General features: G+C 35.0%; 1 protein-coding gene across 3 annotated transcripts; it reads left to right on the top strand.

Moving 5' to 3' along the window:
* Positions 1–9,312: 9,312 nt before the first annotated feature.
* Positions 9,313–88,950, top strand: jub (LIM domain-containing protein jub). Of its 3 annotated transcripts, none has more exons than XM_089098401.1 (8): positions 9,313–9,505; positions 24,940–25,808; positions 28,150–28,243; positions 43,006–43,175; positions 46,001–46,063; positions 56,112–56,242; positions 69,237–69,357; positions 80,221–88,950. In XM_089098401.1, exons 2-8 carry the CDS (start codon positions 24,957–24,959, stop codon positions 80,332–80,334), a joined length of 1,545 nt encoding a protein of 514 aa, XP_088954527.1. In that variant the 5' UTR covers positions 9,313–9,505; positions 24,940–24,956; the 3' UTR covers positions 80,335–88,950. The 3 variants fall into 3 exon arrangements, with proteins under 3 accessions (XP_088954527.1, XP_088954526.1, XP_088954528.1); XM_089098400.1 differs by having other exon boundaries at positions 9,314–9,501; XM_089098402.1 differs by lacking the exon at positions 9,313–9,505 and adding an exon at positions 13,119–13,241.
* The last annotated feature ends 55,229 nt before the right edge of the window (positions 88,951–144,179 follow it).

Consider the following 144,179-nt stretch of genomic DNA (forward strand, 5'->3'; position numbering starts at 1 on the left):
ATATACAGCCCAAATTATAAGTTTCCCATGTATTCTGTCACTTGTCTTTGTCTTGTCTCGCGCTAAGCTGAAAAAAATAACCAAGAAACTGGTTTTGTTCTCGAGTTTTACACAGCGTAAACTTGATTGAGTTGCCCATCATACACAAGTACCAAAACTCCTTTCCCCTACGGAAATAAAAAAAATAAAATAAAATTCTCAAATTTGGAAAGCCTTCTTTTCCACGGGGGGGTATTTTCCGGGGGGTAAAGTATTTGGACAGTTTGAAGTCGGAAAAAAATTATTCATAGGTATATGGCCACAATTACAGAAGAATAGCGAGTTATCTGGAAATTTTGTTAAAACAAATCCCAGTATAAAGTAAATGTAATGTTTCATTTAAGTGTATTTTCCAAGTGTTTAAGTGTTTTTTCTTCAAGGACCATTTTTCCTAGCATTAAGTGCTATTATTAGGTTAATATAGTGTTTCATTTAAGTGTTTTAATATAATCGCTGATCAAAGTTTATGTTGTTTGTGCCTTTCATTTATGTTATTTTTTCTGTGTTCATGGCCGTATATTTGGCTTTAAAATACACTTATATATGTATCTATCTAATGTGCAGAATAACTGTACCAAACACAATTTCCATGCAGACCCGCTATAATTTACCCCCCCCCCCTAAAGTGAAAATCTATAGCAAAAATTTGCTTCTAAAGTAGCGAAGAAACTAGCAAAAAACCGGTGTGTTCTCGAATTTTCCACAGCGTAAACTTGAGTGAGTGGTTCATAATACACAAGTACCAAAATTCCTTCCCCCTACGGAAATTAGTAAAATAAAACTCGAATAAAATTCTCAAATTTGGAAAGCCTTATTTTCCACGTGGGGGGGTTGTTTTCTGGGGGGGGGGGTATTTACCAGGGGGTATTTTCCGTGGGGGGTACTTTACAGGGGGGGCTTATTTTCTGCGGGGGTTATTTTCTTCGGAGGCTTTTTTCCGGGGGGAGGGTATTTTCAGGGGGGTATTTTCCGCAGGGGGTATTTTCCAGGGGCATTTTCCGGGGGGTAGACACCTAGAACCCTTGATAAAAGAGGCAACCACAGGAAAAATAATCTAAGGTTTGGACATAAATCCAGAGGCGTCGCTTGGGGAGGGGGTAGTTTCCCCCCAATGATATGGAGAAAAATTATTATATATCCCATGCCCCTTCACTATCCAGATATGGACGCCTCTTGACCACCCCCCCCCCCCAATAACAATTCTGGAGATTTGCCCGTGCATAAAACCTCACGAATTTAATATCAACCAAAACCTATTCCCAAAGATCTGTTTAATATATCCAAAACAGAATAAATCTGCAAATGATTCAAGTCTTAACTTAAAATTTCCTTATGCAGATGCATATGCAGACGCAGAATAGCTTTCCTTGCGTTAAAGAGGGCTCTTGTTGTATTAACTCCTTTTTTTAAAGTGCACGTTCCCGCCCCACGCCCACTCCAAAATTCAACCCAAGAACATGCCATGGGGCGGAAAACAAGCCCATCTGACAACACTGTTTCAAAGTTTGTTCGTTGCTCGGATGGCTAAGATTTTCCGGCTTTGAGATTATCTGATGGAAAAAAATAGCTAGTTAAAAAGTTAGAGATGAATAGATTGTTCATCCTGAAAACAATACATGTTTTAAATGTTTTCACTTTTTTACTTTCATAAACAACAAATTATCAAAACTTTAAGGAATAAATATCAGTATATGTCAGCCAAACTGACAATCCACGGTCACTTCTTTTTTGTTTTTTTTGTTTTTTCAGTAAAGGGCAAATTATGTTCTGATCTTGAGAAGGCATAGAGATTATCAGCCCTACACCTGTAAACTTTTGTTCGTTTTGATTTTGAATCGGCTATTTATTGTAATTTCTGTTCGTTTTTAGTTTCATATACTAATTGATAGTGATTTGTCGTAGTTTTACTCTTAGAAGATTGTTTGAATATATATTTGCTCATTTTTGGCTTAATGGGACTCTTTACTATTGTTTGAAAAGATTGTTTTGTGGATTTTTTTTATTTTGATGTCAGTAAAAGATCTCACCTTTTATTCTCACCTTACGTTTACGTTGGGAAAATACTTTATTTTGTAATAAATAGTAAGTCCCTGAAAACAAGAAAAGAAGAACGTGATTGGGAGAAACCGAATGATCAATATTGTAGATCCTGTTCAAATGAGCTGGAGGCTTTGCAACTCAAAATTTGCGATTGCTGTAGCACAATACTCATCATAAAAACTATAAAATGAACATGTGAATAGTTTACGAAATTTAGACATCGATAAGCTGAAAAAAAAAACAAATTGGAAGGCAGCCTCCTGCCCTCAACACTGATCAAAATTTTGGAAAAAAGTATTTTGTTCAAAATAGTCAAAGGATCTAACAATTATGCCTCCGGGAATAGCATGCTCATCTCAGCCCCGGGGTAAGGAATGTAAATCGTTCACAGTTCCCCATCGCACGTCCCGTTGTACCTGCCGGGAGTGTCTCCCTTTAATTGCGGGGATTCCCAAGATGCTGTCGGGCGGACTAGTACAGAACGCTGTTGTGAATTTTGCCGTGCAGGCGAAATCAAAAGGAAATGCAAACACCGATATCATCATCATTTCATCGTTGATTTCATCAAAACTGGTTGCGACATCTTACGCCCGCTGGCTGACATGTATAAAAATCTAAAAGCAGAACTTCGGCTTCCTCTACTAGCTAATGAGTGTGGTAGCCTCTTATATGACTGTGCTGTTTCCCGTGTGGAAATCCCCTACTTCTGGTAAAGAAGGGGATAAGAAGGTGCTATTTGGTCACCGACAGCATTTAATAACAGCATTGTAAAGCCGCAATCAAAGTCACTTCTGACTTATAATCTGCATGATATTGATTTGTGTTTTGTCACTTGTCTTTGTCTTGTCTCGCGCTAAGCTGAAAAAAATAACGAAGAAACCGGCTTTGTTCTCGAGTTTTACACAGTGTAAACTTGAGTGAGTTGCCCATCATACACAGGTATCATACACATATGTTTTTTCATCATACACAAGTGTTTTTTCTTCAATGACCATTTTTCCTAGCATTAAGTGCTATTATTAAGTTAATGTAGTGTTTCATTTAAATGTTTTAATAGGATTGCTGATCAAAGTTTATGTTGTTTGTGCCTTTCATTTATGTTATTTTTTCTGTGTTCATGGCCGTATATTTGGCTTTAAAATACACTTATATATGTATCTATCTAATGTGCAGAATAACTGTACCAAACACAATTTCCATGCAGACCCGCTATAATTTACCCCCCCGCCACTAAAGTGAAAATCTATAGCACAAATTTGCTTCTAAAGTAGCGAAGAAACTAGCAAAAAAACGGTGTGTTCTCGAATTTTCCACAGCGTAAACTTGAGTGAGTGGTTCATAATACACAAGTACCAAAATTCCTTCCTCCTACGGAAATTAAGAAAATAAAACTCGAATAAAATTCTCAAATTTGGATTCCCCTTACGGAAATTAAAAAAAAAAATGAAACTCAAATAAAATTATCAAATTTGGTAAGCCTTATTTTCCACGGGGGGTATTTTCCGGGAGGATGTTTGCCCGGGGGGATTTTCAACGGGGGTTATTTTCCCTGGTGGGGGGGGGGGTATTTCCCAGGGGGATGTTCCGGGGGGTAAACGCCGGCCACCTTTGTCAAGGTACTTTCTCCGTAGTAATTGAAAATCAAGTATTTTGCAATAGGCATCAAGACATGGCTAATTGTAAAAAAAAAACAAGACAGATAGTCCGAGTAATTGAGAGGCAAAACAGAAAAGAGAAAAGAATGAAAAGATTAGATACAACTTACCTTTCTCTTTCAGAACTTAGTTTATTCACAGAAAAACAGAGGAATAATTATAAAAAAAAGATTTTAGCTCAAAAACTTTTTTTTACTGGTTATATATTTTGTGATAAAGATCAATTAGGCCCTGCGTTTTTTTTTCAGGCTGAAAAGTTAGACTTCTTGATCAATGTGTAAATTTTACGCTCGTTTCTGCGGCTGAAAAAAAAGCTTTAAAAAAATTAAAACTTTACTTTTATGCATTAGCGGGAATGTAATTTCGGTACTCTTTATAGTAGTACTTTTGAGACAAGTATTTAAAACACTTATCTAAAATAAACAACAATTGCTTTTAGAAGAAGGAATCTCTAGGTGGACTTCAAAAAATTCTGCTTTTAATCAAAATTACCAATAGCTTTTCACTTGACAATGTTGCTTGAATGTTTTTGCTTGACTAGACTCGCCTTTTTTTCAGGCTTTATTTTAATCATAAAGTTATCCTGTAAATAATGTGTTACAACTGTACTAAAAATTTCTATGCGATAATAAACCAAAGATATTTTATGTCTTCGGGTTGTGGTTGTTGCTAGTATACACCAGCCTATCATAGGCAGCGCGCTAGCGCTGCCTAAGTAAAGAACGATGTGGGCACAATGTGTTTTTCTCCACCCGGGCTCTTTGTATCGAAGGAATTGTCATAGAAACATCGAAAAGGGCTCATTCGAATGGACATTGGAGTAGCTACTGCGCTTTTTAATAGTCAAAAGTGATTGGAGGGCAACTAGGCCCCCCTCACACGCCCATTATTCCCCCAAACACATCCAATCAAAATTTTGAGATAGCCATTTTGTTCAGCGTAGTTGATTTCCAGATAGAAAATATGTTTTTTAGGAGGACGCTCCCCCACACCGCTCAGGGCAAGGGTTTTAAGTTATGCTCTGGGGGCATAAAGGTTTTTACAGAAGGCGCTGTCGTAGAAACTTCAAAACAGGTTCATTCGATTCAAAATTCAAAGAGCTAGTACCCTTTTTAATAGTCAAAAGTAATTGGAGGGCAATTAGCCCCCCCCCCACCCCTATCATTCCCCCACACACATCCAATCAAAATTTTTAGATAGCCATTTTGTTCAGCGTAGTTGATTTCCACATAGATAATATATTAGGAGGACACTCCCTCACAACCCTCAGGACAAGGGTTTTAAGTTACGCCCTGGGGGCATATAAGGTTTATTATAGAAGGCGTTGTCGTAGAAACTTTAAAACAGGCTCATTCGATTGGAAATTCAAAGGGCTAGTACCCTTTTTAATAGTCAAAAGTGATTGGAGGGCAACTAGCCCCCCCCACCCCCATCATTCCCTTAAACACATCCAATCAAGATTTTGAGATAGCTGTTTTGTTCAGCGTAAATGATTTCCAGATAGAAAATATGTTTTTGAGGAGGACACTCCCCCACAACCCTCAGGGCAAGGGTTTTAAGTTATGCCCTGGGGGCATATAAGGTTTTTATAGAAGGCGTTGTCGTGGAAACTTCAAAACAGGCTCATTCGATTGGAAATTCAAAGGGCTTGTGCCCTTTTTAATAGTCGAAAGTAATCGGAGGGCAACTAGCCCCCCCCCCTCCACGCCCATCATTCCCCCAAACACATCCAATCAAAATTTTGAGATAGCCACTTTGTTCAGAGTAGCTGATTTTCAGATAGAAAACATGTTTTTGAGGAGGACACTCCCCCACAACCCTCAGGGGAAGTGTTTTAAGTTATGTCCTTGGGGCATATAAGGTTTTTATAGAAGGCGTTGTCGTAGAAACTTCAAAACAGGCTCCTTCGATTGGAAATTCAAAGGGCTAGTCCCCTTTTTAATAGTCGAAAGTGATTGGAGGGCAACTAGACCCCCCCCCAACGCCCATTATTCCCCCAAAAACATCCAATAAAAATTTTGAGATAGCGATTTTTTTAAGCGTAGTTGATTTCCAAATAGAAAATATGTTTTTGAGGAGGACACTCCCCCACAACCCTCAGGGCAAGGGTTTTAAGTTATGCCCTGGGAGTATTCAAGGTTTTTATAGAAGGCGTTGTCGTAAAAACTTCAAAAAAGGCTCATTCGATTGGAAATTCAAAGGGCTAGTACCCTTTCTAATAATCGAAAGTGATTGGAGGGCAACTAGTCCCCCCCACGCCCTTCATTCGCCCAAACACATCCAATCAAAATTTTGAGATAACTATTTTGTTCAGCGTAGTTGATTTCCAGATAGAAAACTTATTTTTCAGGAGGACACTCCCCCACAACCCTCAGGGCAAGGATTATAAGTTATCCCCTTGGGGCATATAAGGTTTTTATTGAAATCTTTGTTGTAGAAACTTCAAAAGAGCTCATTCGATTTGAAATTCAAAGAACTAGTACCCTTTTTAATAGTCGGCAGTGATTTGAGGGCAACTAACCCCCCTCTCACGCCTACCTTTTCCGCAAAAATATACAATAAAAATTTTTAGATAGCCATTTTATTCAACGTAGTTGAAAGTCTTGGAAATTGGGTCTTTAAGGATGACAACCCCTCCTCCCACAGCCCTCTGGTCAAGGGGTGTACGTTATGCCCTGGGGGCATATAAAGTTTTCATTGTAAGAGTTGTCGTAGAAACTTCAAAAAGGCTCAGCCAACTGAAAATCGAAAGGGCTAGCGCCTTTTTTAATAGTTAAAAGGGATTGAAGAGTGACTAACGCCCCTTTTCCGCCCATCCATTTCCATAACACGTCCAATTAAAATTTTGAAATATCCATTTTCTTCATTCTGGAAATTTTGTCTTATAGGATGATAACCCCCTCAGAGCACTATAGGAAAGGGCTTCCAGTTATCACCTCGGGGCATATAAAGTTCTTATTGAAATCGTGGATGTTGAAACTTCAAAAGAGCTTATTCAATTGGATATGGACAATGCGTGCTCCTTTTTTAATAGTCGAATGTGGGTGGAGCCTGACTAATGCCCCTCTCATTTTTATAATTTCCCAAGGCACATCCAATCAAAATTTTGAGGTACCCATTTTGTTCAGCGTAAATGACCGTTCTGGAAGTTAGGTTTTTTAGGATGATGACCCCCTCAGAGCCCTCGGTGCAAGGGTTGTAAGTTATGCCCTGGGGCATATAAGGTTTATATAGAAAGTTGTTGTATATGATTTATAGAATAGATTTTAATCTTCCTCAAATCCAATTTTTATTTACAAGATATTCTACCTATTCATGAGGTAGAAACTTTGCGAGTCGCTGGCTGGACGTTGGTCATATTCATTATTCATCAAGAGAAGTAGAAATCTGATAAAAACGAAATGACTGTGGCATTTCAGAATCCTTGCAGAATAGTTTAAATATCTAAGAGCTATGTTTTTCTAACAGAATTAATAATCAAAATTAGTATTATTTTTATTCCTCAAAAATTACTGTATACAAAACTTCGAATACCGTATCACAGAATTCATCATTTATCTTTGAATATTAGTGCGTAAAAAAGAAACTCCTTCAGGCACACTTCAGAAGTATATTAGAACTGCGGTATGTTTCTATAGTTATCGTAAATGAAAATTAACTTATCCACTCTCTGTGGACTGAGGCCATTTGTTTTCTAAGTCACTATCAGTCCTACCACCAAAAATAGTCTTTCTGCGGTCTAACTAGTCGCAGGAATAGACAATAACTTGCTGGCAAGTGCGGCAACGTAGGAAATTTCATCGCGATTGTCTCTTTGGAACAGAAGTTACTGTCACCATCTTCTTTGGTTTCTTCCTATCATAGGCAGCGCGCTGGCGCTGCCTAAATAAAAAACGATGTGGGCACAATGTGTTTTTTTTCTCCATACCCGGGCACTTCGTATCGAAGGAATCGTCGCAGAAACTTCAAAAAGGGCTCATTCGGTTGGAAATTGGAGTGGCTAGTGCACTTTTTAATAGTCGAAAGTGATTGGAGGGCAACTAACCCCCCTCTCACGTCCACCTTTTCCCCAAACACATAAAAAAATATATATACACTGAAAAAAATGAATATACACTAAAAAAAAACATTTTTACTTTTATAAGTTTAATAGATCAAATAATTTTAACATTTTGCTTACTAAATATCAGTATATGTATATTAAACTGACAATGCACATTTATTTGTATTTTTTGAGTAAAGTGCAAATTTTGTTCTGGCCTTGGGAAGGCATAGGGGTTTTGCACCCAACTTATGTTAATTTCTGCTCGTTTTGAGTTTGACTCGGTTATTTATTGTAATTTATGTGCGTTTTAGGTTTCATTTATTTATCGATGCTGATTTGTGGTAGTTTCACGCTTGGTACATTATTTGATTTTATTTTTGCTCATTTTTTTTTGTTTAATGGAGTTCTTTACTTTTCTTTGAAAAACTTATTTTGCGGAAAAAGTTTTTTAAATTAATCTTTAGGAATAAGCTATATTAAGTTCTAGAACTTAATAAAAAGAGTTAACCATTGTCTAACCATTATGACGCATAAACCTGCAGCTAAAAATAGATGAAATTTGGTGGATCACGCGAAACTGTTGTTTTTCCATGAAAGCGGAGCAGGGTAAACCAAGAGTAAGCAAGCAAGATAAACGTAAAATTAGATTAGGGGAAAAACTTTGTCTGAATTTAGCACAAAAGAACTATTTTATCACTATTTCATCATGATTGATGCTGTAGCCCGTGCTTCAATTTGTAGCACTTTCGGGATACAATTTTTTCTTTTTGTCATGGATGAAATGATGTGGATTTTTAAAAAAAGGCAGAGGAATGAACAAAAAGTGGGGATCGCATTTTTCCGTACTTGTTTCGAAAGATTTGTGCAAGTTTTAATTTAGCCAGGGCAACCTTTTTACCGTGTTTTTTTCGAAAGATTGGTGCTTAGTTCGAAATAACAAGGCACAAAAAATTGACCTAAAACTAATACAACTACAATTAGCGGGCTATGCGCATGTCGCGGCGCAAGCATGCGCCGCGACAGGTTTGAGCGCCGCAACTTGCGAATTTTTTTTTTACTATAACACTGAAATTTGTTGTGAAACATAAATTTGGGCAATATAAGCATTTCAGGAACTGACTATGATAGCCGTCTTGGTTTTCAAAGGCTCATGGTTCGTTTACACATTGCGGAAATCCGTCCGTTTCTGTTCGAACTATGGCTAAAATAACACTGCATTTTAAGAAAAAGATTTCAAATTATTTCAGCAGCATGACCTTTGTTCTTACCCTCTTCTGAAAGCTGTTGAGCAATAGAGCCAAATGACACCGTTTTTCTTAGTTTTCTTATAGCCTGGGTGTCCAGGATCATAGAAACCGGGTGAAGCCTTGAAACAAAGTTATAAGGTCGTGCTGTTTTTGATAATCGATACTTATGATTGTATTCATTTAAAAATCTTGCCAATATTCCTTCCTGATTTGACCAAAACGTTGCGGAAAGCTAGAGATTTTTTCTAGCACAAAAACGGACGGAATTTCCGCACGGATTGCTAAATCCGCATGAATTTCCGGAATGTGTAAACGAACCATCAGTCGTATTTTGGCGTGATCTTCAAAGGCTGCGGCGTATTCGTTGTTTTACCATCTGGCGACACTGACTATTCATTTGAAATCAGGAACAAACAGAAGAAAAATCTGAAACCATAGGCGGATAGCTAAAAAAAAGTAGCAGGATATAGGATAAGCAAGTATCTATGATTGTTTTGAAGTAGTTTTCAAAATTTTCAAGGTTATAGGCTACTGAAAATGTTCGGGAAATATTTACCAAATCATATTAGCCTATTGACTTACAAATGAAGTAGGCTAAACATACTACTCGATGCCTTTTTTTATGCTCTTTCCAAATATAGGCTAATAATCATTTTTGTTGGAAATGAATTTTACCCCCACCTCTATTTGTACCAATTCAGGGTAGGCCTACATATTTGCACATTAGGGGGGTAAGGGTAAATTTTATTTCTGATGTAAATGAGAGGTAAGATTAAACTTCCCTTTCCCAATAATGTGCAAATATATGCCCTGAATTGGTATATATAGGGTTGAGGGCTAAAATTCATTTCCAAAAAAAATGATTAGCCTAGGCTGTTATATTTGTAAAGAGCATAAAAAAGGCATTGAGTGGTATATTCATTTTATTCATAAGTCAATAATATGATTTGGTAAATATTTACCAAATGTTCTTCTAGTCTTGAAAAATACCCTTTATTTTCTTGATCAGGCTAATTCTGGTAAATATTTACCAAATCATATTAGGCTATTGAGTTTGGAATAAAGTGAATACACCATTTTATGCCTTTTTTATGCTGATTAAGAATATAATAATCATTTCTATTGGAAATGAATTTCAGCCCCCCCCCAAACCCAACCTAACCCCCACCACCATATGTGCAAATAGGCTAGGCTATATATCCTGAATTGACCTAGCCTATATAGGGGGGGGGGGGGGCTAACATTAATTTCAAATAGAAATGATTGTTATATTTGTAATCAGCATAAAAAAAGGCACTGAGTGGTAGCCTATATTCACTTTAGCCTAGTTGTTACTCAATAATATGATTTGGTAAATATTTACCCTAATTCACAGCTCAAGTCTAGTTGACAAACATGCAGTACATCTGAACATTTTGTTCAAATGTAGGCCTACTAAGTGCTTCCCTTTGGTGGTGCCTAGGTAATTTTTGTTGTTGTTCATATTATTGACTTATGAATAAAGTAAACATGCCACTCAATGCATTTTTTATGCTCTTTCCAAATATAATAATCATTTTGTCAGAAAAGAATTTTACCCTTACCCCTATATATACCAATTCAGGGTATATATTTGCACATTAGGGGGGGGGGGGGGGGTAAATTTTATTCTGATGTAAATGACAGGTAAGTTTAAACTTTAAACCCCCCCCCCATCCCCCTACTAATGTGCAAATATATAGCATACCCTGAATCAGTATATATAGGCTAGGGGTGGGGGTACAATACATTTCCAACAAAAATGATTTTTATATTTGGAAAGAGCATAAAAAAGGCATCAAGTAGTATGTTTATTTTATTCATAAGTCAATATGAACAACAAAAATTTACTGGTGCCTATTCACAAAAATAAGGGGTAAATTTTTACTTGTATCATTTATCAATGTGGAATGCTTCACTTTAGGCCTACCTCCCATCTCTCCCTAATATAACTTAATGGTTTGTATGCTAGACTTGAAATTCTCTGTCCATGAGGATAGAGGTTTGAGTCCTTGCATTGCTGGTTATTTGGTTTAGAACAGGGGTTGGTGTTGTGACTGTAGGCTAAGCTCAGCCAGAGTTGACCCAGCTCTAAATAGGCACCTAGAGAAATCTGGGGAAGGTAAAAAGGAAGGGTGAGTGAAAGCAAAAGATAGCTGCCCCCCCTCCTTAGTACTTCCTGGCTAAAGGACTATGAAACACGAGGTCAGCACTGCCATTAGTGACTTTATGTCCAATGCTGTATTCTTTTTTTCTTAATAGACAAATAGGTAGACTAAATTATATAGGTAATTATAAAAGGTAAATTATAACATATGTATTCTTTGTATTTTAAATAGTACAACTCTCTTCTTCCTGTTGCTTGTATAGGTTATTATTTGTCATTAAATGAATAATAACAACAGAGTAGCACTTAGAAATACAATTATATATAATTCAGGTTGTATATCTGTCCATTGGGGGAGGTGTAAGGTAAAATAGTCTACATTTAGAAATGATAAAAGCAAGTATTTTAGAATTCTTGAAGTATAATTGAGAATTTTATTGAGTTTCATTCTGGAAATTTGAAGTCCTAAACTGATGTCATTTCTATTATCAGCTATTCATGGTTCCTTCCATTTTTGTCCATATTTTTAAAGTATTCTTTAAAAATGGCCTATATTTATGCAACTGTTCACATTATTTCACTGTGATATGATGCTAAAGACTAGGAAAAAAAAAAATTAAATTCCCTTGAACAAACAAATTCAATGATTCAATCAATTATTTGTCTTTGTGATGTCACATATTTGTTACTTTCCCCCAAATATAGCTGTTTATAGGGAAGGATTGTCCCTGTTCTCATGCAGTTTATTCAGAGCGTATAGTTGATTGGTGGCTCTAGTTGTAGATGAATGATAGATAGAACAATCCTGCAACTATTGAGTGACAGAGTTAAATAGAAAATTAAATGAAAAATAAAAATTAACAAACCCAATAACAAGACATACAGAGGAAAATATATCAACAAACAAACTTGAATACTGTATATGATTATCTGATGCTTAGTCAATAACGTTTGTGTAAAAGTCCCTGCCATGTCTAGCTGTAACAAACGTTTTCTGTGAAAGCAAAGGATAGCAGCCCCAATTTTTATTTTTATTTGATTCAGTTAAATAAAAATAATGGATATATCTGGCCTCATTTTGAGTCACTATTGAGTGACACAGAGTTAAATAGAAAATTAAATGAAAAATAAAAATTAACAAACCCAATAACAAGACATACAGAGGAAAATATATCAACAAACAAACTTGAATACTGTATATGATTATCTGATGCTTAGTCAATAACGTTTGTGTAAAAGTCCCTGTCATCTCTAGGTGTAACAAACGTTTTCTGTGAAAGCAAAGGATAGCAGCCCCAATTTTTATTTTTATTTGATTCAGTTAAATAAAAATAATGGATATATCTGGCCTCATTTTGAGTCACTATTGAGTGACACAGAGTTAAATAGAAAATTAAATGAAAAATAAAAATTAACAAACCCAATAACAAGACATACAGAGGAAAATATATCAACAAACAAACTTGAATACCGTATATGATTATCTGATGCTTAGTCAATGACGTTTTTGTAAAAGTCCCTGTCATCTCTAGGTGTAACAAACGTTTTCTGTGAAAGCAAAGGATAGCAGCCCCAATTTTTATTTTGATTTGATTCAGTTAAATAAAAATAATGGATATATCTGGCCTCATTTTGAGTCATTAGGGAGGTAATTTTGATGCACTAGTGACAATTAGGCTTATACTTGTAAATAGGGTTGATTAGAGTTTAATGTAATTAATTTATTAATATAGTGTTTTCCCAGAGTCCTGGAGAAAGGACTGGAAATCATGCAATGCCTCTAAATGAAAGGTTTGATGTAGCATTGATGGCTCTTTTCTACAAGTGCATGAATACACCTCCCTTAGAAGAGCCCTCTTGTATGGTCCCCCCCTTTGTCCAACCAACAAGGCAGATGCAAAGGCACACAGCTTGGTCCAGTTATCTAAAGGAGGGCATGCCAAAAACCAAGCACATGAGGAGAGCTTCATCCAGCATTGACTTTCTATCTGGAACAATCTTCCTGGAGATGTTATTCCTGCAAATCTCTCTGTTGGCTCCTTCAAAAGAGGGTTCAACAGACTTTTGAAACCTTGAGGTTTTAAAACAAGGTAATTGAGTAGCAGCATATCAGATTCCTTTAAATACCTGGTGCTGTGAATATAGGAATAAAAAAAATCATACATGATTTATCAGAGACAATAGTATAGTGTTGCCCATGATAAAGAGCCACAAGCTTCAATTATATTATTATTTGTTATTTGTCTTTCCTAGAGCCACTTCATATGGAAGGGGTGGAAATATACACTTCAAAGGGGTCTCAGTTGATTAATGAGGCTTATATGAATAAAACTTTTGTTACAGCTAGAGATGGTAGGGGCTTTTACAAAAATGTTATTGCCTAAGCATTGGATAATCATATATTTGAGTTTGTTTATTGTCCTTTAGCAGAGCCCATAGAACAGAATGTTACTAGTATTTTTCAAAATCTAGGAGGGATTTTTTTTTAATAAAAACTATAAAAAAAGATAATTTTCAAAATGTAGAAAGACAGTGCCCCCCCCCCCCTCATTGACCCCCCTACTACCTAGGTAAGTGCATCCCCCCTTAATGGGTCATGATACAGTGCCAAGCAGTATCTCAAGTTTGCTGAATTTTTTTTTTTTTTTTTTGAAATTTGGTACCTGACATTGCTATATTTAATGATTAGATAGTTAGGAAGCTTTTTCATGTACGCTTCAAACATAACAATGAAATGGGGGTTTACAAGATCAACCATCACCATAAACTTAATTTCATATAGTTTACCTTCATTTCTTTTAAGCTATAACAAGTAATGATATCCTCGTTTATTCTTTAAGTTATATTTGCATCTTTTCTAAAAATAAGCAAAAATTAATTCAAAGGAAAACAAAGTTTTCTGATTCAAACATTTTCAAGATCATTTTGATGGACAAGTAAAGGAAAATCCTTCTTAGAATCAAAATGTTTAAAACAGGCGTTCACATTTTCTTTTCTTACTCAAATGTTATTTTTTAAGTATTCTTTTTTTAATTTTCAAGGCAACCCAAGAGTGACTGCTCTTTTTTTGTGAAAAAGTTTTGCTTAATATCTGCCTTTTATATACTGTAGGCAAGGCCCTTTTCATTATTTGAGCCAAGGATAGTCAAACTCTATTGTGAATTTGTTTTTATTCAAATCTGGTAATTTCTACTGCTAGAAGCAGTAGAAAAGCAGGGAAAAGCAGTAGTGTCAATTCACAAAAACCAAGGGGGGATGTATTTCAATATTTATGGGATATTTTCTGTGAAAACACCAGAAAGGCATTTTTCATTGCAAACACCTCCCAAAAAGGTATTTTTCAAAATATAAGGTGTGAGGGCTCAGACCCCCTGCCCTTCAAACCCAAATTTGGGATGTAGATCTGTTCCTGTAAGTATTACTTGCCTGGATCAATAACTTTATCCATGTTTGTGAGAAATCAGTATTCTGGAGGGGGGGGGGGTTGTAAGTAGCTATTGTAGGACATTTCCTTAACATAGGAAAATTTAGGCCCAACACCATGTTGAGAAGTTTTACCACAAATAAGTTTAGATCCAGTTTCCCCTCCCAATTCTCTTAAAAGGACAGCATATATCATTTTTGCTTCACTGAAAACTAAATAAACAGCTAGAAATACAAGTGAATTGGTAAATTAATTCTCTATGCATCTAAAAGGAATTAATATATAAGTAAGAAAACATAGATGGGAATTTGTTACATTCTCAATTCATAACACTGAATTGGCTGTTGCAAATATATACTAGTACTTGTATTAGAAAACAGAATTCCTGGAAGTTATGTTGAAAAATGAAAACTGCATTAAAAAAAGGACATTTAGTTTTCAGTTAAGTGTAAAGAACACTCTTACCTTTTCTGTTGTTCAAGGGTCAGCATTATCACCCTTCTTTATGCTAGTTAGTATTTGTTTTTAGTTACTTTTGCTGTTTATTATTATTTCTGCTTGTTTTAGATTTCTCTTTCTATTTGTATTAATTTTTGTTTGTTTTATGCTTGACAGCTCCTGTAAACTTATTCTGCTTGCGTTAAGTTATATTTGCTGCTTATTTTTCATGCAAGGACTGTTTTTTTTAAATTAAATTTTTTAAGTTTTAGAGTTTTGTATAGGCCTATTTTAATGATAGTAATGTTGGTTAATGCGTTTTATTCATAATAGCAGGTAACTTTAATTAGTAGTGTAATTTTGACAATAATAGTTGGGTTAGGAATGACCATACAATGATTCGACTTTATAGTGCAATACTAGCCTCAGATTTGTAATCAAAGATCTCATTAATTCTCAAATACCCACTTAGATGAAGTCAAACACTTTTTGTGAAATAAGTACTCATTGTTTTGTGATTTTAAACTTCTATACAATGCTGTAATATTAGCCACTGATTTATAATCAACAAGCTCAGAAACCCTGAAATACCAAGTTAGGTGTAAAAGAAGTCCAATTCCTGAAATATTTACAGGTCTTTTTTAATTTGGGAACACCACTCTGTAAAATTAATGCTTTTTGATTGTTACTATTTAATCAAACTAATCCAACAGTGGTCATGAATCCAAAGAGCTCAAACTTGCTTATAAGAGCCAAGCTGGGGTTGAAAGGGGTGTTGCTGCAGTAAATGATGAGCAGCCCAAGATTCCTCCAATTAAGACCCTACAATTTTATGCTTAAAATGTCTCACATGACTAAAAAAAATGTAATATGTCTACCATTTGCTTTAAACAAAGTGGGAAATATGTATGGGATGTGTTTTGAGTTTGCACTTTTACATGGCAATATTAGGCTCAAGTTATTAATCAGCTTGATCAGGAATCCTTAAATACCCTACTGCCTTTGGTGGAAATTCAATGTCATTTGCAAAGTATGTCTACTCAATGTTTTTGATGTATTTGTTGCATAATTAGCCTAAAAAACCTGAATGACCATTTTTGGGGAAAATCTAAATCAGAAGGAGAGAGAGAGAAAGAGGAAGAGGTGTCAGAAGGGACACAGGCCAAGCAGCACAACTATATACTGTTCAATCATACATAATGATAATCCTTGTGTGAGTCTGATTCCTATAAGGTGAAACTTGTCTGCCTTTCTATTATCTATAGAGTTTCTGTTTCATATTTGTTATTTGTATGAGTTAGGACCCTCACCCTTGGAGTTGCCCTTGTTATATCATCCCCAGAGATACATTTTCAGGCCTTTGGCTGTTTAATTAAAATGGCTCTTTAATTTTAATCTGATGCTATGTAGGACATTCAATTTGGCCAGGCTGCATAGGGTATTGAGGGGCAGCAGGTTGTCCTCTGATCAGTTTTGGACCTATGGCCCTAGAACTTCTAGGTTACAAAGAAATAGGGCTTCTCCCAAGTTCCTACTATCAACCATTCTTCATTATGAGGCAATGAACAAACAAGAAAAAACACAGTACAGATATTACTCTTTACTAAGTCAGTGCTAGTGATTTTAATTTTGATTGTTGAAGGTAAAATACTCTTCAATGCCCCATCAATAACCTTCTATAGAAATCAGTTCTTGTGTTTGTTGTATTGAGTTTTGTTTTAATGGGATTGTTTACTATAAAAATGTTTTTTAATTTAATCTTGAAAATTCAACTTTAATCTTTCATGCAAAATACCAGATTTTGCCATTTTCTGCTTTTTGAAGTTTTAATTTTCAAAGAACGAAATTATTAACACAGGAAGTTAGTAATCCTAACAATTGGCCTGATGAGGATAGACTTATTATAAAACCAAGGCTTCAAAGCCTTTTATTGGCCATGGCCTCTTAGTGGCATCAGGGTGGACCTTTCACAGCTTTCCCTAATTAAAATTAGGCCTGCAAACAGCAGTGCATGGTGACCTTGAAGAGTGACACAGAGAGGTGATCTGAGTATGGGACATATTATTGTGATGGACTTTGATTAACAGATAATTCTTTTAGGCTTTATTTTGTTTTGACGTTTTTTTTTTTGGCTAAATAACCTCTTGCTAGCTATGTTGTCTATTATAGACAGCATACCCATCATGGTAGAACATTTGCTGGCATGAATATATAATCAGGGAGGTAATAGAATAGAGATTGCTTTTGCAGGCTGTCAACTTTTGTTGATAGAAGATCATCAAGTGTGGAAACCATATAGTTAGCAAGATGGGCCCAGGATTGCACGCAGCCTCTGCTCAACGTGATGTCCTTGGGACTTTTTGCTTTCTTGTTCACTTATGTGGGATTAAGAACAAGTATTAGTCCCTAACCTATACTAGTAGAACCCAATGCTTTCCTTCAGACTGTAATAATTTCAATGATCTAAATAATATCTAAATTGCAACTTTAATTTTGCAACATTAAAACAACTATTGTAGTGCCAATATGACTGACAAATTTAGATGTCTCAAACTGGAATTGTTAGGAGTTCCAGAAGCTCATCCACCAGGGCTAGAAAACATAACATTAGGTGATATTGAATTTATTCATTCTGGTATGAAGGATGTATGCGAGAAAAAACGGGGGTAGTGTCAGCCAGTGGGAAAATCTAAATAAAAAATAAGCAAATATTTTGACAAGGATCTCTGCCAAGTCATCTTCAGGGCTCAGAAAAAAAAATAAAAAACAAAACCTAACCTTTTGAAGTAAACAATATTAAAAAATTCAAAAAACATTTTCTTCAGTCCAATTTAAGACAACCTGTCCTCATATTTAATGAAAATCAAGTTTGCAGGCAAGCTAAATCTATTTCTTGGCAAAGGATTTTTGGGCAATCCAATTGTTTAATCGTCTTTCATTTATTCTGGTTGGGTTTGATTCAGTATTGTTTATCTTCTTGTGAAGTTTACTTCAAAAGGTTAGATTTTGTTTTCATTTTTTATTTTGTCTGAGCACTGAAGACAACTTGGCAGAGGTCCTTGTTAAAATATCTGCTTATTTTTGGTTTAAACTTTCCACTGGCTGACACTACCCTCGTTTTTCTTGCATATTTGATTTTCTTTTTTGGTTATTGTTTTTCTTGTTCTTTGCTTCATATGTCAATCTGGTGTGGTCTTAGAATGTATTTATGGGGCACATTGACTAGGAGTACAGCTCATGACGAATAAGGAAGTTTCTAGGATTGGGAAGGTACTACTAACAGAATCCTAGTTGCTCATTCTACTGGCATGACCAAATTTACAAGATAGTCATTATGATTTATCTCCTATAGAGCTAGTTGATACAGAAAGTACTGAATCATATAAATTTTAGATACAGTTATAGGAACAAATCGACAGGATTCCTGATACAAATATTGTATTTTTATTTGGGGATTTTATTGTCCAGGCTGGTAAAAATAGGTATGGAGTACATCCTGGACTAGTTAAAGTTAGTTTAGGAAAAGAAAATAGCAATGGTTATAGACCACATCAATTTTGTAGCTGTCAGAATCTAGCTATAACCAATGCAGTGTTTTGTTACAAAATGGGTCAAAAGTTAACATGACACTCTCATGATAGTCAAGGTAGCCAGCCTTATTGATTATGTTATTATAAATCAAAGAATGGCAGAATCAAAACAAGACACTAGGGTACTACACGCAACTTCTGGAGGTGATTAATGATTTTCATTTGATGGCTGATAATGGTATTCTGTTTGATTGTATTATATTGACTTTTCCAAAGCATTTGAAAAAATTTCCATCCCACTTCTGATTAAGAAATGTCAACTATAGGGTATCAGCCTGCGAACTGAAGCATGGATAATGGATTATCTTACAAATAGAACCCAAGAGGTTGCAGTAGGCGATGCTTTGTCATCACCTATGTCTGTCATAAGTGGAATTCTGCAAGGCAGTTGTCTTGCACCATTACTTTTTTGCCTTTTTATCAATGATTTGCTGCATGTTCTTAAAAATTCGACCTTAAAAATGTTTGTGGATGATGTGAAAGTTTACAGGTCAGTCATGAATGAACATGACATTTCTATACTTCAAGAGGATTTGGATGCTCTGCATTAGTGTGGTGTTTCGTGAACTCTATGTTCATTAACTAAATCAAGTGCAATGCTGCGCACTATTTGCATAGACTCCATAAACATTACCATTACTTTGTTGATGGTACACCAATTTCAAGTGTGGAGTATGTTTGAGACCTTGGGGTTTGCTTTGATTCAAGTCTTAAATTTGATAAACATGCATTGGATATCACCCATAGGGCAAATTACCAGTTATTACATCTAAAGTGTATATTATCTATTTTTAATCTTTGTTCATTGGTTCCACCTTATGTATCTGCTGTACGTCCAATACTTGAGTATTTGTCATCAGTATGGTATTCTCTTAATAAGAGAGATAAAGAAAGAGTTGAGAAAGTGCAACATAGGGCCACAAAACTCATACCTTACTTGAGACATCTACCAAATCACCAGACAATGCAAAGATTCAGTAGCCTAGTTTTCAGTTCTGACATGATAGAGCTGACCTAATAAATAAATTCTGCATTGTTAGGAACATTGATGATACCACCCCAACTCACTTCTTCACTTTTACAGAATACAGTAGTACCTGTCAACACCAAGACAAAAAATACCCACCATATCCTCAGAAAAGATTAGGCCAAAACTCTTTATCTAGCCAAGTGTGGAAGACTTGAACGCACTTCCATCAAAAACAGTTGCGACTATCATTGTCCAGTCTTTCAGAAGTAGTTTAACCTCTAAGGATTTCCATACTAGGTCTTATCACGATCCATACAAAGAATATTTTTATTTTTGTGTTAGTTGTTTTTGTGACCTCTATGTTTTCAAAGAGTGTGTTATTTTCATTGAGTTGTATGTTAGTATTATGTTGTCATAGAGTGTGTTTCAGCACTGTCATAAATTGTTATAATGGTTAGTGCAACAAGCTTGGTAAAGCTTACCACCTTTTAGAATTAATAAATAAATATAAGAGTGTGGTTATTGATGTTTAAAAGTAGAGACCGCGTCGGGTCTACAGTTAATCTAAAGTTGAAATTTAGAAAGGGTGACTACCTTCAAGGAGGTCACAACGTTGGTAGACTCCAGGATTAGAATCTGATAGAAACTTTCCAAGAACAGTTGAATATGTAAATGTAGAGTTAAAACTTTCTCAATTTGAAACTCTGTTTTAAATTTTAAACTCTATTTTGACAAGGATGAGACCTCCTCCGAAGCTTTTTGGTCTGGTATATCAACTGCTTGCTCTTATACTCAGGCCTAATGGGGTCTGATAGTTCATTCATTTTCCAAGTATGTGTCAAAATATGCAAATTTGGTCAACGCGTGTTTTCCCCTCCTAAGACTACATAATCCTTCTTTTTAAACTTTATTTACATCACCCCTTAGTCTAGTAAGCATGGTCAGACGCTGTGCAATTTCCATTCCTACCAAAACTAAGCTAGCACCATATTTTTCATAAGTTTTTCAGCACCATATTTGAAAAAATTGTTTATCATACATTTCATTCATCTTTTATAATAAATATTTTATTTACCACGCATAATCAGATGAATCACAAAATAATGGTCACTGGCATGCAAAAGAATCCAAAGCTGCCAGTAACAGAACTCGATAAAATTAAAAAAGGTGCCAACACTTTAGTAGCACATCTTGTGTTTTGACAGCTCTGCTTTGAACAAAGTATTTTTGTATGTAAAATTTGTAGAACAGTTACAAATGTAACTTAGTATAGCTTGCAGTTACAAATATCAATAGTTTCAATAGGTAGGAATATCAAATCTAACAACAGACTATCTCAGCTTTAAGCGTTTGTTGCCAAATCTGCTGTTAATCTGCTAGGTACTGGCTGGGAAGAATAAAAAATATACCACTTTAAGTAAATTTGGATTACTTAAATTGCCAATTACCAACAGACTATCTCAGCTTTAAGCGTTTGTTGCCAAATCTGCTGTTAATCTACTAGGTACTGTCAGGGAAGAATGAAAAATATACCACTTTAAGTAAATTTGGATTACTTAAATTGCCAATTACCAACAGACTATCTCAGCTTTAAGCGTTTGTTGCCAAATCTGCTGTTAATCTACTAGGTACTGTCAGGGAAGAATGAAAAATATACCACTTTAAGTAAATTTGGATTACTGAAATTGCCAATTACCAACAGACTACCTCTGCTTTAAGCATTTGTTGCCAAATCTGCTGTTAATCTGCTAGGTTCTGGTTGGAAAGAATGAAATATATACCAATTTAAGTAAATTTGGATGAGTTTTGTCTTAAAATTGCCAGTAATTTGTCAGCATAAAGTATTTTCTGACAAAATCTGCCGAAAAATTTCACTAAGCCATGAAAACTGCCGAGTAATATGGTTACTAGGTTACCCCACTTTTTGCACGCCTGAATGGTCTTATAACCACTTCATGCCTTCTTTTGGCTAAATACAAAAGGGAGGTTTTTGTCATTTAACCATCAAAATAAGTATAAAAAAAGCAAAGAGATATTACTCTCCTATAGTTCCATGTTCAAAAGTGTGCTTCAGTTTTATTCATTAGTTGGTGGAGTCTATTTTTGTAAGTCTATCACACTATGCTTATAGAGTATATCTGAACATTTCTGAATCCTGATTGGTTCTACCACATGAAATTTTAAGCCAATAGGAAGAACAGAAAGTTTTTTCCTGATTGCTGAATCCTGATTGGTTCTGCTCGGCGAAATTTTAAGCCAGTAGGAAGAACAGAAAGTTTTTTTCCTGATTGTTGAATCCTGATTGGTTCTACCATGTGAAATTCTAAGCCAGTAGGAAGAACAGAAAGTTTTTTTTAGCCTAAAAGATTTTTTACAAGTAGTTCGTCTGCTTTTCTTTTGGCACATTGATTAGCTGACTGCTGACCATGGTTTTGACTATTTTACTCTAAGCCTAGTGGTTTGTAATCTGAATAGACCATGGGTTGTTAAAGAATCAAATACTTAGCATGGAAATGTTTTTCAAATAAGAGGTTCTAATCAAATGTGCATGCACATTTAAATACAAATAAAAACAAAAAGAAAACTTTGACCAGTCAACAAACATTAATCAATCAGGTAAGTAAATATTGCGTATGGAACGAGAACTTGTTCTAGATCCTGAGAGATGTTTTGCACAGTACAATAATTTCAATCCTTTAAAATTAGCCTACAATATTTCTTAATACCACACTTTTTGGGGAAAATGGGTATGCTGTTAATGAGATGAATGATGGATAAACCCAGCCTCGTGCATTAATATACTATGGGTCAGGACCAATACTTATTGTTGAAACACAGCTTTAAAATATCAGAGTTTTTTTTTGTCTTCAATGGAAAATGATTAAGACTTATTGGTGACAAATTTAGGCACATTATATGGTAGGCTACTGTTTTTTGAAAATTTTTCATTTTGCTGGAGTAGGCTAGATGTTAGTTGTAATTTTTTTTAGTTGATTTTTTTTTCTCTTATGGGTCACTTTACCTGAACTACGTATAAAGCAAATTAGATGGTTATTAGATGTTAATTAATGGTAATTAGGTGGTAATTAGGTGTTATTGTCAAAAATATGGTTAAGAAACTGCAATAGCAAGAAACACTCCATTCTTTGTAGAGATTAAATAAAAAAACAAGTTTTTTTTCAACTGAAAGTAAGAAGCAACATTAAACCTTAAAACGAACAGAAATCATTACCAATATGAGGGGGGTTGCCTCCTCCTCAATACCTCTCTCTTTACGTTAAAGTTTTTTTTTAGAACTTTTAAAAAAGCTTATTAAACTAATGAAAGGTGCCTTGTGTTTCAAGAGTCATTGTTAAACAATCGGAACAAAAGGTCACACTTTAACGTTCAGAGCGAGGTATTGATTAGAGGACAACCTCCCTCATATACTTAATAAGTTCTGTTGGTTTTAAGTTTTAGTGTTGCTCCTTACTTCCAGTTGAAAAATGCTTGTTTTTTTATTTAAGTTTTCATAGTTTTTCTAAATAATGCCGGGAAATTCAGCTCCTCTTTATGGAAAATCTCTTTTTCCACAAAAAACTCCTTTGTGGAAAGGACTCCCACGTAACCCCTCCCAGAAAATCTCCCCAAAATATCTGTATACTTCCCAATAGCCAATATTATATGTAAACTATGGGGAAAGTTCATAGCTTCTACCCCTTCCCCTGGGGGTAGTGGGGGTCAACTCATCCTCAAAGACATAGTTATCAGATATTTCGACTGCGCTGAATAAAATGGCTGTCTCAAGATTTTGATCGGAAGATGGGGGGAAAAATGGGCGTAGGAGGTGAGTTAGCTGCCCTCCAACGTTTTTGTTCACTTATAAAGGGCACTAGAACTTTTAATTTCGGATCAAACGAGCCCCCTCCCGATCTTCTAGGATAACTGGTTCGATGCGATCACCCCTGGGAAAAAAAATGTGCATCCATGATCTTGCTTGTGGCAAAAAATGCAAAATTCCATATTTTTGTATATAGGAGATTGAAACCTCTACAGTAAGGTTCTGTGATATGCTGAATCTGATGGTATGATTTTCACTAAAATCACTTGATGTTTTGGGGATCTTTACCCCCTTTGTTAAAAATTGGGCAAATTTTCTCAGGCTCGTAACTTTTGATGGGTAACATTAAACTTGATAAATTTTATGTAGGCTATTGTGAACAAGCATCGAAATTTGATTCTTTTAGTGTATCCTTTGTTACCAAGACTGTGTTTCTTAGAACTTCAGTTACTATTGAGCTGCATTGCTCCTTACTTACAGTTTGCTACCACGAACTGTTTGATCAAGAGCAGTATATGTGTTTAGGTAGGCCTACACAAATACTGTTTTTCTATTTCCTACTACTTTTATTATTACTACGAGTGGACAACAAAACTGAGTTGAGGATCAGGCCAAAAAAAAAATTCGTTACCTCTTCTTTTGGAAAAATGGAAAAATTTAGCCCTCAATAGCCATTGTGCTGTTGGTACCCCCTTGTGCTTGGTATTCTAAGATTGAGCTTCCCTATTTGCTTCTCCAGTTTTTAAAGGAGTTTTCCTTGGGTAGCCTCAACGTATCCACCACTGTTTTTCCTCTTCTTGAGAACCTCACCCGGAAGCTTCAAACCAGCTTAGGCGGGTAACACTCAATCCTCAAAGGAGAGGAGAGAATTACCAACTCCTTGTCATCCACGGGTAACAATGGTTTCTTTATCCTCAGAACAGGCACTAGCAAGAGCACCTCTGATTGGACTTCAAGGGATTTTTTCTTGTGCTGTGGTTAGAGCTTCATATGTCTAGTATGACTAACCCCTGTTTGGGCATGTTCTTGGTAGCCGTTATTTGCTTTAATTCATTCAATCTTGGCATCATGTTCCACTAAATGCCATTCTTCAAGGTCAGGCACTTGGCAGGACGGCTACTACCAGGAAAGTAACTAAAATTCAGAATTGTTGGCCCTTTTTTGTGCCTACTACTGTCAGTCGTACCACGAAAAGGTACCATCAAATTGTTGGAAGAAAAAAAGAGGCAATCTAAAGGGAAATTTTGAAATAACTATTAGATTTATTTGGGAGGGGCCCTCGCCTGCTTACGCGCCTGACCCCACATTTAACCCTATTTGCAGGTTTTGTTAATTTTTGGAAGATGGTGCCAATTGTTTCTATATAAAAGTTAGGGATATTTTAGTGTTTCTGATTTCATTTTTATTTGTCTTAAAATATGAAAGCCACTAAAACCTCTCATCTTTTAGAGAGAGAAAAAAAAAAATCAATTCTGATTATTCAATTTTTAGATGGAGTGGAAACCTGAAAAGACTTCAACAGAAACTTAAACTTTTTTTCTTTTAGGCTTCTGGTAATTCCTGATGAAGGGTATACACGAACAACATGCACAACAAGGACACCAGCTTAGCTCTTATCAACAAGTTTATAACCAAAAATCAACTGCTTATGGTATGCCAAGTAGCCAGTTCAGAGCATCGCAAAATTATGTAATAAAACAGAATCCACTTGCTTATGAGCAGCTTGTCAACACCAACTCTTTATCTAGTCTAAGAGAAAGTTTGTCGAGACTGAGTCATAGCTCTCAAGAGTCTGTTCGCTCATCGCCAAGAGGGAGTGTCACTGGCTACTCGCTGGATTTCGCAAATGTCAGAGCAGAACCACAAGCTCCTACAAGTCACAAAAGTCCTATAGGAAAACCTGAATCTCCTATTTATGAGAATCTCAATGTCCTTGAATCTCAGTTGAGAAATATGAGCATACGAAATGAAATGGCTCCTCCCCCACCATACCCTGGTGTGCAAAAAATGGTCAATGAATATGTCAATAGTGCTGATATGCGTTTAAGACAGGTAGCTGAAATTCCCGAAAAGTACTTACATCCGTCACTAAATGATACAGCTCATAGGCACTGCTCAAGCTTGCAATCTCCTAAATTTTATAGTATTTCTAACTCTGGGTCTTCATCAAGTGGTTTGAATCTTGAAGCTCATTCCCCAGTTTGCCAGAAAAAAGTATTTCAAAGCTCAAATGTTATGATGCCAAATACAAATAGCACTATCAATTCCCAAATTTCTAGAGTGTCACCAAGCTATTCAAGTCTGGCTCAGCCAAAGTCTCAAAATCTAACGACTAGTCCAATGAAGGATGACCGACGGCCAGGAAGTCAAAATAGAGGTCTTTTACCAGTTCAAGTCACACCACCTAAGTCAAGTGTAAGTTTGAATGTGCGGCACGTTATAAATTGTCTTTTTGTTGTTTTAACTAGCATAGTTGTTTATCCTAATTAACTTTTATTGTTATTAACAATTTAATCCGGGTTGCAGCGGTAGCTAGTAACCTAGTAAGAGACGATCATGTCCCATAGTAAAAAATAAAATAGCCCATAACTCCTTAAAATAGAGTCAGATCAGAAAACGAAGTACATTATTAGAATCGCTTTGGGCGAAATCCCTATAAAAGAAACTTACAGTCTTTTGGCTTGAACATAAACGAAAATGTATCTTCTTGAAAAATAAATTAAGTAGTTTAAACTGAGATATTTTGCATTAACGGCATCTTTTTTTCATTGTTTTTTCTCCTCAGCTAGATGGGCATTTGGAAACCGTAGAGATCTTTTTAATGTCTCATTTGAAAGGAAATTGATGTAGCCTATATATCTTCCATAAATAACAGTAAATAATTATAAAAACAATTATAATAAAGAGCGAACTCTTGCCTATACTAACATATATAGGCAATCTAACCAATATTACATAATTAATGTTAATGCTTGAGCTGCACCATTGTCATATTTGCCAATAAAAATGCCAAGTTTCATAGAGGACATGGTCTTACATCTTCTTCATATGAAAAGCACCCGGAATGCTGAACGAACTTTTTTTTGGCTTCCAACAGCACATTTTCACAGTCATAATACATTGCACATAATTTAACATTCAAATACATTTCAAGACATTCCATATTTTAGCGTCAGACGAAATTAAATGAGAAGAAATTGGTTTAAAAAAGATCTTGTCTCAACACTGGTATGTTCACATATTAGTTTCCACATTCCCAATATGTTCCCATATTAGTTCCATTCTCCACTGATACTGAGCCTTTGTATTAGCTGTCAAATTCCTGTTACAGATAGAAAACTAATGTTCCTACCTTTCATCTACCTTATAACTTCCAAAAAGTATTCCATCTACCTTCTACCTTCTAAAAGTATGCCTTGGTTCTTGACTCTGATTGGTCAGTCACAAATCTTATTCTTGAAAGTGAAACAATGTTTAATTTGAAGAGTTACTAATAGCATACGTAATTGACGCTGTAACCTTGCGGAATTTCGATTTTATCAACAATTATGAATATAATGTAGCCTGGGTATAAACTTAAAAAACATTTAATCTCAGTTGTATGCTGTGGGATAAGAAGTTTCAATGAGAGATCTAACAAACATGTATTTTAAAAAATTTACGTTGAAATGTTAGAACTGGCTTTTTCTGGTTCAATGCATATTTTAGTTATGTTTGTTTAGTTTGTTTGTTTATGTTTGTTTATTGTTTATGATTCACTATCTTTGTCATCTTTTTTTGGTACTTATATGTATTTTGGTACATATTATTATATTATTTGGTACTTATATTATTATTATTATTTACTTATATTACTTATATTACTTATATTATTACTTATATTAGGTACTTATATTATTTGGTACTTATATACCCCATACCTAATATTCTTGTAATCTTTTTCTTTGCCACTCAATCCTAATTAAATATACCAAAGTTAGATAAAAATATAATACTTTAGAAACAAATCTGGGATATATATTTTCACATGGGGGGGGGGGGATAAAGTATAGCGGGTCTGCATGCTTAATGTGTGACGTACAATTATTCTGCATATACTGTAGTAAGAATTGTTTTCTAACTTCACCCTGTCCAAATATTCTCCCCCCCTCTAACGTGCAAATATATAGCCCAAATTATGCATTTCCTATCTATTCTGTCACTTCTCTTTGTCCTGTCTCACGCTAAGCTGAAAGAAACTAACGAAAAATCCGGTTCTATAATGCGTTAATGAATGAAAAACTTGAACGGTAGGCGTTTTATAGTACAGGTACTTTTTTCTACTATTAAATAAAAAAAAAACAAGTTTTTTTAACTGAAAGTAAGGAACGACGTTAAAACTTAAAATGAACAGAAATTATTCCGTATATGAAAGGGGCTGTCCCCTCCTAAACGCCTCCCTCTTTATGCTAAAGTTTTTTATTGTTTAAAAAAATTGAGTTGTGAGAAAGTCAAACTTTAGCGTAAAGAGCAACCTTTAGCTTAACCTTTTTGGTTTCTTTCCATTCTGTGTTTTATCTTTTTCTTTCTCAATTTTCTCCAAAATATTTTCTTTCTCCATTTTAGTTACACTGGTTGAAAGTTTACATTCTTGTTTTTTTCCTTCTGTGTATTATGTTTCTCATTTATTATATCTAGCCGGTCGTGACCTAGAATTTGTTTCTTGTATTCTAAGGCCTTTATTTATAAAAGACCAAAATAACATCTTGTTTTTTAGGAACCAAGCGAAGCAGAGAAGAAGTTAGAAGAACTTACCAGAAAACTTGAGGAAGAATTAGAAAATGGTGACGAAGAGGCCGGAGAATACTTTGGTATTTATTTCTCCATTTCGTCTTGCTGTTTTTTTTTTATTACCAACAATACTCTGCTTGTGTTTTCCTTTTACAGCTCTCTTCTTTCTTATTTTCTTCTAGTGTTCTTTATAGTTCTCCTTCATGTGGATCTCTTTTCTTCTGAAATTGTTCTATCAGGCTGAAAGTAAAACTGTACTTACGCTTTACATGAAAAGGACTTCAGTTGTGCCAAAAGTATACAAAAAATCAATACTGAAATAATTGCCGGTTCTGACCTCTCTTGCACCCGGGGCAAAATCTTGTTTAGCCCTCCCCCTTAGATTCCCAAAAATTTAGTCTCCCAAAAGTTTTCAGCCCAAATTTTAACAAAGCTTTCATTTATTAATAAAATTTTTCATTTATATTAATCTGACTTTTCTTACTTTATATGGGGAAAGCTCGCGTAAGTAGAATCAGTATGGTATCTAAGTATAAAGTTTTAAGTCTTCTTCATAAAGTTTCTGAAATATTTTCATTTTCTGTACTTCCACTACAAGTAATTGAAGGAAGCTACTCCCCAGCACTTTTTTTTGAAGAGTTAACTCGGTAATTTCAGAAAATTATGGTATGGGCATACTAGGTTAATATTACTTTATATGAGAAAAAGGAAAATTTTGAATTCAATTTGTTAATAGTTCGGCTGCTGACTACTGAGCCCTCTACTTTATTTCAATAAAAGCAAAATTACAAAATGATAACAAACGTTAGATAATTTATTTGAAATTTTGTGTTCCCTAAAATTTCTGCGCCCTCTCCCCTCCCTCCTAAAACCGCCTCTGACCGATGTATGTGAGAATGACTAGCTCAAGATTTAAATTTCTCTCGACGCTAGCTTGCTTTAAGCCTTAACTATTTTTACATTATACCTTTTGCCTCATATATTAAGATAGATTGTTTCACATGGGATAATTATTATACTGGAAGGCTATAAAGTCTTGGGAAAAACAATTTATCAAGATATTATGTAGTTCAAAAAGTTGATTTTCAGGACAAGAAATTATTACTTGAAACTATAACTGAGAGAAAGATCTAGATGACTAGAACACGCTTTCTGGATGAAGGATTACATCTAGGGCAAACGAAAAGCAGGACATCGCCAAATGGGGTGGAAAGAGGTTGTAAGGAATATTTTAAAGGAAACTGGAACTTCTTTGGAGGTTTTTATTAGTGAAGCTTTGAATAGGGTACATCATTCCTTCCTTTTTTTTCTTTACTTCTAGGGCAAACGAAAAGCGGGACGTCTCCAAATGGGGTGGAAAGAGGTTGTAAGGAATATTTTAAAGGAAACTGGAACTTCTTTGGAGGATTTTAATAGGGAAGCTTTGAATAGGATCCATCAGTCCTTCCTTTTTGTCTTTCCTTCTAGGGCAAACGAAAAGCGGGACGTCTCCAAATGGGGTGGAAAGAGGTTGTAAGGAATATTTTAAAGGAAACTGGAACTTCTTTGGAGGATTTTAATAGGGAAGTTTTGAATAGGATCCATCCTTCCTTCCTTTTTGTCTATCCTTCTAGGGCAAACGAAAAGCTGGACGTCTCCAAATGGGGTGGAAAGAGACTGTAAGGAATATTTTAAAGGAAACTGGAACTTCTTTGGAGGATTTTAATAGGGAAGTTTTGAATATGATCCATCCTTCCTTCCTTTTTTTTCTATCCTTCTAGGGCAAACGAAAAGCGGGACGTCTCCAAATGGGGTGGAAAGAGGTTGTAAGGAATATTTTAAAGGAAACTGGAACTTCTTTGGAGGATTTTAATAGGGAAGTTTTGAATAGGATCCATCCTTCCTTCCTTTTTGTCTATCCTTCTAGGGCAAACGAAAGCGGAACGTCTCCAAATGGGGTGGAAAGAGGTTGTAAGGAATATTTTAAAGGAAACTGGAACTTCTTTGGAGGTTTTTAATAGGGAAGTTTTGAATAGGATCCATCCTTCCTTCCTTTTTGTCTATCCTTCTAGGGCAAACGAAAAGCAGGGTGTCTCCAAATGGGGTGGAAAGAGGTTGTAAGGAATATTTTAGAGGAAACTGGAACTTCTTTGGATGATTTTAATAGGGAAGCTTTGAATAGGATCCATCCTTCCTTCCTTTTTGTCTATCCTTCTAGGGCAAACGAAAAGCAGGACATCTCCAAATGGGGCAGAAAGGGTGTCCTAGGAAGATTCTGAAGGAGACTGGAACTTTTTTGGAGTCGGTTAAAGAGGGAAGCTTTGAATAAACTGGAATGGAGGAGGAGCGTCCGCAGCTGCGTTGGCCTGAGACAGCTTGGTGCTGCAGTGACTTGCTAATAGTAGTAATAGTCTCTTTTCCTCTGCTCTCCCCTTTAGTCTTTGTTGATTTTTTTTCTCTCCCTCATTGCATTCAACGCTAAATATTTGTGTGTTCTTTTCTTATGTGAACAATTTAAAGGATGCTTTGTTCTTGGGCTCAAAACGGCGATTAACTTACGTTTAAACTTATTTTGTGATGTTTTCTTATTCAATTAGTTTCTTTGCATTTTGAGGGGCTCCCCCGTTTTTGATTAACTTGTATTTCCCTGTCGAATAAAAGATTTACTTCGTATTTAGATCAAAAGGTCAATATTGAAAATATTAAAGTTGAATACTAAAAGTTGAAAAAAGGTTAAGCAAAAAAAAAAAAAAAAATCAAGCGAAAAAAAGTTTGTCTGTCGAATAAAGGGTCTGCTTCGAATTTAGATCGTAAAGTTGATGTTCGAAATATGTCGAAAAAAATATGTCGTTGAATACTAAAAGTCGAAAAAAAAGTCAACTGCAAAAAATTCGTGTTTACTAAATAAAAATTTACTTCGGATTGAAATCGAAAGATCGATCTTCGAAATTATTAAAAACGAATACTAAAAGTAAAAAATATGTCTGCCAAATAAAATATTTATTTTGAATTAAGATTGAAAGATCGATCTTCGGATTAAGATTGAAAGATCGATCATCGGAATGCTAAAGTTGAATTCTAAAAGTCGAAAAAAAGTCAAATGTTAAAAACCTGAAGGTTAACGCAGGTGAAGGTAACGAACTGTACTTTATGTGCTCGGGGCTAGTGAAAAGCCGAAAAAACCTTTTCAAAGAACAATATTAAAAAACATTTTGGATCCATGAGACCTTTGTCAAGTTTTCTCGAGCAGAGTCCATTTGTCTCTGTTATGTAGATTAACTAAATTCAAAGGAAAAGAACTCGGAATTCTTAAAAAATCGTTGATTTTCTTAAGGAAAGTTTGACCAAGTTTCAAAAACCTATCGTTAAGTTCTTTATTATCCCGAGAAAAACATTTAGAAAGAGGGGGAGGGGGACATTTAGGGAGACAGAGAGGAGGAGAAGGGGAGGGCAAAAAGTACTCTAACTCTGATAGATACCAAACAAATAGCAATCGGAGGGTAGATCATATAGATTATGCAATGCATAAAATCTTACGAAAATTGGGAAGATCAAAAGAATATATGTCTTACAACAGCATTTGGGAGATTTGTGCTTTCAACCCGGAATAAGCATGATGCTTGAATTTTGTTGCCAAACAAATTCTTTAGTAAAACCACACAAATACTACAATATGAGCAAAATAAATATTTTAAAGTAATTTAAATAGCAATGAGAAATTTAAGTCAAAGTAAAATTTAATGTTCATTTGTAACGATTCTCATATGTTTTGCTTGCACCCTAGGACGTTTAAAATTACAGGAAAATACAGCTTTTAATCTTTAAAAGATTGCACCCTAGGACGTTTAAAATTACAGGAAAATACAGCTTTTAATCTTTAAAAGATTGTACCCTAGGACGTTTTAAATTACAGGAAAATACAGCTTTTAATCTTTAAAAGATTGCACCCTAGGACGTTTAAAATTACAGGAAAATACAGCTTTTAATCTTTAAAAGATTTACCAAAAAATCTTCGCTCCCTTGTGAAATTTAAGTTTTTGATTTGTGCCCTTGTCACAAGGATATGGTGAAAGATCTGATACTATGCTATTATAAAATTATTATTAATTTTATTGTTAATTCATTTATTAATTTAAAATTGTTATTATATCTCAAAATCGAACGTTTTTTATTGTCAAATGGCTTACGCGGTCATGATGATCAGTGGCAGTTCTTGTCACAATAAAAGATAAGGCATTAAACATTTAAAAATTCTGGTCATAGCCATCGTCATAAAAATTTATGTGCTAATTCGAAATAACACAAACAGAGTCAAACAAGACATTTAAATATATACCTTCTTGAAAAAATTTAAATAAAATAAATTCAATTTCAAAATAAAAAAAAAAAAAACAACTTAAAATCAACGACGAATAACACTAATAATGAACTAAAACAAATACATATGTCCAATTAAGCATTAAATAGCTTGACGAACGAAAGAGCGAAACTATTTGTGTGACGCATATGGCATGCTGTTACCATAGACATATTATTAAATAGACACCAAACCACACGGGATTTTACGAGTTCGTTGCGCTTTTTCTTCTTTGCCTCCAGTACACGCGTTAAAGACCGAGAGTTACATGAAAAACAGATTTTCTCTGCCGTCTGAGGTGTCCGTGACAAAGATTTAAACTTTTTTTTGGGGGGGTTGAAGGGGCAAAAAAAGGTACCTAGGTTGGGTTAGGTTACGTATTTAAATATATGCTATGCTTTACTCCACCCCCCTGATGTGCAAATATATAGCCCAAATTTGTCAATGAACTAGGCTATTATATTTTCATCCTATTTTGTTTTATTTCATTAGCATTAACAAAACTTCACTTTTCGCGTATTTACCGGATTCTTAACAGGTACCAAAACTATCCCTGAAACACAAGGGCCGCTTTATTAGAATAATAACCGTTTTCAAAAGTTATAAAAAAAAGTCAAAATTTAGCGTAAAGAAAGAGGTATTGGGGCAGGAGCAACCCCCCTCAAGTAAGTAATGATTTCTGTTTGTTTTAAATTTTGATGTTGCTTCTTAATTTCAGTTGAAAAAACTTGATTTTTTTTTTAAATTTAATTGTATACCAAAGATACATAATAATAAGGTCAATGTTTAACACCATAAAAGTGATATTTCAGAAAAATAACATGCAGACTACCCCTTCCTCCTTCTGTGAATGAAGGTTTACCATTCTCCTAATATATCTTTGTTAAGGTCTGTGTATTTCCTTGAGTCTGTAAAAATAACTACTATCGCCAATGCGTTTTTCAAAGAAGATCATCACCGCAGACCCTACCATGTCTACGTACCCGTTTGTTTTTGCCATCAAATACTAGGGCTGTTCTTTTACTCATCTTTTTGCTAAGATCTTACATCTTTTGACAAAGAATGCTTAAAAGTGAAATCTTAGCACTAAGATTTTACATCTAATAGCGTTCTTTTGCAAATGTTTTTCATCATTCTGATCTGATCAGCAGGCTAAGAACAATGATGAGTATATCATCAAAGTTCTCTCATCATTGTTCCATATGGCAGAAAGATGGCGTCTTTCACATTCTTTGCTAACATCAGTTAGCTGTAAGATTTCAGAACAAAGATGAGTTAAGAGAATGGAAATCTTTGCTGAAAGATGTGAGATCTTAGATATAAGATCTTAGTGCAAAAGAACAGGCTTACTGTTTTCCGATGCGCTTAGATTTAGCAAGCTGTCTCATACGAGATACGAGATCTGGTATCTATTTAAAATTATAAATCATGGCTGTTACCGGCTGAATGTCTTTATATCTACATTCTTATGCTTTCGGTTCATTCTAAAGATCCCATAGGCTAATTGAAAAATGTCTCAAATTCGTAAGAGATGGGATTTATAAGGTAGTCCAAACGATGTTTCTTAGCTTTGTTAAGTTTAACAGAATAAAGAAGACAAAATAAGAAGCTTAGGTATGGTTCATTTTATGAAGCTATATACATAAATGAAGGATGAAGGATTCATAAGGTAGTCCAAACGATGCTTTAACAGAATAAAGGAGACAAAATAAGAAGCTTAGATGTGTTCACAGAAGAAGGTGTTCGCCATGCAGAAGAAATGAAACTTTTATTTTAAGTTAAGATAAAACTAAAATAAAGGATTATATATCTCATATCATAGGATCATATCAAAAGATCATTGAGAAACTAAGATAAGGATTCAGATAGATAAGGATTCATAAGGTAGTAAAGAAATTTTGTAGTAAAAAAAAACTCATCCTCACCAATCCGACACAGTCTGTTTATCTATCTGCGACTCCTCTCTGCTTTAGTTAATCAGGAGCGACAAAATTTTCAGTCCCCCATTGTCTTTCCTAAATACACTTGGGAGACCTGAAAGATAAGGAGGCTGAAACAAGGCAGGAAAAAAAAATTAAGATTTACGCCATCTGAATATTCCATTCATGGTACTCTTCTCACTCATCCTGTAATTAGATTATAAACTAACCTCAGGGAAGGAACATATGATTTGCACCATTGGAATACAATAAGTTTTACATATCTAATGTATCTGAATCACAAGGCCAGGATTGCCAAATCTTAATTGCACCATTGCACAATGCACAATTGTGGGCATGAGAAGGAAACATGTTAAGTAATTCTTATTTCATAATATGCATAAAAGTTGTAGTTGACACATTTTGAACCTGCCTCAACTATACTTTACTTCCTCTCATCCCTAATGGGCAAATATATAGCACAGATTATATGTTTCCCATGCATATTCCCATGCGTCACTCTTGTTCCATCCCGTGTACCCGAAAAATAAATCAACACTCACCAAATCAAGAAACGGAAAAACGCATGGAAAATATAATTTATAATAAATATAATAAATAAAATATAATATAAAATATAATAAAATATAATATAATAAATAAAAATATTATAATTATAATAATAATAAAATTTATAATTATATAATAAAATATAATAAAATTTATAATTATAATAAATAAAAATATATTATAAATATACTATATATTTGCTCCTTTTTTTTGGGGCAGGGGGTTAAAATATAATGGATCTTCAGTCAGAATGTGTTAACTATAATTATTATGCTTATTATGAAGTATGAATTGTTTTCTTAACATGTTTCCTTCTCCTGAGCCTCAAGCTTTTTAGAAGATTAATTAAAAAAAACTTTCAGAAAAATAAGTTTTTCAAAGAAAAGTAAAGGGCATTTTAAACTTAAGCTCAGAAGATACAAATACCTGTTAAAATTCAAACTCAAAACGACCAGAAATTACTATTAAAGAATAAATGAAACCCAAAACGAACAAAAATTAATTAATCAGTCATAGGAAAAAATATACAACAAGCAATAAGATAAATGAATGAATAGATCTTAAAGCGAGTAATGCTTAGATTGAATATGAAAATCAAGCTTAAAACAAAAAAAAAATATTTTGCTATTGAAGTATAAGAGAAACTTAAAACAAGCAGAAACTAAATAAACAATCAATGCAAACAAACATATAATATATATTAATGTAAATGAATAAATAAATCTTAAAACGAGTGAAACTTAAATTGAATATGTAAATCAAGCTTGAAACGAACAAAAATCACTACGAACAAGAGTTTGAGAATCGCCTCCTTCTCTCACTGTAAAAGTCTAAAACCTGCAGCGTCATTGGCGCTTTACTGAAAACCAATGTTATGACAAATAATCTCTTTGGTACTCATTATCGAAAATAAGCATTAAAATTACAATAAAACTCTAAATTGATGATCTTTCAACAATTAAAAATATTATACATCAAATATTCAGTTTAATTTATTAGTTCTTTCCAAAGTTGTTAAAGACGAATATAGTTTCACTACAAACAAGAATTTAGATACCGCCTCCTTCCTTTACTGTGAATAAGAACCAAAAGTCTACTGCGTCATTGGCGATTCACCGAAAACGAATTATATGGCAGATATTATCTTTTAAAGCTCTTACAGCATTAAAAATAAAAATAAAATTAGAGTGAAATAAATTCTTGAACTGATGGATCTTTCAACAACTAATATCATTATATATCAAATATTCAATTTGATGTTGTTTAAACTTTCCAAGACTGTTCAAGACGCATATAGTTTTCAGTAAAGCGCCAATGACATAGTAGGTTTTAGACTTTTACAGTGAGAGAAGGAGGCGAAACTCTTGTTTGTAGTGATTTTTGTACGTTTCAAGCTTGATATGCATATTCAATTTAAGTTTCACTCGTTTTAAGATTTATTTATTAATTTACATTAATATCTATAGTAAGTTTGTTTGCGTTGATTGTTTATTTCATTTCTATTCGTTTTAAGCTTGATTTTCATATTCCATCTAAGGATTGCTCGCTTTAAGATCTATTTATTCATTTATATTATTACTTCTTCTATGTTTTTTCCTATGATTGTTTATTTAATTTCTGTTCGTTTTGGGTTCATTTATTCTTTAATAGTAATTTCTGGTCGTTTTGAATTTTAACAGGTGTTTATATCTGCTGAGCTTAAGTTTAAAATGGCCTTTACTTTTCTTTGAAAAACTTTATTTAAGTACGACTGGGAAAAAAATAAATAAAGTGTGGGGGAGATTAGCTGCCCTCCGATCACTTTTGGCTCTTAAAAAGTGAATTACAACTTTCAATTTCCTGTCAAATGAGCCCTCTATGAAGTTTATACGAGCATCCCTACCATAACAACAATATATGCCCCCAGGGCATAACTTACAACGCCTACCCTCGGGCCCTGGGGGGATGTGGCGACACCGGAGTTTTTGTTATCTGAACTATATGAAGCGCGCCTGGGAAAAAAATAAATGGAGTGTGGGGGGAGGCTAGTTGCCCTCGGATATCTTTTGACTCTTAAAAAGTGAACTAGAACTTTCAATTTCCAATTGAATGAGCCCTCTCTAAAGTTCAGGCGAGCTCCTCTTTCATAAGAACCATACATACCCCCAGGACAACAATTACAACGCCTATCCTCTGGGCCCTGGGGGGTTGTGTTGACACCGGAGTTTTTGTTATCTAATTTTTGAACAGTTAAAAAAAACTGGCTATCTCAAAGTTTGTAGTGGATAGATTTGCGTAAGAAAGGGCAAGGGGGGGGGGGGTAGTTGCCCTTAAAGCTCTTAACTCTTAAAAAGTGAACTAGAACTTTCAATTTCCTATCAAATGAAATCTCTATGAAGTTTATACGAGCATCCCTTTCATAAGAACCATACATGCCCTTAGGGCATAACTTAAAACGACTTCTCGCGAGCCCGGGGGGGTTGTATTGACACCGGAGTTTGTCTTCTCCGACCTTCGAACTATTTTATTTTTAACAAAATGTCTATCTCAAAATTTTCATCAGATTGGTTTGGAGAAAGAAGGCGTGGGGAGGGGGGCTAGTTGCCCTTGGATCTCTTTTGACTATTAAAAAGTGAACTTGAACTTTCAATTTCCAGTCAAATGAGCCCTCTCTGAAGTTTATACGAGTATCCCTTTCATAAGAACCATATATACCCCAGCGCAGAGCACAACGCCTTCCCCCCAGGCCCTGGGGGGGTGTGTAGACACCTGAGTTTTTATTATCTGACTTTTCAACAACTCAAAATGTTTATCGGATGCATTCGGGAAAAATGGGGCGTGAGGGGGGGGGGGCTAGTTGCCCTCCAATCTCTTTTGATTCCCAAAAACTGAACTAGAAGATTTAATTTCCAATCAAATTAGCCCTCTCTGAAGTTTTCCCTTCAACCATTCCATAAAAACCATACAGTCCCCCAGGGCATAACTTACAACGCCTGCCTTCGAGCCCTGGGGGGCTGTGTCGGCCCCGGAATTTTCAATTTTTGTTATATGGTCTTTGAACTATTTTTAAAAAATGGCTATCTGAAAGTTCTTACCAGATGGGTTTGAGAAAAAAAGGCGCGGAAGGAGGGGGGATAGGTGCTCTCCAATCTCTTTTGACTCTTAAAAAGTGAACTAGAACTTTCAATTTCTAATCAACTCAGCCCTCTTTGAAGTTTATACGAGCATCCCTTCCATAAGGACCATATATGCCCCCAGGGCATAACTTACAACGCCTGCCCACGGGCCCTGGGGGTATGTGTCGACACCGGAGTTTTTGTCATATGATCTTTGAACTATTTTTAACACAATAGCTATCTCAAAATTTTTATGAGATACATTTGGGAAAAAAGCTGATTGCCCTCCAATATCTTTTGACGCTTAAAAAGTGAACTAGAACTTTCATTTCCAATCAAATGATCCCTCTATGAAGTTTATACGACCATTCCTACCATAAGAACCATATATGCTCCCAGGGCATATCTAATAACTCTTGCCCTTTAGACCTTGGGAGGGAGTGTCATGCTCAAAGATATGATTTCCAGAGCTTTCAACTACGTTGAACAAAATGGCTATCTCAAAATTTTGATTGGATGTGTTTGGGGAAATGCTGGGCGTGGAAGGGGTGTTAGTTCCCTTCCAATCACTTTTGACCATTAAAAAGGGCACTAGCCATTTCAACTTCTAATCGAATGAGCCCTTTTTGAAGTTTCTAGGACAAAGCTTTCTATAAAAAGCATGTATGCCCCCCACACATAACTTAAACCTCTGACTCTGAAGGCCGGTGAGGGGGGGGGGGTGTCATCCTCAAAGACCTAATTTTTCGGAATTTTCAACCACGTTGAACAAAATGGGTATATCAAAATTTTGATTGGATGTTTTTGGGGAAATGATGGGCATGAGAGGGGGATTAGTTGCCTTCCAATCACTTTTGACAATTAATAAGGGCACTAGCCATTTCAAATTCCAATCAAATGAGTCCTTTTTAAAGTTTCTACAACAAAGTCTTCTATAAACACTCGGTCTGCCCCCAGGGTATGAAGTACAACCTGTGTCTCGAGAGCCGTGGGGGGAGTGCCCTCCTCAAAAGCATGGCGTCTGTCTGAAACTCATTCATCTTTAACAAAATTTTCATATCAACATTTGTAGCGGACGAGTGCTAGAACCTGATGGGTGTTGAATAGGTGTTCTTTGCCTTCCAGTCACTTTTGACTCTTAAAAGGGCCCTAGAACTCTCGATTTCCAATCGAATGAGCCCCCTTTGAAGTTTTTAAGACTACCCCTTCCATATGAAGTGCCTCTGTGAAAAAAATAATAAATAAATAAATAACTAATAAAACATTGAAGCCGTATGGCCTTTATTATAGGCAACGCTATAGCGTTGCCTCTGATACTTAACCAATATTGGACTTAAATATTATTTTCCAGTTTTGCCTTTTCGTTCTTTTTTTTTTACTGTTGCTAACTTGAAAAGCCATTATCCATTGCCTCTTTGGATTATGTTTTCGACTTTTAAAATTCTTTACGTGATACTTTATGTTTAATTTTGATAACAAATGATACATCAAGATAGTTGACTTCTTATGCTGATTCCAAATCTGTTAGATTCATCAAGTTTAGTGTTACCAATCAAAAGCTACGGGCCGGATGAAATTTTTATTATTTTTGAGAAAGGGGGAAACCCCAAAAAGTCAAGCGATCCTAATGAAAATCACACCATCAGATTTAGCATATCAGAGAACCGTACTGTGGAGGTTTCAAATTCCCATCTATAAAATGTAGAATTTTGTCAGAAGAAAGATCGCGGATCCGTGTTTATTTGCTGTTTTTTTTTCTCAGGTGTGATCGTATCAACCCATGATCCCGGGAGTTTGGGAGAGGGCTCGTTCGAACGTAAATCAAAAGTGTTTGTGCCTTTTTGAGTAACCAAAAATATTGGAGGCTCACTAGCCCCCTCCCACTCCCATTTTTCCTCCAATGGTATCGATGAAAATTTTGAGATAATAATTTCATTCAGCATAGTCAAGAGGTCTAATAATCATGCCTTTGGGGGTGACGTGACCCCCCACGGCCCGTGGTGAAAGTGTTGTAAGTTATGGAATTTACACATTGTTTACAGTTAGCATTTGCTATTGGGAAGTATACGAAAATCTTTCAAGGAAAATGTTCTTTGGGGAGGGGGGATTTTCCATTTCAGGGAAGAACTTTCAAGGGGAAATTTTACGTGGGGGGAGGTATTTCCGAGCGTGATTTGAAAAACTGTAAGAAATTAAACGAAAAAACAAGTTTTCTCAACTGAAAGTAAGGAGTAACCCTAAAACTTAAAACGAACAGGAATTATTCCATATATGAGGGGGGTCCCATCCTCAACCCTTGATCTTAACGCTAAAGTTCGATTTTGGTCACAATTCTTGAAGAAAGACTGCTCAAAGATATGGGATGTTGAATTTGAATGAGAAGTATTTTTAAAGAACTTAGAAAACTTTAGCGTAAAGAGCGAAAATTGAGGAAGGGGCAGCCCTCATATACGAAACAATTTATCTTTGTTTAAGGGTTAATGTTGCTCTTTACTTTCATTTGAAGAAACTTGTTTTTTTTATTTATTTAATGCACAATAGGAATGGGAAGTAATTGGAAAGTAAACTATCAGATATGACAATAAATATAAATAGCCTACTGGTTATTTAGCTCAGGTTTTATAAAAATTGAGTCTATTGCTAAAAAAATTAAAATCGATAGTACCGGATTCCTTAGTGAGTTAATCCAGTTCAAAACCTATAGGAGCCATACGGACACATTTTATCTTCATTAACAAACCAATATTTTATTTTAACTTCTATTAGTTTCTTGATGTGACAGAGGTGACTCAAATTGAGTATTTTGTTTCTTTATGGTTTTATTTTAAGTAAATCTATTTTATTTTAAGTAAGTTTTATTTTATTGTATGTTTTACCGTACCCATATGGCGGGAGAGTTAGTTGTTAATTGGACTTATTTCATTCTTCGGATTTTAATTTTTTTTTTAGTTTTCCTTAAATATTTTTTTTCATTTCTTGTTAATATTAACCTTTTTGTTCCAGACTTTTGTGTGTGTCGTTGTCTTTGATTCCGTTCTTTATGGTTCTCATCTGCGCTGCTGACTAATTTTTTTCTCTGTCTTTTTCAGTTTGTTCTCTAACCTTTGCGTTTTTTTTCTTTTTCTTTATTTTTTACTATCTTTCAGCCCATTTTTTTTTTAATATTATAGTGTGCTAACCTGTGCATATCCAAGTGATTACCTACAGTTTCAAAAGATATCGGAAAGTTGTGTATAGTGGTTAAGGCTTAAAAATAAATCTACTGGGTAATTTCAGTCTTGTAACAAAAGGAAAAATTAAATTTGATACGAGTATTTGCAGTGGTAAAACATACTTCACCGCTTTGGTAAGTCCAAAATTTTCTACTAACAAACTAGAATTGCCAAACCTCGTGTTTACGTTCAGTTGTAAACGGAGTGGCAAAGATCAAAAGAAAACGGACTTCAAAAATTCTTTTGACAAAATTTTGTATTTTCATTTACTTATTCTTTCCCAAAATGAAAAATATCACTGTTCTACGTTTTTTGCGATAACTTCTAGATTGCAGATGCTATGTCACGTTCACCCTATAATATTTAGGAAACTAAGGGAAACTTAAAAAAGAGACAAAGATGTATAATAAAGCAAAAATGTTTTCAAATTAAAGTGGATATAATTAATCCGAATTTTATTATATATGTTACAGTTTCCTAAAATTTTAAAAACACTTTTGTTGTTGTTTCTATTTATTTTGTTTTTTTACTTTAAAGAAATTTTAGTTTTAAAGAAATCTGTTCGTTATCTTTTATAATCGTGGTAGGTTGTAAAAAAGGAATATATATATATATCAAAACTAAATGACGTGGAACGAAAGATAAATAACAATAATAAATAACATAATAAGAAAACATACCATTAAAGGGGATGCATCCAGTACTGTAGCTGTAAGCCGGCTAAACATCTTTTTGAAGCGAAGGCTTCCGTCAAGTTTTGGTTTTGAGCTTACAGTTAAAATACTATTTGAAAGAAATTAGTTCATTTTTAGAGGCAAAAAAGTATCCCTGCTATTTTGATATGACTTAGATCTCTTGCCGGGAGCTGCTCTTCGTAGAGAGCGATGTCTGCTTCCTTCATCAGCTTCGGTACACGGTAAGCGTTTGCGCTTATCTCGGTCTAACATTTGCCATCGTCAGGAGCTCGGACAGGCTGTCAGACCATCGTTTCGTCGGTCGGCCGCGAGGTCCCTTCCGACCGGCATTCGTAGGGTTAAAGTCAAAGATCATTTTTTCGAGCAAATGCAGAGGTATTCGAAGTAGGTGTCTAAACCATCATAAGGTACGTTCGACCGCTTGAGTCAAAACTGAGACAGCTGGGTGAGGTGCTGCAGCGGCAGGAAACTAATAAATACTTAATAAATAAGGAAACAGCTACTTCACTGGCAGGACTTGTCGCTGAAAAATAATTCATAAGAACCTTAACATTCTGCCTGAACTTTATCGCTAACTTTGGAAGGAATTTTATCAGGCATAGAGACAATTATCTTTTTTTATTACAAGCAGGGTCGCTTTGACGCTCCTAGCTCCTAGCAATTTTGCTGCTCCGTTTTTGTGAGATTTTGGGGAAGTCCTCAAAAATTCGGGGATAGTGGAAGCACTGAACAGAACGCAACTGATGAGCCAAAATCACGGAATTCCTCTGTTTTTTTAAAATCACTTTTCTGTGAATAGGCTGCATGGCAGCGGGAGGAACCTGGCACTTCGACGATAAATAACATTGGTCCAATTTTTGCTAAGAAAAAAAAAACATTTAGTGATAATTTATTACGCCGCCCTGGCACTGTGCGTCCCTAGGCCCGGTCCTATTGGTAAATCCAGGCCTGGTTATGAGACATTTGAAGTAAAAAAAGAGAAATACTTTGGTGAATATTCTTCGTTTAATTTTAGGAATATGTCACACTTGTTCAAAAAAGGTTACTGGTGTTGGTCAAGCTTGTCAAGCTATGGGGAATCTTTATCACACCAATTGTTTTGTTTGCTGTTCATGTGGGCGAATACTGCGCGGAAGAGCTTTTTACAATGTCCGTGGCCAAGTTTATTGCGAAGAAGACTACCTCGTAAGTAAAATAATTGGCGTCGAATTAGAAACCATACGATTGCCTGTTTTTTGTTTTGTTTTAAGGGTTCATTTGTACAATGGGGATAAATCCATTTATTTAGACAGTGAAAAAACAGGTACAAAAGTCCAGATATTTCGGTCACATATACAGCGATCGTCTTCAGTAGAAATACTAAAATAATAAAATTAAAACTAGCATATTTATATCCAACAAAATAAATAACTTTTCGGGTCATTCACAAAATAATCAACTTCCGGATTATTCACTAGATTATTTTCAGAGAGAGTTCATTGACCAAGTTCCTTCAAAGTTCTTGATGTAAAATTTCTTATTTAATCTTGCTCAAATGTAAAACAAATTTCCAATGAAAGTGGCAAAGCCTTCCGTGTCTTTCAATTACAAACCAATGTTGAGTTTATAGATGTTTACTTATTGTTAGAATTTTGTTATTTTAGTATTTCTACTGAAGACGGTCGCTGTATATGTGACCGAAATATCTGGACTTTTGTACCTGTTTTTTCACTGGCTAAATAAATGGATTTATCCCCGTTTGAAAGTTTATTTGTTCGTCTTAGAACGGCAGTGTGGTCTAAGAAAAAAACACCTAATTAAAGGTGTTACGTCGAAAATACGTCTTCTGTCCAGTTTGGTAGGTACGCTAGGTAACCCCTGTTAATAATTTTAATAGTTTCCAGGGGCACTAATTCACCATATTGAACAGAGGAAGGGATTTTTACTGTTTTTAATGAAGGCACAAATAATTTTTAAAGAAATTTATGTTAGGTATTTCAGCGTATGTTTCTAATGACACAGTGACACTTTTATTACGTTTAATTGAGAAATAATGTCACAAGTGGAATAATAAAAGGAAAATGGCTACAAGAAAAAACATTATATGCGAAATGCATAAATATATACAAAAAGAACAGCAAATTTTGTCGATTGGGTACAGAGTTTTACCAACGTAATCAAGCTCTGGTTTTGACTTTTGTTAGTCAATTTAAACCAGTAATTATTGGTTAAAAGTTCTATGACCGCTGAAACACTTTATTATTGAAAAGATCAAATCACATAGCGTGCTGAAACAACTTGTTGATCACCAATCAGGATTCAGTTTTTTGCCAATTAGCAGAAAAACGCCTTGTTCAGCTTTATCAATTTGTTTTTGAGAATCTGCAAAAAAAAACAACGACAGAATTAATGACGTCTCAAAGTAAAAATTGACCAATATACTCTATTTTTTCAACCTAAACTATATCCGCTCTAGTAGACCAATCTACTCTAAATTTACTCTTGTTGACCAATCTAGTCTATTTTGACCAGTCTACCCTGTTTGTTCAATCTATTCTATTTTTGACCTATATCCTCTGTTTTTCCAATACACTCTTATCTACTCTAAATCTAGTCTAGTAAACCAATCTACTCTATTATTGACCAGTCTACTCTATTTTTTTTAGTCTACTGTAGTAGACCAATCTAATATATTTTTGACCAATGTCCTCTGTTTTTCCAACCTACTATATCTATTCTAGATATACTCTAGTAGACCAATCTATTCTATTTTTTACCAGTCTACTCTATTCTTTCAATCTACTCGAGTAGGCCAATCTACTCTATTTTTTATATTTTTGACTAGTCTACTCTATTTTTTAATCTACGCTAGTAGACCAATCTACTCTATTTTTGACCAGTCTACTATATTTTTTTAATCTACTGTAGTAGATCAATCTGTTCTATTTTTGACCAATGTCATCTATTTTTACAATCTATTCTATCTACTCTAAATCTACTCTAGTAGAGTAATCTGCTCAATTTTTGACCAGTCCACTCTACTTTTTTTGATTTACTTGTTTATTTCATTCTATTTTTGACTAATGTCCTCTGTTTTTCCAATCTACTCTATTTTTGCAATCTACTCTAGCAGACCAACCTACTATATTTTTGACCAATGTCCTCTGTTTTCCCAATCCACTCTATCTACTAGCGAAAGAATAGATGAAATAAAATTCCTGCTGTATCTACTCTAGTAAACCAGTCTACTGTATTTTCGACCAGTCTACTCTATTTTTTCAATCTACTGTAGTAGACCAATCTGCTCTATTTTTGACAAATGTCGTCTGTTTTCCAATCTACTCTAAATCTACTCTAGTTGACCAGTCTACTCTATTCTTCCTTGCCGTCAAATTTAATGAGTAATCCGGCTGTAATCCGTGACATACATGAAACAAAGTGAGTACGAATGGTATATTATTATATGAATATTTTCACAACTAGCTTATATTTTGCGTGCTTAGTCTAGGCCTTGTTATTTTACAAAGTAATTTTAAAATGGTTTTGAAGCAAAATGATGTTAAAAAATTAGGTGAGACCCAAAGAAGCTTGACATTGAAGTAAATCCGAAAAAAAAAACAATAATAATAATAAAAAAAATTAAAATCGTTTTCACTTTAAGCTTGTCTCACTTTAAGAATGCCTTTAAGACTAACTAGTTGTTTCAGTGAGCCAAATTGCAATTTATAAGGATCACCTGGTACATTTTTAGAAGAACCATTTTAAGATTTCCTGTCCCAGAGCACACGAACTATAATTTCATCTTCTTCCTCTTTATGTCGCACAAAAGCGATTTGTAATGTATGTCACAAAGAAAGTTTCCATGGGTCTTTCCAACTTTTCCTTCTAAAAAATATAGCTGTACAATTTTTATGAGCGGACAACATCGCTTGGCAGTTTAGAACCCCCCCCCCTCCTTCTTTAAAAATCTAATCTCTTTTGTATTTATTTCGTTTCAATTTGTCTTAAGTTCTACTTAAATTTTGTTTCAGTATTCCGGCTTCCAACAGACTGCGGAAAAGTGTGGTGTGTGTGGTCATTTAATTATGGACATGGTAAGTTGCTTTTATTATTGGCTATGATAGAGCTAGAAGATTTCCTATGGCCAAGGCCTTATCCAGGAGGGGAGTGTTCAGGGTTTTACCCCCCTCGACCCACCGAAGGGCGGGTGACAAAACAAGTATAAAGGATATAACAAAAAAAGTATATAAGCCAATTTTTGACGCGTCTAAAAAAAATTTTAACCACCCACCTTTCCCCGAAAAAAATAACCCTTCCCTACGAAAATCCTGAATACCCCCTTGAGTTGTAACGAATAATATTCGTAAGTCCCAATAGGAAGTTCATTTATATTATTTCTTTACTACCGCAGCATTAAACAGGTCAACGGGATGGTAAAATATCTTCCATAAGCAACACCCATGGACTTCTTAGCTAGAAAACAAGGACTTCCTAGATAGAAATTGTTTGGAAATTGTTTTTCTTAGAGAAAGTAATGCCCTACTCACACTATGGTCAGAATCTTTGACGGTAACAAAAATATGCACAACTACACCACCAATCATGTGTCATGTGAGTAATTTGGTGAGGCTATTTTTTATTTTCAAGGTTAGTTTGAGAGTAGATGTGATTCAGATAGAAAAACTTCGGAGTTTTGCCTATATGTAAAAAAAATATTAGTGATTATCAATATTTTTATGTGCAAAAAGGTATTTATATGTGCAAAAAGGTATTTATATGTATTTTTGTTACTTCTGTACTAGTCAGACAAAAAATTTATGTGGGGGGGGGGCTCAAATCGGTCACCTCTCCCTCTGTTGTATACGGCCTTGCCTATTCTTGAGTAATTCGGCAAAAAAAAAAGAAAAAAAGGGCAAAGTGGTAGTGGAACAAAGTATTATATTTCGGGTATCATATCTTTAGTTTTTTTTTTTTTTTTTTTTTTTTTTTTTTTTTTTTTTTTTTTGTGGAAAAGTGAAATCATACGTCTCCTGCATTACTCTGAGAATATTTTCATTGAAAATTTAATTCTAAAACTACGTATCATTAAGAAAATATTTTTGACTCTTTGTTGTCCATTCTATTATTGCAAATTAACAATAAACTAAAAAAATAAATTAAAAATAATTTTTAGTTATGATTGATTGACTTGACTCATAGTTTGGGGATTCACCCCAAACTATGCATTACAGAAGGATTAGAGATACTCAAAAATCATCCTGCCTGCATAGATACCACGTTTTGATTTTATAACGGCCGTGTAAAATGTACCTCTTTCAGAACAGGACAATTCTCCCTCTCGAAATTACATTCCTTATATTTTCAGACATTGTAAAAAAAAATAGAATAGCGAAAGAAAAAACAAAATTTAATCTTAACTATCCAGCTGTTAAATTGACCGTCTTTCTCTTATTTTGCTATTCAACTAAATAAAATGAATAGGTTCAAAAAAAAATTTCGTCACAAGAGAATCTCAAAAAAGTTTTTGATAAAAAACAGGAAGTAGAAAGCGACTTGGGCCATTATTCACCAGAACTAAAAATGGAATTCTCATGACCATTGCTACACGGGCAGTATTGGCTTTTTATGCTGATTCTAAATACATAAAATTCTTTCAGTTTATTGTTACCCACCCAAAATCAAAAATCTGAGAAAATTTGCCTGGTTTTTGAAAGTAGGGGAGACACCCCCAAAAAAGCAAGGGATCTTATTATTTCGCATTTTTTTCAGAAGAAACGTCGATGCATCTTCATTTGTTTTGTTTTTTGACATGGGTGATAGTATCAAACCGAAGGTCCAAGATAATTGGGAGGGAGCTCATTCAAACGTAAATTTAAATCTCTTTTTTAAGTTAGCATACAGATTGGGCCAGGGGGAAGTTTTTATCTGCCATTTTAGGGCACCAAACTACGACTTTACCCCAAAGAGGCCGGATTTGCAATCAATTTAAAATTCTGAGAAGCTAATTGATTCAACAGTATCAATAACCATATTTTAGCCTTCCCAGTTGCAAAAGAAGTAATGCCACACGGTGGCAGTACTGGATTCAACCCAGTTGATTCGCTTTATTTTATAATGAAATTAGGCTACGTTTGGGGATCTGTAATTACGTATCTGCTATAATGAGAGGGGGTGAGTCATTTTTTATGTGGGCGTAGGTTAGATTCCTAAAAAATTACATTCTAATGGACAAACTGCTTACTCTTCATGAGGCTTCAGATAAATGTTTAAAGAGGTAGGGAGGATAAGAATTAATTAAAAGTTTCTCTATACAGCTAAAATGTTACATTCCCACATCTACCACCACAGAGGTGGAAAGGCAAAACAGGCCATCATCAACCCTGCCAGGAAATTTTTCTGGGGTGGCAAATGCTGCTAGGAACTTTGTTCTCAGCGATGTTAAATGGTAATATTTTTCTATTTATATGAAGTACTTCAATGTATTTAAACAAATGTTTGTAATGTATTCGTCGATAAGAAAATACTAATGTAGAGGTGATGATGGCTTCAGTTATATAGAAGATCAAAAGTCTCACAGAATTTCCATCCGTACAGACAATAAAACTTCTTTTCATCCAACCGAGTAATTTAGTCATAATAAATTGTGGTTTTAGTAATATTAACAAGGACTTTTTACCAAAATTGCTATTTATCGCCAGTTTTTTAAGTATATTCAATCTTGAAATTTTGAAAAAATTGAAATTTTTGGCAAATTTTAACGTAGGACGGTAGTAGTCAACGTACAAATATTGATTTCACATTTTAAAAGCAATTAACCAGGGATTTGAGGGACCGTTACCTCAAATTACATCTTGGCTGGGTATGATTTGGGAAACAAGGAAAAATTAGATAAAAGAGCTTTTCAACAGAAAGCAAGGAATAGATTTGAAGCCTATTTGAACAGATTATTCTTTATATGAAGGTAACTTTTCCTTTGCTCCTTACTCTTTACTGTGAAGTTTGGCTTTTGTCAAAATTTGTTTTAGAAAAATTTGCAATTGGAAAAAAAAAGATTTTTCAAAGCACTAAAAAACTTATGTTTAATGAGAAAGGTGTTGAGAAGAGGGCAGTCCCCGTTATATACAAAGTAATTTCAATTTGTTTAAGTTTTAAATTTGCTCCTTACTTTAGTTAAAAAAAACCTTTCTATTTGATTAACTACATTTCATGAAACTAAAGTTTTGTGAATACAAAACTTTTGGTAACGCAGAAAAAGCGATCAATATTTCAATGATCTCTGTTTGCTTTTTGATGGGTAATCAAGCAGTTCGTGGTACTGTATGTAAGGAGCGACCCGGCGGCTCAATAGTAACCGAAACTCTAAAAAACGAATTTTAATACCACTAGAAATACTAAAAGAATTGGCTTATTATGCTGATTCCAAATATATAAGCTTCATTAAGTTTAGTATCACCCATCAAAAGCTACTTGCCTGAAAAAATTAGTCGGATTTTCGAAATAAAAGGGGGAAATACCCTCTTGAAGTCATAGAATTTTAACGAAAATCACACCATCAGGTTCAACGTATCAAATAACCCTACTGTAGATGTTTCAAGCTCATATATGCAAAAATGTGGAATTTTGTATTTTTGCCAGAAGAAAGATCACGGATGTGTGTTTGTTTTTCTCCTAAGGGTGACCGTTTTCACCCAGTGGGCCTAAAACGTCGGGAGAGGGCTAATTCTAATGGAAGTAAATCTTCTTATCCTTTTTTTAAGTGACCAAGAAAATTGAAGGTCAACTAGGCCCCCTCCCACGCCATTTCTCCCACAATATTCCGATCAAAAGTTAAGATAGCTATTTTGTTCAGCATAGTTGAAAGGCCCAATAACTATGTCTGGAGATAAACTGACCCCCTACATTCCCTGGGGAAAGGTTTTTAAGTTATAAAATTTTCCCATTGTGACGTATGCATACATTTTTTGGGTTGGGAGGGAAGGATGAATTTTCTGCTGAGAGGATTTTGCAAAGGGAGAATTTTCCATGCAGAGGGAATTTCCCAGGGGGTGAACTTTTCAGGGGAAATTTTACACTGGGCGAGTTTGTCAGAATTCCTATACGAAATTTCATTAATTGGCTCTCTTCCAAAAAACTATCTTTCCTTTCATTTGTTGTTGTTTTAACTGAGTTTATGTTTTATTCCTTTTTTTCACAAATTCGCGGAACTAGTTATATCTAATTTGCTGATTGTCATTTATCGAGGTTTTAGATGACTGATGAATCATCGAGTATTCTTCGATATTAGCTTTTTCCCTGGGAATAAAGAGAAAAATTTTGGGTTTCATTTATGTATTGATAGAGATTTGTGGTAGTTTTACGCTTAAAATATCGTTTGACTGTATTTCTGCGTGTCTTTGATTTAATGTAGCTCGTTACTTTTCTTTCAAAAACTTCTTTTGTGGAAAAGTTCTTTTAATTAATATCTGTTCGATTTTAATTCACATAGTCTTTTTCATTGATTAAGAAAAGAATGTTTTAAATATTTTGGGTTTTCTCTATAAAATCCAGATTTGGGCTAACTGTTTATAGACTGGACGAAATTTTGTAACAATTTATAACAACAGTTGTACTGTGATGCTTTAGATTGTTGGTTACGGGGGAAAATAATTGAAGATATGAATTGAAAATCTGCTATTCTGTAGGGCTGCCGGAATCCTAGCCACAACTTTGAGTATAGACAAATCAAAAGACACCAAGTTTGTCATAAGGGTGTATTTGCGATATCTTAGGGACGAATAACGATATTAAGTTGAACTTTCAGGGCAGGTTGAAGAGGGTGTTTTGTTAAATATGGTTGTTAAAAGGGCGTATTTGTAACATATATGGAATGACTAAGGGCATTACGGTGAAAATTTCAGGGGAAGCTGGGGTGCATGTTGAACAAAATCAACACACACTACATGCATGCAGGTTGTCAAAAGGACGCATCAGCAATATCTCAGGAACGCCTGAAGGTATTAAATTGAACGTTTCAGGACTACTACTACGACGACTACTACTTGTCTTATACTACTATTGAACTAAATCAAAAGATCTTAAGTTTATTCAGGTTGTCAAAATGGCACAGATGCAATATCTGAGGAATGCAATAGGGTATTAAGTTGAAATTTTCAGGAAAATTTGTGGGGAATGTAAGACAAAATCAAATTAAAGTATTTGTATACAGATTGTCAAAAGGATGTCTTTGCGATGTACCAGCAAAAACCAAGGATATTACGTTGGACCTTCGGAGTATGCTTTTGAGGATGTTAAACTAAATCAAAAGACACTATTTGCATCCAGTTTTTCCATAAGGCATATCCGCGTTATCTCAAAAACAACAAAGGGTATTAAATTAAGACTGTCAGGGCACGTTGATTGGGAAAATTGAACTAAATTAAAATGCACTATATGTTTTCAAGGCTGTCAAAAGGGTGCATCCGCAATACCTCGAGAATTATTCAGGAAGATAAGTTGAAATTTTAGGGCATGCGGAGGGGAATTTCAGGGCATGTGGAGGGAAATTTGTCTATACTCAAAGTTGTGGCTAGGATTCCGGCAGCCCTACAGAATAGCAGATTTTCAATTCATATCTTCAAATATTTTCCCCCGTAACCAACAATCTAAAGCATCACAGTACAACTGTTGTTATAAATTGTTACAAAATTTCGTCCAGCCTATAAACAGTTAGCCCAAATCTGGATTTTATAGAGAAAACCCGAAAAGATTTAAAACATTCTTTTCTTAATCAATGAAAAAGACTATGTGAATTAAAATCGAACAGATATTAATTAAAAGAACTTTTCCACAAAAGAAGTTTTTGAAAGAAAAGTAACGAGCTACATTAAATCAAAGACACGCAGAAATATAGTCAAACGATATTTTAAGCGTAAAACTACCACAAATCTCTATCAATACATAAATGAAACCCAAAAGGAACAGAAATTGCAATAAATAACAGAGTCAAACTCAAATCGAGCAAAAACTATGAGGAGTAGAACTAACTTCCCCGTGCCTTCTAAAGACCAGAACATACATTGCATAAATTATTAGAATTTAGTTCTGCTCATCTTTCCTATGAAATATTTTCTGAAAGTTTTTTTTTCTAATTAATTATACAAAACAACACCTTTATTCAACTAAAAATAAGGAAAAATATTAAAAGTTAAAACAAACAGATATTATTCCGAACATGAGAAGGTTGCTCATTCCTCAACCCTCGCTCTTTACGCTAAAGCTTGACTTTTTGTCGCAATTCTTTAAGAAAGACTGCTCAAACCCAAGCGCCGTTGAATTTGAATGAGAAGAATTTTTAAGGAGCTTTAAGACTTTAGAGTACAGAGCAAAGCTTGGGGAAAGAGCAACCTCCCTTATATACGGAATAAATTTCTGTTCGTTTTAATTTTAATTGTTGCTCCTTACTTTCAGTTGAAAAAAAAATTTATTATTTAATCTATTTCTCCAAAAATGGATGGCTGCCAGAAAGTAAGGGTAAGATGCGTGTTCATTATTCCCTTAGATGCAACAAGAAAAACAGAAATCTACAGAGAATCGTTAAGTGAGGATAAGGATAGTTTTTTTTTTTTTTTTTTTGTTCAATATCAATCTATACAATTCGTCACTCGGCTGGCATTTTAAAAAAGAATATTCTGGGTTCCATTCAGGGTTGCCACCCTGATCTCCTGATCCCTGCCACCCTAATCTCCTTTGAATTTCCAATCGAATGAGCCCTTTTTCAAGTTTCTACGACAAAAATTTTAATAAAAACCTTATATGCTTCCAGGTCATAACTTATAACCCTTGCCCTGAAGACTTTGGGGGTTGTGTCCTGCTCAAAGGTATAATTTCCTGAACTTTAAACTGCGTGGAAAAAAATGCCCATCTCAAAATTTTGATTGAATATGTTTGGGGAAATGGTGGACGTGGAAGGGGTGTTAGTTGTCCTCCAGTCCCTTCCGACTATTAACCAGGGCACTAGCCATTTTAATTTTCAATCTAATGATGCCCTTTTGTAGTTGCTAAGACAGTACGTTTTATAAACACCTTATTTGCCCCCAGGGGATGACCTGCAGCCCTTGCTCTGAGGGCTATGGGGGGGTCTCCTCCTCAAAAATATAATTTCTCTCGGAAATCTACAACGCTGAACAAAATGGTTATCTAAAACTTTGATTGGATGTGTTTGGGGAAAAGGTGGGCGAGAGAGGAGGGCTAGTTGCCCTCAAATCACTTTCGACTATTAAAAAGGGCACTAGACCTTTGAATTTCCAATCCAATGAGTCCTTTTTCAAGTTTCTACGGTAAAGATTTCAATAAAAACTCATATGTCCCAGGGCATAACTTATAACCCTTGCCCTGAAGACTGTGGGGGGAGTGTCAAAGGTATAATATCCTGAACTTTAAACTAAGTGGAACAAAATGGCTACCTAAAAATTTTGATTGGATGTGTTTGGGGAAATGGTGGGCGTGAAAGGGGTTTTAGTTGTCTTCCAATTACTTTCGACTATTAAAAAGGGCACTAGCCATTTCAATTTCAAATCGAATGAGCCCTAAGTTTCTACGACAACACGTTCTATAAAAACCCTATCTGCCTCCAGGGCATAACTTACAAACCTTGCCCTGTGGGATTTGAAGGAGTTGTCATCCTCAAAAACCTAATTTACAGAACTTAAAACTACTTTGAATAAAATGGCTAAAATTTCGATTGGATGTGTTTTGGGAAATGGTGGGCGTGGAAGGGGTGTCAGTTGCCTTCCAATCACTTTCGACTATTAAAAAGGACAAAAGCAACTCTAATTTCCAATTGAAAGAGCCCTTTTCGAAGTTTCTACGACAACTTCTTCGATACGAAGTGCTCTGCTCTAAAGGAAAAAAAATATAAATAATACGTTGTGCCAACATCGTTTTTATATGCCCTCAGGGCATAACTTAAAACCCTTGCTCCGAGGGTTGTGAGGGAGTGTCCTTCTCAAAAACATATTTTCTATCTGGGAATCAACTACGCTGAACAAAATTGCTATCTCAAAATTTTTGATTGGATGTGTTTGAGGGAATGAAAAGCGTGGGGGGGGGGGGCTAGTTGCCCTCCAATTACTTTCGACTATTAAAATGGGCTTTATACCTTTGAATTTCCAATCGAATGAGCCTTTTTTGGAGTTTCTACGACAACGCCTTCTATAAAAACCTTAATATGCCCCGGGGCATAACTTACAACCCTGTGTGTGTCGTCTCTATGTGCATTTGGTCTCTATGTGTCGTCTCTGTGTGTGCCCTGAAGGCTTTGGGGGAGTGTCCTCCTCAAAACATATTTTCTATCCAGAAATCAATTACACTGAACAAAATGGCTGACTCAAAATTTTGATTGGAGGTGTTTGGGGGCATGATGGGCGTGGGGGGAGGGGGCTAGTTGCCTTCCAATCATTTTCGACTATTAAAAAGGGCACTAGCCCTTTGAATATCCAATCGAAAGAGCCTTTTTTGAAGTTTCTACGATAACGCTTTCTATAAAAACCTTATATGCCTCCAGGACATAACTCACAACCCTAGCTTTGAAGGCTCCGGGGGAGTCTCTTCTTCAAAAACATAATTTCCATCTGGAAATCAACCACGTTGAACAAAATTGTTGTCTCCCAATTTTGATTGGATGTGTGTGGGGAAAAGGTGAGCGTGAATAGGGTGTTAGTTGCCTTACAATCACTTTCGACCATTAAAAAGGGAACAAGCCACTACAATTTCCAATTGAATGAGCCCTTTTCGAAGTTTTTACGACAACTTCATCGATACGAGGTGCCCTGCTTTAAAGGAAAAAAAAATAATAAATGATACATTGTGCCAACATCGTTCTTATATGCCCTCAGGGCAAAACTTCAAACCCTTGCCCCGAGTGTTGTGGGTGAGTGTCCTCCTCAGAAACATATTTTCTATCTGGAAATCAACTACGCTGGACAAAGTGGCTATCTCAAAATTTTGATTGCTAGTGTTTGGGGGAATGATGGGCGTGGGGGGGGGGGGGCCAAGTTGCCCTTCAATCACTTTTGACTTTTAAAAAGAGCACTAGCCCTTTGATTTTCTAATCGGATTAACCTTTTTTGAAGTTTTAACGCCAATACCTTCTATAAAAACTTTGTATGCCCTCAGGGCATAACTTACAACCCTCGCCCTGAAGGCTATCGGGGATTGTCCTCCTTAAAAACATAATTTCCATTTGGAAATCAACCACGCTGAACAAAAGGGCTATCCCAAATTTTTGTTTGGATGGTTTTGGGGGAATGTTGGGCGTGGGGGGGGGCTAGTTGCCCTCCAATCACTTGCGACTATTAAAAAGGGCACAAGCCACTCCATTTTCCAATCGAATGAGCCCATTTTCGAAGTTTTCTACAACAACTCCTTCGATACGAAGTGCCCGGGTATGGAGAAAGAAGGAAAACAAAATAATACATTGTGCCCACATCGTTCTTTTCTTAGGCAGCGCTGTTGCGCTGCCTATGATTATTATTGTCATTGTGACCGTTAGATTATTTATTTGAAATTTTGTGCCCCCTGAAATTTCTGTGCCCGCGGCAAGTGCCCCTGCTGCCCCCTCCCCTCCTCTTAAAACTGTCACTGATTGCACTCTTGGCCGAAGGCAGAGGTCAGCATTCGTAAATGTGTTTTTTTTTATGTTTTGTTATTAGGATGGTATATCTGTCGTCGTTTCCTTTTTTAAGTGTAATTTAAGATTGATTCTTTCATATTTGCCGATCTTTATTTTGGAATTATCTTTGAAGAGTTCACCTATGGTGAACAGAAATAGTTCACCCCTTTGAGGCTTATTATCGTATGACCAAATTAGGAAAGACATGGGTGCCCAATCACGTAAATCTAAGGGGACAAGAATTTATCCTTTAAAAAGAAAATAAGAAAACCATTTTCAAAATCCAATGGGGTGCAGTTTTGATCTTTTTCGAGTATTTCCACTGAAAATCTATGTGTTTTTGAAAATCAAGGGTGGGGTGGGATTACGATTGCATATTGGATTGCACACCAATTATGGCTGTATACCTGCCTTATCCTTTCCTTTTTTGAATTGTAATCTATGTCTAATTCTTCCATATTTGCCGCTCTTTGTTTTTCACCTGTCTCTTTTAGATTCTCCAAGCTATGGGGCAAGCATTTCATCCTGGATGCTTTCGATGTTGCGTTTGTAATGAGTGCCTAGATGGCGTTCCTTTCACTATAGACGACACAAACAAAATCTATTGCATTAATGATTTCCATAAGTAAGTAGGCTATTATGTCATATTAGTTATTGTCGATTAAGAATAGGACATGTTGAGCCTGCTAACCATGATTTTCTTATATACTTTAAGCTTTTGCCATGCGGCATTTTTCAAGCTTTCCATTTTACTTTCTAATACTATGAATAATGTATTGCAGTTTTCTTAGCCGCGAAAGCCATAATGTAGGTTTAAGCGTAACTTGATAGAGTTAAGAAAAAAAAATTCTGAGTAGGTTCTAATTTAAGTCTATTCTTTATTTAATAACGATCTACTGAGAAATCCCTATGCGAGGGGTTAGCACGCTAGACTTGAAATCCTTCGTCTACGAAGACATGGGTTCGAGTCCTGTTATCCCTGGTTATTTGATTGAACGGGGGTCAGTGGCGTGACACTGTAGTGTTAGCCAGAGTTGATTCAGCTCTAAATGGGTACCTGGAGAAATCTGAGGAAAGTAAATAAGAAGGGCGTGTAAAAGCACAGGATCGCTGGCCCCTAATCTCTCTTTGTATTTCCTGGCTACAGGGCCATGAAACGGAGATTGGAACCGCCTGTTTAGATTTTAGAGTCTAGTGCCGTATCTTGTATCTTTTTTGTTCTTCGAGAGTCTAATTAAGCCCCTGTAATTAATAAAATTAGTTAATAGTTAGTAGTAACTAATAAAGGTAATTAATACAATTAATTAATAATCAGTAGTAATTAATAGATGTAATTAATAATTAATTGTTATTAATAAATGTAATTAATAATAATTAATAAGCACTGAATTAACAAAACCAATATATAATTAATAGTAATTAATAAATGTAATTAATAGTAATTAATAAGCACTGTAACTAATAAAATTAATTTAAGCCCCTGTTTGGTGCTGTCTGAGATATCACAATGACCAGATTCTTAATGCAAGAGGATTTTACTTGATCTAAGTGAGGTTTCAAGTTTAACTTGCTCTTGAACACAAAACCCAGAATTTTCGCATGTTGTATAGGCTACCCACGGAGATAAAAGCAAGAAAGCTGTTCTGTCCTTCTTCTTGTAAAAGCCACAGCTTTGGTTTTATTTACTACAAAACTTGGATTTTTATCATGTGCCATATTTTTTAATTGTGATAATATCTTTTCATTTGTCTTAAATTGGATGTTAATTAATTAAAAAGTTAATTAAAAATTAGCCTCAAAGCAGAGTCTTGTGAGACTCCTCTTTTATTTTCATAGTTCTGCTTGAAATAGCACCGATAACTCTGACAACTTGTCTTTTCTTATAGTAGTTATAAGTGAAATAAAGCATATTCCCTTTAATTTTGGCTTCCAACAATCTAGATAGTATTTGGCGACGTGCTATAATTGCAAAAGCCCTATAGACATGAGTGGGATGCCAAGACGACAAACACAAGCATGAAATGAACGTAAAAAGCATAAAGAACCGTTTATCTTGTCTTTATAATTCCCGTTTACAAAATTTGCTTACCTTTTTGCCTCTTTCTGTGCACTTTCAGCTCAGTGACATATTGGCTATCGACGTGCCGCCTATCGAGCTTTAAAAGTCATTAATGTACTTCAATCTACCTCGTTTTTCCTGTTCAAAATGAATTTTAAAACTTTATATTTTCTAGTCATAGATGGCAATCTGTCTCTTAAAAGCTAGGTGTTTTGGTTTTTACAAGTGCCCTTATGGGGTTAAAAGATGGGAAATCATCCCACCCAATCAAGTTTGGGTCGGAATCTTTGACCCAAATCAACTCTTAGAATCTAATGTACCAGCCTTCTTCTTTGGTTTAACCGAAACTCCTCCAGCAGATTTTGTTTTGCCTTTTTTTAAGGAAATTTTGGACCTTTCAAAAATCTGCCCGAGTCTCCACGCGTTTTTTTTTTTTTTTTTTTTTTGACTTGATTCCTGATTCCACGAATTATTTACGAGGGTTATCTAAAAAGTTTCCGACCTCAAAGTGAAAGTGGCAGAAGTTTTCAATAACGGTTGGACAATTCAAGTGCGCAACTTCTGACAGATGCTGAACACAATTTTCAATCATTTTGGACGAGTTGTTGCTGCCATTATCGTTTGACTTAATTGGTGGAAGTAGTTTTGTGATACTGGGTGAAATGGAATATCGAGCTGTCATCAAATATTTGTTTTTGAAGGGCGTTACGCTTGCGTAAACCAAAGGTGAGTTGGATACTAGCGTATTAAGTACTGCGTTTATTAATGTTGAACAAAAAAAAAGATGGAATCAAAATGTCCAACTCTGCTAGCGCTGTGTAGGTGCAATTAATCACTGTTGGCACCGATTAATTTCTGTAAATAAAACTAATACATTTAAAACAATGGATTGCTTCAAAAAACGAAACAAAATATGTATTTTTTTCAACTTGAAAAGTGATGCCGAGCTGTTTTTAAGATATCATCGAGTTATATTGATCGATTATTTCCAAACGCGAAAATACATTGCAGGAGCATACTACGCATCATTTTTTGACTGGGAAAGTAATGCCGACCTGTTTTTGAGATATCCTCGAGTTTTATTAATGTTTATCTCCAAACACGAAACAACATTGCAGGAGCGTACTATGCATCATTAATTGGCAAGATGAAGGCAAAAATGGCTAAATTTGATTCAGAAGGATTGCCATTGATGTTCATTATTTCAAAAAATAAATAAATAAAGGAAAGTGCTAAAAAGAACAAAGAAAACCAAAAACAAACGTGGTTTTTTCGCTTTGTTTTGTTTTCAATATATTCGTTTGGCCTCAAAAAGCCCTATTTTTGATAGTCTTTTCTTTGTATTACGGCAGGCCAATGTGGTCTAAGAAATTATCTTTAATTTGACCAGTTATTTTACCTTCACTGGTGGTAGCGCATTATTGTGAGGCATATAGAGCGAGCTAAATACCTTACGACTGTATTTTTAACCATTGGTACAACATCTTTAGAACAGCAAGTTGATATTTTCAAGTGTCTAGTTATGAAAATATATGCACAGGGAACAACGCTTACGTTGTTGTGCATATGGGGTTCAGCGTCCTGACCTTACTCATTGCTGGATTCGCAACGGTCCAGGGCTCCTGTATGCATGGGCACTGTTCTGTTTTTTGAAGAAACAGAAAAAAAAACAGGGTTTGAATGAAACAGAACAGGCCTTCAAAAAAAGAAGACTTCCTATTTCTGTTCTTTTTTTTGGTAAAAGCAGAAAACAGCTGTTTTTGTCCAAAAAACAGCTGTTTTTCGAACACTTAAAAGTTAAAGAAAAAAATGTAAATGGTAAGTTTTGGCTTATTGTCAGAAAGTTAATTATAGCATCAGTTGTTCAAGCCTTAAAGCTTATCTTTTAAAAATTGTGCTTTCCCGTTGTTTGGACATAGTTTGGGCGTACTGCTTTTACATGAAATACTCAGAGATGAAAAATGCCTGTTCGCTCGACACTAGTAGTAGTACGCTAAGATGCTTTAGAGCGGTTTCTGACAGCTCCGGAAAGACCTCTTCCAAGAATGCCACTTGCCCTGGGTAGTACTTTTCTCTGGCGGTAACACTTTTGAGAAAACCCAATACTATTACAGCATTTTTTTTTGCAAAAAAGTGCAGTGTTTCTAATAAAAGGGCGAAAAATTGTCTGTGCACGCAAAAATCGCCATCTTTTTTTCTTTATGGTTATTTTCTTCCATTTTCCTGTTCTTTTTTTTCCAAAAATGCGCTTTTATTCTTATACAACATCTTCTCAAACTTACCGGAAATGCCCGGACATTTCGAAAATAGAACAATTTTCGGCATGAAATTATGCAGTCAGCTCAAAGTCATTAGTGTTTCAGAAGAGCCCATAGTGGATTTGGGAGGGGGCGGCTTCTCCCTCCAGACTATGCTTTCCACTCCCCCATCCTAATGTTTGGACTTTCTGAAGCCATCTTAAACAAAAATATGAAATAAGAAAAAAGGTTAACTATTTCCTACCCAATGTGTGTCAAAATTTTTCAAAAGTAAAATTAATGGTTTAAGAGTACTTAGCATATTTTACGGAACTTCGCGCTAGGAAATATTATTCTAGGCCCTCCACCAAATTCATTCTTAAGTTAATAAGTAAAATGAAATTTATCAAATTCCGAATTTCAAAGAAATTTAGACTCTTTGCTACATAATACTTTCTTTAAGTATTCTCTTCTCTTAAATAGGCTTTCAAAGGGATGCAAATATAAGGACAATTTTACTTTTTCATAACTTATTTCGAAAATTTCCGTGGCTTTGCGGCAGAAAATACTTTCTCCAACCCATACACTTGCTCTATCATAAAAATTGTTACTACTTCAAACTTGTATTTTAAGAATATGAGTGGGCATGCTTTTGGGTATGTAGGAACGTTTTTATGGCCCATTCCAAAAGGAAAAGGGGTAGTGACACCCTCGACTATGACTAACTATAATTACACAATCCAAGAGTACTAATTTTTTTTAGCCGGTTCCCCCCACCCCAGAGTCTCTAGATCTGCCAATATTTCAAAGGTGTAATTTAAGAAAAGGTGCACTTTTTACCCCCTCTCCAGGATTCATATACATTCGTACTATTGTATTTATGCAAATTAATGCTTAAAGAAAAATCTAACCAGAAAGCTCTATATCTGGGTTGCAGCGGTAGCTAGCAACCTAGTAAGATCTATAAGAAAAAACGCACTTTTTGCCCCCCTGTCTAGGATTTATATAAATTCGTACTATTGTATTTATGCAAATTAATGAAAAAAAGCTTACCGGAAAGCTCTACGTTACTCTGAAAGATAGACTAGCAGTTTCTCCTCAAAAAATTTTAAGGCATTTACGGCAGAGTTGCTAACGCTGCAGGAGCGTCTTACGATTTTGAAACCTGTTGTATCCAAAAACGACTGGAACCAGCTTTCTTCATTGGACTCTACCATAGGCTAAAGGACTTCAATAGTACAAAGTTGGAATGGGCTCTCTTGCGGTTTCTGCACCATTACTTAATGTATCCTATAGTAATGGGGTCAAAGATTGAGGGACCAGAAAACGATCCACAAGTGACAACCTTTCAAATATTTAAGGATCCAGATAAACTGCCTTTTGGAAAAGATTAATTGCAAAATTAAGGCTTGTCACAAAGTAAATTTTTTTAATTCTTTGAGGGGTGCAGCAATGTGGCTATCACCGGCTCTAGTATTACAAAAGAGCTCAAGCTCTTCTATGGCTGTGTGTGCTCGACTGCCAGTTAGATATGAAGAAGCACTTACCATTACAGTGGTATTGTGCATGGTAATAGCAGCTTCTAGTATAGTCCAGTCATTAGCCATAAGCAAGAGACTCCTAATAGAACCATTGCAATTGTCAAATGTAAGAAACTATTTCCAGGCTAACTAAGTTTTTTGTAGACTCAATCATTTCCAATGTGCTATTCCATCACACTTTCATGTTAAGAGGGATATGAGAACGAAGGCCACTCTCTTTACAACATCTTTTTAAGTTACCATGCTGGACAGTAGATACTATCAGTTTCCTAAACAATTTTCTCAGTTTTTTCAATGTCTGAGCAAGTGTTAAATGTCTTCCAATAGCCTATGCTGCAACATCGTTTTGTGACAGACCCCCAGCTCCCCACTGTTCTTCTCTATTACTTTCGGCACCCTCTTCCGTAGACACTGCATCAGTTCCATCACAGTCTTCAGTAAAAGTATCTTTACTTCTGGAGTTTTCAGAACAAGGAAGAGAAAGACCGTCTGAATAATTTTCACCAGTTGGATCGATATCTTCGACTTTATCAAATGATTCCGAGCAATCTTTTTTAGGGGTGTCATTGGCTAAGTTTTGAGTTGGCCAAAATCAAAGAGTGAGCGTAACAGATGAATGAAGGCAATGTTCAAAACGTGAAATTCAGGAAATTGCTCAGCCTAGAGTCACAATGTGGAACATCTTACCTGTCAGTGAAAACTTTCTGATTGTAACTTAGATTACTGGAAGGATGTTAGTAGTTGTGTGAGAATAATTAAGCCTCTTGAAAAGTGAAACACTCTGGTGCAACCTCTGCTCAGTTTTCATTTTCCTAGGATAATAGGCAGTGATACCTATAAAACTAGATCCTTTTGCAGACCAGCTGTCACAAGTCAACCTAGCCTTAATGGCAGACCGTAAAGCAGCCTTCTGTTTAACTTTTTCTTTATGGCAGCAATATTTATGTGATGATAAATGGTTTCCCATGATGGTGCTTCAAGACCCGTGTTGATTTTTAAATAAGCTGTTTCATATCTGGCCTTATCATATCATACCAGGACATTATCCTTGGGGGTCCATAATAGAACCTCGGGCACCCTCGCCCAGAGTCATAAATACAGGCGAAGGAAGAAGCAGGACCCTCAAATATATATTCACAAGGGCCCACTGGTTTGTCCACAAGTCCCTTGAGTTGCAAACCTTCTCCCAGTAATGGGTTAAATTGCATGGTGATGCAGAACACCATCACGGGAGGATCCTCTACAGGAGGACAACTGTGACAGGGCGTAAGATCCCGATCTATGGACAACGGCCTCTGCAAAGGGCTGCCTTGACCTTTTCGGGGTACCTTCAAGACTTGGGACCTTGCGGTCAGCTCTATTCCCACTTGAGGAGTGGTGCCCCTCGAGGAAATTATAGACTAGTAAACGACACAGCATTCGCACGGGATTCTGACTAATTCAGAATCCCTTGCATTCGCACGGGATTCTGGATAATTCTTCTGGGCTTGGTATGTTTTGATGGGCGTCTTTGGGCTGAAAAACCTCTTCCTAGCTAATTTATCTATTATGGGTTGTTTCCCCGTAGTAGCATAATATTTGTAGGCGAGAATATGTAATAAGTCAGAGATACGGTACTTAAGACTGTACCTATATTACTTTCACTCCAACTGAACGAGGAGAATCATCAATGGCCGGAAATCAGGGTGAGGATAAGAGAAGCCCAGGGGAGCACACGGCTTCCATCCATGTGGGTTTCAGGACCTTACTTCACCCCGTTTCTCAGCCGGCTTAAGCACTTCGGTGTAGACTTGAGAAGATATGTGATCCCCGTCCTGCACTGGTATCCGGGATCGTTGCTTTTCCTGAGGCGAAAATATTTTCAATGATTTAAAGAACATGAAAATTGGAAATTGGAATGTTACGACATTAAAAAATGACTATCGTATCGACACTTTGACTGACGAATTCAGAAGATTCGAACTGGATTTATTAGGAGTTTCAGAAACTTATATCCCAGGGGGTAGGAAGCATGAAATTAAGTGATATAGAATTTGTCTACTCAGGCAGCAAGGATGGGATACATAGACAGGTAGAAGAGCAGACGATGAATCAGAAAGCTGCTAAGTCTTGTTTAGGCTGGGAATTTATTAATAATAGAATATACTGATTGCTCATTTTATGACTAGAAAGTTCAGGGTATCAGTTATAGTAGTATACGCCCCTGTAGAACCGACTGACAATGACTTGGATGAGTTTTACTAACAGTCACAGGAGCAAAAGGACAGGGTCCCAGGCAGAAAGATTATGTTATTACTGGGAGATTTTAACGCCCAGGTCATTAGAAATAGGGATAGATGGTTTCCTAGCCTTGGTGAATTTGGTGTAGGAAAAGAAAACAGTAATGGATAAAGACTTTTGCAATTTTGTAGGTATAACAATCTATTATAACCAATACGGTGTTTGGTTATAAAATGGCTCATAATTTAACATGGTATTCATGTGATGGTAAGAAAGCAAGCCTTATTGATTATGTTATAGTAAACCGAAGACTGGTAGGATCAATATAAGATAATAGGGTATATAGGAGTGCTACTATTGATGTTAAAAGTAAAGATCACCATCTAGTAGTGTCAAGGGTTAATTTAAAGCTGAAATATCAGAAGGGTAACTACCTCCCGGGAAGTTGTGATGTTGTTAGACTCCAGGATAAGAATTTGAGAGAAAATTTCCAGGAACAGTTGAATACTAAACTTCAGAGTTTAAAATTTGATAATGTGGAAGATGGTTGGAATAATTTTGGAAAAATAATTTGTGAAGTTGCTGAAGGTGTATTAGGGAAGAAAGCTAGAACTGCAGCTAAGAATACTAGTGAAAAAGCTTTATGTTTAATAGAAAGCAGAAAGGACTTGTACAAGAATTATCTAAGTGATAGATCATATGAAAATAAAAGGAATGTAAAGAAAGTGGAGAAAGCATTAAAATATTAACTATGGAGGTGTGAAGTAGAGGCCATGGATAAAATTGCCGAGGATCTGGAAGATGCAGCTAGACGGCATAATAGTAAAATATTGTACTGGCACGTTAACAAATTGAGAGGGAGTAGTCAATCCGGACTTGTCCCAGTTAAAGATAGGAAGGGGGTCGCAATTAGCGATAAGAAAAAAAGTAAAGCGAGATGGGCCGAACATTTTGAGAACTTGCTTAACCGAGATAGAGTTGCAGGAAAAAATATAGAGGATATGATACTTTTTAGACTGAGAGATGCTGTAGACAAAGTTTTAAGAGATGAACAGTGCAGTTTTAGAAAAGGTAGAGGATATGTCGACCAAATCTTCACTCTTAGGCTAATAATTGCGAAGTGTTTGAGTTGTTAAACGTCTTTTTTTTTTAGTTTTATAGATCATTAACAAGTGATTGTCGATTTAAATAAGAGAGTTTCAGCAGAGGTTTAACCCCTGCAATGTTTGCCAAAAAGATGCGTGAATGCTATAATTTATAAACACGAGAATAATACTGCTGCGGTTAAAACAGACAATGAGTTTAGCGGCTAGTTTTGTATTAGATCAGGTTTGTATTTAAGCAGGGTTGTGTTCTATCCCCCTTTACATGGATTATTTTGATGGACTTTGTTTTAAGGAGCACAGGAAAGGCAATGGGAGACCACGGAATCAAATGGGGAGGAAAAAGTCTCCTGGACTTGGATTATGCTGATGATTTAAGCATCCTAGATGAAAGTGTGAGCAAAATGAATGAAGTGTTAGAGGTTTAGCGAGTTCAGTTTGCTAGAATAGGTCTGGAAATTAATGTTAAGAAGACTAAGTCACTAAGACTAGGAATAGGTGAAAATGAAAAGGTGATGTTGCGTAATGAAAAGATTGATCAGGGGGACAGCTTCACTTATCTTGGTAGTATTATGAGTAAAGACGCTGGGAACACTGAAGATGTTAAAAGTAGAATAGCCAAGGCTCAGGGTGTTTTTTCACACTTAAAAAACGTATGGAAGAATATGAAGACAAGTCTGCAAACCAAGATTAGAATATTAGAAGCTACAGTGATGACAGTGGTCAAATATGGCTCTGAAGCATGGACGCTCCGAAAAGCGGATGAAGATTTGCTAGATGCTCTCCAGAGAAATTGCTTAAGGATTGTTCTGGGTACCCGGCTAACTGACCGTATTTCAAACAATAGGCTATACGAAAAATATGGTTCAATACCGCTCTCTAGGGCTATAATGAAAGTAAGGTTGAGGTGGTTAGGGCATGTTGTGCGGATGAAGGATGACAGATTGCCGAAGATTGTTTTTTTCGGCCAATGATCTAGGGCTAAACGGAAAGCAGATCGTCCCCGTCTGGGGTGGGAGGACGTCATAAAGAAAGATTGAAAGGAAATGGGAACGTCGTGGGTGGGTGTAAAAATGGAGGCTTTGAATAGATTGGGGTGGCGGAGGAGCGTGCGTAGCTGTGTTGGCCTCAGGCGGGCTTGGTGCTGCGGTGAGTTGTTAGTAGTAGTAGTAGTAGTATATCTGGCTTATCAAACACAGAAAGTTGCAATAACAAGTTGTTTTAGTGGAACTAAACTACACCTTTACCGTCCTCCTATTTACACACATACCTACTCTTATCTGACTCCTAAGTCCTGATTATACCTAGCTGAAACAATATAGTAGCACTATTTGATATGTTAGACACACTGAGTTCCATCATTTTACTTACATTCCAATTTTAAAATTGTACGTAAAATGGTAACCACGCTTCTTCACAATTTCAAATTGCGATTTAAAACGCTATTTGTAAGTTCAAAAGTCTCGAATATTTCATTCTTGTGTCACTAAATTAAAATCAGAAACAGATGAAAAACAGGTAGAAAAAAAAACAGAAAAAAACAGGTATAAAAAAAAACAGAAATAAAGTCATACTTTTATTCATGCAAGATGGTTCCGCTGCTCTTTTGTAAACGTGGCTTCGGAAGCACATGTCCCCTCATTTCTATTGGAAATCGGAAATTATATTTTTCAATTTCTTTAATGAGGTCCCTGCCAATAGTTAAGAGAATATGTCTCACCTCCCCTTTTTTCATGATACTCGATTATGCTTATTTTCTCCCGCCCTGGGAACCCCTAGTAGGTCGTCGTAAAACTATCTAGACTTTTTGTGGTTCACGCAGACGTTCCTCCTTGCAGATGTTTTTCTTAGTATATGTATCTCCTCGTAATAGGCCCATGGAGCCGTTTTTTCCTTTGGATATCAAATCTTGGTAGAATCCCACGTTAATATAATGGAAAAAATGGCTGGCCACATGGGCGCTCCGAAAAGCGGGTGAAGATTTTGCTAGATGTTTTCCTGAGAAATTGCTTACGAATCGTTCTGAGTACGCGGCTGACTGACCTTATTTGAAAGAGTAGGCTGTGCGAAAGTGCGGTTCAATCTCGCTTTGTAGGGCTGTAATGAGAGAACGGTTGCGATGGCTAGGGCACGTTCTGCGGATGAAAGATGACAGATTGCCAAAGATAGTCTTTTTCGGCCAACCGTATAGGACTAAACGGAAAGCAGGTCGTTCGTGTTTGGAGTGGGAGGATGTCACAAAGAAAGATTTAAGGGGAATGGGAACTTCCTGGGAGGGTGTAAAGAGAGAGGCTTTGAATTGATTGAGATGGAGGACGAGCATGCGTAGCTGTGTTGGCCTCAGATGGCTTGATGCCGCTGTAAGTTGTTAGTAGTAGTAATCGTAGAAATTAATTTTACTCAAAATTGTATTGTCCAGTGCACGTACAATAGAATTGTACATCTTTTCTTTCAAGAAAAAGGACGTTTTTGTTTTCTTTGACTTTCTACTGTCTTTTGTGTCTTCTTTCCATCCTGGAGTCTAGTCTTTTAGGTGATTGGGGCCCCTTCAAACCTGGAATTTTGAGATAGGGATTGTCCATCTGTTTTTGTTGCTTCTGTACACAGTAGAAAGAATATATAGTAGCGATTTCTTTTTCCAAACATGACACATATTTCATACCGCGCGGTAAGACTCTGAACCGTGTCGTCACAGCCGAGTTCAGTTTCCTTAAGCTCACCGTGATGTGTAAATCGGATTCATACATGCGCGAAGGCGGAGTATGAATCTTGCATTTTTTTAGATCTGTGTCATATATGTTTAATGGAGAGTATAGTCTTTGTCGCTATTGTATATTCTTTTTACTGTGCTTCTGTAGCCGGTCTTTCATTGATGGTATTAAGGGCTCTACAATTGCTTTCCTCGCGCCTGCCAGCTTCAAACCAGCTTGGGCAGGTAAAACTTGATCCTCAGAGGAAAGGAAGGATCATTGTTTTCAATCATTGGCAGACGGCAATCGATCCTCAGAAGCATTACTAACGAGAGAACTTCTTTCATTCACATCAAATTGCTTCTCAACCGATTTTTTTTGCGCCGTGATCAGTGTTTGGTGCGTACAATGGGATTGCTTTCCCGGTTATGGTTCTACAGCCATCCCTTGTTGTGATTCTTCCTAGAATGGGAAACCATAAATTGCACGAGCGTTGGCTCGAAGACAATGAAGCAAAACATCCAAGTTCACGATAAAAAGACCGTGATTTTATCGCGTTTACGAAAAGATATGAAAAAATTAGGGTGTAAAATTATTCCGCTGGAGAAAATCTTTCGAACTCCCCTCCCAAAAAATGGCAACAGACACATTTATTTAGAGGACACATATTAGCCCCAAAAAAATTCACTTTTTAGTATTTTTGATAGTTTTGTCACATCTGAATTTGTAAATTTTGTTTAAGTAATGAGATAGGCAAACTTTTCGATTTCTAATTCATTGTCTATCTCTTATTCTTAGCCATTCAATGATCAGTCAGCTGATTTTGACTTTTGATTCCTTATCCACAAAAGTAGATCTAAGACTAAGTGCTCGAATTTTAAGAAAGTGTCCGAAGATATCGAATTTGTTCATATCATCATCGTTTCATATCGTTTACTAATAATTTTCATATCGTTTTGAAAATTTGCCTGCTAGGATATCTATTTCCTTTTTTCTGAAGTTTTCTGCCATTTATAGGGTCGCAAAATAAATAAAAAAACGAACCTTCCACAGAAGGATTTGCAGCTTGGATTTGCAACTTGTTTTCATGGTTCTCATCCACTGTCATAGCTTGAGCATCTATGTTGCTGACCTCTGCTAGCGTTTCTTATCGCTTTTTAACCCTGTAGGCATAAATGGGCTGATAACAAATAATATCTTAAGAGTCATTAGGAATAGCAAATTTTGCTACTAACAAGATGAAAATGGCATTATTCATGAATGTTTGAGTCAAAACATCTGGAACATAAAAACTTGTCCTTTAGGCAACTGTCAAATTTAAGCGACTGGGAGGACAATAAGCAACCATTAATTAAAATTTCCCTGTATTAACTCAGTAATTATAAATGAAATGTTCATTCACCAAGCGCTAAACAGCAACTGAACATATTGTTGTAAAGTACAAGCAAAGAAAATTTTGAAATTTTATTATTTCTATGCATTGCCATCTATCTTTTAATTGCCCAAAGTAGACACCATTTTTAAACCACATAAAAATGCCTCCAATACGGCTGAAAACTTAACGTTTCGCCGAGAGAAACATAGGCCTCTAGCGGTAGGCAGCATGCCAATGAGACAGCGTTGGTGAAAATGTAGCTTGCTAATAATTTGTACATTACTTATATAAAAGTAAAATAAAAGTACGCTTTTCTGTTTATTGATGGTGCACTATTAAGTTTGTTCCAATATCTTAGATCCTTGTAATCAAGCCATATTTATCCCTTCTGTAGGATATTTGCACCAAAGTGTGGCGTATGTGATCTAGCCATAACTCCGCTAGAAGGGACAGAAGAAACCGTTCGTGTTGTCTCCATGGGCCAAGATTACCATATTGATTGCTATATTTGCCAGGTAAGTTCATTGATTGACAGGTTCATCTGTTGTCAGTTCATTATAATCTGGTTGAAAGTAGGAATATTTTCTGTTTCTATTCGAGTAGAAGGTGTTAATCCTCATTATTAAGCAACAACGAGTTGTTACCTCTCATTTTCAATCATCCAACACTTAGTTCAAAAATTTTCCTGTAAATTAAGAAATGCTTGGGTAAGGGCGTCTCTAGTGTTTTTGTTTAAGGGGGGGGGGTATTTTGGGAGGACTTTAAAAATAGAAACGGAAGTTTCTTTATAGTCATATTTTATGTCTTTCTGAGTAAGATAACAATTTCTGGGGGGAAGAGGGTAACAACCCGGGCACCCCCCCCCCTAGATACGGCTTTGGGTCAGTGGTTAATACTTCCCCAACCCTAGTTTGATCCAAAGGACATTAGAAAAGTATGAAGATACATTTTTTAAGCTAACAATGGATTACCGTGCATCAAATTTATTAATAACAAAAGCTAGGTTCAGTAACAGCCAACAGTAATGAACATAAGCACAAAAAGATATAAAGATAAACACAAAGAAGATATAAAGATAAACACAAAGAAGATATAAAGATAAACACATAGCAGATATAAAGATAAACACAAAGAAGATATAAAGATAAACACAACGAAGATATAAATATAAAAAAAAAGAATATATAAAGATAAACAAAAAGAAGATATAAATATAAACAAAAAGAATATATAAATATAAACACAAATAAGATATAAAGATAAACACAAATAATATATAAATATAAACACAAAGAATATATAAATATAAACAAAACTCAGATATAAAGATAAACAAAAAGCATATATAAAGATAAACACAAAGCATATGTAAATATAAACACAACGAATATATATAGATAAACACAAAGCATATAAATAGATAAACACAAATCAGATATAAAGATAAACACAAAGAAGATATAAATATAAACACAAAGAAGATATAAAGATAAACACAAATAAGATATAAAGATAAAAACAAAGAAGATATAAAGATAAACACAAAGAAGATATAAAGATAAACACAACGAAGATATAAAGATAAACACAAAGAAGATAAAAAGATAAACACAAAGAAGATGTAAATATAAACACAAAGAATATATAAAGATAAACACAAAGAATATATAAATATAAACACAACGCATATATAAAGATAAACACAACGCATATATAAAGATAAAAAAAAAGCATATATAAAGATAAGCACAAAGAATATCAAAAGATAAACACAAAGAATATATAAAGATAAACACAAAGAAGATATAAAGATAAACACACAGCAGATATAAAGATAAACACAAAGAAGATATAAAGATAAACACAATGAAGATATAAAGATAAACACAAAGAAGATATAAAGATAAACACAAAGAAGATGTAAAGATAAACACAAAGAATATATAAAGATAAACACAAAGAAGATATAAAGATAAACACAAAGAAGATATAAAGAAATGTTTATGCATTAACTCGCACAATTAGCAAGTATCTGTAAGAAAACCAGTTCATAGGAAATCAGTTTATTTTCGTATAGAATTAATAGTTTTGATGTATTTATTTTCGTATATTTCATATATAATAAGGGAAGGGCTAGGTCGAAGATAGGTCCTAATTTTTACCTGATATATCAAGATCTGAAGGATGGTTGGTTTCAGTTTTTAAGTTTTGTAAGGAATTCAATAAACTGGGGTAGGAAATATTCTGGGGTGGTATAAAAGGGAAGAATAGATGGATTTTGTATTAATTGATAGAAGTTTTGATGTATTAAGGAGTTGAGAAAACTGGTGGCACAGAAGGACCATTTTCTTTCACTAATTTATTTATTAGAAGTGGATTTAAATTGTTTCGACTTGTAAGTTTTATGTCATGGTCCAAAAAAGGCTTTAGTGTTATTAAATATCATCAGTATTTATTTGTGCTATTAATTTGTCTTAAATATTGTAATTGTTAAATATTGTTAAATAGTATCTTGGGGCTGCGTGTTCAAGCTCGGTATTCATCTTTTTTGTTAATAAAGAGCATTTTATTGAGAATGCATTCCTCTTTGAGTAAAAGTTATATTTGTGAAATTAAATAAATGTTAAGTTAATTAAATTTTTTACGCTTGAAGATGGATAGAGGATTTGAATTTTAGGAGGGGGGGGGGTATTTTCTTTTATTAAATAAATGTTTCTGAAGCCCTAAGGTTGGTAAGCTCTAAATAACTAGGGTGGCAACCCTGAATGGAACCCAGAATATTCTTTTTTAAAATGCCAGCCGAGTGACGAATTGTATAGATTGATATTGAAAAAAAAAAAAGAAAAAAAAACTATCCTTATCCTCACTTAACGATTCTCTGTAGATTTCTGTTTTTGTTCTTGCATCTAAGGGAATAATGAACACGCAACTTACCCTTATTTTCTGGCAGCCATCCATTTTTGGAGAAATAGATTAAATAATAAATTTTTTTTTCAACTGAAAGTAAGGAGCAACAATTAAAATTAAAACGAACAGAAATTTATTCCGTATATAAGGGAGGTTGCTCTTTCCCCAAGCTTTGCTCTGTACTCTAAAGTCTTAAAGCTCCTTAAAAACTCCTCTCATTCAAATTCAACGGCCCTTGGGTTTGAGCAGCCTTTCTTAAAGAATTGAGACAAAAAGTCAAGCTTTAGCGTAAAGAGCGAGGGTTTAGGAATTGAGGAACGAGGGTTGAGGAATGAGCAACCTTCTCATGTTCGGAATAATATCTGTTTGTTTTAACTTTTAATATTTTTCCTTATTTTTAGTTGAATAAAGGTGTTGTTTTGTATAATTAATTAGAAAAAAAAGCTTTCAGAAAATATTTCATAGGACAAATGAGCAGAACTAAATTCTAATAATTTATGCAATTTATGTTCTGGTCTTAAGAAGGCACGGGGAAGTTAGTTCTACTCCTCATAGTTTTTGCTCGATTTGAGTTTGACTTGGTTATTTATTGCAATTTCTGTTCCTTTTGGGTTTCATTTATGTATTGATAGAGATTTGTGGTAGTTTTACGCTTAAAATATCGTTTGACTCTATTTCTGCGTGTCTTTGATTTAATGTAGCTCGTTACTTTTCTTTCAAAAACTTCTTTTGTGGAAAAGTTCTTTTAATTAATATCTGTTCGATTTTAATTCACATAGTCTTTTTCATTGATTAAGAAAAGAATATTTTAAATATTTTGTTTTTTTTCTATAAAATCCAGATTTGGGCTAACTGTTTATAGGCTGGACGAAATTTTGTAACAATTTATAACAATAGTTGTACTGTGATGCTTTAGATTGTTGGTTACGGGGGAAAATATTTGAAGATATGAATTGAAAATCTGCTATTCTGTAGGGCTGACGGAATCCTAGCCACAACTTTGAGTATAGACAAATTTCCCTCCACATGCCCTGAAATTCCCCTCCGCATGCCCTAAAATTTCAACTTATCTTCCTGAATAATTCTCGAGGTATTGCGGATGCACCCTTTTGACAGTCTTGAAAACATATAGTGCATTTTAATTTAGTTCAATTTTCCCAATCAACATGCCCTGACAGTCTTAATTTAATACCCTTTGTTGTTTTTGAGATAACGCGGATATGCCCTATGGAAAAACTGGATGCAAATAGTGTCTTTTGATTTAGTTTAACATCCTCAAAAGCATACTCCGAAGGTCCAACGTAATATCCTTGGTTTTTGCTGGTACATCGCAAAGACATCCTTTTGACAATCTGTATACAAAAACTTTAATTTGATTTTGTCTTACATTCCCCACAAATTTTCCTGAAAATTTCAACTTAATACCCTATTGAATTCCTCAGATATTGCATCTGTGCCATTTTGACAACCTGAATAAACTTAAGATCTTTTGATTTAGTTCAATAGTAGTATAAGACAAGTAGTAGTCGTCGTCGTAGTAGTAGTAGTCCTGAAACGTTCAATTTAGTACCTTCAGGCGTTCCTGAGATATTGCTGATGCGTCCTTTTGACAACCTGCATGCATGTAGTGTGTTTTGATTTTGTTCAACATGCACCCCAGCTTCCCCTGAAAGTTTCACCTTAATGCCCTTAGTCATTCCATATATGTTACAAATACGCCCTTTTAACAACCATATTTAACAAAACACCCTCTTCAACCTGCCCTGAAAGTTCAACTTAATATCGTTATTCGTCCCTAAGATATCGCAAATACACCCTTATGACAAACTTGGTGTCTTTTGATTAGGCTCAACGTTTCCAATAACAAGCTATGAAATTTCTGACGTAACACCCCTTGCTATTACTGGGATACTGCGTATATGCCCTTTCTAAAATCTAAATGCACGGAGTTTCTTTTGATTTAGTTTTACACCTCCTCAACTTCCACTGAAAAATATAACCTATTACCATATTCTGTTCCTAAGAGATTGTATCTATGCTACTTTGGCAACCTGGTAGTAATATTAGTAGCCCTGAAAGATTTAGCTTAATACCCTAAGGTGCTGCTGAGATATTGTTAGTACACCCTTTTGATAACCTACATATATATAGGGTGTTTAATTCAGTTCAACATCCCCTCAAAAGCTCTGAAAACTTCGCCTTAATACTCTAAGCATTTGCTCGAATATTGCGTTTGTTCCCTATTGACTACCTGCATGTACATAGTGTGTTTTCTGATTCAGCTCTACACCGTCCTCACTGCTCCCTGAAAGTTTCACCTCATACACTTAGCGTTAGCAATAGTAGAAGTTGTAGTAGCAAAAATAATAGTTTGAGCATTGTTAGTGGTAGTAGTTAGTGATAGCAGTAGTAGTATTAGTACCAGTAAAAGAAACAGTGCTCACATTGTGCCTTTTTGGTCTAGTTCAGGATCCCCTCCTCATGCCCTGGTAGTTCTAACTTAATGCTTTTAAGCCGTTTCTGAGATAGTGCTGATACGCCTTGTTGATAACATGCTTGCACATAGTGTATCCAGATTTATTCCAAAATCCCGCTTGGTAATTCCTAAAATTTCATCTTAATACCATTAGCCTTAGTAGTAGTAGTACTAATGTCAGTAGTAGCAGTAATACTACTACTAGTTGAAGTAGAAGTATGCACATAGTGCATTTTATTAGTTCAACATCCACCCTCAACATGCCATGAAAGTTGCAACCTAATACTCTAAGCCGTTCCTGAGATATAACTAATATGCCCTTTTCATAGCCTGCTTATACATAGCGTGTTTCAATTTAATTCAACGTTTCCTAATTTCTCCTTAAAACCAATAGTTTTAGAATTAGTAGTAGCAGTAGAATTAGTAATAGTAACATCCATATAGTACGTTTTGGTTGGTAGTAGTAGCAAAAGTAGAAGCAGTAGTTTAGTAGCAATATGCACTCAGTGCCTCTTCGTTAGTTCAATATTCTCCTCTACATGCCCTGAAACTTTCAACTGAATGCTCTAGGCCGTTCTTAAGATAATCTTTGTATGCTCTTTTGACAACCTACATGCAAATTGTGTTTTTTGATTTAGTATAAACTCCCCCTTCACATTCCCTGAAAGTTTCACCTTATTACCATTAAGCTCAGTATTAGTGGTAATCGTAGCAGCAGTACTAGTAGTAGCATGCACATAATGCCTTTTGGGTAGTTCAAATTCTTCTTCAACCTACCCTGAAAGTTTCAACTTAATGCCCCTAGCTGTTCTAGAAATATTGCTGCACCATTATGACAATATACAAGCACATAATATGTTTTGATTTAGCCAAAACATTCCCTGAAAGCTTCACCTTGTTACCCTTAGGTTCAGTGGTAGCAATAGTTATATAAGTAGTAGTACTAGCAGCATTAGTTTCAGTATAGAGAGTTCAGGGTTTTATTCACCAATAAATACAATTTGGAATTACAATACTCGTATTCCCCCTCGGAAGGCTACATGGCTAGGGATACAAGGGGGGTAAAAAAACAACAAAAACAATGCAATATAAACAACAACCAAAAAAAAAAGAGAACAATAGCGAAACAAGATATAAGATGAAAAAAAGACCGTACCTGAGGCCTGGGAGTCAAGGCGCAGAGAAGACAACCATATAGCCTATCATGAAATAAACACTCAGGGGACATCAACTCCACAGAGGAAAAGGAAGAAGAAAAAATACTAACAAAATGCTAATCTGTTTGATTCTTAACTAAATGGTCCTTAAGAATACCTTTAAAAGTCCCAAACGAATTTCATCTTCGTACTGAAAAAGAAAAAAACAACTTTTGTGTTTTTCAACATCCCCCTGAACATACGCTGGAAGTTTCAACCTAATACCCTAAGCAGTTCGCGGGACATTGCTGATGTGTCCTTTTGACAACCTGTATGCACATGGTGTGTTTTAATTTAGCTCAACTTCCCCCTCAACATTTTCTGAAATCTTCAGCTCAACACCCTTAGTAGTATACGCAGTAGAAGTAGTATTGTAATGGTAGTAATAGCACATCGCATAAATTTTCTGTTGGTTAATTAATCACCCCACCCCTAATCATTCCTTGGAAGTTCTAACTTAATACCCTGAGTGACTCCTGGGATGCGCTGTTTTGACAACCTGTATGCACATAATGTGGTTTGATTTAGTTCAATTTTTTCTCACTATTCCCTGAAATTCTCATGTTCATACCCTCAACCCTAGTAGTAGTAGTAATCTTATTAGTAGTAATAGTAGCAGTAACAGTAGCATTAGTAGCAGTAGTAGTAGCAGTAGATGGTAAAGATCACCATCTAGTAGTCTTCCATAGGATTGCATTTGTGAAAAAAAAAAAACACATATAGCCCCTTTCCTTTTTTACTTCAGAAGTGCTATTGCCTTGTCTTTGATTTCTCGCCGTTTCTCAAATCATGCCAGGAAACCCCCTTCTCCACCTTTAAAATTTCCTCTGGAACCCTCCTCCCCACAGAAAATTCTCCCCATGGAAAATCTTTAGTCCCTTGCAGAAACCCCCCCCTCCCCGCGAAAAAAATCTGTATGACCCCAATAACAAAGGATATATGCGAAAAATGGGCAAATTGCGTAACTGACAACCCTTCCCCAGGGACTGTGGAGGGTCAGATCATCCCCAAAGGCATAGTTATTCAACTCTTCAACTACGCTGAATCAAATGACTATATTAAACACTTTGATTAGATGTCTTTATGGAAAAATGGGTGCGGCTGAGGGGATAGTTGTCCCCCAATCTTTTTGTTTACTTAAAAAGGGCACTAGAATTTTTGATATCCGTTCAAATGAGCCCTCTCATAATCTTCTAGGACTATTGGTTTGATGCGATCAACCTGGAGAAAAAAAAAAAACACGCGTCCGTAATATTTCCTCTGGCAAAAATGCAAAATCCAGTTTGTTGTTGATAAGACCTTTAAACCTCTTCAAGAGGGTTCTGTGACATGTTTTCGTTAAGGTTGCATGACTTTTGGGGGATATTTTTCCCCTTTCTGAACATCAGGCAAATTTTTTCAGTCTCGTAGCATTTGGTGGATGGCATTAAACTTAATTAGTTTTGTATATTTGAAATCAGCATAAAAGTCAATTATTTTGGTGGATCTAGTTTTACCAAAATTCCGTGTTTTACAGTTTCGGTTAGTATCGAGCCGACTCGATCCTTACTTACAGTTTGTTACCTCCAACTATTTGATGATATAAATGGGGAAAACAATTTAAAAATTAATCAATATTTGCTGGAGGAGACGGGAGAGATGAAATTTTGTAATTGTAGGTAAAAAAAAATTGCGTTAAATCATACAAAAACTTTGTATTGCAAATTGTTCTAGTATGCTGTCTCTTTATTCTATTTTGATCTACTTTTCCACTTGACTGTTACTTTAAATATTAACTACTTATTCTAGTTTACTCTACTTAACCCTAGATAACCTTTTTATCTACTTTCCTTTTAGACAAGACCGGATCCAGGAGGGAGGGCTAGGAGGTTTGAACCCCCCATCCCGAAATGTTTTTTCGACTCTTAAAAATATAACAAAAATAAATATAGACAAATTTTAAAACTTAAGCGACATCAAAACTTAAAACGAGCAGAAATTATTCAATATATATGAAAGGGGCTGTCCCCTCCTCAACGCCTCGCTCTTTACGCTAAAGTTTCTCTCTGTCTCACAACTTTATTTTTTAAGTCAATAAAAAACTTTAGCGTAAAGAGCGAGGCGTTGAGGAGGGGACAGCCCCTTTTATGTGCGGAATAATTTCTGTTCGTTTTAAGTTTTAATGTCGCTCCTTACTTTCAGTTAAAAAACTTAAGTTAATAGTAATTCAGTTAATAATTCATTTAATAGTAAAAAAGATTAAGCCACATCGAAGTGATATGGCGCAAAACGTTGTGCAAAACCACAGTTTTTGCCAAAAGAAGACTATAACGCTATTGAATGAACTCGAATTAAAACATTATACAAAACAAACGATTAATACATACATTTTATTGAAAACTATCATTTGACTAAGCTGATTAAATTAAAACTTAAACTTTTTGTAATAAATTAATACAAATTGTAACTTAAATTATTATTTAGTTTTAAGTTTCACTGAGGATCGGTGAAACTGTGTACGGGATTGTTGTCCCCAATCGGGGGCTATACTCCAGGAAATCGCTTGCTCCAATTTATCGTTCTGTGTGCCAACCTCCCATTATTTACCTCGCCGGTGCGCCTAATATTCTTGCCGAGAGTGATATAGATCAAATTAGTAAGTGTTATTTTAGATACGCAAAGTTCCTATTGTGTATTCCTAAGCGGCACCGAAATTCCCATCTCGAAAAAATTGGAATTTTGAATCCAGTCAAAAGGTGGTCGAGAATCCTTGAGAAGTCCGTGATAAAAGCAATATTGAAGAGACGAAAAATTTCTCCAATAATAACTTTAGAGTTTCTTTTTGTTGGTTTTCAGTTTTTTCCTTTTATTCTTCCTTGCTTTAGAAGTTTTTTCCTTTTATTCTCCGGTATGATCTTTTGTAGATAGTGGGTAAATAAATCACTATTATTATAATAATAATGAAGTATCAACTATTTTGGAATCAGGTACTTTAGATCTTTGCATAGATTCGGAGGAGGGGGAGTTTGCCTGGAGCCTCAAAAAGTGAATTATTATACCCAATTTTTTTGATTTTTTTAATTTTGTGAAATTTGTGGAATTTTTCTGAAATTCACAAAAGTGAATTTTGTGTCAATTTTTTTTTCTCTTTCCAAGCCTTCGGATAAGTATAGGATAAGGTTTTTGGGGAGATGAATAGAGACTAATCTCTTTTCTTACTTATATACATTATTAAATGTCTTCTGGTTTCCTGGGGGGCGTAGCCTCTCCGTTTTCCTGCCAGCTCTCATTGTGGATATCTTTCCAAATAAGATCTCTTCGTTAACCTTGCCTCAAAAAGCTGTGGAAAGATGACTCTATAATGAATTCTTGGTATTTCGGACTCCCTCCTAATCATTATTTAAGGCATTGTTATATACGGGAGTAGTAACCTTTCTCGCATCTAAGAAAGCATTAGAATCTAAGAAAAAGCTCTTGAAGAATACAATAATCTCTTTTCTTGCAAATTCAACTTTAAGCCTTTTTAGGACCCTTGAAAATAATAGTATTCTATATCTTTTGGATGTAAAAATGGGTTATAATATTTGTTTCAAACTTACTATTTCATTGTCAATCCATTGATTGTGAATTGTAACATTATTTGTCGAGTTTTTGCAAGAGCTTGAGCATTTTTTAACCCCAATATTTTAAAACCGACTGGTCAAGCATAAGAGCAATTAGAACTGGATGAGACGTATCTTTTAGAGCATCTCAAGAATTGAAAAGTTTTATAGAGTGTATTTGCTTCAGAGGGATTAGACAATAGGGTTTTCACTTAAATTGTTTTAAAAAAATTTCGGTAAACAAATAGTTCAATTACCCAGTAGCAATATTGATATCACTCTTAAATTCTTTCAGCTCCTGAAAATTTTATCGTAAAGAATGAGGGACAATCTCCCTAATATACTGAAAAATTTATTTTCTTTTTAAGTTTTAATGTTGCTCTTTCCTTTCATTTGAGAAAACCTCTTTTTTTTAAGAGGTTTTTTAATTATCTTAGGGTACAAAGCACCCTAATATCTTTATATATATATCTTTATATCTTTCCTTTCATTTGAGAAAACCTCTTTTTTTTTAAGAGGTTTTTTAATTATCTTAGGGTGCAAAGCACCCTAATATCTTTTTTATATTTATTCTGATGCAGACGGTAAATCATTCTGTTTTTTGAATTTTAAAATTGAATTATATGTATTAGACATAATGTATTGTATACTTTATTGTGGGGTGGGAAGACGTAATAAAAATACGTTTTAATGAAGTAGGAAATGCATGGGAAGGAGTAAGGAACGCAAACTTGGCCAGAGTGGGGGAGGGGGGAGCAAGCACATCTGTGGTGGCCTGGTTTTGGGCTTTGGGCTATATTATAGCCCATTTGTGGTGGCCTGGTTTTGGGCTATATTATAGGTATTATCTATATTATGTAAACTTACTGGTGATTAACAACTATTATAAAATATTTATCATAAGCATATAGGTAAAAAGAAATTGTCAATAACAAATTATTATAGAATGTTTTACATTAAGAAAAGATTTATTTAAATCATATTATAAGAAAATGTAATTTTACTGGTTGTTACTTTATAAAATATTATTTTTTTATTGTTTTGTTTTATATTTAAATATATTATATATTATATAATATTGATGTATATTATGTTATACATTAGGTTCAACCATACCATATTGGTTCGATTTGACATATGTTTACTTTATATACATAACGTTATATATTTACTAATTTTATTTTATTGTAAATTAAAATACAGAATATTTTATTTTAGGATTGCGGGATTCAGCTGACGGATGAACCTCAACAACGCTGTTACCCTTTGCAAGGTCGTTTGCTGTGTCGTGGCTGTCATTTACTTAACTTGCAACAATATCAAAAGAAATGATGTGACAGTCACTCTAAACCTTAATTGAGTAAATAATTTTGAAATAATCGCACATTAAAAGCTTTATCGCACAAAATAAGTCCCGTAAAAGGTAAAGATTGTAAAATCGGCGTGTCTAACTTATGGATTTCCTCAGAAGTATTCCCTGCTTGAACTCTATCGGGAACTCGTGTGTAAAAACATACAATCCCTGGTCACTTAAATAATTTCTGAGACCACACTGGCTAATCATGATAAAACGAAAAATAGTAAAGAAGAGAAAAACGAGGATTACACAAGCCAGTGAAAAATGTAGACTAAAATACAAATATTTCGGTCAAGACATCCGCTTGACTGTCCTCAGTGCAGGATAATAAAATAAAAATTACTAATAAGAATTGAGAATAAAGAATTAAAGTAAACAAGTTAAGAAATTGAATGAAATGAATTATAGTGTAAATGCATTTAAAATATATACCAGGTTGAATATTCTGAGACTTAAATTAGACATGTTTAAATAAGGTTTAAATGACATATTTAAAATTATTTTTGCTACTGCAGACCCATAAAGTGAAATGTACACTCCCTAAGAAAACATTCTCTTTAGCTTTATTTCAGTTCGATTCTTGTGTGGCGCTGAAACCAAATGACCATATTCTTTTCTTGCTTAAAATCAGTCGCAAACGGAAATAGGTTATATATAATGATCCGAAAATGGATGTGACAATAAAATTCCACAAAGTATTTATTAATACTTTGTAAAGTGTTTAAGGAAGACCGAGATTGAAAATGAAGACTTAATGAGTATCTTCAAACTAAACTGCGAAAATTAAAATTTAAAAGATTTGCGACAGTTTTCAGCGAAAAATTATATAGGCGTCTGACAGCCGGGTGGCGCTAAGACCGAAATGGGACACCAATAATGGTGCTATTTTTCTTGTATTTAGGCATTAGTTGTTAAATGTAGTTAACACTTCTTTTGATATTAGTCACTTTTTTCTGGTTCTGTTTCCTTAAAAACGATGCATTTGACATTTCCATTTAAATGTATTTATAGAAAATTGTGCATTTCAATTATACTTTTTCCATGGTGTGCGTTTTTCCATGTGCCACGCGTTTCGTAGATGCCACGCCCAGTCGTGATCTGTGGCACACTTGGCGCTCTGAGATGTACACCAAGTATTGGAGAATTAGTGACCCCTTTGAAATCTTTTTGGATCTATGTCTTTTAATATGTATGTATTAAAAAGGGAGAAAAATTATTTTATCAATTATGCATTTTTCTTCTGTTTGGACCTTAGATGTTAAATTTAGTTTTGTATATCCTTGATCGTTGTTATTCTTTAAATTAAGAACAAATTGGGAGTTTGGCGTTCATCCGTGCGGCTAAATAAAGCCAAGTTAGTGTGCAAACTGTGCAGCTAGTTTTCATTATGCCCCAGGCTCCCTCCTTTTTGAGAAATTGTTAAGCTTCCTAATTTTCTGTTGTTTGCAACTTTGATCGTGGTTATTTTAGCAATAATCTGTAAGGCCACATTGACTAAACTTGACACAAGGAAAAAACCTTAGAGAAGAAAAAGAGGAGAAATTCAGTCAATAAAAATCTGTAAATAACATAAATATTTGGGTCAAAACCTCCACTCTGGCGTATAAAATAAATTAGAGCATTAAAAAATCAAAAGCCGGACCTAAAAAAAAAGTTTTGAAAAAATCTTGCAATTTTTTCTGGTTCTGTTTGTTTAAAAAATATGCATTTGACATTTTCTCTTAAATGTATTTATAAAAAATTATGCATTTGAATTATATTCTTTTTTTTTGCGAAATCACGATGGGTCGCCGACTTTCAGAAACCACACACATGTGGCATGTGCCATGTGGCACGTGGTTCGCTGACTTTCAGAAACCATGCGGCATGTGCCATGTTAAGCGGAACTGTGCCAAGCGTTCCGTAGATTCCACACCTAGTGGAGATGTGTGGCACACTTGGCACTCTTGAGATGTAAACAAGATGTTTGAAAAGTCAGTGACCCCTTTGGATCTATGTCTTAATAGAAGAGACGGGAAAAAATCGTTTTCATCAGTTATGCTATTTTCCTCTGTTTAGGCCTTAGATGTTAAATTTAATTTTGTATACTCTCGACCGTTGTTATTCTGTAAAAAAAAAGGGGGAGTTTGGCGTTCATCCCTGCGCAGTCAAGCCAAGTTAGTGTACCAACTGTGCAGCTATTTTTCAGGCTCACTCCTTTTTTGAGAAATTGCTTATCTCTCTAAGTTTCTGTTGTGTTTACCTTTGATCGTGGTTATTCCTTAAGTAATCTGTAAGGCAACATTCATTAAACATGACACACAGCAAAAAGCATAGAAGAAGAAAAAGAGGAAAAACTCAGTCAATAAAAATCTGAAATAATATATAATATATAATAATATATAAATAATAATATAATAATATAATAATATAATATAATAATATAATATAAATAATATAATAATATAATAAATAATATATAAATATTTGGGTCAAAACCTCCACTCAGGCGTATAAAATCGATTCGAGCACTTAAAAATGAAAAGACTGACCTAAAAAAAATAATAAAAGAGCCATTGAATCACATCAATTGCCCATTTTTTTCTGTATCTCAATTTGCTATCAGGCAATCTAGAGTTTATTTTATATATTTCCGTAGAAATTCAAGTTCTTTTTTCAAAAACCTTGGATCCAAATTCAAAAACTGAAATTCGAAAACCTTGGAGAAGAAAAAGAGGACAAGAAGAAAAAGAGGAAGATAATATTTTGTCAAAACCTCCACTCAGGTGTATAAAATAGATTAGAGCACTCAAAAATCAAAAGACGGATATAGAAAAAAAAGAGCCACCCAATCACATCAATTTCCAAAATTGTTTTTTTTTTTTATCTCAATTTGCTGTCAGGCAATGTAGAGTTTATTGTATGTTTTTTCCTTTTTTTTAGTTCTTTTTATCTAGTTGTGAGCATATGTACGATAATAGCGTTTAGTGTTTGACTTTATGTATTGTGGTTTTATGTTTTTTAATTCAAAATATTAAGTTTTTCATTGGAGGGGCTATTAGAATACTCAAAAAGAATTATGCTGATCTAATTACTTGCTTTAATTATTATTCGAAAATAGTTTAAGGGTTGTATATTAGTTTGAAGGCCGTACCCAGAGGGGGGGGGGGCTAGGGGGTTTGACCCCCCCCACCCCATGAAATGTTTGTCTAACTCATAAAAACGTAACAAAAATGGATATAAACAAAATTTTGTATGCGTTTTTTGAAGTTTTTTTGTTTACCCCCCCCCCTCCCCCCGAAATTTTGTTTTTTAATAAAACCCCCTCCGAAAAAATCCTGGGTACGGCCTTGATTAGTTTAGACCCTTATTGTTTGTTTTTATATCTATTCGTGTTTCGGGACAGAACTTTTCAAAGAACTCATGAAGAAGCTCAAAATTATTTTTATTGAATTGGGTTTTCACTTATATTGTATCGTTAAATTAAAAAATGTGAACCATCTTCTTTTTTTTACACAAGCGAACACGTACTGAGTGCCTACTCTACTATAGTTCTATTTAGTAAGATCTGTTAAGCTCTAATGGTCTGGAATTATTTGCAGATAATTCCAAAATCAAGGAGGCTCATTCAGGCCTCCTTAACGATTTTTTGTGAGGTGGTGCTTCCTGTTACCCACGAATTTATATCCTCAACTGTCCTAGAGAAACAAAAAAGATTTCTTTTACAGGCCAAGCAAACCCTAGTAAAAAAGCAGTCACAATTTCCTGATTCTTATACTCATACAAGTCCAAATTATATATGACAGCAATATGGATAATAAGGAAGTAGCAGTCACCCTTATATTGCATGAATATATTAAGAGTAGAATAAAAGATTATATTTGTGTATATCTGCGCTCCGATCACTGTGACTCTTGAAAAGATCACTAGAACTTCTGATTACTAATCTAATGAGTCCCCTCTAAAGCTTATACGACCACCCTTTTTACAAGAACCTTATATGCCCCAAGGGCATAACTTACAATCCTTTCCCTGAGAGCTCTAGGGGGAGGGAGGGGGTGTCTTCCTCACAAACATAATTCATTTCTTTTTCTATGAATTATTTTTTCATAATTTTCATAATTCAATTTCATTTCTATCTGACTTTCCTTAAGTAGGACAGTTTAAACTGCTTGTTTGTCGTTAAATTAATCTGAAGAAATTGGTCTGTAGAAAATTCATTGAGTACATATAATTTGGGCTATACATTACACATAGGGGGGGGGGAGAGGAGGGGGCTGGTAATGTAAAGTTATGCGCCTCTAGGAATGACATAAGGAAGTATTTTATAATCATAATAATAATATATCTGACATTTTTTTAAATAATATATTGTTTATAAAATAATATCATTTTAATAAAATAGTACTACTTAAGTTTTAAGACCCATCCTCCTCCTTTCAATGTAGTCTGGTGAAGATCCAGTTAAACGTGAAGTCACAGTATCCAGGACCTTATCATATCTTGACACTTATATATAATTTTGTAATTACATAGTTTAGTTATATATAATATAAAACTATAACTTACGACTTCGCCTCCTAGCTGAATCATTTTAAAGATATGTGCAAAATCAATGAGGCTTACTTATGCCTCCTCGAGTTTTAGGTCAGATCACATAGGTCACATGGTGTCCATGATCTTTTCAAATCCATAGAAGACAGATGAACTAACTGGGGGAGTCTTGGTTAGGTCAAGATCTGGCGGGTTCTGGCAAGGTTCCTGGCAAGATCTGACGGGTTCCATGATCTTATCAAATCCATAGAAGACAGATGAACTAACTGGGGGAGTCTTGGTTGGGTCAAGATCTAGCGGGTCTGGAAAGGTTCCTGGCAAGATCTGGTGGGTTCCATGATCTTTTCAAATCCATAGAAGACAGATGAACTAACTGGGGGAGTCTTGGTTAGGTCAAGATCTGGTGGGTCTGGCAAGGTTCCTGGCAAGATCTGGCGTGGTCCATGATCTTATCAAATACATAGAAGACAGATGAACTAACTGAGGGAGTCTTGGTTGGGTCGAGATCTGGCGGGCTCTGGCAAGGTTCCTGGCAAGATCTGACGGGTTCCATGATCTTATCAAATCCATAGAAGACAGATGAACTAACTGGGGGAGTCTTGGTTTGGTCAAGATCTGGCGGGTCTGGCAAGGTTCCTGGCAAGATCTGGCGGGTTCCATGATCTTATCAAATCCATAGAAGACAGATGAACTAACTGTTGGAGTCTTGGTTGGGTCGAGATCTGGCGGGTCTGGCAAGGTTCCTGGCAAGATCTGGCGAGTTCCATGATCTTATCAAATCCATAGAAGACAGATGAACTAACTGAGGGAGTCTTGGTTGGGTCGAGATCTGGCGGGCTCTGGCAAGGTTCCTGGCAAGATCTGACGGGTTCCATGATCTTATCAAATCCATAGAAGACAGATGAACTAACTGGGGGAGTCTTGGTTTGGTCAAGATCTGGCGGGTCTGGCAAGGTTCCTGGCAAGATCTGGCGGGCTCCATGATCTTATCAAATCCATAGAAGACAGATGAACTAACTGTTGGAGTCTTGGTTGGGTCTAGATCTGGCGGGTCTGGCAAGGTTCCTGGCAAGATCTGGCGTGTTCCATGATCTTATCAAATCCATAGAAGACAGATGAACTAACTGGGGGAGTCTTGGTTTGGTCAAGATCTGGCGGGTCTGGCAAGGTTCCTGGCAAGATCTGTCGGGCTCCATGATCTTATCAAATCCATAGAAGACAGATGAACTAACTGTTGGAGTCTTGGTTTGGTCTAGATCTGGCGGGTCTGGCAAGGTTCCTGGCAAGATCTGGCGAGTTCCATGATCTTATCAAATCCATAGAAGACAGATGAACTAACTAAGGGAGTCTTGGTTGGGTCAAGATCTGGCAGGTCTGGCAAGGCTAGTTTGAAATGCCAGGATAATCCAGTTGATAAATTTTTTGATAAGCAAAAGAATCAGCAAATGAAACAAAATAAGCAAAATGAAACAATTTGGCGTCGGATAATAATGATAAACGCAAGCCATTTTATCCAGTAGTGACTTTCAGAGAAAGAGACTTTTAGAGTCTGCCAACTCATGTGAGGTTTTTTTTCATCCAATAAGTAGCATACGATGACGTTATGAAAGAATTCATGTCAAAGGTGTTGAAAGCTAATTTTCGGAACTTCAGTGTTAGAGTCACACTTGCGTCGTCAGCCTCAATAGAGGAGAAGCTGCTGAATCACAATGACGTTCAGTATTTTGGGTGCCTAAGACTGGATGTTAAGAGCAAGACAAGCATGACTGAATTTGGAGTTTTTTTTCGCATAAATGCCTTTCTGTGTGAGATCTGAAGCTGCCCATGGCGAACGGAATTTACTGCTGCTGGAGTCGAGTGGTATTTATCAACCAGTTGATAAGCTCTGCTGCCAAATGAACTTTGTTTGATAATAATCAACTGATATTTTGTAATTTTTATTTTTTACCACATAACTTCTAAAATATGAGGATAACTAAAACGCCAACAGTCAGCTTATATATAATTATACAATGATATAATTGTATAATTTAATTATAATAATATAATTATATATTAAAACTGTATTATATGATTGTATAATATATATATAACTTACGAATTTGCCTCCTAGCTTTACATGATTGGTTAAAAGAAAGAATTTACATAATTTTTGTAGTATATTCTATGGCATGTTGAATGGTTCTGTCTGCTTATAGATTTTGCACAGCTCTTATTTGCTCAGAAGGAAAATCTAGCGAAACTTATTGACATGTGACCGGAAGGATAAATAGCTGTCTCGCTGTTTGGCTTGTACAAACACTTCTGAGAAAAACAAATGTATTAGAAAAAATTGATCTGAATAACGTGTAGAAAAGTCTTGACAAATGAGTTTTAAGCCTGAAAAATGGTACAGTCCACAAATTCTCATTTCTAAGAAGACAATCAGTGGCGTCAATTGACAAAAATTTATGAGGGAGGGAGAATGTATTTTCCAAATACAGGGAGGGTGAAAGAGGCAGATTTGTCGTTTTTTAAAATAAAAACACAAAAAAGAATTTTATATTAAAAATACTCCAAAAAAGTATTTTTCAAAATATAGGAGAGGGGCTAAAACCCCTTCCCCCGAATTAGTGCAACTGATGGCAATACTACCTTGTCAGAAATCAAATACTGTGGTATTTTGTAGACTTATTTTCTACAGCTCTTCATTACTTAGTGATGCAGTAGACTATTGTAAAAAATGAGAACTAAATTAATATTTTATGAAATGACTATAGAGTATTAGCATTAATTATACCAGAGAAGTATCAATTCTAATTCAGATTAGGCATTAAAATACCATTTTGTATTGACTTTACTTTGATGGTGCTATAGACACATTCCTGTCTGCTAACAGGGAAATATGTCGAACTAGACTCGACTTGTGACCTGAAACATGAAGATCTGTTATGAGATCCCGAGCACCCCTCTCATAAAAACGAGATATAATGAAGGGTGATGGAAGCGAGGATAGACCTTGTTTGATTATTTTTTCTCTTAGATAATGCACTATCAAACTTGACAAATTTAAAGGTCTTCTGATAATGCCTTTGATAAGATGTTATCACTGGTTTGACTTGTTGAGTGGAGATAGACAATTAATTTAAAAGAGAGCAAAATAAGGAAAAGTTGTCTACTTATAGGCTTGTTTTTGGTGGGTGATGGGAGAAGATTTTTTTCGGGAGGGGGGGGGGGTACAGAAAAAATAAAAAAAACACATACAAAATTGTATGGGGTAGTAAAACTATATGGGGGGGGGGTAGTAAAACTTTTTTACCAATAAAACTTTCTGCTGATGGGTGAAATTTTTTCTCTGAAAATTGTTAATAAATATTTAAATAGAACAGATTTTGCCAGCAAAACTAGCAAATATAAAAATGGTAATTTAGAGATGGATAATCTACTACGTTAGTAACAGATATTTAACAATGAAAAATGGAATTCCGGTTTTATAATTTTCTCCACAGAATAAAAAAAATATTTTTGCAACTGCTGTCGTAAAACGTAATATTTCGTAGGGATTAATGTTCGTTTGATTTTTGCTTCAGCTTTTCTGTCTAATATACCTGCCCGATAAATGTCCGATAAAGATCTGTCCGATAAACGATTAAATTCTGGTAATGCATGTGTAAATGAAGTTACTTAATTAACCTACTTCAGATATCTTTTATTTTACTAGTAATTTTGGATCTTTCTTAGTGCTTTGTGGATTTATCGTCAAGACGATGGAATCTTAGATGTTCGAAAAAGGAGTTAAAACGAAGATATCCCGTTTAAGGTTATAACATATTAGTGCTTTATGGATATACATAATAGTAACAGTATATTTTAATATTGTATAAGTATATATATGTATAAATGCATGCATTTATGTCTCGATACTAGCATTTCGGGGTTTATGTTCCAGCAATTTTGGTATTGACTGTGATGTAGGTAGATACTATTTCTAGAGCATCTCGCTATTATCTTTAATTCCTTATTGTTGTTTTTTTGTTAAATTTCGCTTTGGGAACATTTAATAAATTTATGCAATGCTATTTTATGTGTTAGCTTTACTCTTTTGAAGTGATGAAGACGCGATGGTGCACATGCAGAGAAGAATGGGACGGTCACTGATGTGGTCTCCCCCGAAATCTCAAGATCTTTACGTTTTTCTCGTTGGATTCCCTATTCTTTATTCCGTGTTTTATTTATGTTGACCAGATCATATATTTACGATTACTTTTGAGTTTTATAAAAAGATACTCGAGATATATACTCATAATTTTTGGTACTGGTGCGTTATATGGTCGCTTTTATATACTAATGAAAGACGAAAACAGCCCGACAGGTTATTTTAAAGAGGTCGCTATTCAGAAATGGAAAGCAAAGATATTTTTCATTTAGTTTGCGATATTTAAACTGCTGTTTTGGGGGGTTTAGGGGGGGGGAGGTACCTAGGTTAGGTTGCGTATTTAATATATGATATGCTTTACTGTTGAAATGTATGCTTTAAATGTCTCTGTTGATTCTAATTCCTGAAGTCAATTCTGAAATCGACTTTAAACTGAATCTTTGGTTCGTTCGAAGTAAAACAAACCTGAAGTCAGAGGAGGTAAACGTATTGCATTCAGAATCCCGGATTTTGGGTTTTTAAATCCACGTCAGAAATATGCTGATTCCGCTTGATGACTTTTACCTTTGACATTTGTTCTGTCCTGGTCAATTAAAAGCACTATTTTGTTCTGTACTTTGTTCTGTACTGTGTTCTGTACTGGTACTTTGTTCTGTACTTTGTTCTGACATTTGTTCTGTACTGGTCAATTAAAAGCACTATTTTGTTCTGTACTTTGTTCTGTACTGTTCTGTACTGTGTTCTGTACTGGTACTTTGTTCTGTACTTTGTTCTGACATTTGTTCTGTACTGGTCAATTAAAAGCACTATTTTGTTCTGTACTTTGTTCTGTACTGTTCTGTACTGTGTTCTGTACTGGTACTTTGTTCTGTACTTTGTTCTGACATTTGTTCTGTACTAGTCAATTAAAAGCACTATTTTTCTTGATTTGGATGGAGCTGCAATAGCTGATGTAACCTTGCACTCGCACCCCTCCTCAAATATATTTAAATTTTCCTTGGTTTTAAACTAAAGCTTTTTCTTCACTGACCTGTCTCTGTCTTCAGGAGCCTGGGAAGGTCAGGGAGCCAGCAATCTTGGGACAGCGCTTTTAGTAAAAAAAAAAATTGCTGCAAGGAGCAGTAGCTTCACTGAATATGTAGAAATTTTGTCTCAGAAACAAGCTTTTTTTCTTTCTTTTTTTTGTATTGCCTAACCTTGAAGTTCGAATGATTTCAATGTTGGTTGTCAATTTTAAATAAAAATTTCGTTTGTATTAGTTAAAAATTTCTTATCGATCCACAATTCTTTTTGTTTGGGTTATAGTTTCTATTCCACCACATTTAACTTTTAGATATGAATGGAACCCTATCACTGGTTCTAGAAGATATTTATAAAGAATATCTTAGCTTTTGGTATTCCGCTAGATACATCACTAAATTTACAAGCCCTAATTATTGGTGTGGATCCACATATATGAATGACGACGTGGTTATTTAGGATATAAGTGAATAGCAGTGTCTGTGCGGGAGGTTTTGGTTGCTCACTATATTTTTCCCTTTCCCCTTGATTTTGAAAAAAGGAACGTCTTTTTTAGTATTTTCTCAGTTTTTCATTGAAAAAAATTTTTAAAAGCATAAAAAATATCACCTTCCTTCAGATTTTGTATAATGTGTTTTGGCCCCTGTCCTCTATATTTCGTGAACTGACGCAACCGATTATGTAATGTAGGATTGTTTATACAATCTAGGAATGCAATATGTTATAAAAACCAATGAGAATCTGGATTCACGAATCCAGCTTCTCAAAATGTCTTCCACATTTCATTCGGTCGTATCTGCTAAGAATCTCATTTCTTCGCCTAGATTAAACCAAAAATCCAGTTAAAAGTCATCTAAACATTTTCATAATCCTCGGGCCTCTCCTGAAAATCTTAATTCAAAATTCTAAGGATTCCGACAATGTCTCTGTTGATTCTAATTCATGAAGTCGATTCTGAAATTGACTTTAAACTGAATCTTTGGTTCGTTCGAAGCAAAACAAACCTGAAGTCAGAGCAGGTACACGTATTGCATTCAGAATCCCGGCGTCTGGGTTTTATTAGCAAAATGCGTTGCGAATATTTGCAACGTATATACATTTCTTCTAACCCATCTCCAAATGTAATTCTGGAGTCTCCAACAATAAAGTAAGATAAATAAAAAGAAATCGTATATGAATTCTGGCAAATTCATACAGTGTAAAATTTCCCCTAAACCATCTCCAAATGTAATTCCGGAGTCTCCAACAATAAAGTAAGATAAATAAAATGAAATCGTATATGAATTATGGCAAATTCATACCGTGTAAAATTTTCCCTAAACCATCACCAAATGTAATTCTGGAGTCTTCAACCATAAAGTAAGATAAATAAAAAGAAATCGTATATGAATTCTGGCAAATTCATACAGTGTAAAATTTCCCCTAAACCATATCCAAATGTAATTCCGGAGTCTTCAACCATAAAGTAAGATAAATAAAAAGAAATCGTATATGAATTATGGCAAATTCATACAGTGTAAAATTTCCCATAAACCATCTCCAAATGTAATTCAGGAGTCTCCAACAATAAAGTAAGATAAATAAAATGAAATCGTATATGAATTCTGGCAAATTTATACAGTGTAAAATTTCCTATAAACCATCTCCAAATGTAATTCTGGAGTCTCCAACAATAAAGTAAGATAAATAAAATGAAATCCAATATGAATTCTTGCAAATTCATACAGTGTAAAATTTCCCCTAAACCATCTCCAAATGTAATTCTGGAGTCTCCAACAATAAAGTAAGAGAAAAAAAGGAAATCGGTATATGAATTCTGGCAGATTCCTACCGTGTAAAACTTCCCCTAAAGCATCTCTAAACGTAATTCTGGAGTCTCGAACAATAAAGTAAGACAAATAAAAGAAATCTGTATATGAATTCTGGCAAATTCCTACCGTGTAAAATTTCCCCTAAACCATCTCCAAATTTAATTCTGGAGTCGCTAACAATAAAGTAAGATAAATAAAATGAAATCTTATAGGAATTCTGGCAAATTCATACAGTGTAAAATTTCCCCTAAACCATCTCCAAATGTAATTCCGGAGTCTTCCGGACTCCGGAATTATTCCGGAATTTCTTCCGGAATAAAGTAAGACAAATAAAATGAAATCGTATATGAATTCTGGCAAATTCATACAGTGTAAAATTTCCCACAAACCATCTCCAAATGTAATTCTGGAGTCTCCAACAATAAAGTAAGATAAATAAAATAAAATCCTATAGGAATTCTGGCAAATTCATACAGTGTAAAATTTCCCCTAAACCATATCCAAATGTAATTCCGGAGTCTTCAACCATAAAGTAAGATAAATAAAAAGAAATCGTATATGAATTCTGGCAAATTCATACAGTGTAAAATTTCCCCTAAACCATCTCCAAATGTAATTCAGGAGTCTCCAACAATAAATTAAGATAAATAAAAAGAAATCGTATATGAATTCTGGCAAATTCATACAGTGTAAAATTTCCCCTAAACCATCTCCAAATGTAATTCCGGAGTCTCCAACAATAAAGTAAGATAAATAAAATGAAATCGTATATGAATTATGGCAAATTCATACAGTGTAAAATTTCCCATAAACCATCTCCAAATGTAATTCTGGAGTCTCCGACAATAAAGTAAGATAAATAAAATGAAATCTTATATGAATTCTGGCAAATTCATACAGTGTAAAATTTCTCCTAAACCATCTGCAAATGTAATTCCGGAGTCTCCAACAATAAAGTAAGAGAAATAAAAGGAAATCGGTATATGAATTCTGGCAGATTCCTACCGTGTAAAACTTCCCCTAAAGCATCTCTAAACGTAATTCTGGCAAATTCCTACCGTGTAAAATTTCCCCTAAACCATCTCCAAATTTAATTCAGGAGTCTCTAACAATAAAGTAAGACAAATAAAAGGAAATCGGTATATGAATTCTGGCAAATTCCTATCGTGTAAAATTTCCCCTAAGCCATCTCCAAATGTAATTCCGGAGTCTCCAACAATAAAGTAAGACAAATAAAAGGAAATCGGTATATGAATTCTGGCAGATTCCTACCGTGTAAAACTTCCCCTAAAGCATCTCTAAACGTAATTCTGGAGTCTCCAACAATAAAGTAAGACAAATAAAAGAAATCTGTATATGAATTCTGGCAAATTCCTACCGTGTAAAATTTCCCCTAAACCATCTCCAAATGTAATTCTGGAGTCTCTAACAATAAAGTAAGACAAATAAAAGGAAATCGGTATATGAATTCTGGCAAATTCCTATCGTGTAAAATTTCCCCTGAGCCATCTCCAAATGTTTGGAGTCTCCAACAATAAAGTAAGACATAAAAGGAAATCGGTATATGAATTCTGGCAAATTCCTACCGTGCAAAATTTCCCCTGAACATTTCATCAAAATAAACTTTTCATGTAAGACAAAGCCTACTCCATGCCAAAACTTTGTCAAGATCCGTAAGTCAAGTAGGTCCAGCCTTCAGTTTGATAATATTATCTGTGCCTCAAACTAGAGGTAATTCAAACTAACAAGGGTTAATTATCTTTATGAAAGGTCTTTTCTGCTCCATTTTTTTAAATTTCTGGTTTATTATTTACGATTTTAAATATAAATATTCCAAAATTTCCTTGGTATTTGGCCATCTATTTGGATCTTGGTTTAGACGCATAAACAATAAATTCGTGAGCAATGGTGGAATTGAGGATGCAGATATTCTGCTTTTAATAGTTTGTGAAACTGAGTCTGCGCTCTCTCAAAATGTGTCCGGTTCAATAAGTAAAAGTTTTGCCAAGATTGTTTCCAAGGACCATGTTGTTACTGGACCTATTTCATAGAGTCTAGTTGTTTCTTCCTCGATTTTGTTGTTACTTTTCGATCCAGTGGTTTGCATTCCCGAACCCATTGCAGGTTCCAATAGCAGTCAAGAATCTCTCTCAGGTATCTCTATGACACGTCCTGACAAACCTGCTCAACCTGTTCTTGAGAGATAACCGGTTTCCACTTCTAATGGAAGAAAATTCAATGTGTATTACTTTAAGACTTACGAATTTAATGGACTTACGGACTTTAAAACTTACGAATTCAGTGTGAATACTAAAAAAAACTTAAGATTCTGTGTCTTGTTATGCTTGCTGCCGTTTACCTAGTAGGGCAGAGAAAACAGCTGGAAAAAGGGCTTTCATCAAAACAGAATTTTGTAAGTAGAAAGACAGTTCTGATCTATTAAAGCAACATGATGGTAGTAAAAAGACAAGAATTTTGTGTCAGCATGGGCGGAATTTCAGATAATTAGGACTGATACTTCGAGATGTGTAGCAAATGGTTTAAGTCAGTCCAGATCTCAGGAGATTGAAAAAAATAAAGATCATGTGAAGTAAAGTTTTCACGCTATTTGCTTTGTCGGCCGCCAGGGCTTCCTTCGAGGTGTCGTGACGAATTAGAAACATCCGCAAACTTGGGTAATTTCGTTGAACTAATGGAGGAAATATCTAAAGGTGATGAAAAGCTAAAGACCAAGCTACAACGTCAATTTGGTTACTATTACAGTCATCAGTACCAAAACAATGCAGTTACACTGAAAGGGAATGCTTTTTGACAAGACATTATTTCAGAAGTAAACTCAGCTAATTACTACGCTAAACTTGTTGACGAGACAAAAGATGTTTCTAGAAAAGAACAATTAGTGATCCTACCCGGCTACACATCAAATGGAAAAGTAGTTGAGTGACTAATCAGCTTGTATTAGACGCCGAAAGCTTATCCACCTCAATTCGTGAAACTACAGCAAATTTTTTTTGTTTTTTTTTGTAGATATGATGTTGTGTGTTACCCAATATTATTGACAGTGTATTTGTCATGAGTGGGGAATTCAACGGAGTTCAAGCAAAGCTTAAGGAGAAGGTGCTGCATGTACTTTTTTTTACAATGTCACGTCCTCAGATTACACTTGGTTTTGAATGATTGTCTGAATCAAAATCAGCCAACTTTTGGAATTTTATGTGTTGTGACGACTTTACGTATTTATACCATGCAGCAACAGTTGAAATGAACTAGCCTGAAAACAAATCAGCAAACCTTTGGAATTTTCTATGTGGTGCAACGACTTTACGTATTTATATCATGCAGAAACAGTTGAAATGAACTTGCCTGAAAACAAATAGCCAACCTTTGGAATTTTCTATGTGGTGCAACGACTTTACGTATTTATACCATGCAGCAACAGTTGAAATGAACTAGCCTGAAAACAAATCAGCAAACCTTTGGAATTTTCTATGTGGTGCAACGACTTTACGTATTTATATCATGCAGCAACAGTTGAAATGAACTTGCCTGAAAACAAAACAGCCAACCTTTGGAATTTTCTATGTGGTGCAACGACTTTACTTATTTATATCATGCAGCAACGCTTGACATTTTGATTGAAGAATTCAGACGATTGGAATTTGGCTTGTTAGGAGTCTCAGGTACTCATATCCCAGTGGTAGGAAACTTGAAATTAGGTGAAATATAAATTATTTATTCAGTCAGAAAGGATGGGGTACATAGACAGGAAGTAGGGCTCATGATGAATAAGGAAGCTGCTAAGTCTTGTTTAAGCTGGTAAGGTTGGTAATAATAGGTAATAATAGGATACTAACCGCTCATTTTACGACTAAAAAGTTCAGGGTATTATTTATAGCAGTATATGCCCCTGTAGAGCCGATTGATGGAGATACTAGTGACACACATGAATTTTTCTTACAGCAACGGGAGCAAATAGACAGGGTCTCAGGTAGAAATATAGCGATTCTATTAGATAATAGATTAAGCAAGATAAAAGTAAACTACCATTGGCTGAGTGAATATGAAGTGCTTAAAATATTCCTACAAATTTTGTCCATAGTTGCAAAATCAGAAGAGTGTGGGATTGCTCAAATAGATCTAAGGACAAATAATATATTTTATTTATAAATATCAATTTTAAAACCAATTTCTAAGATAAGAGGATAACTAAAAAAAAAACGACAGCCAGCTTATATGTAATCAAATAATTATAGTAAATAATTATGGAACTTGACTCTAATAATATAATTAGCTGTTATAGTTTAAGTACATGATTATATTACTTATACCTAATTATAAATTTTGATATTGCCTCCTAGCTTTACGTGATAGGGCCATTTTTTACGCTATTTTTGTAAAATATTCTGTGGCACGTTCAATGGTCCTGTCTACTAATAGATTTTGCATAGTTCTTGTTCGCTCACATGGAAAATCTAGCAATAACTGATTGACGTCTGATCGGAAAAGATGTTTCGATGATTAGCTTATACAAATACTTGTGGGAAAAATAAAAAACTGAGAAACTGCTAGTCTCCGTAGCGGGGAAAGCTGGCATAACTTTTTCAGAATTTTTTGATTATTTTTAGTTTTTGCCTATTATCCTAGGGCAGAACTACGGCAAATAGTAATACAATAAGGGTAATTTTGATATTCCATCAGATTTGTGAGTCATTTAAAGGCAATTGGAGACCAAAACTAATTCAAAGATGTGTATCCATCTACGTCCACAGGATTCTTAAGCGAGTAGTCGACTGAGCCTTCTAAATAACATCGTTTTTAATTAAAACGGGCAAAGTTTAATTGAAAAACAAACGTTTTTCTGAGGGAAGTAAAGAGCAGAGTTGGAACAAAAAACGGACACAAATTTTTATATACGGTATATTTAACATACAGTTTTGTTACTATTGCAGTCATCAGTACCAAAAAAACGCAGTAACACTGATAGGAAATGCTTTTGGCATGAAATTATTTCAGAAGTGAACTCAGCTAATTACCACGATATTCTTGTTGACCGGGCAAAAGATATTTCTAGAAAAGAACAATTAGCGATCCTATCCAGGCACATATCACATGGAAAAGTAGTGGAGTGACTAATCGGTTTGTATTAGACGCGGAAAGCTTATTCACCTCAATTTGTAGAAATTTTTTTATATAGATCTGATGTTGTGTGTTGCCCAGTTTTATGACAGCCTATTTGTTATGAATGGGGAATTCATCAGAATTCAAGCAAAGCTTAGGGAAAAGGTTTTTCATGTATCTTTTTTTTTACACTGTCCCGCCCACAGATTAAACTTGGTTTTTACCGATTGCCTAAAAACAAATCAGCCAACTTTTGGAATTTTCTATTTGGTGAAACAAATCAGCCAACCTTTGGAATTTTCTATGTGGTGCAACGGCTTTACGTATTTATATCATCCAGGAATAGTTGAAATGAACTTGCCTGAAAACAAATCGGCCAACTTTTGGAATTTCCTACGTGCTGCAACGACTTTACGTATTTATATCATCCAGGAATAGTTGAAATAAACTTGCCTGAAAACAAATCGGCCAATCTTTGGAATTTTGTAGGTGGTGCAACGACTTTACGTATTTATATCATCCAGGAACAGTTGAAATAAACTTTCCTGAAAACAAATCGGCCAACCTTTGGAATTTTGTAGGTGGTGCAACGACTTTACGTATTTATATCATCTAGCAACAGTTGAAATAAACTTACCTGAAAACAAATCGGCCAACCTTTGGAATTTTGTAGGTGGTGCAACGACTTTACGTACGTATTTATATCATCCAGCAACAGTTGAAATAAACTTGCCTGAAAACAAATCGGCCAACCCTTGGAATTTTGTAGGTGGTGCAACCACTTTACGTATTTAAATAATCCAGCCACAGTTGAAATAAACTTGCCTGAAAACAAATCGGACAACCTTTGGAATTTCGTAGGTGGTGCAACGACTTTACGTATTTATATCATCCAGTAACAGTTGAAATAAAATTGCCTGAAAACAAATCGGCCAACCTTTGGAATTTTGTAGGTGGTGCAACGAACTTTACGTATTTATATCATCCAGGAACAGTTGAAATGAACTTGCCTGAAATCAAAACGGCCAACCTTTGGAATTTTGTATGTGGTGCAACGACTTTACGTATTTATTTCATCCAGCAACAATTGAAATAAACTTGCCTGAAAACAAATCGGCCAACCTTTGGAATTGTCTATGTGGTGCATCGGCTTTACGTATTTATATCATCCAGGAACAGTTGAAATGAACTTGCCTGAAAACAAATCGGCCAACCTTTGGAATTTTCTATGTGGTGCAACGGCTTTACGTATTTATATCATCCAGGAACAGTTGAAATGAACTTGCCTGAAAACAAATAGGCCAACCTTTGGAATTTTCTATGTGGTGCAACGGCTTTATGTATTTATATTATCCAGGAACAGTTGAAATGAACTTGCCTGAAAACAAATCGGCCAGCCTTTGGAATTTTGTATGTGGTGCAACGACTTTGCTTATTTATATCATCCAGCAACAGTTGAAATAAACTTGCCTGAAAACAAATCGGCCAACCTTTGGAATTTTCTATGTGGTGCAACGGCTTTATGTATTTATGTCATCCAGGAACAGTTGAAATGAACTTGCCTGAAAATAAATCGGCCAACCTTTGGAATTTTCTTTGTGGTGCAACGACTTTATGTATTTATATTATCCAGGAACAGTTGAAATGAACTTGCCTGAAAACAAATCGGCCAGCCTTTGGAATTTTGTATGTGGTGCAACGACTTTGCTTATTTATATCATCCAGCAACAGTTGAAATAAACTTGCCTGAAAACAAATCGGCCAACCTTTGGAATTTTCTATGTGGTGCAACGGCTTTATGTATATATGTCATCCAGGAACAGTTGAAATGAACTTGCCTGAAAATAAATCGGCCAACCTTTGGAATTTTCTGTGTGGTGCAACGACTTTACGTATTTATATCAACCAGCAGCAGTTGAAATAAACTTGCCTGAAAACAAATCGGCCAACCTTTGGAATTTTCTATGTGGTGCAACGGCTTTACGTATTTATATTATCCAGGAACAGTTGAAATGAACTTGCCTAAAAAAAAATCGGCCAACCTTTGGAGTTTTCTATGTAGTGCAACGACTTTACGTATTTATATCATACGAAAACAGTTGAAATGAATTATATAGAATCCCAATTCATTAGCAGGCAAAAAGCCTTTGAGAGGAGCTTGAGAGGATCGTCTAAACTCGCAAGTTTTACGCATGCCGCTCTGTTTCCAAGGTGAAGGCCAGATTTGATTGTATTGTTGCTGTGCTGGCCGCAGTCTCTGATAGTTTTGACGGTGAGGCAGCGTGTGAAACAAAACAACTACTGAAAAAAAAACCTAGCTTCTTTTATCTCAACTCTGTATATAATGGAAAAAGTGTTAGTCATTGTAAACTGTTTGTCAGAACAACTTCAAACAGAAAGTTGGCTGATTTATAAGCCATTTGTACTTATTTCTGGGACGAACGAGACACTGCAAAAGCTTAGGAATGATAACAAATAAAAACCTCAGAAAAAAACGTAACCGAATTCTGAGCTTTACACGATATTCAAAATTGAAGTCTCCAAAACGAGAGCTCGGAACAAGACAAGTCGAGCCATTTCCACTCGTTTCAAAGAATTTCAAATTCATTAAACGATAAACTCAACATCAGCCCACCAGTTCAATCAGATTTCGGTTCTATACTATACTTCGAGGGGATAGACCATTTCAAGAGCCATATAGACCAACGTTTCATGTAATATATGCCTCTGCTCGCCACTTTATCAGCCTTCTACCCTTCAAGTTCTGATTTTTTCGAATTTTCAGAAGTTGAAAGGGTAATTTGTCATTATCAAGTGATTATCAATGTTGATGACTATGGCCTACAATCCCAGCTTTCTCTTGCAACGTTGCATTTTTTAAAATGTGACAATGGATCTACTCCGAGTCATCAAAATTTTATTCGACAACCCAATTCCCTATTCTGCAGTCCTAAAACTGATGAAGCTAGTTGCTACTTTACTTGTTACCACTGTCAGTAATGAATGATTCTTTTCGGCATTAATTAAAAAAAAGAAGTTTTTTCCGAGGGAAGTGAAGAGCGAAGTTGAAACTTAAAAGGAAAAAAAATTATTACTTCACATTCTTTCTAATACATATATCTATAAAACTAATGCAAATAAATCTACTGGTGATATTTCCCTATGTTTGTAGAATTACAGAAAACTAGTGCTTTACTGAAAACACAAAACAATATAGGAGTTTTGGTACGGTAAAAGTATACCTTTTAAGGACGTTTAACAGTATAAAAGTAAAGCATATTTAGATTGTTGTTTTATTTTTATTTTTTTCGTTTAATTTGGCATCACTTTTGCACAATGAGCTCAGTTCAAAAATTGACTGTCGTCTTGGATCTGAAAAGGGCATTTCATGATTATTTTGTAGACAAGTTCGAAAATCCTCCGTTTTATAGAGAGAAATAACTGGATTTCCAGAGTTCATATTACGGTTGATATGTTCTTCATTTCGAGTGATACTAGGTGAGACTAAGACGTTACGTGATAGTAGGACTATGAAATGAGTTATAGATTAGTTTGTTGTTGTGAGGCTACGTGTTTACTTTTGACTCCAAAATCAACATTCTTGTTTTTATACTTGGCTTTTGTGTTTTCAGTAAAGCGCTAGTTTTCTGTAATCCTACAAGCATAGGGAAATATCAGCAGTTGATTTATTTGCATTTGTTTTATTGATATATGTTAGATAGGCTTTGAAGTTATATTTTTGATTCGTTTTAAGTTTCAACTTTGCTCTTTACTTCCCTCAGAAAAAATTAGTTTTGTTTTAATTAATCTGTGCTCGTTTTTTATTAAAATTTAATTTAGAAACAACACTGCTATGATCTTTTCTATTTTTACGGAATAATTTCTGTTCGCTTTAATGTTGGTCCTTAGTTTCAGTTGACAACTTATTTTTTTCAATATAATATCTAATCATCTCCAATCTAGGGGAGATAAAACACGTCAACCCTTATTAACGATCTGAACTAAGAAGCCGTACAAGAATTGAAAAAAAAAGTTTAGAGGGGGAAAAAAATAAATAAAACAGTGTCGTTTCTTTTGGTAAAAACAAACTAAAGAAGAAATAGATCTTCAATTCTTTGTTTTAAAAATTAAATTTAGTCACACTTAAAAAAGTTGCTCTAGGCAAATAGCTTCGACATAAAAGGTTAACTGAGCGGACAGGTTTGTATATCGACATACTTGCGAAAAATTTTGCTAGCTCAACAAAAATAAGCCTTTAAGCTTTGGGATTCAATTGACATGTCCCTAAATAAAGCGCCATTCATTACTCAGAAATGAATAGAAATTTCAAAAAAGATCGCTCCTTTCGTTGGTACGATGTATGGTATTAAAAACTAAGTTTGTTTTGATTTCCAAAATTCTGGGAAGCATTACCTGAATTCTCATGCAGAACTGCATTCATTTGTCTTTCTTCCTCTTTGGATGCACAATCTTACGCATGGACTATGGACGTATGGAATATTACTTTGGAATTGTCAAGTAAATAATTTGAATAAGTAAGTATAACAATAAGTATACCTTCTTTTAATATACAACTTTAAGGGGTGCCAGAACCACATACCTATGCTTCTCAAATCACTTAATGGCAAGGGGTTGGGGTCAGGGGCATAATTTGCTATGGGGCAGAGGGGGTAACTTCTCCTCCCAAACATCAATTTTTCTCCAGACCCAGTGTAGCCCCCCCTCCCACCTGAAATTCAGTTTCTCCAAAAATATTGTCAAAATTAAGATAAGCCTGACTAATTCAAGCATCCACTGAAACAGGTCAGTTTTATTTAGAACATTTTTACCTTTTTTATTACTATATAGCTAGTTTTTCAGTTTTCTCTGTCATTTTCACTTGATTTTGGAAAATTGGCTCCAAATTAGATCCCCTCCCCCCACAGGATTTTGACAAAATTACGCCATTTGTTGGGGTATGTATTTAAAGAATTATACTCAGAATGTCGCTGCAAACCATGAACTGGATCATGGGTGCCCATAAGCTGAATTCCAGGGGGGGCAAACCTGGTCTAATTGGCACTTTTAATGCTATATAATAGAAATCTCAGAACAAAAATATAAAACTAAGGCAGCATCATTCAGCCAGGGGGGGGGCGGGTGCTATCCCTCCTGCCCCCCTTATGGGCGCCCATGAACTGGATAACCTCTAGGCCTATTGCCTTTTGAATCAAAATACTCGACAAAATACCTTCCCGGGACGTGCTTTAAAAATGAGTGCATCACATTTACAAAAACAGTGAAATTATCTGAAAATGTTCCTATACAAGTGAGAAAACCATAATCAGAGGCAACGCTATAGCGTTGCCTATAGTAAAGGTCATACGGCTCCAATGTTTTATTTTTATTTATTTTGCTTTTCCCAGAGGCATTTGATATGGAAGAGGTCGTCGTAAAAACTTCAAACAGGGGCTCATTCGATTGAAAATCGAGAGTTCGAGTGCTCTTTTAAAGGGTTAAAAGTGATTGGAAGGCAACGAACACCCATTCTACGCCTACCATTTCCCCAAACACATCCAATCAAAATTTTGAGATAGCAATTTTGTTCTACGTAGTTGATTTCTAGATTGAAATGATGTTTTTGAGGAGGAGACTCCCCCACAGCCCTCAGGGCAAGGGTTGTAAGTTAATCCCTGGGGGCATATAAGCTTTTTATAGAAGGCTTTGTCTTATAAACTTCAAAAAGGGCTCATTAGATTGGAAGTTGAAAGGGCTAGTGCCCTTTTTAATTCTCGAAAGTGATTGGAGGGCAACTAACCCCCCTCTCACGCCCACCTTTTTCACAAACACATTCAATCAAAATTTTCAGATAGCCATTTTGTTCAACGTAGTTGAAAATTCTGAGTAATTAGGTCTTTTAGGATGACACCTCCCCCCCACAGTCCTCAGGGCAAGGATAAGTTATGCCCTGGGGGCATATAAGCTTTTTATAGAAGGCGTTGTCGTAGAAACTTCAGAAAGGACTCATTCGATTGGAAATTTAAATGTCCAGTGCCCTTTTTAATGGTCGAAAATGATTGGAAGGCAACTAACACCTCTTCCACGCCCAGTATTTCCCCAAACACATCCAATTAAAATTTTGAGATAGCCATTTTGTTCAACGTAGTTGAAAGTTCTGGAAATTATATCTTTGAGCATGACACTCCCTCCCAAGGTCTTCAGGGCAAGGGTTATTAGTTATGCCTTGGGGGCATTAATGTTTGTTATGGAAGGAATGCTCGTATAAACTTCATAGAGGGCTCATTGGATTGGAAATTGAAAGCTCTAGTTCACTTTTTAAGCGTCAAAAGATATTGGAGAGTAACCAGCCCCCCCCCCCATTGCCGTTTTTTGCCAAATATATCCGATAAACATTTTGAGATAGCCATTTTCTTGAAACTAGTTCAAAGATCATATAACAAAAACTCCGGTGTCAACAAAAACCCCCAGGGCCCGGGGACAGGCGTTGTAAGTTATGCTCTGGGGTCATGTATGGCTTTTATGGAAGAGAGGCTCGTATAAACCTCAAAGAGATCTCATTTGATTGGAAATTGAAAGTTCCGGTTCACTTTTTAAGATTCAAAAGAGATTGGAGGGCACCTATCCCCCCCTCCACGCCTTTTTTCTCAAACCCATCTGGTATGAGTTTTGAGACAGCCATTTTGTTAAAAATAGTTCAAAGACCATATAATGAAAACTTTGGGGTGACACAGCCCCCCAGGGCCCGAAGGCAGGCGTTGTAAGTTATGCCCTGGGGGAATATATGGTTCTTATGGAAGGGTTGAACGGAAAACTTCAGAGAGGGCTAATTTGATTGGAAATTAAAAGTTCTAGTTCAGTTTTTGAGAGTCAATAGAGATTGGAGGGCAACTATCCCCCCCCCATGCCCCTTTTTTCCCAAATGCATCCGATAAAAATTTTGAGATTGCCATTAAGTTCAAAATTGTTTAAGAGTCAGATAACAAAAACTCCTGTGTCGACACAGCCCCCCAGGGCCACGGGGCAGGCGTTGTAAGTTATGCCCTGGGACATATACGGTTCTTTTGAAAGGGATACTCGTATAAACTTCAGAGAGGGCTCATTTGAGTGGAAATTGAAAGTTTGAGTTCACTTTTTAATAGAGAAAAGAGATCAAAGGGCAACTAGCCGCCTCCCACGCTTTCTTTCTCCAATCCCATCTGATGAAAAATTTGAGATATAAATTTCATTAAAAATAAAATAGTTCCAAGGTTGGATAAGAAAAACTCCGGTGTCAATACAACCCCCCCAGGACCCAGGAGAAGGCGTTCTAAGTTATGCCCTAAGGGCATGAATGTTTTTTATGAAAGGGATGCTCGTATAAACTTCATAGAGGGCTCATTTGATTCAAAAGTGAAAGTTCTAGTTTACTTTTTAAGATTCAAGAGATTTTAGGGCAACTAGCCCCCCCCATGCCCTTTTATCGACAAAACCATCCGCTACAAATTTTTGAGAGAGATAGTCTTTAAAAAGTTGTTTAACAATTAGATAAAAAAAACTCCGGTGTCAACACAACCCCCCAGGGTCCAGGGGGTAGGCGTTGTAAGTGTGACCCTGGGGGCGTGTATGGTTGTTATGAAAGGCATGCTCGCATTAACTTCAGAGAGGGCTCATTTGATTGTAAATAGACATTTCTAGTTTACTTTTTAAGAGTCAAAAGATATCCGAGGGCAACTAGCCCCCCCCCCCCCAACCACCTTTTCTCCCCAAGCCAATCCGATAAAATTTTAAAAATAGCCATTTCATTAAAAATAATTCAAAAGTCAGATAAGAAAAACTCCTATGTCGACGCAACCCCCCCCCCCCTGGTCCGGTGGCTGGCGTTGTAAGTAATGCTCTGGAGTGTATACCGTTTTTATGGAAGGAACGTTTGTATGAGCTTCTGAGAGGGTTCATTTGATTGGAAATTGAAAGTTCTCGTTCACTTTTTAAGAGTCAAAAGAGATTGGAGGGCAACTACCCCTCCCCCCACCTCCACTCCCTAAATGCATCAGATAAAAATTTTGAGATAGACATTTTGATAAAATAAGCTCAAAGTTCAGATAACAAAAACTCCCGTGTCAACACAGCCCCCAGGGCCCGAGGGTAGGTGTTGTAAGTTATGCCCTGGGATTATGGAAAGGATATATGGTTGTTATGGAAGGGACACTCATATAAAATTCATAGAGGGCTCATTTGGTTGGAAATTGAAAGTTGTAATTCCCTTTTTAAGAGTAAATAGTGATTGGAAGGCAGCAAGCCTCCCCTCACACTCCATTTATTTTTTCCCAGACGCACTTTATATAGAAGGGGTCGTCGTATAAACTTTTCATTTCAAAGGGGGCAAACTTTTTTCACTTTGATATTGTTACTTTGACACCAGTTTTGATACTTTGATGAAGATTTGTCTTTTTTTAAGCTTTTATTTTGAAACAAGGAATTTTTAAAACTTTAAACTTTTTGCGATAAAAAACGAACAAAACTTAATTAAAAAAAAACACTGTAAAATAAATTTTTTAAAGAAAAGTAAAGGCCATTTTAAACTTAAGCTCAACAGATACAAATACCTGTTAAAATTCAAACTCAAAACGACCAGAAATTACTATTAAAGAATAAATGAATTCCAAAACGAACAAGAAATTAAATAAACAGTCATAGAAAAAACATACAACAAGTAATAATATAAATGAATAGATAGATCTTAAAGCAAGTAATGCTCGGATTTAATATGAATACCAAGCTTAAAACGAAAAAAAATATTTTCCTATTGAAGTATAAATGAAACTTAAAACGCACAGAAATTAAATAAACAATCAATGCCAACAAACATACAATAGATATTAATGTAAATGAATAAATAAATCTTAAAACGAGTGAAACTTAAGTTGAATATGCAAATCAAACTAAAAAAAACTATTTGCGTCTTGAACAGTGTTGGAAAGTATAAACAACATCAAATTGTATATTTGATATATAGTGGTATTAGTTGTTGGAAGATCCATCAGTACAAGAATTTATTTCACTCTAATTTTATTTTTATTTTCAATGCTGTAATAACTGGGAAAGAAACTATTTGTAATATAATTCGTTTTCAGTGAAGCACAAATGACACAGTAGGCTTTTGGTTTTTATTTACAGTTAAAGAAGGGGGCACTATCCAAACTCTTGTTTGTATTGTAGCTATATTTGTCTTGAACAGCTTTAGAAAGAACTAATAAATTAAACTGAATATTTGATGTATAATGGTATTAATTGCTGAAAGCTCATCAGTTCAAAATTTTACTATAATTTTAATGTTTATTTTCAACATTAAGTACAAAAGAAAATGTTTGTAATTAAATTGGTTTTCAGTAAACCGCGAGTGACGCAGTAGGTTTTAAACTTTAATAGTGAGAGAAGGAGGCGATACCCATGCTCTTGTTTGTAGTGATTTTTGTTCGTTTCAAGCTTAATTTGCATATTCAGTTTAAGTTTCACTTGTTTTAAGATTTATGTATTCATTTACATTAATATCTATTGTATGCTTGTTTGCAAATAAATAAAATATGAGCAATAGCTTTCAAATATATAAAATGCAAATAGATAAATATTGCAAATATATAAAATATGAGCAATAGCTTTCAAATGAGCCATTAAACATAATCTTAAAAGTTCTGGCAGCCCAATAGCTCTAGCTTTTCCACTTGAGACATGGCACCAAAAGTTCCGTTTTTAGTGCCATTTGGAGCTTGCTGATGGTGGAATTTACATGTAGGACGTAGCTATGAGCGAAATCTTTAATATGAGCTATACAAAAATCTGTCTACGATGTTTTGGTAGCCTGCTAGTGCCACCCCTTGAAAAATAAAACAGAAAGTGCCATTTTATTTCCATATGACACTTGCAGATGGTGGAATTTATAAAAAAAGACGTAGAAACAAGAAATAGCTTTTGAATGAGCCATTAAGCATCTCTCTATGATGTTCTGGTAGCCCGATAGGCCAGCTAATAAAAAAAAAACAAAAAAAAAAACGGGAGACAGATCAGTGCTACCGAGGCAAAAGTGATTTTCCTTGTTGTTTTAGGAGGGGGACTGTAATTTCCATGTAAAGGTTACCAACTATGCTGATTCCAACGGTACACTTTTCATTTTGATCTGACACAATATTCGAGGGGCTTCTGACTTTTTGACAAAATCACCATAAACTTCGTTTCTTAATAAACTTTTACTTTTAAGACGAACTAAAATAATAGTTACCATTCCTGAGTCATTGTCAGAGGGCAATTTTTTTCACTAGGTGTATTTTCTTTAAAAATGCGTTTTTTAACCTTTGGTTACTATGTGCTGTGGTTCGTTCTTTAATAGGTTGCAGTTACCGCTGCAACCATGATTAGGGCCAGTGACGGATTATCTGTGATCGAAAATGAGAATTTACAGACTCAATAATCTCATGACCATGAGCGTTAAAAAAAGGGGACATTGGATTTGGAAAGGTAAGTCGACAATTTATACAACCAGCGAAGTCGCCGTTACCCCATGTTTTATGTATGTTTGCTCAATCTTGTTCTGTTGTTTGTTTCTCCATTAAATAATGGCAAAAATCCTTGCTCCCCCCCCCCAACTTTTCGTAAGATGGTGAAACTTAAAATGCCACCGACTTGGTATCTTTTTTTAGATCCTCCGCTAGGTATATTTTATGCTAATGAAAAATATTGAGTGATCAAATGTGGCCTACTTGTATCAATATGTTAGAACTTAATGTGAGCAGTGGGGCCATAAGGCCTTCTATGGCAGCCCACCCCCTTCGAATCCCGATCCGAACACTTTTCTTTTAAATTTGTAACATAGGGAAATTAACATATGTTTGATGGTTATGTTGTTTGATGTTTCTTGGTTATGTTGATGGTTATATTGTTTCTTAGTTATATTGTTTGATGTTTGTTGATGTTTTTTTATGGTTATCTTGGTTATGTTATGTTACGTTGATTTTATGTGGTCTGATGTTATGTTGATGTTACGTTATTGTTGGCTATGTTGTTTGATGTTTGTTGATGTTTTTTATGGTTATCTTGGTTATGATATGCTATTTGGTTATGTTATGTTGATGTTATGTTATTGTTGGTTATGTTGGTTGATGTTTGTTGATGTTTTTTTATGGTTATCTTGGTTATGTTATGGTAATGTTGTTTGTTGGTTATGTTGTTTGCTGGTTATGTTTTTATGTTGATGGTTATGTTGTTTGTTGGTTATATTGTTTGCTGGTTATGTTTTTATGTTGATGGTTATGTTGTTTGTTGGCTATATTGTTTGATGGTTATATTTTTATGATGATGGTTATGTGGTCTGATGTTATGTTGATGTTATGTAATGTTGTTATATTATGTTGATGTTATGTTCTGTTGTTGGTTATCTTGTTATGTTATGTTTATGTTGTTATGTTATGTTGATGTTATGTTATGTTGTTTTTTGGTTATGTTTTTATGTTATGTTGATGTTGTTATGTTATTTTGATGTTATGTTATGTTTTTTCTTGGTTATGTTTGATGGTTATGTTTTTATGTTGATGATTAAGTGTTCTGTTGTTATGTTGATGTTCTTTCATGGTTATGTTGTTTTTTGGTTAGGTTTTTATGTTGATGGTTATGTTGATGTTATGTTATAATGTTACGTTATGTTGATGTTATGTTATTTTTGGTTATATTATGCTGATGTTGTTTGATGGTTATATTGGTTATGTTTTTATGTTGATGGTTATGTTGTTAGATGTTACGTTATCTTGATGTTATGTTATGTTGTTATGTAATGTTAAGATTATTTGATGGTTATTGTTGGTTATGTTATGTTGATGTTGTTTCATGGTTATGTTGTTTCTTCGTTATGTTATGTTTTCTGGTTAACTTGTTTGATGTTTCTATGTTTTGTTGATGCTTGTTATATTTGCGGACATATTTGAAATAAATTGTGTTTCTAGGTGAAATTTCCAAGTGTTTCAACTACTTGGAATGTGGTCCGTATAATACACAAGTCTTAATAACAACTGAAGCTCCTAACCCCTCACCCCTGTTTTTAGCGGATGTCCTCTGACGTCACGGTACACACCCCCGTTTCAAGTGCATGTTACACCAGGCGACACACCCACGCCTTTAAAGGGTCAGATAAATGGAGCTACCAACCCCTCAAGCCGTCACACTTACGCAATGTGGTTATCGGTTCTATTAAAGGGAACACAATTGCCAAGACTCTGTGACACACCCCTCTGGAATCCAATGACGCCATACGATTTACCACATTTCAATCAGATAGATATGTACTTTGCGACAGGAACCCATGGTGGAATCCCCGCTTGTAGGTCACACCTTACGTAATGATTGTGCAACAGTGTCATGTAGTACTTTTGTTCAAATATTTAATGGTGGCGCACACTTTATGTAAGGTCGGCGCAACTATCACTGCCACATAATACCATTTTGAGATTTTTCGCCGAAAAGCCTTTCTTTTTCGGCATTAATTAAAAAAGCTTTTTCCACAAAATAAGTTTTTCAAAGAAAAGTAAAGAACTCCATTAAACAAGAAATGAGCAAAAATAAAATCAAATAATCTACCAAGCATGAAACTACCACAAATCAGCATCAATAAATAAATGAAACCCAAAACAAACAGAAATTAAAATAAATAACTGAGTCAAACTCAAAGCCAGCAGAAATTAACATAAGTTGGGCGCAAAACTACTATACCTTCCCAAGGCCAGAACAAAATTTGCACTTTACCGTAAAAATATAAATGAATATCCATTGTCAGTTTAATATACATATACTGATATTTAGTAATCAAAATATTAATATTATTTGATTTATTAAAGTTATAAAAGTAAAAACATTAAATTTTTCTCTGTAAAGTGCAAATTTTGTTCTGGCCATGGGAAGGCAGGGAGTTTTGCACCCAACTTATGTTAATTTCTGCTCGTTTTGAGTTTGACTCGGTTATTTATTGTTATATCTGTTCGTTTTGGGTTTCATTTATTTATCGATGCTGATTTTTGGTAGGTTCACGCTATAAATGGCTCGTTGAACAAAATGGCCTTGAGAAGGCATAGGGGTTTTGCACCGAAGTTATGTTCATTTCTGCTCGTTTTGAGTTTGACTCGGTTATTTATTGTAATTTCTGTTCGTTTTGGGTTTCATTTATTTATCGATGCTGATTTGTGGTAGTTTCACGCTTGGTAGATTATTGGATTTTGTTTTTGCTCATTTTTTGTTTAATGGAGTTCTTTACTTTTTTTTGAAAAACCTATTTTGTGGAAAAAGTTTTTTTTTAATTAATTTATGTTCGTTTTATATTGACAAAGCCTTTCAGAGAAAAAAATTACACTTAAACTTAAATCTTTTAACTTTAACTTAAATCTTTTAAACTTTAAAACTTAAAATTACACTTAAATCTTTTCGTTTTTTAAGACTTTATAGTTTGGCCTGCTATTTTTAAACTGGAGAAAAATTTTCAGCAATTTTTAGCAACAAACACCCTTTTGAAAATCTCGACACAAATAATACTGTTTAATTTTTTTTCATACCTCCTCTAGTTGACCTGAAATTCCATTTCAGGTCAATTTAGTTTCATAACTCCTCCAGTTGACCTAAAATGTCCATTTCAGGTGCGAGTGGAATACCATTCGCAAAAAAAATCTGTTTACTTTCTTTGATAGCTTGGATACACTTACGCTATTTTGATTGGGTTAAATTTTATTAGCATAAGTAGCCCCGAATACCCTCAGTCGTTCTTGCGATACTGCTGAGATGCCATATTGCGAGTTAGCATTATCACAGTGCATTTTGATTTAATCTTAAGGCAACATTTAGCTTTTAAACATAATGGGCAAATGGGAGGGTGGTCGTCGGAGGGTGGGTGTGGAAGGGGAATAAGTTGCCCTGCAATCATTCTACTATTAAAAAGGGCATCAGCCCTTTCAATTTTCAATCGAATGAGCCCCTTTTGAAGTTCCCACGACAACTCCTTCAATATGAAGTGGCCTTGTCAGTAGAGAGGGGGGCGCTACTCGTGACATGACCACGTGGTTTATGGTTTTTTTCAGTGAGAATGAAAAAACAGAATTTTTCTCACTTGAAAAAACAGGAATTTTCTCACATTTATGGTTGTTTCTTGGACGGTAATGTGTGTTGGTCAATTTATTTGATGTTTTTCTCGGGTGTCAACAGTAATTTATGTCTGTTTTATGGTTTTTTTCAGTGAGAATTTGAAAAACAGGATCTTTCTCACTTTGATGGATGTTTTCTGGACGGTTATGTGTGTTGGTCAATTTATTTGATGTTTTTCTCGGATGTCAACAGTAATTCATGTCTGTTTTATGGTTTTTGTCAGTGAGAAGTGGAAAAACAGGAACTTTCTTAGTTTGATGGATGGATGGATGGATTGATGGATGGATGGATGGATGGATCGATCGATGGATGGATGGATGGATGGATGGATGGATAGATGGATGGATGGATGGATGGATGGATGGATGGATGGATGGATTGATGGATTCACGGATTGATGTATGTATGTATGTATGTATGTCTGTATGCATGTTTGTATGTATGCTTGTATGTATGTATGGATGGATGGATGGATGGATGGATGGATGGATTGATGGATGGATGGATTGATGGATGGATGGATGGATGGATGGATGGATGGATGGATGGATGGATTTCGCCCAGAAACAATTCTCCAGGAATAGACTCAAGACATTAATGTCTTCGCCCCGGAAATAATTCTACTGGTCGAACTCCAAAAGATATTAATAAAACTTCGCCATGGAAACAATTCTCCAGGAATAGATCCAAGTCATTAATGTCTTCGCCCCGGAAACAATTCTACTGGTCGAACTCCAAAAGATAATAATAAAACTTCGCCATGGAAACAATTCTCCAAAACAACATCTTAAAGATGAATAGATTAACACGGGAAAGGGTTTCTTAGTAATTTGAAATGTGACAGCGCAGGGATGCCAAAAACAAAAGGAACACCCTGAAATTACGTTTAGGGGTTAAGGGTGAAACCATTTTAGATATTTTAGGGAATTATTTCGGCGAAACAGTTAGAGACATTTTAAAAGATGATTTAAAAGAGGTTTAATAAGAGAATTTGAGAGTGAAACTCTGTGGTCGTTATAATACAAAGTTGTATTTGAACAGTGTTGTGAGGTCTTCTACCCCAACCCCAAAGGGCTCCGATCCCCATACCCCCACCCCGAAGGAAGCCCCGGTCCTCAAAGGTTCCCCGGGCTCCCAAAGGGCCTCCGGCACTTCAATGTTAAGTTATGTTATGTTATGTTATGTTGTTATGTTATGTTATGTTATGTTATGTTATGCTATGTTATGTTATGTTATGTTATGCTATGTTATGCTATGTTATGTTATGTTATGTTATGTTATGTTATGTTATGTTATGTTATGTTATGTTATGTTATGTTCTGTTATGTTATACCTTTCAAAAGACATTTCAGAGCAAGTTCCTTTCTTAATGTCCCTTCTAAACCCATTTTCCAACTTGAAGTACCCATCCTTTTAAACCAAAACTTTACTTTACAGCTTTTTCAGATATCTCAACACCAAGAAATACCTTTCAAAAGACATTTCACAGAAAGTTCCTTTCTTAGAGTCCCTCCTAAACCCATTTTACAAGTTGAAGTATCCATCCTTTTCAGCAACAACTATACTTTACAGCTTTTTGGATACCTCAACACCAAGAAATACTTTTCAAAAAGCATTTCAGAGCAACTTCTTTTCTTAATGTCCCTTCTAAACCCATTTTCCAACTTGAAGCAACCTTCATTTTCACCCACAACTTTACTTTACAGTTTTTTGGATACCTCAACACCAAGAAATACTTTTCAAAAGACATTTCAGAGCAAGTTCTTTACGTAATTAAATAAAGAAAAAACAAGTTTTTTAAACTGAAAGTAAGGAGCGACATTAAAACTTAAAACGAACAGAAATTATTCCGTATATGAAAGGGGCTGTCCCCTCCTCAACGCCTCGCTCTTTACGCTAAAGTTTGACTGTGTCTCATAAGTTTATTTTTTAAAACAATAAAAAACTTTAGCGTAAAGAGCGAGGCGTTGAGGAGGAGACAGCCCCTTTCATATACGGAATAATTTCTGTTCATTTTAAGTTTTAATGTTGCTCCTTATTTTCAGTTTAAAAAACTTGTTTTTTTAGTTAATTTCTCATCGTTTTTTAGTTAATGCAGCTTTTATTTGCATAAAAATTTTACTTTTCTTTTGCTAAATGGATGTCTTTACAAATTAACTTACGTAACTATCTATATTCTATATTCTATCTATATATCTATATTCTATAACTTCTATATTCGTATATTTTTCTTCTGGCAAAAAATACAAAGTTGCAGATTTTTGCAGATATGAGCTTGAAACCTATGTAATAGGGTTTTCTGATACGCTGAATCTGACGGTGTGATTTTCATTAAAATTCTTTCACTTGTAGGGGATGTTTCCCCCCTCTTTAAAAATCGAGTAAATTTTCTCAGGCTCGTAGGCTTTGATGAGTAATACTAAACTTAATAAAATTTATATATTTAAAGTCAGCATTATAAGCACATTCTTTTGATACATTTATTGACATCAAAATTCCGTTTTTAAAAGTTTCGATTACTCTTGAGCCGTATCGCTTGTTTTTTTTTTGTTTTTTTTTATTACGTATATGTTACGACTTATATGATGGAGGTGTCCTCGTAATCGATACCATGCTGATTGCTTTAAAAGTTAAAAAAAAAAATTATTCTAAAAACCTTGAATCACAAATGCCGTTTAATTAGAATAGATATATTTTTTGAAATCATTAAAAAAAACTGTCGCGTAAAGAGTAAGATATCTAATTGGGGGAGACTCCTCTCATATATGTTAAAATTTCTGTTCGTTTTAAGTTCTAATATTCCGTCTTACATTTCAGTTGAAATGTAATTATTTCGTATATGAAAGGGGCTGTCCCCACCTCAACGCCTCGCTCTTTACGCTAAAGTTTTTTATTGTTTTAAAAAATTAAGTTGTGAGACAGAGTCAAACTTTAGCGTAAAGAGCGAGGCGTTGAGGAGGGGAGAGCCCCAAACCCCTGAATCACAAAGGCCGTTTAATTAGAATAGATAGCTCTTTTGAAAGCACTAAAAAAAACTGTAGCGTAAGAGCGAGGTATTGACTTGGGGGAGAACCCCCTCACATACGTTATAATTTCTGTTCGTTTTAAGTTCTAATATTCCTTCTTACATTTTAGTTGAAATGTAATTATTCCGTATATGAAAGGGGCTGTCCCCTCCTCAACGCCTCGCTCTTTACGCTAAAGTTTTTTATTGTTTTAAAAAATAAAGTTGTGAGACAGAGTTAAACTTTAGCGTAAAGAGCGAGGCGTTGAAGAGGGGACAGCCCCTTTCATATACGGAATAACTTCTGTTCGTTTTAAGTTTTAATGTCGCTCCTTACTTTCAGTTTAAAAAACTTTTTTTTTTTATTTAATTTCTGATCGTTTCTTAGTTAATGCAGCTTTTATTTGCATAGAAGTTTTACTTTTCTTTTGCTAAATGGATGTCTTTATAAATTAACTTACGTAACTAACTTCTATATTCGTATATTTTTCTTCTGACAAAAAATACAAAGTTGCAGAAATTTGCAGATATGAGCTTGAAACCTATGTAATAGGGTTTTCTGATACGCTGAATCTGACGGTATGATTTTCATTAAAATTCTTTGACTTGTAGGGGATGTTTCCCCACTCTTTAAAAAATCGGGTAAATTTTCTCAGGCTCGTAGCCTTTGATGAGTAATACTAAACTTAATAAAATTTATATATTCAGAATCAGCATTATAAACACATTCTTTTGATACATTTATTGACATCAAAATTCCGTTTTTACAAATTTCGATTACTATTGAGCCGTATCGCTTGTTTTTTTATTGTTTTTTTTTTATTACGTATATGTTATTACGTATATGAGGGGGTTCTCCCCTTAGTCAATACAGCGCTCTTTACGTTAAAAGTTAAAAAAATTTTGATTCACAAATCCCTGAAACACCAAGACCGTTTAAATAGAATAGATAGCTCTTTTTAAAGCATTAAAAAAACTGTAGCTTAAAGAGTAAGGTATTGACTTGGGAGAGAACCCTCCAATATACGTAATAATTTTTGTTCGTTTTAAGTTCTAACGTTGCTTCTTACTTTCAGTTGAAAAAACTTTAATTTTTTAAAATTAAAAAATTCTTATTTAATTTCTGATCGTTTTTTTTTAATAATGCTTGGAAATCCGGCGCCCCTTCATAGAAATGTCCCTTACCCCAAAGAAACATCCTCCACGGAAAGATTCTCCAGAGTAACCCCCTTCTTTGCCCCCCCCCCTCCAGAAAAAAATCCTTCCTGAAAATGTCTGTATACTTCCCAATAACCAATAAATAATGCTGACAAGTCCGGCGCCCCCTTCATGGCAATTTCTCTTCCCCCATGAAAACTTCCTTCGTGGGCAGATCTTCCAACATAACCCCCGACCCACCCATCCCTCCCACTGCCAGAAAAAAACCCTCCTGAAAACTTCTGTATACTTCCCAATAACCAATACTATATGTTAACATTGGGTAAAGTTCATAACTTTTAGCCCTCCCCCTGGGGACTTCGGGGGATTAAGTCATCCTAAAAGACATATTTATCATAGTTTCGATCATGCTGAACAAAATGGCTATCTCAAAACTTTGATCGGGTGACTTTGGGAAAAATAAGCGTGGGAGGGGGCCTAGTTGCCCTCCATTTTTTTGGTTACTTGAAAAGGGCACTAGAACTTTTAATTTCCGTTCCAATGAGCCCTCCCCCGATATTCTAGGACCACTGGGTCGATACGTTCACCCCTGGGGAAAAAAAAACAAAAAACAAAAAAACAAATAAACACGCATCCGTGATCTTTCTTCTGGTAAAAAATGCAAAATTCCACATTTTTATAGATAGGAACTTCAAACCTCTACAGTAGGGTTCTATGATACGCTGAATCTGATGGTGTGATTTTCATTAAGGTTCTCTAACTTTTAGGGGGTCTTTCCCTCTTTTTTTGTAAATCAGCCAAATATTCTCAGGCGCGTAACTTTTAATGGGTATGATTAAACTTGATAAAAGTTATATATTTGAATTAAGCATAGAAATATGATTGTTTTGATATATATATTGGTATCAAAAATCCGTTTTCTAGAGTTTCAGTTGCTATTGAGCCGGGTCGCTCATTACTTACAGTTCGTTACCACGAACTGTTTGATGTCCCTCCTAAACCCATTTTCCAACTTGAAGCATCCATCTTTTTCACCCACAACTTTACTTTACAGCTTTTTTGATACCTCAACACCAAGATATACTTTTCAAAAGACATTTCAGAGCAAGTTCTTTACGTAATGTCCCTCCTAAACCCATTTTACAAGTTGAAGCATCCTTCCTTTTCACCCACAACTTTACTTTACAGCTTTTTGGATATCTCAACACCCAAGAAATACTTTTCAAAAGACATTTCAGAGCAAGTTCCTTTCTTAATGTCCCTCCTAAACCCATTTTACAAGTTGAAGCATCCTTCGTTTTCACCCACAAGCTTACTTTACTGCTGTTTGGATATCTCAACACCCAAAAAATACTTTTCATAAGACATTTCAGAGCAAGTTTTATTCATAATGTTACTCCTAAACCTATTTTAAAAGTTGAAACAACAATCCTTTTCACCCACTATTTTGATTTACAGCTTCTTGGATGCCACAAGACCAAGAACTACTTTTCAAAAGACATTTCAAAACAAGTTCCTTTTTTACTGTTCCTTAGAAGAAAATCTTAAGTTAAACGAACATTACTCTTTACACACAACTTTACTTTACAACCTTTTGGATGCCTCAACACCAAGAAATACTTTTCAAAAGATATTTAAGAGCAAGTTCGTTTCTTAATGTCCCTCCTAAACCCATTTTACATGATGAAGCATCCTTCCTTTTTACCCACAACTTTACTTTACAGCTGTTTGGATACCTCGACACCAAGAAATACCTTTTAAAAGACATTTCAGAGCAAGATCCTTTCTTAGTGTCCCTACTAAATCCATTTTCCAACTTGAAGCATCCATCCTTTTCACACACAACTATACTTTACAGCTTTTTGGATACCACAACACAAAGCAATACCTTTCAAAAGACATTTCAGAGCAAGTTCATTTCTTAATGTCACTCCTAAACCAATTTTACAAGTTGAAGCATCCATTCTTTTCACCCACAACTTTACTCTACAGCTTTTGGATACCTCAACACCAAGAAATACTTTTCAAAGACATTTCAGAGCAAGTTTCTTTCTTAATGTCCCTCCTAAACCCATTTTACAAGTTGAAGTATCCTTCCTTTTCACCCACAACTTTACTTTACAGCTTTTTGGATACCTCAACACCATAGAAATACTTTTCAAAAGACATTTCAGAGCAAGTTCTTTTCTTAATGTCCATTCTAAACCCATTTTACAAGTTGAAGTACCCATCCTTTTCACCCACAACTTCACTTTACAGCTTTTTCGGATACTCTCAACACCAAGAAATACTTTTCAAAAGACATTTCAGAACAAGTTCCTTTCCTAATGTCCTTCCTAGACCCATTTTACAAGTTGAATCATCCTTCCTTTTCACCCACAACTTTACTTTTCAGCTTTTAGGATACCTCAACACCCAAGAAATACTTTTCAAAAGACATTTCAGAGCAAGTTCCTTTCTTAATGTCCCTCCTAAACCCATTTTACAAGTTGAAGCATCCTTCCTTTTCACCCACAACTTTACTTTACAGCTTTTTGGATACCTCAACACCAAGAAATACTTTTCAAAAGACATTTCAGAACAAGTTATTTTCTTAATGTCCCTCCTAAACCCATTTTACAAATTGAAGTACCCATCCTTTTCACCCACAACTTTACTTTACAGCTTTTTGAATGCACAACACCAAGCAATACTTTTCAAAAGGTATTTCAGAACATGTTCTTTTCTTAGTGACCGTCCCAAACCCATTTTACAAATTGAAGTACCCATCCTTTTCACCCACAACTTTACTTCACAGCTTTTTGAAATCACAACACCAAGCAATACTTTTCAAAAGGCATTTCAGAACAATTTCTTTTCTGAATGTCCTTCCTAAACCTATTTTACAAATTGAAGTACCCATCCTTTTCACCCACAACTTTACTATACTGCCTTTTTGAATGCTCCAGCACCAAGCAATACTTTTCAAAGGGTACTTCAGAACAAGTTCTTTTCTTAATATCCCTTCTAAACCCATTTTACAAGTTGAAACATCCTTCCTTTTCACCCACAACTTTACTTTACAGCTTTTTGGATACCCCAACACATAGAAATACTTTTCAAAAGACATTTCAGAGCAACTTCTTTTCTTAATGTACATTCTAAACCCATTTTCCAACTTGAAGTACCCATCCTTTTCACCCACAGCTTCACTTTACAGCTTTTTCGGATATCTCAACACCAAGAAATACCTTTCAAAAGACATTTAAGAGCAAGTTCCTTTCCTAAAGTCCTTCCTAGACCCATTTTACAAGTTGAAGCATCCTTCCTTTTCACCCACAACTTTACTTTTCAGCTTTTAGGATACCTCAACACCCAAGAAATACTTTTCAAAATACATTTCAGAGCAAGTTCTTTTCTTAATGTCCCTCCTAAACCCATTTTACAAGTTGAAGCATCCTTCCTTTTCACCCACAACTTTACTTTACAGCTTTTTGGATACCTCAACACCAAGAAATACTTTTCAAAAGACATTTCAGAACAAGTTATTTTCTTAATGTCCCTCCTAAACCCATTTTACAAGTTGAAGTACCCATCCTTTTCACCCACAACTTTACTTTACAGCTTTTTGAATGCACAACACCAAGCAATACTTTTCAAAAGGTATTTCAGAACATGTTCTTTTCTTAGTGACCGTCCCAAACCCATTTTACAAATTGAAGTACCCATCCTTTTCACCCACAACTTTACTTCACAGCTTTTTGAAAGCACAACACCAAGCAATACTTTTCAAAAGGCATTTCAGAACAATTTCTTTTCTTAATGTCCTTCCTAAACCCATTTTACAAATTGAAGTACCCATCCTTTTCACCCACAACTTTACTATACTGCCTTTTTGAATGCTCCAGCACCAAGCAATACTTTTCAAAGGGTACTTCACAACAAGTTCTTTTCTTAATGTCCTTCCTAAACCCATTTTACAAGTTGAAGCATCCATCCTTTTCATCCACAACTTTACTTTACAGCTTCCGGGGAAATATTTGGAACAGAACTTTAAAATTTTTCATCTCATTTAGAAAGGTCGGAACTTAAGAAAATTTAGAATTAAAGTGAAACTTTTTATCTTCATAGAAAATAATCACAATCATAGTATAACTTATCTTCATAGAAAATAATCACAATCATAGTATAACTTTTCCTATCTTCTAAGGAAAAATTTAGAACTGAACTTTAAATTTTTTATATCTTGGTGAACTTAAAACTGAAGTGGAAGCTTTCTATTTTCTCTGGAGAAATTAGAATTGAATTGTGTTCTTTAGTAAAATTCAGAAGAGAACTTGAACTTTTCTATCTTCTATAAAAAACTTGGAACAGTATTTAAAAATTTTTCATCTATTTGAGAAAAATCTGAACTGAAGTGGAAACTTTTTATATTATTTTGGGAAAATAGAATTGATCAATAACTTAAATCATTTTCATTGAGAAAATTCAGAATCGAAGTTGAACTTTTCTTCTTTCGGGAATATGTTTGGAGCAGATCTTTAAATTTTATTATCTCTTTGAGAAAAGTCGGAATTGAATTTAAGAAAATTTAGAATTAAAGTGAAACTTTTTATCTTCATAGAAAATAATCACAATCATAGTATAACTTTTCCTATCTTCTACGGAAAAATTTAGATGTGAACTTTAAATGTTTTATGTCTTGGTGAACTTAAAACTGAAGTGGAAGCTTTTTATTTTATCTGGTGAAATTAGAACTGAATTGTGTTCTTTGGTAAAATTCAGAAGAGAACTTGAACTTTTCTATCTTCTAAGAAAAAATTGGAACAATATTTTAAATGTTTTTGTCTCTTTGAGAAAAATCTGAACTAAAGTGGAAAATTTTCTGTTATTTTTGGAAAATAGAATTGATCAATAACTTATTTCATTTTCATTGAAAAAATTCAGAATTGAAGTTGAACGTTTCTTCTTCCGGGGAAATATTTGGAAGAGAAATTTAAATTTTTTCATCTCTTTTAGAACGATCAGAACTGAATTTAAGAAAATTGAGAATTAAAGTGAAACTTTTTATCTTCATAAAAAATAATCACAATCATAGTATAACTCATCTGTTTGAGAAAAATCTGAACTGAAGTGGAAAATTTTTATATTATTTCGGGAAAATGGAAATGATCAATAACATATTTCATTCTCATTGAGAAAATTCAGAATCAATGTTACACTTTTCTTCTTCCAGGGAAAATATTTGAAACAGCACTTTAAATTTTACTCCTTGAGGAAGGTCGGAACTGAATATAAGAAAATTTTAGAATCGAAGTGAAACTTTTTTTCTTCATAGAATATAATCACAATCATAGCATAACATTTCCTATTTTCTACGGAAAAATTTAACTTTTCTTCCACTTTTATTTTCTCTGGTGAAATTAGAAATGAATTGTGTTCTTTGGTAAAATTCAGAAAAGATCTTGAACTTTTCTATCTTCTATAAGAAATTGAGCCTGCTAGTTGTATCTTTGTCTCTAAAAATTCTTTTTCTTACATATTCTGACCTTTTTAATAGATATTCTGAACGTTTGACGTTCTAGCATATCCCTAAAAATAATGAACACTTAACAAAATAATGCATAAAATAATTTTAATGAAATAACAAAATGTAGAATATAAATATAAAAAAACGTTAAATACATTATTATACATTATTAGTACACTTGCGCTTCACTTTCCGTCAGTTCATCTTTATATTCATTGATGATATTGTCTGCTAATGTCCTTTTTATTCTGCCTGCGATTTCACTGTCTATTGTCATATTATTTTTACATAGATAGCAGTTTTGGCATATTGATAAGATATGATTAATGACTTTATTGCAGGAGTATGCTTGTCTTCTTCTTTTTCTCTTTAAAATGCTAATACCGGAAATATGATGATAGGATGTATTAACAGGTAATGTGTTAACAGCAACAGTAGCAAGGAGTTGTCCCCGATCATCGACAATTATTTTTAAGTTTGCATTCTCTTTGAGCACTAATTTCTCTGGTAATGTTACCCTCGCATATCCACCGTTTACACGATTGAAATTTTTGGGTACTCCAAAGAAATCTAACTTCTCGCTGTCATGACAACACATGCATACATTTCCAATAGTGTTACCACTTGCACTCGTTTCATAGTTCAGGTATTTCTCCTTGTCAGCATTCAACACGACGATGATTTTTTCATGTGCACATACTTTCGTCGAATAATTCATCTTCACTTTTTTACAGATATGAATTGTGGGTTTATCCTACCACTGTATAAAAATTACTGATTTAATGCACGCAATAAACTAGGTAGTGTCGATAACCTGCCATAGAGTACCAGTGGGAAAGCTGTGTCGTGTCTATGAACAAGCACAATGTACGATTGGTAGAGCTGTAAGCGTATTTCATGTCATTTTAAGATACGTAAAAAAGTTTAGAAATACCATGTTAAAAAAATTCAAAATTATTTTAAAAAATGGGGGGAAGGGGTCCCGGTGGTCTTTGGGGGCTCGAGGGGTATTAGGGGGACTGGGGACCTTTGGGGTTGGGGTTGGGGACCTCACGACACTGTTCAAATGGAGCTTGTGTGTGAATATTCTTCATGAAGATATGGAGCTCAACTTTAATTCTGAGTTTTCTCGAAGAAGTGCAAAATGTACAAGTTCTCTTCTGAATTTTCATAGAGGAGAGAAAAAAAGTTAGCTCAATTCTGAAATTTACCAATGAAAATGAAAAAGCTTTCATTTCAGTTCCTAATTTCTCAAAGACATAAAAAATTTAAAGTTCAATTCTAAATTTTTCCATAAAAGATAGGAATGGCTATACTATGATTGTAATTATTTACCATGAAGATAAAAAGTTTCACTTTATTTCTAATTTTTCTGAAATTCAGTTCATTCATCTAACCATCAAAAACAATAGGTTAGGTTAGGTATAAATAAATATTAATAAATAATTAGAAACATTTCTCCATGTTTAAGCTAGGTTAGGTTAGGTTAACTTATCATGAGCGCTCATGATAAGCTAAGCTAACCTAACTTAAACATGGTAAAAAGATTAAATTAGGTTAGGTTAGGCTAGATTAAGTTAGGTTAGGTTAGGTTAGGTTAGGTTGGATTAAGTTAGGTTAGGTTAAGTTAGGTTAGGTTAGATTAAGTTAGGTTAGGTTAAGTTAGGTTAGGTTAGGTTAGCCTACGTACGCGCGCGTATAGGTTAGGTTAGGTTGGATTAAGTTAGGTTGGATTAATTTAGGTTAGGTTAAGTTAGGTTAGGTTAGATTAAGTTAGGTTAGGTAATGTTAGGTTAGGTTAGCCTACGTACGCGCGCGTACGTAGGCTAACCTAACCTAACTTAACCTAACCTAACTTAACCTAACCTAAATTAATCCAACCTAACTTAATCCAACCTAACCTAACATATATGCGCGCGTAAGTAGGCTAACCTAACCTAATCTAACCTAACCTAACCTAACTTCATCTAACCTAACCTAATTTAACCTAACCTAACTTAATCCAACCTAACCTAGCCTAACTTAACCTAACCTAATCTAACCTAACTTAACCTAACCTAACTTAATCTAGCCTAACCTAACCTAATTTAATCTTTTTACAATGTTTAATTTATGCTAGGTTAGCTTATCATGAGCGCTAATGATAAGTTAACCTAACCTAACTTAAACATGGAGAAATGTTTCTAATTATTTATTAATATTTAATTATACATAACCTAACCTAACCTATTGTTTTTGATGGTTAGATGAATGAACTGAATTTAAGAAAAATTAGAAATAAAGCGAAACTTTTTATCTTCATGGTAAATAATCACAATCATAGTATAGCCATTCCTATCTTCTATGGAAAAATTTAGACTTGAACTTTAAATTTTTTATGTCTTTGAGAAATTAGGAACTGAAATGATAGCTTTTTCATTTTCATTGATAAATTTCAGAATTGAGCTAACTTTTTTTTCTCTCCTCTAAGAAAATTCAGAAGAGATCTTGTACATTTTGCACTTCTTCGAGAAAACTCAGAATTAAAGTGGAGCTCCATATCTTCATGAAGAATATTCACACACAAGTTCTATTTGAATAGTGTCGTGAGGTCCCCTACCCCAACCCCAAAGGCCCCCGGTCCCCCTAATGCCCCTCAAGCCCCCAAAGACCACCGGGACCCCTTCCCTTATTTTTTAAAATAATTTTGAATTTCTTTAACATGGTATTTTAAACTTTTTTACGTATCTTAAAATGACATGAAATATGCTTACGGCTCTACCAATCGTACTTTCTGCATGTTCATAGACACGATGCGGCTTTCCCACTGGTACTCTATGGCAGGTTATCGACACTACCTAGTTTATTGCATGCATTAAATCAGTAATTTTTATGCAGTGGTAGGATAAACACACAATTCATATCTGTAAAAAAAAGTGAAGATGAATTATTCGACGAAAGTATGTGCACATGAAAAAATCATCGTCATGCTGAATGCTGACAAGGAGAAATACCTGAACTATGAAACGAGTGCAAGTGGTAACACTATTGGAAATGTATTCATGGGTTGTCATGACAGCGAGAAGTTAGATTTCTTTGGAGTACCCAAGAATTTCAATCGTGTAGACTGTGGATATGCGAGGATAACATTACCAGAGAAATTAGTGTTCAAAGAGAATGCGAACTTAAAAATAATTGTCGATGTTCGGGGACAACTCCTTGCTACTGTTGCTGGTAACACATTACCTGTTGATATATCCTATCATCATCTTTCCGGTATTAGCATTTTAAAGAGAAAAAGAAGAAGACAAGTATACTCCTGCAATAATGTCATTAATCATATCTTATCAATATGCCAAACCTTCTTTCTATGTAAAAATAATATGACAATAGACAGTGAAATCGCAGGCAGAATAAAAAGGACATTAGCAGACAATATCATCAATGAATATAAAGATGAATTGACGGAAAGCGAAGCGCAAGTGTACTAATAATGTATAATAATGTATTTAACGTATTTTTATATTAATATTCTACATGTCGTTATTTCATTAAAAATATCTTATGCATTATTTTGTTAAGTGTTCATTATTTTTAGGGATATGCTAGAACGTCAAACGTTCAGAATATCTATTAAAAAGGTCAGAGATGTAAGAAAAAGAATCTTTAGAGATAAAGATACTACTAGCAGGCTCAATTTTTCATAGAAGATATAAAAGTTCAAGATCTCTTCTGAATTTTACCAAAGAACACAATTCATTTCTAATTTCACCAGAGAAAATAAAAGTGGAAGAAAAGTTAAATTTTTCCGTATAAAATATGAAAAGTTATACTATGATTGTGATTATTTTCTATGAAGATAAAAAGTTTCACTTTAATTCTAAATTTTCTTAAATTAAATTCCGACCTTTCTCAAAGAGTCAAATATAAAGTTCTGTTCCAAATATTTTCCCGGCAGAAGAAAAGTTCAACTTCGATTCTGAATTTTCTCAATGAGAGGGAAATAAGTTATTGATCATTTCTATTTTCCCGAAATAATATAAAAATTTTCCACTTCAGTTCAGATTTTTCTCAAACAGATAAGTTATACTATGATTGTGATTATTTTTTATGAAGATAAAAAAATTCACTTTAATTCTAAATTTTCTTAAATTCAGTTCCGACCTTTCTCAAAGATATGAAAAAATTTAAAGTTCTGTTCCAAATATTTCCCCGGAAGACGAAAAGTTCAACTTCAATTCTGAATTTTCTCAATGAAAATGAAATAAGTTATGGATCAATTCTATTTTCCCAAAATAATATAAAATTTTCCACTTCAATTCAGATGTTTCTCAAAGAGACGAAAAAATTTTAAATATTTTTCCAAATTTTTCTTAGAAGATAAAAAAGTTCAAGTTCTCTTCGGAATATTATCAAAGAATACAATTCCTTTCTAATTTCACCCAAGAAAATAAAAAGCTTCCACTTCAGTTTTAAGTTCACCAAGACATAAAAAATTCAAAGTTAACTTCTAAATTTTTCCGTAGAAGATAGGAAAAGTTATACTATGATTGTGATTATTTTCTATGAAGATAAAAAGTTTCACTTTAATTCTAAATTTTCTTAAATTCAGTTCCGACTTTTCTCAAAGAGATGAAAAAATTTAAAGTTCTGTTCCAAATATTTTCCCGGAAGAAGAAAAGTTCAACTTCGATTCTGAATTTTCTCAATGAAAATGAAACAAGCTATTGATCAATTCTATTTTCCCAAAATAATATAAAAAGTTTCCACTTCAGTTCAGATTTTTCTCAAAAAGATGAAAAAATTTTAAATACTGTTCCAAATTTTTCATAGAAGATAGAAAAGTTCAAGTTCTCTTCTGAATTTTACCAAAGAACACAATTCAATTCTAATTTCTCCAGAGAAAATAAAAAGCTTCCACGTCAGTTTTAAGTTCACCAAGACATAAGAATTTAAACTTCAGTTCTAAATTTTTCCTTAGAAGATAGGAAAAGTTATACTATGATTGTGATTATTTTCTATGAAGATAAAAAGTTTCACTTTAATTCTAAATTTTCTTAAATTCTGTTCCGACCTTTCTCAAAGAGATGAAAAAATTTAAAGTTCTATTCCAAATATTTGCCGTAAGAAGAAAAGTTCAACTTTGATTCTGAATTTTCTCAATGAAAATGAAATAAGTTATTGATCAATTCTATTTTCCCAAAATAATATAAAAAGTTTCCACTTCAGTTCAGATTTTTCTCAAAGAGATGAAAAAATTAAAATACTATTCCAAATTTTTTATAGAAGATAGAAAAGTTCAAGTTCTCTTCTGAATTTTACCAATGAACACAATTCAGCTCTAATTTCTCCAGAGAAAATAAAAAGCTTCCGCTTCAGTTTTAAGTTCACCAAGACATAAAAAAATTTAAAGTTCAGTTCTAAATTTTTCCTTAGAAGATAGGAAAATATATACTATGATTGTGATTATTTTCTATGAAGATAAAAAGTTTCTCTTTAATTCTAAATTTTCTTAAATTCAGTTCCGACCTTTCTCAAAGAGATGAAAAATTTTAAAAGTTCTGTTCCAAATATTTCCCCGGAAGCTGTAAAGTAAAGTTGTGGATGAAAAGGATTGATACTTCGACTTGTAAAATGGGTTTAGGAAGGACATTAAGAAAAGAACTTGTTGTGAAGTACCCTTTGAAAAGTATTGCTTGGTTTTGGAGCATTCAAAAAGGCAGTGTAGTAAAGTTGTGGGTGAAAAGGATGGGTACTTCAATTTGTAAAATAGGTTTAGGAAGGACATTAAGAAAAGAAATTGTTCTGAATTGCCTTTTGAAAAGTATTGCTTGGTGTTGTGCTTTCAAAAAGCTGTAAAGTAAAGTTGTGGGTGAAAAGGATGGGTACTTCAATTTGTAAAATGGGTTTAAGACGGTTAATAAGAAAATAAATGGTTCTGAAATACCTTTTGAAAAGTATTGCTTGGGGCTGTGCATTCATAAAGCTGTAAAGTAAAGTTGTGTGTGAAAAGAATGGTTACTTCAATTAGTAAAATGGGTTTAGGAGGAAAATTAAGAAAATAACTTAATCTGATATGTCTTTTGAAAGGTATTTCTTGGTGGTGAGGTGTCTAAAAAAGTGTATAATAAAATTTTGGGTGAAAAAGAATGATCCTTCAACTTGTAAATTGGGCGTACGAGGGACATAAAGAAATTAACTTGCTCTAATATGTCTTTTGAAAAGTATTTCTTGGTAGTTGAGGTATCCAAAAAGCTGAAAAGTAAAGTTGTGGGTGAAAAGGAAGGATGCTTCAACTTGTAAAATAGGTCTAGGAGGGACTTTAAGAAAGGAACTTGCTCTGAATAGTCTTTTGAAAGGTATTTCTTGGTGTTGAGATATCTGAAAAAGCTGTAAAGTAAAGTTGTGGGTGAAAATGATGGGTACTTCAAGTTGGAAAATGGGTTTGGAATGTACATTAAGAAAAGAAGTTGCTCTGAAATGTCTTTTGAAAGGTATTTCTTGCTGTTGGGGTATCCAAAAAGCTGTAAAGTAAAGTTGTGGGTGAAAATGAAGGATGTTTCAACTTGTAAAATGGGCTTAGAAGGGATATTAAGAAAGAAACTTGCTCTGAAATGTCTTTTGAAAAGTATTTCTTGGTGTTGAGGTATCAAAAAGCTCTAAAGTAAAGTTGTGGGTGAAAAGAATGGATGCTTCAACTTGTAAAATGGGTTTAGGAGGGACATTAAGAAAGGAACTTGCTCTGAAATGCCTTTTGAAAGGTATTTCTTGGTGTTGAGGTATCCAAAAAGCTGTAAAGTAAAGTTGTGGGTGAAAAGGGAGGGTTCTTCAAGTTGGAAAATAGTTTTAGGAGGGACATTAACAAAGGATCTTGCTCTGAAATATCTTTTGAAAGGTATTTCTTGGTGTTGAGGTATCCAAAAAGCTGTAAAGTAAAGTTGTGGGTGAAACAGAAGGATGCTTCAATTTGTAAAATAGGTTTAGAAGGGACATTAAGAAAGTAACTTGCTCTGAAATTTCTTTTGAAAAGTATTTCTTGGTGTTGAGGTATCCAAAAAGCTGTAAAGTAAAGTTGTGGGTGAAAAGGAAGGATGCTTCAACTTGTAAAATGGGTTTAGGAGGGACATTAAGAAAGGAACTTGCTCTGAAATATTTTTTGAAAAGTATTTCTTGGTGTTGTGGTATCCAAAAAGCTGTAACGTAAAGTTTTGGGTGAAAAGGAAGGTTGGTTCAATTTGTAAAATGGGTTTAGGAGGGATATTAAGAAAGGACCTTTCTCTGAAATGTCTTTGAAAAGTATTTCTTGGTGTTGAGGTATCCAAAAAGCTTTAAAGTAAAGTAGTGGGGGAAAAGGAAGGATGCTTCAACTTGTAAAATGGGTTTAGAAGGGACATTAAGAAAGGAACTTGATCTGAAATGTCTTTTGAAAAGTATTTCTTGGGAGTTGAGGTATCCAAAAAGCTGTAAAGTAAAGTTGTGGGTGAAAAGGAAGGATGATTCAACTTGTAAAATGGGTTTAGGAGGGACATCACGTAAAGAACTTGCTCTGAAATGTCTTTTGAAAAGTATTTCTTGGGTGTTGAGGTATCCAAAAAGCTGTAAAGTAAAGTTGCGGGTGAAAAGGATGGATGCTTCAAGTTAGAAAATGGGCTTAGGAGGGACATTACGTAAAGAACTTGCTCTGAAATGTCTTTTGAAAAGTATTTCTTGGTGTTGAGGTATCCAAAAAACTGTAAAGTAAAGTTGTGGGTGAAAAGGAAGGTTGCTTCAAGCTGGAAAATGGGTTTAGAAGGGACATTAAGAAAAGAACTTGCTCTGAAATGCTTTTTGAAAGGTATTTCTTGGTGTTGAGGTATCCAAAAACCTGAAAAGTATAGTTGTGGATGAAAAGGATGGATGCTTCAACTTGTAAAATGGGTCTAAGAGGGACTTTTAGAAAGGAACTTGCTCTGAAATGTCTTTTGAAAGGTATATCTTGGTGTTGAGATATCCGAAAAAGCTGTAAAGTAAAGTTGTGGGTGAAAAGGATGGGTACTTCAAGTTGGAAAATGGGTTTAGAAGGGACATTAAGAAAGGAACTTGCTCTGAAATGTCTTTTGAAAGGTATAACATAACAAAACATAACATAACATAACATAACATAACATAACATAACATAGCATAACATAACATAACATAACCTAACATAACAGAGCATAACATAACATAACATAATATAACATAACATAACATAACATAGCAACGACCACAGAGTTTCACCCTCAAATTCTCTTATTAAACCTCTTTTAAATCATCTTTTAAAATGTCTCTAACTGTTTCGCCGAAATAATTCCCTAAAATGTCTAAAATGGTTCCACCCAAATAATCCCTAAACGTAATTTCAGCGTGTTCCTTTTGTTTTTGGCATCCCTGCGCTGTCACATTTCAAATTACTAAGAAACCCTTTCCCGTGTTAATCTATTCATCTTTAAAATGTTTCTTGGAGAATTGTTTCCATGGCGAAGTTTTATTAATATCTTTTGGAGTTCGACCATTAGAATTGTTTCCGGGGCAAAGACATTAATGACTTGGATCTATTCCTGGAGAATTGTTTCCATGGCGAAGTTTTATTAATATCTTTTGGAGTTCGACCAGTAGAATTATTTCCGGGGCGAAGACATTAATGTCTTGAGTCTATTCCTGGAGAATTGTTTCTGGGCGAAATCCATCCATCCATCCATCCATAAAGCAATCCTTCCATCTCTACAAAACTAAATCATTCAATCAATCAATCAATAAATCAATAAAAACAAAAAACAAAAAAAAAAAACATACATCACTACAAAAAGCAATCAATAAATCAATACATCCATACATCACTCCATCCATCCAACCAACCATCCATCCATCCATCCATCCATCCATCCATCCATCCATCCATCCATCCATCCATCCATCCATCCATCTATCCATCCAATCATCCATCCATCCATCAATCCATCCATCCTTCCATCCATCCATCCATCCATCCATTGATCCATCCATTCATCCATCACTCTTTTGATCCATCTATCCATCCAACCTTCCATCCATCCATCCATCCATCGATAATTCCATCCATCCATCCATCCATCCATTCATCCATCCATCCATCCATCCATTCCTCCATCCATCCATCCATCCATCTTTCCATCCATATATCCATCCATACATACATGCCTCCATCCATCCATCCATCCATCCATCCATCCATCCATCCATCCATCCATCCATCCATCCATCCATCCATCAAAGTGCGAAAGTTCCTGTTTTTCAAATTCTCACTGACAAAAACCATAAAACAGACATGAATTACTGTTGACATCCGAGAAAAACATCAAATAAATTGACCAACACACATAACCGTCCAGAAAACATCCATCAAAGTGAGAAAGTTCCTGTTTTTCAAATTCTCACTGACCAAAACCGTAAAACAGACATAAATTACTGTTGACACCCGAGAAAAACATCAAATAAATTGACCAACACACATAATCGTCCAAGAAACATCCATAAATGTGAGAAAATTCCTGTTTTTTCAAGTGAGAAAAATTCTGTTTTTTTCATTCTCATTGACAAAAACCATAAACCACGTGGTCATGTCACGAGCAGGGCCCCCCTCTCTACTCTTGTCTAAACAACTACAACAACAAAAATATCACTAATCAGTTTCAACTATTAAAAAGGGCAGTAGCCCTTTGAATTTAAAGTCGAAAGAGCCTTTTTTTGAAGTTTCTGCGACAACGCCTTCTATAAAAACCTTATATGTCCCCAGGGCATAAATTGAAACCCTTGCTCTGAGGGCTGTAGGGGAGTATCCTCCTCAAAAACATATTTTCTATCTGGAAATCCGCTACGCTGAACAAAATGGCTATCTCAAAATTTTTATTAGACGTGTTTGGGGGAAGGATGGGCGTGGGGGTTAGATGCCCTCCAATTACTTTCGACTATTAAAAATGGCACTAGCCCTTTGAATTTCCAATCGAATGTGCATTTTCTGAAGTTTCTACAACAACGCCTTCTATAAAACCTTATATGCCCCCAGGGCATAACTTAAAACCCTTGCCCTGAGGGTTGTGGGGGAGTGTCCTCCTCAAAAACAAGTTTTCTATCTGGAAATCAACTACGCTGAACAAAATGGATATCGCAAAATTTTTATTGGATGTGTGTGGGGGGATGATGGTCAAGGGGGGGGCCCATTTGCCCTTCAATAAATTTCGACTATTAAAAAGGCCATAGAACTCTCGATTTCCAATCCAATGACCCCCTTTTGAAGGCTCTACGACGACCCCTTCCATATGAAGTGCCCTGCTCTAAAGTAAAAAAATAATTAAGGGTACATTGTGCCAACATTGTTCTTATATGCCCTCAGGGCATAACTTAAAACCTTTGCGCCAAGGGTTGTGGGGGAGTGTCATACTCAAAAAGATATTTTCTATCTGGAAATCAACTACGCTGAACAAAATGACTATCTCAAAATTTTGATTGGATGTGTTTGGGGGAATGATGGGTGTGGGGGGGCTAGTTGCCCTCCATTCACTTTTGACTATTAAAAAGGACACTAGTCCTTCCAATTTCCAATCAAATGAACCCTTTGCGAAGTTTCTACGACAACTCCTTCGATACGAAGTGCCTATCGAAGAAAAAAAAAACACATTGTGGCCACATCATTCTTTACTTAGGCAGCGCTAGCGCGCTGCCTATGATTTTATTTTTCGCTCAAACACCATTCATTTTTTTCTAGAGTTCTTGACCCCGCCAGGTCTCGGAAGGTCATTCCCTTCCAGTGGTAAAGTGCCCCAAGCAAGTCGTCCATGAAACCTTTGCCAATATTTTATATCTTGAACCATATTCTAAAAATAAACTATTGCATGATACCTGAGATTCCCCATTTGTTGGCACTCATTAGAACTGCGTGTTTACATCGAAATTTTGCACGTACTTGGAAAAACATCTATTTCCAGGAGACATTTGCTTACAAGATATTAATAAAAGGGAAATATGTATCTTACTCGTGCTAAAGACTACATCTTAAGAGCACAGATACTGTAAATGAAAACAAATTAACAGGCAATAAAACATAAAAAAAACTAAAAAACACGACAAAAAATAAAAGATGAAAATGTCATATACGCAAAAAAGAACCATCTATTACAGAAAACCAGGGCTTCTAGTCTTCAACTCCACAGGGTAGGGGAGGGGGAGTGATATTAGATGCAATTTAAGACATATTAAGAACTGCTACACGTTAGATTTCCATCTCTTCCTTGGGAAAAATTCTTTAATTTCCACACCTTAACTTTTAAGCTGTTGTTCAAGCCACAATATACATTACATGACCTTCCACTCCAAACGTACCTCTCTTCAGGCATTTTCTAATAAAAAATTATGGTTCTGAATCCGGCCATTCAACCCAAGCCAATCCTAATGCCCCACAAAATATTCCAGACTACAAGAGTATTTCACCCATGTGATACCACCCCCTCCCCACCTCTTGGGTGACCTGATATTAGTGAGATTTCCTATTTTGTTTTAGTCAGTCGTTAGAACGGCGTGTTTACTCGCAAATTTGATACACTCCAGGGAAAGGGGTATTTGCATTCAAGATACTAATAAAGGGGAAATGCATGTCTTACTGGTCCCAAACGGCAAATCCTAAGAACATAGACAATGACAATAAAAACAAATTGACAGGCAATAAAACATAAAAAGAAAACTAAAAAACACGACAAAAAATAAAAGATGAAAATGTCATATTATACCATACGCAAAAAAAAGAACCATCTATTATAGAACACTGGGGGCTTCTAGCCTGTAACCCCACAAAGACTAGGGGGGGGGGGGCATGTAATGTCATTGTGGCTTGAACTACAGCTTAAAAGTTAAGGTGTGGAACTTAAAGAATTTTTCCCATGGAAGAAATGAAAATGTGCTAACATGTAGCAGTTCTTAATGTGTCTTAAATTGTTTTTAATATCACTCCCCCTACCCTGCGGGGTTGCAGAGAAGAAGCCCCCGTTTTCTATAATAGATGGTTCTTTTTTTGCGTTTATTAATATCTTGAAAGCAAATGTCCCCTGGAAATATATGTTTTTCCAAGTACTTGCCAAATTTCGATGTAAACACGTGATGCTAAAGGAGTGCCAACAAATGGGGAATCTCAGGTGTCATGCAATAGTTTATTTTTAGGATATGGTTCAAGATACAAAATATTGGCAAAGGTTTCATGGACGACTTGCTTGGGGCGGTTTACCATTGCAAAGGAATGACCTTTCGAGTCGTGGCGGGGTCAAGAATCCTAGAAAAAAATGACGGGTGTTTCGGGCGAATAATGAAATGCCGAAAAAGAAAGGCTTTTCGGTGAAAAATGTCAAAATGGTTTTATCCGGCAGTGATGGTTGCGCCGACCTTACATAAAGTGTGCGCCGCCATTAAGTTAATGAAAAAAAAGTATTAAGTGACACTATTGCCACTTGCTTGGGGCGGTTTACCATTGGAAAGGAATGACCTTTCGAGTCGTGGCGGGGTCAAGAACCCTAGAAAAAAATGAACGGTGTGTCGGGCGAATAATGAAATACCGAAAAAGAAAGGCTTTTCGATGGAAAAATGTCAAAATGGTTTTATCCGGCAGTGATGGTTGCGCCAACCTTACATAAAGTGTGCGCCGTCATTAAGTTAATGAAAAAAAGTATTAAGTGACACTGTTGCACAATCATTAAGTAAGGTATGAGTTACAATCGGGGATTCCACCATGGGCTCCTGTCACAAAGTACATATCTATCCGTTTGAAACGGGGTAAATTGTATGACATCGTTGGAGTCCAAAGGGGTGTGTCACGGAGTCTTGGCAGCTGTGTTCCCTTTAATAGAACCGGTAACCACATTGCGTACGTGTGATGGCTTTAGGGGTTGATAGCTCCACTTATCTGACCCTTTAAAGATAAGGGTCTGTCTTGTGGTGTAACATGTGCTTGGAATGGGAGTGTGTACTGTGACGTCAGAGGGCATGCGCTAGAAACAGGGGTGAGGGGTTAGGAGCTTCAGTTGTTATTAAAACTTGTGTATTATACGGACCACATTTCATGCAGTTGAAAAACTTGTAAATTTCACCTAGTAACACAATTTATTTCAAATATGTCCTGCAAACATAATAAACATCAGCAAAAAAAATTTTTCCCATGGAAGAAATAAAAATCTAACATGTAGCAGTTCTTAATATGTCTTAAATTGTATTTAATATCACTCCCCCTCCCCTACCCTGCGAGGTTGTAGAGAAGAAGCCCCGGTTTTCTATAATAGATGGATTTTTTTCCGTTTATTAATATCTTGAAAGCAAATGTCCCCTGGAAATAGATGTTTTTCCAAGTACTTGCCAAATTTCGATGTAAACACGTGATGCTATAGGAGTGCCAACAACTGGGAAATCTCAGGTGTCATGCAATAGTTTATTTTTAGGATATGGTTCAAGATACAAAATACTGGCAAAGGTTTCATGGACGACTTGCTTGGGGCGTTTACCATTGGAAAGGAATGACCTTTCGAGTCGTGGCGGGGTCAAGAACCCTAGAAAAAAATGAACGGTGTGTCGGGCGAATAATGAAATGCCGAAAAAGAAAGGCTTTTCGATGAAAAATGTCAAAATGGTTTTATCTGGCAGTGATGGTTGCGCCAACCTTACATAAAGTGTGCGCTGTCATTAAGTTAATGAAAAAAAAGTATTAAGTGACACTGTTGCACAATCATTAAGTAAGGTATGAGCTACAATCGGGGATTCCACCATGGGCTCCTGTCGCAAAGTACATATCTATCCGTTTGAAACGGGGTAAATTGTATGACATCGTTGGAGTCCAAAGGGGTGTGTCACGGAGTCTTGGCAGCTGTGTTTCCTTTAATAGAACCGGTAACCGCACTGCGTACGTGTGATGGCTTTAGGGGTTGATAGCTCCACTTATCTGACCCTTTAAAGATAAGGGTCTGTCTTGTGGTGTAACATGTGCTTGGAATGGGAGTGTGTACTGTGACGTCAGAGGGCATGCGCTAGAAACAGGGGTGAGGGGTTAGGAGCTTCAGTTGTTATTAAAACTTGTGTATTATACGGACCACATTTCATGCAGTTGAAAAACTTGTAAATTTCACCTAGTAACAAAATTTATTTCAAATATGTCCTGCAAACATAACAAACATCAGCAAAACATAGAAACATCAAACAACATAACCATCAAAAATGACATAACCAAGAAACTACATCAACATAACTTAACCAATAATAACCCTCAAACAACATCAGCATAACATAACAACATAAAATAACATCAACATAACATAACATCTAACAACATAACCATCAACATAAAAACACAACCAACATAACCTTCAAACGACATCAGCATAACATAATCAACAATAACATCAACATAACATAACAACATAACATAACATCAGCATAACCATCAACATAAAAACAAAAGCAGCGTATCCCTAGCCTCCTCTTATAATATCCGAATTGCACTGTTTCTAGCCTATCTTCCTTCGCAAACCCCCAAACCTCAGATCCATAGTGCACCACACCTAAAATTTTAGCCCTGAAAACCTCTTTAACTACTTAGATCTTTTTAATATCCCTAAGCTGACTTCTTAATACCATATTACAAAATGCCTTACCTTTTTCGATCCTACTTTCTTTAGGGCTACTAAATAAATGTCCTTTCGCCTTAAACTTAACACCTAAGTATGACCATTCCTCCACTTACCTAACCCATCTATACTTATAACTTACTATTTTAACATCCCCCTCAAGTCTGACACATTTACGGAATACTAACACTACAGTTTTATCCACATTAAGTTCTAACATATTGATACAAATAGGCCTACATTTTATCACTCAATATTTTTCATTGGCATGGAATATACCTAGACGAAGATCTAAAAAAAGATACCAAGTTGGTGGTTTCACCAACTTACGAAAATTTGGGGGGGGGGGGGGGGAGGGAAAAAGGATATTTTCCATTATTTAATGGAGATACAAACAAGAGAACAAGATTGAGCAAACATACATAATACATGGGGTAACGAAGACTTTGCTGGTTGGATAAATTGTCGAATAATCTATCCAAATCCAGTGTCCCTCTTTTTCAACGGCCATGGTCCTGAGATTATTGACTCTCTCCATTCCCATTGTCGAACATATATAATCCATCACACGCCCTAATCATGGCTGCAGCGATAGCTGCATCCTAGTAAAGAGCGAACCACAGCACATAGTAACCAAAGGTTAAAAAATGTGCTTTGAAAAAAATGCCTAGTGAAAAAACATTGCCATCTGACATTGACTCAGGAATGGTAACTATTATTTCAGTTCGTCTTAAAAGTAAAATTTTATTACGAAAAGAAATTTATGGTGATTTCAAAAAAAAGCCTGAAGCCCCTCGAAAATGGTGTCCGATCAAAATTAAAAGTGTACCGTTGGAATCAGCATAGTCGATAACCTTTTACAATGAAATTACATCCACCTCCTAAAACAATAAGGAAAATCACTTTTTTGCATCGGTAGCACTGATCTGTCTCCCGTTTTTTTTTTGCTCTTTTTTAGCAGGCCTATCGGGCTACCAGAACATTATACAGAGATGCTTAATGGCTCATTCAAAAGCTATTTCTGATTTCTACGTCCTTTTTTTAAGTTCCACCATCTGCAAATGTCATATTTAACTAAATTAAATAAAAAAACAAGTTTTTTAAACTGAAAGTAAGGAGCGACATTAAAACTTAAAACGAACAGAACTTATTCCGTATATGAAAGGGGCTGTCCCCTCCTCATTGCCTCGCTCTTTACGCTAAAGTTTGACTCTGTCACACAACTTTATTTTTTAAAACAATAAAAACTTTAGCGCAAAGAGCGAGGCGTTGAGGAGGGGACAGCCCCTTTCATATACGGAATAATTTCTGTTCGTTTTAAGTTTTAATGTCGCTCCTTACTTTCAGTTTAAAAAACTTGTTTTTTTTATTTAATATATTTAGGATCAGCATTATAAACACATTCTTTTGATACATTTATTGACATCAAAATTTCGTTTTTAATAGTTTCGATTACTATTGAGCCGTATCGCTTGTTTTTTTATTGTTTTTTTTTATTACGTATATGTTATTACTTATATGAAGGGGTTCTCCCCTTAGTCAATAAACGCTCTTTACGTTAAAAGTTAAAAAAAATTTTGATTCACAAAGCCCTGAATCACAAAGGCCGTTTAATTAAAATAGATAGCTCTTTTGAAAGCACTAAAAAAAACTGTAGCGTAAAGAGCGAGGTTTTGACTTGGGGGAGAACCCCCTCACATACGTTATAATTTCTGTTCGTTTTAAGTTCTAATATTCCTTCTTACATTTCAGTTGAAAAAACTTGTTTTTTTTATTTAATTTCTGATCGTTTCTTAAATAATGCTTGGAAATCCGGCGCCCCCTTCATAGAAATGTCCCTTACCCCAAAGAATCATCCTCCACGGAAATATTCTCCAGAGTAACCCCCTCCTCTAGCCCCCCCCTCCAGAAAAAATCCTTCCTGGAAATGGTTGTATACTTCCCAATAACCAATAAATAATGCTGGCAAGTCCGGCGCCCCCTTCATGGCAATTTCCCTTCCCCCATGAACACTTCCTTCATGAACAGATCCTCCAACATAACCCCCGACCCACCCATCCCTCCCCCAACCAGAAAAAAAACCACCTGAAAACATCTGTATACGTCCCAATAACCAATACTATATGTTAACAGTGGGTAAAGTTCATAACTTTTAGCCCTCCCTCTGGGAACTTCGGGGGATTAAGTCATCCTAAAAGACATATTTATCATATTTTCGACCATGCTTAACAAAATGGCTATCTCAAAATTTTTATCGGGTGAATTTGGAATAAAAATGAGCGAGGGAAGGGGACTAGTTGCTCTCCATTTTTTTGGTCACTTAAAAAGGGCAGTAGAACTTTCAATTTCCATTCCAATGAGCCATTTTTAGATATTCTAGGAACACTTCGTCAATACGATCACCCCTGGGGACAAAAACAAAAACAAACAAACAAACAAACAAAAAAACACGCATCCGTGATCTTTCTTCTGGCAAAAAATGTAAAATTCCACGTTTTTGTAGATAGGAACTTGAAACCTCTACAGTGGTGTACTATGATACTGTGAATATGATGGTGTTATTTTCATTAATTTTATATAGCTTTTAGGGGTTCTTTCCCCATTTTTTGGAATATCAGAAAAATTCTCTAAGGCGAGAAACGTTCATTTTGTAGAACTAAACTTTATGAAACTTGATGAGGTATATATTTGAAATCAGCATTCAAATGTGATTCTTTTGATATATCTATTGGTATCAAAAATCCGTTTTCTAGAGTTTCGGTTACCATTGAGCCGGGTCGCTCCTTACTTACAGTTCGTTACCACGAACTGTTTGAATGGCACTTTCTGTGTCATTTCTCAAAGGGTGGCACTAGCATGCTACCAGAACATCGGAGACACATTTTTGCAGAGCTCATATTAAAGATTTCGCTCATAGCTACGTCCTTCATATAAATTCCACCATCAGCAAGTTCCAAATGGCATTAAAAACGGAACATTCTGTGCCATGTCTCAAGTGGAAAAGCTGGGGCTTTTGTGCTACCAGAAATACCAGAACAGAACTTAAGAGTTGTGTTTAATAGCTCATTTGAAAGCTATTGCTAATATCAATGTGATGTTAGAACTTGTCATGTGAGCATTTTCCAAAAATGAAGTGACATCAGAGGGCATGCACTTGAATCCTATAGAAAAGGGGTAGGGATGTTGTAGAAACTCAATGCTAATTTCCCTATTATTAAAACTTGTGTATTATACGGACCACGCTCTAAGTAATTATCTCTGAAAAATCAATGCTAATTTCCCTACCTGTGCGTTTGAAAATGCTATGTTGAATTCTCCATTATTAAAAAAAACTTGTTTATTATCCTGACCAAATTTCAAGTAACTATATTGTGTCATAGCAACCGAAAATCTTGCCAGACGAGAATTTTAACAATGCATGACAAAAATTTATTGACACCACTTTCAACAGAACCGGAATTTTGACAGGTGTATCGTGTGACGTCAGAGGGCATGCCGTAGAAAAAATATGGGAAAAGGGAGGGCACGTCTTTGAAACTGGGGAGGGCATATCTTTGAAAGCAGAGTAGCATCACCACTCAGACTTAATTATTGACAAAAAGCTGCATCCTCATATACAAGATGATGTAACACGCATATCGTTAGACAAGATAATGTAATATACATATCTTATAAAAAGCTTCTTATCTGGGATATGATGTCATACTTAAATGACTCTGCTTACTCATTTCCTGGGGTTCCTTTTTTACGAAACCCCACTAGGGGTGAAGGAAAAAAGGGACACATCAGTTCTAACCATGCAAAAAGTGATTTTCCTTGTTGTTCAAACCAGAAACTGTAAATTTCTGGTTTGAACAACAATTTGCCCTGATGTACAGGGCAATTTTTTCTTGCTACTCAGTTTTTTTTAACTGTAAGTTTCTCGTACAGGGTTTGTGGCAATGACAATTCCAATACTACACATTTTTTTTCGATCCGACACTTTGTTTTTATGGGTTCCAGACTATTTTTAAAATTCCCGTAAAGTTGTTTTTGAAGCGACATTTTACTATTAGGACTAATCAAGACAATAGTTATAATTCCTGAATCAGCTACAAGTGGCAATTTTTTCTTGCTACTCAGTTTTATTTTTAAAACACATTTTTTCAATTTCGCTTACAATGGTCCGTGGTTTGTTCTGTACTAGGACTAGTGCCCTTAAAGAACGCAAATAGCTCTGACATCCCTCATTTGGGCTACAGTATAACGAATGCCCATGCTTTCTTGTGTCCCTGTAATTGATTTCACAATAATCCATGCCGCCAAGGTAGAAATTAACCACTTTGTCAGTTGATAATTTTAATGCTATATTATTTTCAAGGATATCAAAAAGAATTTGACATAATTCAATATCCGTTGGATAGAGCTTGCAGATATCAGGGTGACTCCATTCAAAACTCCATTCAATGATCCATTGAACAAATCTCTACGATGTTCCAGTGCTAAGCTATCTATGGAATATAAAGTTTAAAATACAACCTTACCACGAACTGTTTGATTGCTTCAAAAATCAAACGTGTTTGAAAAGAGAGCAGTATGGAAAGACATCAAAAATACAGTTTTTAGTGGAAAAATTTATCCTGTTTTAAAATAATTTGTTTTAGTTACAAAAGGTTTTTAACCCAATTAATTTCCTTTAAAACGAGCCATTGAACAACTCTCTACGATGTTTCAGTGCAAAGCTATCTCTGGAAAAGAAGAAAAAAAAGAAAAAAATATCCCGTTTGTGGGGAATAACTTGGTTAAAGTCAATTTTCTTGATTTTCAAGCAAATATATTTCCCTTGCTGTTCAAGCCAAAGGGCAGTAAGTTTTCTTTCAAGGGGTTTCGGACATGGCGGTTCTAATGGTGTACTTTTTGTTTTGATCTGACTCCTTTTTTAGGAACTACGGATTTTTACATTTCTTAACATTGGATGTGATCGTCTCTTACTAGGTTGCTAGCTACCGCTGCAACCCGGATTATGACGTCTTGGCGTAATGATTTTATTTCATGACGTCATGGCGTTATGATATTATTTCATGACGTCTTCAGAAACTACAACATAATGTCGTGTTTTCTACCTCTTACTAGGTTGCTAGCTACCGCTGCAACCCGGATTTCTAATTGATTACAAACAGGAAAAAGCCTACGGCTTTTTCTTCTTTGAAATAGTAAGAGACTAGCCTCAAACACTCAAGTAGGTAACTAAATCAAATTTATGTAATGAGTTTTTATTCCACTGTTCGTCTTTTAATGGAATATTTTAATATATTGACCTTAAACATAACTGTACTAGCCTATACTCTATAGTTAAGTGGCCTATAAAATTTAGTATATGCAAGAGGTCGTTCTTTATAATACTCTTACTAGGTTGCTAGCTACCATTGCAACCCGGAATAAAAAATTACAAAAGGTTCTTAGCCCCATTAATTTCCTTTAAAATGAGCTATTAAACAACTCTCTACGATGTTCCAATGCCAAGCTATATATGGAATTACTAACCTATACTATAATTAATTGGCGTATAAAATTTAGTATAGGCAAGAGAGCGTTCTTTATTTACTCTCAAAGAATCAGGCAGCTTACTAATTCCAATGTATGCAATGGTTTGTTCTTCTAATGATCGTCTTTTAATATAAAACATGTACAAAGATGTATTAACCAATTTAATATCATGACTTATATATTATTTATATATTATAAGTCTCTGATAGTACAGTGGTCACTATGCCTGTTTGTCATGCGGAAGACCTGGGTTCGATTCCCCGTCAGAACTTTTTTAATATATTGAATTTAAAGTACTATCTCTTAAATTTAAAATTTAAAAAAGAAACTCAGTTTCCCTACCTCTTAGCTAAATATATTAGCTTTAATATAAATTAATAAAGGCAAGAGGTCGTTCTTTATTATAATGCTACATAAACTGCAATTGCTCCTTCCAAAATTAATATACGAATTTTCTAAGAAGTACGCCTCCGTATATTCGCTGTGTTGTCGAACATTTTCCATTGCATCTATAAACTGTTCTGCAGTTGCCAATCCATACCTTGGAAGCTTTTCGTTAAACTGACAACATTTCTTTTGGATATTACTATGAAGCTTTGCCAAAGAATTTCTAGCCGACTTTTCAACAGCATCCGCTCTTTCAAAGAGAATTTTAATCTGTAATTTTGAATACTTTTCGTGATCCCGATAAAACATGCGTAAAATGTTTCTCAATTTACAAAGATCAGCCTGCATTTTTGCCATCTTCTTGTATTTCTGAATGTAATTTTTCCCTTTGTCCTTATGCGTTCTTCGGTACAACCTCGCCGAGAATTTAATTTTTTCATTATAGCTTTTGTCACCCCAGTATCTACCCATTATTCTGGTAGCGACTTTTTTCTTATGTTTGTTTCGGTAATCTTCATCATTATCATACCGTTCCTTGCTCTTTTGTCGAGCCTGCTCAATTGTTGCTTCTTTATAAAGTTTATCATTTTGATAACGCTCCTTGATCTTTTGTTTGGCTGTCTCAATTTTTACTTCTCGATACACCTGGACGGTTGAATACCTTAGCTTTTGGTTTTTCTCATATTTGATGCGGTAATCTTCATCATTGTGATAACTCTCCTTGAACTTTTGTTTGGCTGTCTCAATTATTACTTCTCGATACGCCTGGTTGATTGAATACCTTTGTTTTGCTCTCTCAATTATTACTTCTCGATACACCTGGTCGGTTGAATACCTTTGCTTTTTTCTTTTCAAGATACTATCTCTGTTGTTTGTGTAGTACTGTTTTTTCAATTTGCGTGCAGCTTGCTTGATTGAAACCATTATGTAATTATAAATGAGAACATTTACAGTTCTGACGCTTCTTATATAGTAATTATGACGTCACGGCGTAATGATTTCATTGACGTAAAAGCGCAATGGTATTATTTCATGACGTCTTCAGAAACAACAATATAATTTCGTGTTTTTCTATTCACGTCATAGCTCTAATATAAAACTATGACGACATTCAATATTTATCTAGTAGGGTTTCGGACAAGGTAGTTCTAATGATGTACTTTCGTTTTTATCTGACTCTATTTTTAGGAGTTTTGTTACATTTCTTAGCATTGGACTGATCGTCTCTTACTAGGTTGCTAGCTACTGCTGCAACCCAAATTCACATATATATTTATTTATGAGAGGCAGCCTGGCCGAGTGGTCCAAGGCACTGGTGTTAGCCACCAGTCTCTTCGGAGGCGTGGGTTCAAATCTTACCGCTGGTATACGATTATGTTTGAAAGACTGCAGTGTGAAAAGAAATCGAAAATGCAGTTTTTGGTGCAAAAATTTATTCTCTTTTAGAAATAATTTATTTTAGTTACAAAAGGTTTTTAACCCAATTAATTTCCATTAAAATGAGCTATTGAACAACCCTCTACGATGTTCCAGTGCCAAGCTATCTCTGGATACAAAAAAAAGAGAAAAAAGAAAAAAATATCCCGTTTAGGCAGAATATTGTAATAGCTGCCACTTTTCTTGATTTTCAAGCCAATATATTTTCCTTGCTGTTCAAGCCAAGGGACAGAAGGTTTCCTATACAAGGGTTTCGGACAAGGCGGTTCTAATGGTGTACTTTTTGTTTTGATCTGACTCCTTTTTTAGAAACTATGGGTTTTTTATATTTCTTAACATTGGACGTGATCGTCTCTTACTAGGTTGCTAGCTACCGCTGCAACCTGGATAACAACCAGGATGACGTCAGTTACAACTTTGGTTTCGTTTTATGCTATATCATTACAAACAGGAAAAATCCAACGGCTTATTCTCTTTGAAATAGTAAGAGACGAACCTCAAGCAATCGAGTAACTAACTAAGTCCAATGTATGCAGTGGTATGTTATCCGCTATATTGATCTTAAGTATAACTTTAATCTAATAAATATAAATGAGCCACAGGGTTCAGTTTCTCTGGGCTTGAGTTCGTTCTTTACTATGTTATTACTAACTTTTAGTCTTCTTATGGGTTTTTCTATTCATTCTTTACTTTAAACATATCGATTCTTTATGTAACATTTCTTAATGTAATAAAAATAATTTGTTTTAATTACAAAATGTTTTTAACCCCATTAATTTCCTTTAAAATGAGCCATTGAACAACTCTCTACGATGTTCCAGTGCCATACTATCTGTTGAATTACTAACCTATACTATAATTTAGTGGCGTATACAATTTAGTATAGGCAAGAGGTCGTTCTTTATTATAATCTTTACTGCAAAACTAGCAAAACAGTTTTTAAGTCTGATGAAGATTTAACTGATGTGTCAAAAGTAAGGTTGCAATTTGACGATTTTGTTTTGGCCTTATTATAACTGGTATGGTGAAATAATAATATGCATATGGTTCTTAAATCATACTTCTTGATGTTCCCATTTGGTCTAGTGGCTAGGATAGTTAACTTTCACTTAGGAGGACCGGGTTCGATTCCAGGTGTGGGGAAATTTTTAACTCTATAATCTTCGAACATTAGAACCTTTTATAATTTATAATGATGTATAATATAAATACTGTAATCTTCACTATAGTAAAGTTGCCTATGCAAGTTAGTATAGGGAAGAGTTCGATCTTTATTATAAATCATAAAAACTAATTTTTTCAATTTTTACGTCACGTCACTCATTAAGTCATATATGGTTATTAGTACATAATAGGTTTTAGATATTACGTAATGTCACTTATTACGTCATATATGGTTATTAGTAG

Source organism: Artemia sp. Qi Xiang Cuo, chromosome 12 (genome assembly GCF_049724085.1).
Source record: "Artemia sp. Qi Xiang Cuo chromosome 12, ASM4972408v1, whole genome shotgun sequence".
NCBI classification, from domain to species: domain Eukaryota; kingdom Metazoa; phylum Arthropoda; class Branchiopoda; order Anostraca; family Artemiidae; genus Artemia; species Artemia sp. Qi Xiang Cuo.

Excerpts from the sequence above, each read along its gene's own strand:
- jub (XM_089098401.1), top strand. The coding sequence starts at position 24,957 with ATGAAGGGTATACACGAACAACATGCACAACAAGGACACCAGCTTAGC. Across the intron at positions 46,064-56,111 it reads GTCATTTAATTATGGACATG|ATTCTCCAAGCTATGGGGCA; the intron begins GTAAGTTGCTTT and ends TGTCTCTTTTAG. Across the intron at positions 69,358-80,220 it reads TTGATTGCTATATTTGCCAG|GATTGCGGGATTCAGCTGAC; the intron begins GTAAGTTCATTG and ends ATTTTATTTTAG.